This window comes from Pinus tabuliformis, chromosome 5_1 (assembly GCF_031772625.1).
Source record: "Pinus tabuliformis cultivar Carrire ecotype Pingquan chromosome 5_1, CPIR1, whole genome shotgun sequence".
In the NCBI taxonomy this organism is placed as follows: domain Eukaryota; kingdom Viridiplantae; phylum Streptophyta; class Pinopsida; order Pinales; family Pinaceae; genus Pinus; species Pinus tabuliformis.
In genome coordinates this window covers 288,151,471-288,295,649 of record NC_142305.1, presented here as the reverse complement: position 1 = coordinate 288,295,649, position 144,179 = coordinate 288,151,471, and the positions used below count along the sequence as shown (strand labels likewise).

The 144,179-nt window shown below is 35.8% G+C and overlaps 1 long non-coding RNA gene across 1 annotated transcript; it reads left to right on the top strand.

Annotated features, from left to right (window-relative positions):
• Window positions 1–119,896: 119,896 nt before the first annotated feature.
• LOC149164474 (uncharacterized) lies at window positions 119,897–120,851 on the top strand. Its single transcript, XR_016260239.1, has 2 exons — window positions 119,897–120,247; window positions 120,278–120,851. It is a non-coding gene; the product is annotated as an uncharacterized LOC149164474 (long non-coding RNA).
• The last annotated feature ends 23,328 nt before the right edge of the window (window positions 120,852–144,179 follow it).

Genomic DNA, 144,179 nt, shown 5'->3' with positions numbered 1-144,179 from the left:
AAAGTAATAGAAAAATAATAGAAAAAATAATGAAATAAGGAAAAATCAAATTTAATTAAAAAATCGCCCAAAAGAATCAAAAACAGGTTAAGGTTAATTCACCAGGAAGCCCGAATGACTTAAATACTCCAAAATAATAGGATAAACTTGCCAAAAGAGAAACAGAGGAGGACAGAAACCTTGAGACTAACACAAAGGAGAATGAGGAGGCTAGGAAGACAGGGCTGGGACCCAGCAACGGCTAATCTTCCAGCCATCATCCCTATTAAGATTGTTCGGCCTTTTCTCAATCTCCAGGGCCTCTCTAAATTTGCGATGGTGAAACTGCGGAATTTTGGCAATGACTTGAGCCTCCTCTATGCTATTAACCAAAATAAATTTAAATAAAGTTACATATTGTATTTTATGTTAAAATTCATAAAATCAATGATAAATGCGATGCTCTCCGTGTAACGAAAATTAATATTATAAATACACAAAAGCAATATAGACATAATGAAGGAATATTATTATAAAAGTAAATAAATTAAATTAAATAATATGTAAATACATACATGTAATTAAATAGTTGATGAAATAAAATGAATTAGAAATTATAGAATGATTTGATATATGAAAATAAATGACATTATTTTAGTTATTTATATTTGGAGAAAAATGTATATTATATAATTAGCATGAAGTCAATTTTTATTTATATATATAAGAGAGAGAATCTACCTTCACTTAAAAATATTGAATTACAAAAAAACAGTCTATTATATTCAATTTGAAAAAACAAAAAAGGTTAATAAATAACATTATTTTAGTTATTTATATTTAGGAAAAAAAATGTATTCTATAGTTGAATATATAAACAAATATATGTGAAAATAAAATGAATTATAATTTAATTTAAAAATTAATGTCTATATATAAAATCATTTTTAAAAATATATTAAATTTTGTTGTTCGTAAATTAAAATTTATTTATTTAATAAGAATGTAAAGAGATTTTATTAAGTTATTATTCTTTCTAAATACTGGGAAAATATATTATAATTTAATTGTTAAGGGGTAGTTTTTCACTATTGTCACATGCCTCTGAATCTCATGGATTACCATTGTAATATAGTTAGTCACTATTATAATTTGGTTATATAAAGTTCTTATTTTTAACCTTAGTAATGTAATACTTCTACCTAGCATTAATTCGATTTGTAGTGGCAATGTAAAGTTAAATCTCGGGTTTGTGACCCAATAGGACATGTGCCAATACTTCTACCTTGGCAAATTGGCCCTCTTTAGGCCACTTTCATGAACTAACAATGATTAAAACTTAGGCTACCACTTTAGGGTAACTACACCCTTCTTTGATCTTGTGGTCATTCTCACTTTGGTGCTTTCTCGTTGGTGCTCTACAAGTGGTAAGGTTTTTGAGGTTTCGCATGACCACTTTTCTTACTTGTATGACCATTCAGAGTTTTTTTCTCTTCATGAATTTATTAATTTAAGACAATTCCTTCCCTCCTTGTGATTTTGTTCCTAGGGTGTTCCAACCTCGTAGCTAAAGGGATTTATGCAGTAATGTAGGCCTAGTGTTTAGATAGGGAAATCATCTCTTTTTCACAACTATATGAGGGTGTTCATGTTTGCTACTAACTTGCCATGTGTATGGATTCCTTCCCTCGAATGGAACAACTAGCCTTTACCCTTACTGATCTCTTAGGTAACTTTTTGCGACGGTACCAGTATTTGTTCTTTGTAATTTTTGTTTTCAATATTCTTCATAGATTAGTCGAGACATTGATTTTTCGTAAAGGATGAAACTATCCTTCACCTGAATTCCTTCATTTTTTCCTCACATGCCAAAGCTTGTCTTTTTTAAATCATGGCTTCTAACAGAGAGGGGTTTTATAGTGTTTTAGGTTAGAAATGTTACTTAACATTTTATCTCTTTAACCCTAGAAGGGAAGACTATATTTTGTTTTCCATTCAAGTTGTATAGATTAATAATAAGCCTCCACCCTTCCCTCCCATAGGGTTAGGGTTTTCATATATTTTCTGAAATGTTAACGACTTGCGTGCCTAGATGGTAATTACATAATTTCTTTATTCCTTGCAGTACTTCTTCTTCTCTGAAAAGAAAGGTTAGTTTTTCTCTTTTGTATTTAAATTACAAACCATGCTTCACTAATAGAATATGGATTTATCTCAAGGTTGTGACTCTTAGTTTTCACTAAATTCTTTCTAGGTAATTCTGTATATTCCTAACCCTCTTGTTTTATACAAATCATTATAATTATTCTTATTTTTCCATCCAATTTGTCATCCAACATCATTCCTATTGAATGTACATTAGTTCCACTCTTTTGTTTGAGGTTATTGAAAGGAAGGGTATTTATATTTTTTATGCTTGGATTCTCCCTAGGTACCCATCAACTTACTTCTTTATCATTGCTTCCTTATTGAAGGGTTTTCAATACTATATGTTGAATGTAGGCCAAATTCTAGCCAAATCCATGCTTAGGCTTCCATACTCTTGCTACTAGGAATCTAATATAAGTGTATATACATTTTAGAAGACTTGGTAGTTGAGTCTGCGAACTACTCTATTTTGGGAATGAAATTTCATTACCTTCAATTTTATAGAATAGGTCTTATGTAACTTTTAATTTAATTACCTCAGCTCCATATATAGTTATTTTCCCTCAACATGGTCAAGTATAGTTTGGCACAAGATTAAATATTTATATATATTTACATATTCTATATTTTGAATTTGTAACAACCTTTCCTTGCTTACATTAGAAGCTGAGACTATGTAACTTTGTTAAAATTGGCAACTAGGGCCAAACTCCATGTGGGTCATATTATTTATGGCAGCTGATATTTTTATTGGACTACTCTCATTGAGAGGTGTAGGATTAATCTAAATATTATCCAATTTCGATAAGTATTTATGAAGTTATGAATTTATTTATGTAATGGACAAATTGTTAAGACGAACAACAACTTATGTAGGCTCAGAAGCCCAAGAGTCATGTCTTTTCAACCTCTATATTTTAGTATAAATAGAATAGGACTTCAATTCATTTCTACACACACTTGGATCTCTTCCTCTCTCTACTTGTCTTTGGGTTTTAGAAGGAGGAGAGATCCTAAGGAGAAGCCAGAAAATCCAGAACTGCCGAAAAAGCTGGAACTGCCAAAAAAGCTGAAACTACTGAAAAAGCCAGAACTGCCAGAAAAGACAGAATAGCTAGAATAGCTAGAAAAGCCAGAATAGTCGGAAAAGTTGGAAAAGCTAGAAATGCCGGAAAAGCTGGAAAGCTAGAAAAGAAGAAAAAACTATAAATTCCAGAAAAGCCGAAATAGCCAGAAAAGCCAGAAAAGTTAGACTGCTAGAAAAGTTGGAAAAGCTAGAAAAGCTAGAAAATCTGGAAAAGCCGGAACTGTCGGAAAAGTCAGAAACGCCGGAAAAGTGGGAAATACCAGAAAAGCCAAAAAATCTAGAAAATCCAGAAAAGCAAGAAATGTCAGAACTATCAGAATTTCCAGAAAAACCGAAACCCCTGGAAAAGCTGAAACTACCGAGAACTGTCAAAACAATTGGAGCATTTGTCTTTGAAAGAAGGCAACATGATGTATGAGATCATGGGCAGCATAATAAGCAACATGATGATATGAGCATGGGCAGCTTGATGATGAATAAGACCATGGAAGATGCAGCATGAAGATGAGAGTAGCTCAGTCATCAAGGTTCATCACATGTGATAGTACAGTAAGGTGTCACACGGTAATGTGCAGCAAATAGACAAGATGCAACACTATGATAGGTAAATAAGTCACCTTAGAGAATCAGCTGAAGTGATATGTCTTCAACTGATCTTATGCCGATATCAAAATTCAAAGCGATTGACTTCTATTGTAAATGTAATATCTCTCTCACTTTCTCTCCTGAACTTTGAAGAACATAAAAAAATAATTGATCAAGGGTTTCCCCACATTGTGGGGTTTGTCCCTGGCCAACACCACATATTGTGTTGTCTTGTCTTGGCTTGTCTTCTATAATTTATGTTTATGTTCTATCTGCAGTTTACTTTAATGTTGATGTGATTTCTAATTTAGAAAAGGTATGGAGCTAACTGTGAAAATTGAAATAAATTGCTCTAAGCATAGAACATACCTAAAATTAACATGGTATCAGAGTTGAGGTGAAGAAAATCCCCAAGCAAGAATGAAAGAGCAATCACCAAATACAATAGGGACAAGGCAAAAGGATTAATGAGTTCCACATCTCTCTTCTAAGTGCACTAAGTGTGAAGTGGAAGCAAAGAATATTATCAGAATGGCACAACAGAAGATCACTTCATTGGGAAGTTCAGATCTAAGGGTGGAAGGAAAGGCAAATGCCTTGGTTGCAATAAGTTTGGCCATTATGTGAAGGAGTGTCTAAATAGCAGAGACACATCTCTTGATGAAGATAACAATCATTCCAAGGACATCTTCAATGATCAAAGGAGTTATAAGTAATGCAAGTCATCAAGGAAATGGTCGACTCTTCAAAGAAAGCAAGGAACCCCATAATCTCTTTTATGTACCTGATCGCAAGAACAACCTGATGTCCATCTCGGAAATGGAAGTTTAAGGTTTCAGGGTGTCACTCATCGATGGAAAGGTACGTGTTTGAAAATATATTTTTCAGAGATGTTTTAGAGTTCAGGGTTGTTTCAAGTCCACTAGGGACCATGGCCATTAACTCAACACTGGAGGTCTGTGAGTCAGATGGTGACTGGGATGCATGAATTCAAAAAGAGCATGAAGGTACATGTCCGAGATGTACCGAGGGAAAATCTTACAAGGGGACGATTCCCCTCATGTAGCAGGTCCACAGGTGTAGAACAACTCGTGGAGTTTGAGATTCATGCATGGGAATCTCATGTATACAGGTGGAAGAAAGCCCTCTATGGCTTGAAGAAAAACACCCGGGGTGTAGTATGAGATGATTGATAGCTATTTGATGAAGTTGAGATTCACTAGGAGTGAAACTGATCCAAACCATTCTCCAAAGGTTGTGGATGATAGACCTCTCATACTGGCACCTCATAAGGACGACCTATTTCTGACAGGTGCAGACCCTCTCATTTGCAGAAGTAAGAGGGAGTTTGATTCTGAATGTGGAATGATAAACTGCAAGCCTGTGAATACCTCAAGGATATTAAATTTAAGAAGATCTATGGTAGTGATGTCGGACCAAATTTGGGAAATGCCTCTGAGTTTCATAAACTCAGTCACATTGATGTTCTTGGTGAACTCTATACATATGTTTTGCAGTTAGCATGGTGAGCTCATATTTGGTTGAGCCTCACTAGATTGGTGCCAAGAATCCTCTGAGATATCTTCGGGGCACAATCTCTCATGGATTGAGATACACTACCAGAAATATGAAAACTGCATGATTATTCAAATGCTAACTGGGCAGGCAGTGTGGAGGATCATTAGAGCACTTATCAGTTCTGGTTCTCTTTGGATTCTACTTTGATATCATGGATGCGCAGGAAGCAGAAATCGGTTGTTATAAGTACCACTGAGATCAGATACATAACTACGAGTATGACCTCATATGAATTTGCCTGGTTGTGGAAACTCTTGAGTGAGTACATATGATGAATACCACTATGATTCTCTGTGACAACCAGAGGTGGGATTCGATTATTGAGGAATCCCATATTCAATGATTGCTCCAGTAGATAGACATCAAATACTCCCTTATTTGAGATATGGTAAGTTGATGATCAAGGAGGCTCCATCACACTGAGATGATGTACAGGTCGCTACACTTTGTCAAAGCCCCAGGGAAAGATCAAATTTTTGATCTTACTGAATGACTTGGAGTCATCCAGAGACCCTTGTAAAAGGGTCCTTCATGTCACATACACTGAGCTCTGGGAGCTCTGGGGGCTTGCTGTTCTTACTGGAGCAACATATGACCACAGGATGACTCACCCTCCCCTGGTGGTGCGCACTGGGACAGGATGATTTAGTCTCCTATGGATATGATGATTTTCTCTCCTGTGGACAAGATGATTTTCTCTCTTGTGGGACAAGATGATTTGCTCTCTTGTGGGACAGGATGATTCACTCTCCTATGGACAGGATGATTCGGTCTCCTGTGAAGAAGATGATTCGCTCTCTTGTGGAACAAGATGATTCACTCTCCTGTGGGATAAGATGATTCGCTCTCTTATGGGACAGGATGACTCGCTCTCATGTGGATAGGATGATTTGCTCTCCTGTGAACAAGATGATTTGCTCTCCAGTGGGACAGGATGATTCGATCTCCTATGTAGCAGGATGATTAATTCTCATGTGAGGTTTGGATGATGTGTTCTTCATGACAATTGTGTAGCAGGATGATTAATTCTCCTATGAGGTTCGGATGATGTGTTCTCCATGAAGATTTTGCAGTAGGATGATTAATTCTTCTGTGAGGTCTGGATGATGTTTTCTCCATGAAAATTATGTAGTAGGATGATTAATTCTCCTGTGAGGCCTGGATGATGTGTTCTCCATGGTGATTGTGTTTCATGATGATTAGTTCTCCTGTGAGGACAAGATTGATTAAGTTCTCCTATCGAGGCATCCTACCCATGCAGTCTGGGACTCATGGGCAGTACCTCTCATCTGATCAATGAGCAGGGAAATGAGGATAGGAATGATAGTAGTATCGATGGATGCATCGCTGTATCTACCGTACTCCATATGCTAGGCTGACCTTCATTAATCTGGGATCAATGAGTACTAGTCTAGGACCAGTGGTAGGAGTTGTACCCATTATGACACTGACTTCGGGTTAGTTGAGGACTAGTCTGGGACCAGTGGTACATACTCTAATACTGACTTTGAGTCAGTCGAGTACTGGTTTGGGACCAGTGGTAGGAGTTGTACCCACTATGACACTAACTTCGGGTTGGCTGAGGATTGGTCTGGGACCAGTGGTATATACTCTGAGACTGACTTCGAGTCAGTAGAGTACTGGTTTGGGACTAGTGCTAGGAGTTGTACCCACTATGACACTAACTTTGGGTTGGTTGAGGACTGGTCTGGGACCAGCAGTACATACTCTAAGACTGAATTCGAGTCAGTAGAGTACTAGTTTGGGACCAGTGGTAGGAGTTGTACCTAGTATGACACTGACTTCAGGTCAGTTGAGGACTGGTCTCAGACCAGTGGTACACACTCTGAGACTGACTTCGAGTTAGTGGAGAATGGTATGACACATTCTCGATCAATTATTCTTCTTCATGGTTCAACAGAGCTAGTTTGAGTAGAGCAAAGCCAACAAAGCTAAGAAAAGTTGAGCTGAGCATAGGAGAGCCTGCAGAGCCAGCATAGTAGAGACAATAGAGCCAGCAGAGCTGAGCAGAGTAGAGTAGAGCCAACAGAGCAGAGTAGAGCTAACAGAGCTGAGGAGAGCTGGCCAAAGCTAAGAATAGCCAGTAGAGCTGAGCAGAGCTAGTAGAGTTGAGCAGAGCAGTGCAGGGCAGTGATGGCAGAGATAGTATAGTTGGACATATGGATCAGCGGATGGAGTTCTCCCTAGTTGAGAGGGAGTGTTAAAATTGGCAACTAGGGCCAAACTCCATGTTTGTCATATTATTTATGGCAGCTGATATTTTTATTGGATCCCTCTCATTGAGAGGTGTAGGATTGATCTAAATATCATCCGATTCTGATAAGTATTTATGAAGTTATGAATTTATTTATGCTATGGACAAATTGTTAAGTTGACCAACAATTTATGTAGGCTCAGAAGCCCAACAATCATGTCTAGTCAACCTCTACGTTTTAGTATAAATAGAAGAGGACTTCGAGCCATTTCTATACACACTTGAATTTCTTATTCTCTTTACTTCTATTTGGGTTTTAGCCAGAAAAGCCAAAAAAGCTGGAATTGTCGAAAAAGCTGGAAAACCTGGAAAAGCCGAAAAAGCTAGAAAAGCCGAAAAAGCCAAAACTGTAGGAAAAGTTAGAAATGTCGAAAAAGTCAGAAAAGCTAGAAAAGCTAGAAAAGCTGGAAAAGTCAAAAATTTCGAAACTGTCGGAGCTGTTGGGAAAGCTGGAACTGTTGGAAAAGCCAGAACTACCGAGAACTGTTGAAACATCTGGAGCATCTGTCTTCGAAGGAAGGTAGCATGATGTATGAGATCATGGGTAGCATAATAAGTAGCATGATGATATGAGCATTGGCAGCTTGATGATGAATAAGACCATGGAAGATGCAGCATGAAGATGAGATCGACTCAGTCATCAAAGTTCATCACATGTGACAGCATAGCAAGGTGTCACATGATAATGTGCAACAAATAGAAAAGATGCAACATTATGATAGGTGAACGAGTCACCTTAGAGAATCAGTTGAAGCACTATGTCTTCAACTGATCTCATGCCAATATCGAAAGTCAAAGTGATTGACTTCTATAGTAAATGTACTATCTCTCTCGCTTTCTTTGTTTAACTTTGAAGAACATAAAAGAAGAATTGATCATGGGTTTCCCCACATTGTGGTGTTTGTCCCTGGCTAGCAACACATCTTGTGTCCTCTTGTCTTGGCTTGTCTTCTACGATTTATGTTTATGTTCTATTTTCAGTTTGCTTTAACGCTAATGTGATTGCTAATTTGGAAAAGATATGGAGTTAACTATGAAAATTGAAATAAATTTCTCTAAGCATAGAACATACCTAAAATTAACAAACTTTTATTGGACTATGACTTAAATTGTTTTCATTTTAAAAATTGTCTCTGTAACTATAGATAATATTTTCCAGCAACTCAATTTTCATAAGAGGAAAGTAGCTTCCATGCGTGTTTTTAATTTTTGGACTTAATAAAATTCTTTTAAACTGACATTTATTATATAAGGTAGTCATGTTTTAAGTATCCAATCCCTTTCTCTTAGGTTTGAATGTAATTATGTTTTAGAATGCATTCTCTATATTTTTAGAATAGTGTAATACTGAATCCTAACATAATTTATTATTTCCACTTATTTATCTACATATATCTCATATAATCATGAAGAATCCTTGTTTATAGAAGAATAGAACACATGAATTGTTGCTTTCAGGTTTCTATTTTTCTATTTCTCTCAAGGATTCTTTTAGTCAAATAGGGAAAGCATGTTGTTGAGGGGTAACTTAAGAGACTTTCCTTAATGTTATCCCTTAGACATGCTAACCTTTTTATATATTTCTATTTATGATTTTTTTATTAAACATTAATTAAAACTAGATTCCTAGTTTATTCATCATTTCTATACAGAGTATTTTTTTCAAAATTCAGGATTAATTTTTTTTTTCTCTAGATATGTTGATACAACACAATATACATATTACCCATTCGTATTTCTACATATATAAAAATAAGAAGTTATGCAACACCATTTTTCTTGAAAATCCATACACAACTATTCAATTCACTACCCTATAGCTCTACCCTATTGGTGAACTACTACCTTAGCAAATCCCCTCAAGCCTCAATTTGTCCTTCCTATTAGGAATTTTATAAATATAGAATCATCCTTCTATAATTGATTCTTCTAGGACCAATCATTCTCTCCCACTACTACCTCTTGTTTCATATTTCCTTTTTCTCCCATAATCTATCTTCCTATTTTCCACTCGTTGTCCTTTCTCTCCTACTATAATTCTGGAGGTAGGAATATTTTTAAAGATGGACTATTTATTTTCTTAACTATGACAATTGTCACTTCAAAATTACCCTTTCTTGAACTACAACTGATGCCTAATTTGTGCCTTGCAGTTGGGAACTTGACTACACACATGGTGGATCCTCTTACATTTCCAAATAAATAATATGTGAGGTAAAAATTATTTCATTCATAACAATATATTAATATTTACATTTTTTATTCAACTTCAATCTTAGCCCCACACCCAATATTTCCACAATATTTACAAATAAATATAAGTAATAATGTCTTAAAATGAAATTACACCAAGCATATCGGATCTTCCTCACTTTGAATTAAACTCCATTATCGTTGTCTTCCTTTATCACTTCTAAAAGGTGAAGGAAATGCTTCTTGTATTTTTTATTCCCTTTTTTTATGTAACTAGATCATAGAAAAAAAGGAAAGATATATCAACAACTTGAAAATAAGTTTCTTTGAGGGGGAACCTACGTTTACATCACATAAATGAACAATTATTGAATGATAAAAATGATAAAACATTTTTGGTGTATATAGCAATCAAAAGGGTCACAATATAATAAGTGCCTACAAAACAATAATAATGTAAGCACACAAAAGTAGCAATAATGAGCTTTTCTAAGTGCCACAACAATAGCAATATCGGGGGTACATATGGCATGGAAATAACAATATGTGGGCTACATTAGTATTTTAGGAACATAACATACCCATTTCATTCAATAGAGTGTTGTCCTCAATGTCTAAGTAGTTCTAGATTCTTTTGTATAAAATACTCATCCTCCCATGTGGAAGCTTTAGCAGGTGAATTGTTCCACTTAATGAGATACTCTCAAATTGATCAACTACGTAACCTCTGATGAGCCCCCAAATTGGGTAACCTATTGGGCTCATTTTACCTAATTGTCCTTGTTCAATCCTCCATTTTTCATAGATTATGCATGTTTTTCTAGTATGTTTATGTTATTTGAACGAATAAGGGTGGTCACTCTACCTAGGAGGCTAATACGTGGTTATTTCAATATTTTTGGACAAATTTTGGAGTAAAACCAAGCAATCATGGATCAGCTGACAGCCAAGCTTGAGGGTAGGATTTGTAGGGAGGTTGTCTCTTGCATTAAATGGCCTTCCTCGAAATCTCCACCCTCAACTCCAAGCTCCACCGGCCACCAAAACGAGTTTTAAAGGCAGCCAAGCAATTTTGGGAAGAGTGACTGTTTACTAGCAGTTGGGACAGCCAAGTCCCTTGAATCTAGGAGGGCTACTAGCCCCCTTGTATTGTACAAATAGGAAGACCTCAGCCTTCGTAGTTTACTGTTGGAACTATTGTTATTTTTGCACTATAGTGCTATCATTTTGCTCAGCCTGTTTTATTTTAGCTACTGCTGTACAACTTTCATATGATGGTTATTTCTGAATAATGAGAAGCAGCTTTACTTGGCATAAGATCTGAGTTCTTTCTAGGAGCCTGCAGCTCTTGGGGTTGGGCCCAACCCGAGTGCTAAGGCCTCCTCTATGTATTGTTAGTTGTTCTTTATGCATTTGCAAAAACATTTCTGTTAAGTAGATTAAAGTTTGTTGATTAACTAGGTCACTGTTAATGGTTAGAAAGACTTTTTGAATGCTTATATTTAGTTGATAGGTTGTTAACGGAAAAAGCTTCAAGAAAAGGGCCATCAAACATCTCTGGTTTCACCTCTCCTTCAGTAGGATCTAGAGCTGGGATCAGGATAACTTTGCTGCCCACAAAAACACTGATTTTTCTTTGCCATGCAATCACTAGTGTTTGATTTTCATGTGTAGAAGTTGGTTACATGTTCAAACTTTCGTTTGCTTAGTTGCATGAGTTAAAATGAATAGTTTCATTGTAGGTCACACCTATGTTCATTCTCTTTACTGGTAGCCAGCATATTAGGTCATCGTAGTTAGGTTTTTGAATTTACAAGTCTTTGTTGGATCAGTTGGAAAATGCCTTGCAGAGCACCTGTATCACTCCATCTATTTATTCTCCATCAACACCATCCACTCCACCCTCTACTTAGCATCCTTACCTCCCATTCTCATTTTGCTCCCTTAACCCTAATTTTGTGTGTAACGTTGCTTCAGTCTTCTTTGAACCAAATCCAGCCATCTACACCTATCCACAACTCCATCCACCGAGTCCTAGACCATCTCCAGCCCTCACCCTACCTCCACACTCACTCCTTCACCTTTCCCTCTCCATTCATCCACCAAAAACCTCATTTCTGAACATCTTGTAGAAAGTTACAGACATCCTGTAGAAAATCGCAAACATCCCGTAGAACCCCTGCAGACTTCCTGTACAGGCTCACGAATGAGGTTTCTTGATAGCCAAACTCAGTGAAACTCTATGGAATGGTGTTAGGGACCCCTTAGGCCCTCTATGAACCTTATTGACCTCATCCAATCATTTCCTCTTGCCCATCCACCTCTGCACAACCAAAAACAGTCAAATCATATGCATCATAACTCTGGCAACTTATTCAAAAAATACAAAAAGATGTTTTTTTCAGATCTTATTGTAGAAGTAGCTTAGATACATGTATTTACCTTCCTAGAAGTCAATGGCATTTCCTTCAGTAGCTTGCATCCTCTTTCTTGCATCAGTAAGGTTAGCTGGTAGAATTAGGGTTTGCGTTTTCTTTTAGCTTTTCAATGTCTTTCTTCAAGTAGATCAACCTTCTTTAAATTAGCTTTCATCCATCAGTTAAAAAGCTTCTTCTCAGAGCTCATAGAAGTTGGCTAGAGCCACTAGCGGACTTGTGCCAAGTGACCAAGTGATTGTTGCGGCAAGAGCTAGTACTTGTGCATACAGCACCGTCACTTCTAAGTTTGTTACGAACTACCGGGTTGATAAAAGTAAAGAAGGGAGCCCCAGGATTTGTAGCATTATTGTTGCAATACTAGAGCTCACCACCTCTTTTTGGCGTTGTTGCCGGGGAAGAGTTAGAGTATTTGTGATTGCTGCTTTTCTTCTATTTTACTACTCTCACCTTCTGCTAAGTAGTTTATTTCATTTCCATTCTGCAATTTCATTTCTGCAAAAGTAAATTAGACATTTCCTACTTTCGTTAGCCTTTCAATTCTACAAGCGTAAAATATAATTTCAATTTTGCAAGTGTAGTCTAGTATTTCCTTCTCACAATTTGATTTCAGCAAAATAGATTAGTCTTTCCCTGCTTTCATTTCAATTCCGCATTTTCATTTCTGCAAGATAGATTTTAGTTAGTTTCAATTCCACCTGTTTCAGTTTTGCAGGTACAAGCAGAAAGAAAAGAAGCAAAAACAACCAAAAGTCTTTTCATGCCTCGCACGAATAGAGATAATACTGGAAAATTCCTACCCAACACCCCCACCACTTCACTGAGTCACCCTTCGCTCTTCTTTGGTGGCAGTGATCTAGAAGAACCTATAGGTGAACCTTCTGAGATATATGAAGATCCTATAATAGAAGAAGAGCAAGAAAACATTTCTTTTGAGACTATGGCTTACAACAGGAATGGTAGAGACGATGATGAGAGAATAGAAGGTACCTTCCCCATCCGAGAGACTAACAGGGACATGAAAATGAAGAACATAGGTCCCTCAGCCTTACCTCATTTCCATGGATTGACCACTGAAGACCCTGATACCTTCCTGTTTGAGTTTGTTGTCCTTTGTCAAACTTATGACTATACAGAGGATGAGCAAATGTTGAAACTCTTTCCCTCTACCCTCAAGGATGCAACATTACGCTGGTTCATGGGGTTACCTCGAAATAGTATCACTACTTGGGCATCAGATGCAGCAAGCTTTTAACAAAAAATATCGGGATTACTGTAGGTCAGAGGAAACCAAGGGAGAAATCTTTCGAATGACCATGGGAAATGATGAGTCTTTAGACGACTATGAGGAAAGGTTCCAACTTAGCTATAAATGGGCCTGGTGCACACTTGACCCTGAATCTCTAAAGTTGGTTCAGCTCTAAGGAGTCCCTGAAGACCTTCTAGTTATCCTTCACATGCTAGCTGGAGGAGATATTTACCAACTACCTTATGAGGACATAAAGACTGTGTTTAGAAACCACTCTAGGGCAGCCCGGAAAAGAGGTAGGGGGAATCCACTTTCAGCTAGTACTATCTTCTCCAAGCATGAGTTTGCTAATCAGATGGAAGACCTCAAAAGTGAGATGAGACAGACCATTGCCAACCAACTTGATACTTTCTGAATCCAACAAAAGAAAGAAGAAGCTGAGAGGGCTTTGGCCATTTTCTGTCCTAGATGTACGAGGAAGCACCCTAAGAACGAGTGTCCATTGCACTTAGTGGAGGTATGTTTCGTTTGTGAATAGAACCACCCCACAAACCAATGCCCAACCTTGCCCGGATTCAAAGCCATGTACCAAGGGACTGAGGCACCCACTAAACCTCTCTACTTCCTCAACCAAAGGAGACCGCATGGACCCAGACCTTACCAGTATGGGATGCAAGGATCATCCCAAGCTTATTATAGCCCCAACCAATCTGCTCACATGCCTTATTGGGGTACCCCTGCTCATCCTTCCTGGTCGGCACCTCCTCCGTGGTCTTATCCACCTAAATACCATACTCAACCCACTGCTCATTCGTTTCACTCACATGTCCAACCACAACCTCAGTGGAATGCACCTCAACTGGGGTGGAGGCCCCAATACAACTCTCCTCTCACCATTTTGCCTCCACCACCGGCTCAAACACAACCATTACCTCCTGCTCCTCCAAGACAACCCCAAATGCCTACCCAACCAAACCCGAACCCCAACAACCGACAAGCCCAGCAGGTATACACTGGGGAGACAGCATGTCCTACCTATGTTGTGGAGATCCAGGAGATCAACATGCGATCCGGAAAGACCCTTCCAGATCGCCAACCTCCTCCCCTGGAGGACGAGGAAGAGAAATAGGAAAGTGAACCCAAAGCCATTCCACCCTTTCCTCAACGACTAACAGTAAACCCACAAACAAACCCAGAGGAGACTAAACTTCTAGCGGAACTAAACCAATTGTGTGTGAAAATATCCCTTCTCCAGGCCATCAAAGATGTACCGATATACAAAAAATTGATTAAGGAGAAGTGTTTCAGTCACCCAGGCAGGAGAAACATAGATGCCTCGACTATCAATGCCATAGGACAACTGTCTGATCTAATGTTGGGGCAAGTAATCTATCCAAAGTATTTGGACCCTGGGAGTCTTGTAGTTGATGTCCCCATCAATGGCACCATTATCCCCCATACCTTCATTGATCTAGGGGCTGCCATTAATGTGATGACCAGGGACACCATGCTTAAACTCAACCTTTAGAGTTCCTTAAGGAAGACCTCGACAGTCTAGCAGTTGGTAGATCGCTCCACCGTGAATCCCGAAGGGATTGTGGAGGATGTCATGGTATTTTTTGACTCTTGGGAGTATCCTGCAGACTTCTTGGTCCTTCAGCCAATGGCAAAGATTACTGGATACCCCCTCATTTTTGGAAGGCCTTGGTTAGCCACTGCGGATGCTTACATCAGTTGCCGAGCTAGAAACATGACCATCAAAAATGGTCCTATGTTCAAGTAGCTAGTCCTATACCCTCCTGCCCAACCTCTGCTAGGAACATGACTTACTGCTCTGGTTGGAAGAAGGAGATGAGGATGAGGTCTACTCTGCACCCTTGTGCACAATAGAAACCACTAGGGGAGGTCCTCAAACCGAGGATGATTTGATTGAGACTTTGATTGAAAATCCACCTCCCAGTGCACTATCCTTAGAGGAATTGGTGGAGGACACCCAAGCCAGCACCTTAGTGGACCTCTGTGTGACTGCTCCAACCTCTCCCAGAGTTAAGAATGTGGACTTTGGTCTCGAAAGAACTCTAAATATCAACTCCTCCTTATCTCTTTCCCAGGATAAGCAGCTGTGTAGCTTACTGAACAACCATTTAGATGCTTTCACCTAGAGCTATAAGGAGATGAAAGGAGTCCATCCCTCGGTCTGTACCTATCACATCTACATTAAAGATGATTGTAAACCAGTCAGGCAACCTTAGAGGAGAATGAATCCAGCCCTTAAGGACATTGTCAAAGAAGAATTGAAAGAATTGTTGGATGAAGGATTCATCTATCCTATCTCCAATAGTGAGTGGGTCTCGCCTCTAGTGCTGGTGCCCAAAAAGAACGGGAAGTGGAGAATCTATGTAGATTACTAAGAACTTAACAAAGCCACTAAGAAAGACCATTTACCTTTGCCTTTCATAGATCAAGTGTTGGATGGACTGGCAGGGAAGAAGTTCTTCTCTTTCCTAGATGGGTTCAGCAGGTATAACCAGATCCAAATAAGCCCGGAAGACCAAGATAAAACCACCTTCACCTGTCCTTGGGGTACCTTTTCCTATCAAGTCCTTCCCTTTTGGCTATACAATGCTCCTGCCACTTTCCAGAGAGCAGTATTGAGCATCTTTTCTGAGTTGGTCTATGATTCGGTAGAAATCTATATGGATGACTTCACTCCTTATGGGTCCAACTTCCAAGAAGCATTGACCAATTTGAGAAAAGTTCTAACCAAGTGCATTGAGATGAACCTGTCCCTCAGTCCCGAAAAATGTGAATTCCTTATGACTGAAGGGATCGTGCTAGGACATATCATTTCTCGCCAAGGATTACAGGTGGATCCTAATAAAACTGATATCATCCAAAAGGTCCCACCTCCTTAAAAGGTAAGAGATGTTCAGAGTTTCCTAGGCTTGGCAGGATTTATCGAAGATTCATTAAAGACTTCAGTAAGCTAGCCTCACCTTTGTTTGGACTCTTAGGGAAAGATGTTGAGTTTAAATGGACTGACAACTGTCAAGGGGCACTAGACGAGTTGAAAGAAAAGCTGGTGTTCGCCCCGATCTTGAGAGGTCCAAACTGGGCCCTACGTTTCCACATCCACACTGATGCCTCGAACAAAGCCATAGGGGTAGCCTTAGGACAAATTGAGGAGAAATTCCCATATGCCATATACTTCATTAGAAAAAACATGTCCAAGGCAGAAATGAACTATACTGTAACCGAGAAAGAGTTCCTGGCCGTAGTCCATTCCCTAAACAAGTTCAGACACTACATCACCGGTTATCAAACATTTGTACACACTGATCATGCTACGATTAGATACTCAATGAATAAGCCTGCTGTCAATGCTTTTGTTACAGCACTTTGATTTGACGATTTTCGACAAGCCAGGTAAGGAAAATGTTGTTGCTGACTTCTTGTCTAGATTGGACTTGCCTGCAGGTGAGGAAGGAACAGTGGATGACCAGATGCCAGATGAACATCTATTTGCTATCTTAGTACTCTCTCCATGGTTTTATGATATAGCAAATTACTTGGTCTCAGCACAATACCCTCCACATCTGTCCTCAAAGGAGAAGAGCAGAATTGTAAGGAAGAGTGCCCCGTTCACATGGATCAGGGGCAACCTCTTTAAACTTGGCCTAGATCAGATCTTGAGACGTTGTGTTAGGGAGGAGGAAGTCTTTGACATCCTCCTAACCTGTCATGATGGACCTTGTGGGGGCCACTTTGCAGCAAAAAGAAATGCCTTCAAAATTCTACAGGCAAGCTATTATTGGCCTACTCTTCATCAAGATGTCAGAAGATACATCAGCCAGTGTGACCGATGTCAGAGGATGGGGAAACGAACTCCAAGAGATGAAATGCCTCTTCAACCTCAAGTGACCTACGAGCCATTTGAGAAGTGGGGCATGGATTTTGTGGGTCCGATCAACCCACCTTCAAAGCAACAGTCTTACATCATTGTGTGCACCGACTATCTGACCAAGTGGACAGAAACAAAGGCAATCAAAGCAGCAACAGAAGAAAAGGTGGCTGAGTTTCTGAGGGAAAATATCTTCTAAAAGTTTGGCTACCCAAGAGAGTTAGTCACAGATCAAGGAAGCCAATTCACCTCCAACCTGATTAAGGATTTGTTCATGCATCACAAGATCAAGCACAAGACTTCCACCCCCTATCATCCTCAAGAAAATGGGTAGGTGGAAGTCACTAATTGAGCATTGGAAGGGATTTTGACCAAGGTTGTGAGCAACAACAGAAAAGATTGGGTAGATCGCCTGGTTGAGACCACGTAGGCCTACAAGACCACTTGGAAGACCACAGCCGGTTTCACACCTTATGAGCTAGTTTACGGGAAGAAAGCTTTGTTGTCCATAGAGTTTGAGTACAATACATTGAGGGTGGCAGCTCAGCTGGACCTAGATCTTAGCCATGCTCATCGTGATAGATTATTGCAGCTGAATGGATTAGATGAACAAAGGATGCAAGCCCTTCTCCACTGAGAGGTAGTTCAACTCCAGAGGGAGATATGGCATGACTTGCACCTTGATGAGAAGCAATTCTAGTCGGGATCTTGGGTGCTGCTGTATGACTCAAGATACAAGGATTTCAAAGGAAAGCTGAGGACAAGGTGGTTAGGACCATATACAGTGGAGAAATGTAATGATAATGGTTCAGTCCTTATCAGGACCATTGATGAAGAGGCCATCCCCATGCTTGTCAATGGGCATCGACTCAAAGTCTACAAGAAACCCCTCTCAAGGTAGGAATTCATTGAAACTGTGGAAAAATTAGTGTTGGTAATAGAGCAGGGTTCTGCCTCTTTTGTAGAAATTTTGAATAATTTAACACATATTCAACATAGATTATCTTGATCATCTACTATTGCAGAATACATAAACAATACATAAGCTTCTCTACGTTGATCATCAATATAGCAGCATCAATAACAATAAAACATCAAGAGCATTCACACATTAACACAGTATGTAACCCGGGGAAATCATCTCGCTAAAAACCCCACACTATCTATAAATTAATGATTGAGACCATGTAACATTACAAAGTACAATGCTTATCACAAGCAATCCAGTACCAGCTCCACCTGTTACACACAATACAACTAAGATCTGATCTCCAAATCTATTCCACTGCTTGCCTGCCTCCACTGCTCAATACCTACTCAAGAATGAATGAGAATGGTCTACCAAACTTGTATTTCACCTCCAAAGAATCACTCACAATGTGTAAGACGTGAGCAGAAGCTACAAATTGGGCAAATACATGAGCAAACTCATTGGCATACTCAATCCCTTGATTTTGCAAGATCTGATGCACAACTATAGTCACAACTGATAGCAATCTGATTCTCTAATACCTGTCCCTGTTGAACTGAACATGCACTGACATGCAACTGAGTTAAATGATGTATTCTATAGTTGTATTATGAGTTAATAATTAGTTTAACAACTCATCATTAGTCTACCTACAGTTAGACTAACTACAACTAGTTTAACCAAGTCAAACTGAACACAACTCCATCAACTCCACAATCAACTCCACCAAAGTCAAGTGATTGAGTTCTAACTGAAGGCATGCATGCAAAAACTCAACTGACTCATAAGAAAAGCGTACTTCCTTCTGACAGCTACATGGGCCACATCTGTAGCTCAAACTGAAGTGCTCCAAGAGAATAAGATCAAGTTTATAGTCCAAATATTATTATGAGACAATAATATTTGACTTTTCTATTTTTGACAGCCAGTCTAAAAATATACTTTGGTCACCCACACTCTGGTCACCCACACTTTGGTCACCCACATTGTGATCACTCACACTGTGATCACCCACACTGTGATCATCCACACTGTGATCAAAAATAGAACTTGCGCCATAATTTGCCTGCGGGCCCACTTCGTGAAGGCGACTCTGTTCACTAAGCTCCATCATATTGTTCCAATCTCAACACTCCCTCTCGACAAGATATGGTTTATCAACAACCCCTATCCTGCCTCGGTGGTACTCGAATTTGCTCCTGGTGAGAGCCTTCGTTAGAATATCAGCATCCTGATCCTCCATTGGAATGTACGAAAGAAACATGATCCTTCGTTGCACACAATCTCTGATATGATGGTACCTGATGTCAATATGCTTAGATCTATCATGAAATATAGGATTAGCCGAGAGTTTAATGCAACTCTGGTTATCACAGTAAATCACAGTAGGATCCAAATGAGAACCGAACAAACCAACCAGGATCTTCCTCATCCATATAGCCTCGCATGCAGCCAAACTTGTTGCCATATACTCGGCCTCCGCTGAACTGAGTGCCACGGATCTCTGCTTTCTGCTGTACCAAGAAACTACTGTCGATCCAATACTGAAGACCCCTCCTGATGTGCTCTTTCTGTTTGTTGGGCTCCCTGCCCAATCTGCATCCATGAAGCCACATAGCTTCACCTCATCCTCCTGTCTATACCACAAACCATATCCCGATGTGCCTCTCAAGTAGCGCAATACATGCTTGCTCGCCTTCCAGAAGAGCTTGGTAGGCTTAACCATAGCTTGTGAAAGCTGGTTAATTGCATAGCATATATTAGGTCGTGTATTGACCAAATACATCAGCGACCCCACCAACTGTCAATAAACAGTGGCATCCACTTCTTCTCCCGAAGTGGCATCCTCCTTCCTCCAGCCTCCAGGAAGAGGAGTATAAACAGGGTTGCAGCCATGCATGTTGAACTTCTCCAGTATCTCCCGGGCATACTTGCCCTAAGAAACAAACAGTCCATCACTGCGCTGCCATATTTTTAATCCTAGGAAATAGTGAAGGAGGCCCAATTCCTTCATCTCAAACTCTGTAGCAAGATCCTTCTTGCATGACAGTATCAACAGCTCATCACCCATTATAATCAAATCATCAACATACAGTACAATGATAAGCAACTTACCCTCCACCACAATCTGGTATAGGTTAGGATCCGCCTCGCTCTTGGAGAATCCAAGTCCTGTGAAATAGATGTCTATCCGTGTGCACCAAGCACGTGGTGCTTGCTTCAACCCATACAACGCTCTCTTGAGCCTGCACACATGCGATTCACTGCTGAAGACCTCAAAGCCTTCGGGGTGCTCAATGTACACCTCCTCCTCAATGACTCCATTGAGGAACGCAGTCTTCACATCCATCTAATGAATGTGCCATCCCATCTGCGCTGAGAGAGCAAGAATCGTCTGTATGGAAGAATACCTTGTGACAGGTGCAAAGGTCTCCTCATAATCGATCTCCTCTATCTGTGAAAAGCCTCGGGCAACAAATCTTGCCTTGTACTTCTCCACACTCCCGTCAGCTGCTTGCTTGACCTTGTAGATCCATCTCGAACCCACCACTGATTTCCCTTCCGGTCTAGGAACAATCTCCCATGCACTATTTCTGACAATAGAATCATACTCTTCCACCATGGCGTCTACCCATGTGGGATCCTCCATAGCTTCCTTGAAAGAGGATGGCTCAGTCACAACACACTTGCTCATAAGAGCCATGTATCTAGTGTACCGATCAGGTGACTGTCTCTGCCTGCTTTGAGCTGTAGGTGGTCCTACAACTTTCTCTGCATCTTGAGCCAGTCGCTCAGCTTCTGTCAAGCGATTTCGCCCTCTGATGGTTGGCGCTACATAGTGGTCTCTTCCACTCCATGAACCTCGTCTTGTGGCTGATCCACATCCTGAAGCTCATCCTTAGGAACTAATAACTCCTCTTCTACATGCAAGTGTAGCTCCCTCTCAAGCGAACACTTCATGGCTTTCTCCTCCTGAAATTTTATATCCCGTCGCACAACGGGTTTACCACTGTCTAGCAAATACACACGATAGTTGTGAGGCGTATCAGTGCACCCCACAAATATCCCAACCTCTGTGGTCGGCTCCAACTTCTTCCTGGCATCCTTCGTCACATGCATGTAAACGTTAGCACCAAAAATCCTCAAATGAGAAAGATCAGGCTTCTTACCAGAATAAGTTTCCTTAGGTGTACTCATGCCAAGTATCCTATGAGGACAACGGTTCTGCACATAAACTACTGTATTGCATGCTTCTGCCCACAAGTGAAGGGGTAGGCCCTGATCATGCAACATTGCCCGTGCAACACCCACAATCATTCTGTTCTTCCGCTCAGCTACCCCATTCTGCTGTGGGTTATGGGGAGCTATGAGCTCTCTACGAATCCCTTCTGCCTTGCAGAAATCCTTGAACTTGTCCGAGATGTATTCACCACCATTATCGCTCCTAAGAGCCTTCACCTTCTTCCTCGACTCCTTCTCGACCAGTGCTTTGAATTCATAGAACTTTGAATATGTCTCACTCTTCTTCTGCATGAAGAAGATCCAGCACTTACGAGAGAAATCATCAACAAAAATCACATAATACTTGTGTTTTGCTGTCGAAGCAACTGAGAAAGGTCCACACACGTCTGTGTGAATTCTCTCAAGGATCGTCGTGGCGTGACTATCCTTCTCGTGAAAGGTGGCTTTCACAAACTTCCCCAAAGTACACCCCTTACACTGATCTAACTGTGCAAGTGTGCCTTTAGGAAGCCCTGTAGTGATCTACTGCAGTATCTTCAAGGCTCCATGGTGAAGGTGACCCAATCTCCTATGCCACAACTTGCCATCATCCCGACTCACCAATCTTTCTGCCTTGCCCGCCATTGCTGCGCATCCATCTACATGCAACTGATAAAGATTCCTCACTCAAACCCCTATCTTCCGGGTCTCACCAGTTGTCTTGCTGCGCAGGAAAGCCTTTCCCTCGCTAAAAACAACATCATACCCCTTGTCTTTTAACATTGCCACTGAGATGAGATTCTTCGTCAATCCTGGAACATGCATGACTTCCTTCAATACGAAGGGTTTACCAGACTCCCTCTCAAAGGAAATGGTACCGATACCAGTCGCACTGTATCTACCATCATCGCCCATCTCGATGTGCACTCCAAGATCTTTGTCCTCAAGATCAGAGAACAAATCTCTATCTCCCGTCCTGTGAAAAGACGCACCATTGTCCAGGAACCACACTGATCCCATCACACTTGAAACCAACCATGCGATCAATGAAAAATCAAGCTCAAACTGTGAGGCTAGAGCCTCTCCTGCTGAAGATCCAGCAGCCTGCTTGTTCTTCTTCTTCTGCGGACAATTAGTGGCATAGTGTTCGTGCTGGTGACAATGGAAACACTTCACCTTGGACATGTCCTGCTTATTTCCTTTCACACTGGAATGAGAAGCTTTCTTTTTCTTCCCCTTCTTTGCTTTGGCAGACAAAGCACAATTCTCTTCATCAGATACCTTTGATGAAGATCCATTCTCACCTTTATTGTTTCTGGGTTTATCCTTGAGTGCCAGGTCGCTCTTGCTTTGGAATAACATTTGCAATCCGTTGAAAGACATTTCAACAACACTGCTGCAAATTCGATTTTCCACCAGCTCCAAACTCAACCGCCTCTGATCTAAAATTCGTGAGAACACAATATTTCTCGTACAGAGATTGACTGTATGGGCATTCACCGAATATCTCACCTTCCAAAAGAAGGATGAATCTAGAGGCTACCTGGCCCAATTACAGACTCTGCCTGAAGAAATAAAATGTAAACACTTTCTGAATAATAGATCTGATGATCAATCCTCGCTTGATATCCTGTAAAAATATCTTCTACAAATCAAGCAGATCGGATACCATGTGGAAATTTTGAATAATTTAACACATATTCAACAGAGATTATCTTGATCATGTACTATTGTGGAATACATACACAATACATAAGATCCTCTACGTTGATCATCAATATAGCAGCATCAATAACTATAAAACATCAAGAGCATTCACACATTAACACAGTATGTAACTCGGGGAAAGCATCTCGATAAAAACCCCACACTATCTGTATATTAATGATTGAGACCATGTAACATTACAAAGTACAATGCTTATCACAAGCAATCCAGTACCAGATCCACCTGTTACACACAATACAACTAAGATCTGATCTCCAAATCTATTCCACTGCATGCCTGCCTCCACTGCTCAATACCTACTCAAGAATGAATGAGAATGGTCTACCAAACTCGTATTTCACCTCGAAAGAATCACTCACAATGTGTAAGACGTGAGCAGAAGCTACAAACTGGGCAAATACATGAGAAAACTCATTGGCATACTCAATCCCTTGATTGTGCAAGATCTGATGCACAACTATAGTCACAACTGATAGTAATCTGATTCTCTAACACCTGTCCCTGCTGAATTGAACATGCACTGACATGCAACTGAGTTAACTGATGTATTCTATAGTTGTATTATGAGTTAATAATTAGTTTAACAACTCATCATTAGTCTATCTGCAATTAGACTAACTACAACTAGTTTAACCAAGTCAAACTGAACACAACTCCATCAACTCCACAATCAACTCCACCAAACTCAACTCATTGAGTTCTAATTGAAGTCATGCATGCAACAACTCAACTGACTCATAAGAAAAGTGTACTTCCTTCTGACAGCTGCACGGGCCACATCTGTAGCTCAAACTCAAGTGCTCCAAGAGAATAAGATCAAGTTTATAGTCCAAATATTATTATGAGACAATAATATTTGACTTTTCTATTTTTGACAGCCAGTCTAAAAATAGACTTTGATCACCCACACTGTGGTCACCCACACTGTGGTCACCCACACTTTGGTCACCCACATTGTGATCACTCACACTGTGATCACTCACACTGTGATCACCCACACTGTGATCATCCACACTATGATCAAAAATAGAACTTGCGCCATAATTTACCTGCGGGCCCACTTAGTGAAGGCGACTCTTTTAACTAAGCTCCATCATCTTGTTGCAATCTCAACATTGTTCTCGCCACACCTTGATCATCAAAAAAATAAATGGAATAAAAATATCCCTGGACGAAAACTTCTCTGAGGCGGCTAGGGCAGACAACGAGGGTGAAAACCTCAGGAAGGCACCCCAGCTATCTCTCAGAAAATAAAGAAATGGAAAAAAAAAATATCCTTGGGTGAAAACCTCTTTGAGGTGCCCAAGGTAGATAGTGGGGGGTGAAAACCTCATAGAGGTGCCCATGTTGTCTCTCAAAAAAAAAAGAAAAACGAAGAAAAATAAGAAAAACAGGTCCGATCTTTGAAATTATTAGAGGTTGCAGGGATATAATGTAGATAAAGAGGGTCACGCAAATCAAGGACAGGGGTCCATCCCAAGCTACCAGGCATCCTCACTGACACTCCCTCCATGGCCACACACTTTTTCTAGGGTTTGGACACATTCGTGTCAAGATTCAACCTCCTACAGGAAGTTACAGGACTTTCTACAGGAAGTTCTGCATGTCTATAGGAAACATCCTATAGAACCTTTGGGCAGGAAAAAATCGATTTAGGAACGGGATTTAAAGCTTGAGGTTTGATGATGAGGCCTGAAGCCACCTCTCTCTCCCATCCATCACCTGTTTCATCTCTTTCCACCACCATTACCACAATTTGGTCCCATATTCCTGCACAGTCATGCAAAAAGACCTGTTTTCCTTAGAGTGAATTTTTTTTTTCTAAGGGACAAATCAAGCGTTCAAAAGCTCGCACACTCTACCTGTCAAAAGCTTCAATAGGACCCTTCATCCGCGACTGTAGCTGTGCCCATTTCAGCATGCAGCCTAGGAGGAGAAGCAGCTACAGGATGTCCTACAAGAATCCTGTAGCAACTGATCTGCCTGGAATACACACTATGGAGTCAAGAACAGTTGAAATCAACACAGGAGGCATGCAACCAGCTCTGCGTAATAATGAACACCTCCTCGACAGCTGAGAGAAGACAAAGCCATGCATGCAATGTTCACCACCAGAGGACCGGGTCTTGAAAGCCTTGCATCCAGCATCAGTAAATGAACGAGGGAATTCAAACGCCGGTGCATGAAGTAGCAGCAAGCAAAGCCATTGTTTCATGTCCAAAAACCTGTGAAACACGTCCACGGCCGCACAGGTAAGTGCCTAACCTTATTTCGTCAAATTGCATAAGCTATACTATGAAAACTGCATAACTGTGAATGGGCGGATTGAACGAATGAAATGGTGAGTCAACTGGCCACCCACAGCCACTAGAATTACCTCGTGGGATCCGAACGATCATGGTTACGCTCGATTCCGCTAGAAGGACGTGGAGCCGACACGTGGGAAGTGTCCAGTCAGGAGATCAGCAGATTTGCAGTGAAATCGACAGACTGACAGGGATGACGGCGGGTAATGGAGAAGATAGACATTGCCAGTCAGAGACATGTTGGGGAATGATGCCTGTGACATTGTTTAATGGCTCGGCCTGGACACCTCACCCCCCGAACCATGAATTGCCATATTTCAAAATCATTCAGCCAGAGCACTCACATTAACCATAGTCATTCACGCCTACCACCGGTTTTCAGTAATGTGACTGTCCTGCTCCTCTGCAGTTCATTATCCAGAGTTTCTCGACCCAGTTCAAACTCTTCTCGCGTCCCAGGCTTGCTCCGCAGTGCCGTGACATCCTCCAGAAGCAGCAGAAGCTCTCTACAGGAAGGAGCTCTACAGGAAGCACAACGAAAGCTCCCGGAGTAGAGAAACCTGTGTCTGTTGCATCGAAATTCAAAATTTCGAAGAGAGGTATGCTCGAGCACACCATCCCCATGCTTAATTTTTGAAAGGTGGTGAACTAGCTTGTTTGAAGTATGGAAAATTGAAACCAGTCTGCCTGCGGGTCAAGAATGGTGGTTTTCTTATATGATACACATAATTTCTTTCAAATGGTGCAGCATCATATTCACCTCCATGGTTCCTGTTAACAAACTCTCCCCGTTATAACGACAAACCGCTGTAAGGCTCACCTATGCGCATATAAAAAATTTTGTGACTGTTACATGGTTGGTGTGAAAATTAGCTCTGCACTCTGTCTGTGAGAGCTTAATTCCTTTTGACAAGTCGATTTTTGGGCGGCAGCAGTATTATAACCAAAGAATTGGTGGAAGGGGAGATAAAAACAACGGATAAACCCTTTCCTGAGAGTTGAGGAGGAAACCATATCAGAATTTCCATTCTACCGAGAGCTCAAGCCAAAAATAGAGTGTTTTCATCATGCCGGGAGGGTTTATCAGAAAGGAACCCTCATATTTCAGAAAATTGAGGGAAAGTCCCGAGGTGGTAGAACTGTTTACTCGTGCCCACTGGATGACTTTCTATGACATAATTCAAGGTCACGATGATGAAATAACAGAGGAGTTCCTAAGGTTCCTACAGATCAAAAACACTGGCCACCGTAAAGTTCAGAGGATTGACCTTCAAACTCACTCCACAACTCATTATTCAGGTCATAGAGTTACCATTGGGGATACCATGGGATAAAGAGGAAAGGAAATTTGGCAAGAAGGCCAAAAAGGAATTTTTCCTACCGGAAGAACAATTTTCAGAGGATAAGAATGGGGTCCGAAGAACCAGCCTTCAGCCATTTTGGAGTGAGGTCAGCCTTCAAATTATGAAATATATTACCTATGAGGGGCGATTTAGTATTTTGTATGGTTATCACTTCCGCTTGTTAACCGAGCTTAGGCATAAGATGGATTTGCCCTCAGAAAAAAAATTGAGCATCCCATACTTCCTCCTACAGTCATTGATTGAGTGTGGCACCAAACTAAAGGAGGGGACACCAGACTAGCTGGCTCATCATGGGCTTATCAAGCTCCTCGTAGAAGATGCCCTCCATACTTATATTGTCCCTATCTCCTAGGAGATTTTCTGCAATATGTCCAAGGATGATGATATCCGGACTCTGGCAGAATAACTCACTTCATCCAGTACTGAGGAAAAGGATCATATTGAGGCAGAGAAGAAAACTAAGGGTAAGCAAGCTAAGGGTAAGAAAACCCAGGGCAGACCATCACAGGAAAAGCCACAGGAAAGGCAAGAGGAAAAGTAAGAAAAAGGACAAGCTGCTCAGGCAAAAGCTGTGAGTGGAGTAAACACACAAACACCAAGGGAGAAGCGGTTGCAAACCCGGGCAGAGAGGACTTAAAAGGTACAAACAAGTAAAGGTACACCTAAGGCAACCAAAACACAAGTCAAAGCAAAGGCGCCCCTAATCAAGCAAGCCAATTTAGGGAAAACGGGTTCTACAGGAAGCCAGCAGACTGTTTCTACAGGAAGCTAGAAAACTGCTTCTACAAGAAGCCAGAAAATGACCACTACAGGACTTTCTACAGGAAGTCTGGGTAAAGGGTGGCAGAAAGAGAAATCGGTCGAGATTTTAGCTAGGGAGGCAGCAACGATGCTGGCCACCCTAAGCACATCCCCCAAGTAGAAGGAAGAGCGAAAGAGAGAGCCTCCCCTATACTTTAAGGCAAGAAGAAGTGTAAGAATTAAAACCGGCAGACCCCAACCACCATCCAAAGAACCAATCAACATTGTCGACACCCCTACCACACCAAGGGAGAGGTCCCCCTCCAAGGAAGCCATCACTTATGAATGGGGAAGCCCGAAGACATCCACCTGGAGGGAGAGGATGAAAATGTTGGACACCAAGGCCTCTCTACAGGATTCTGAGGCTATTCTACAGGAAACACTTGCTAGACTCAAGGAGACCGAAGAAATGGCAGGTGAGGTAGCCAAATCACCACAGAAGGAAGAAGAGGTCGAGCACGTTATGGAACCTAGCCCCCAGCCCAGTTTGGGCTCCTATTATAACTTCTTGGAGGTCGGAAAGATCATTCCTCAGAAATTCACAGTGCCACTTTTCCTTGCACTAGAGGAAGAGAGAGTGAGGACCCACACTTGGATGAAAATCGCTAGGTCCAAGGGTGTGGCGGATATAGGTCCTCTGGAGGAACAACTCAAAGAGGCAATGAGGAAATTGGCTCTAGTACGGCATGTGGAGAGCAGCCAGCGGGTTAGGCTACAGGAAGAAAATGGGCTTCTTAGACAACATATACAATTACAGGGACAGAGGAAGGAAGACATGCCTCACATCTTGGGGGAACAAGAGAAATAGGAGGGGCCCACAATAGCCACAGATACCCCTTATGAACAGCAAAGAAAGGAAGGGACACAAACTGAAATTGAGGCACTGAACCAACAGCTACAGGAACAAGAATTGCAGATACATTCTCTGAAACAACAACTACAAGAAAAGGAGGCCCAACTGGCCTGCATGGCCAGCTGGGAAATGGAAGCCCTGCAGTGCAGGCAGCCTACCAAATCCTATGCCCTATACCTTAAGGACCAATGGCTACAGTTTCAAATCAATACCTTAGCCCAAAGGGGCATCACCCCTTTCCAAAATTATCATCAGTTTGTCACTTTATGTGGCAGTATTTCATCTGAGGATAGGGCCAAATTGGCAGAGTTCTACTTGCACAACTTCGCCCTTCCGGACATGAACGCATGGGATCCCAACATGGTGATAGGAGATGTCCATCTTATGGCCATGGCCTCTTGGATGAGCCATGAGGAGAAGAGAGCAGCAAAGGTCTGTAGTATCATAGGCAGAGAGCTCAGTGAGCCTCTCATGATCAGAGTAGAGCTAGATGACCCATCAGCAGTGACAAGCGCCCACCAACACTTGGCCAACAGTCCTCAGGATCTACCATGGAGAGACTGTTGGGAGAAAACTGTATGCATGCCTACACAAGGCGGTGGAACACACTGCCTCACAGCCTGAAGATAAGGGAATAACACTCTCCCACTAGGATGAGGGAGGCCTTGGCAAGGGTACCTCTCTATAAACAGTTGATCCAGAACTTGCAGGCCAATTGGATTGGCTTGAAATTCATTCCTCCTTTACTTTTAGGATTGCTAGAAGGAGTGAAGGAAGAGGAGGAAGGTAGAAAATGGGAGGAAGTGGAGAGGAAGGCAGGATTCCACGACTGGGAAGAGGATATCATAACAAAGGCTTGGGACGTGAGGGAGGTGATCAAAGCCATAAAGGATGATGAGTTGGACTAGTTGCTCAGAGGATGAGCAACCGATTCAGCACGGGGGTGATGATGAGCCCCCAAATTGGGTAACCTATTCGGCTCATTTTGCCTAATTGTCCCTGTTCAATCCTCCATTTTTCATAGATTATGCATGTTTTTCTAGTATGTTTATGTTATTTGAATGAATAAGGGTGGTCACTCTACCTAGGAGGCTAATACGTGGTTATTTCAGGATTTTTGGACAAATTTTGGAGCAAAACCAAGCAATCATGGGTCAGCTGACAACCAAGCTTGAGGGTAGGATTCATAGGGAGGTCGTCTCTTGCATTAAATGGCCTTCCTAGAAATGTTCACCCTCAACTCCGACCTCCACAAGCCACCAAAACGAGTTTTAAAGGCAGCCAAGCAGTTTTGGGAAGAGTGACTGTTTACTAGCAGTTGGGACAACCGAGTCCCTAGAATCTAGGAGGGCTACTAGCCCCCTCGTATTGTACAAATAGGAAGGCCTCAGCCTTCATAGTTTACTTTTGGAACTATTGTTATTTTTGCACTATAGTGTTGTCATTTTACTCAGCCTATTTTATTGTAGCTAATGCTGTAAAACTTTCATATGATGGTTATTTCTGAATAATGAGAAGCAGCATTACTTGGCATCCGATCTGAGTTCTTTCTAGGAGCCTGTAGCTCCTGGGGTTGGGCCCAAACCGAGTTCTAAGGCCTCCTCTATGTATTGTTAGTTGTTCTTTATGCATTTGCAAAAACATTTCTGTTAAGTAAATTAAAGTTTGCTGGTTAACTAGGTCACTTTTAATGGTTAGAAAGACTTTTTGAATGATCATATTTAGATGATAGGTTTTTAACGGAAAAAGCTTCAAGAAAAGGGTCATCAAACATCGTTGGTTTCACCTGTCCTTCAGTAGGATCTAGAGCTGGGATCAGGATAACTTTGCTGCCCACAAAAACACTGATTTTGCTTTGCCATGCAATCACTAGTGTTTGATTTTCATGTGCAGAAGTTGGTTACACGTTCAGACTTTCATTTGCTTAGTTGCATTAGTTAAAATACACGGTTTCATTTCAGGTCACACCTCTGTTCATTCTCTTTACTGGCAGCCAGCAAATTAGGTCATCATAGTTAGGTTTTTGAATTTACAAGTCTTCGTTGGATCAGTTGGAAAACACCTTGCAGAGCACCTGTACCACTCCTTCATCTGTTTATTCTCCATCAACACCATCCACTCCGCCCTCTACTTAGCATCATTACCTCCCGTTCTCCATTTGCTCCCATAACCCTAGTTTTGTGTGTAAAATTGCTTTAGTCTTCTTTGAACCAAATCCAACCATCTACACATGTCCACAACTCCATGCACCGAGTCCTAGACCATCTACAGCCCTCACCCTACCTCCACACTCACTCCTTCACCTTTCCCTCTCCATTCATCCACCAAAAACCTCATTTTTGAACATCCTGTAGAAAGTTACAAACATCGTGTAGAAAATCACAAACATCCTGTAGAACCCCTGCAGATTTCCTGTAGAGGCTCACGAATGAGGTTTCTTGATAGCCAAACTCGGTGAAACTCTATGGAAGGGTGTTAGGGACCCCTTAGGCCCTCTTTGAACCTTCTTGACCTCCTCCAAGCATTTCCTCTCACCCATCCACCTCTGCATAGCCAAAAACAGTCAAATCATATGCATCATAACTCTGACAACTTATTTAAAAATACAAAAAGATGTTTCCTTCAGATGTTACTGTAGAAGTAGCTTAGATACATGTATTTACCTTCCTAGAAGTCAATGGCATTTCTTTCAGTAGCTTGCATCCTCTTTCTTGCATCAGTACGGTTAGCTGGTAGAATTAGGGTTTGCTAGGGTTTGCATTTTTTTTTAGATTTTCAATGTATTTCTGTAAGTAAATCAGCCTTCTTTAAATTAGCTTTCGTCCATCAGTTAAAAAGCTTCTTCTCAGAGCTCATAGAAGTTGGCTTGAGCCCCTAGCGGACTTGTGCCAGCTAACCAAGTGACAGCTGCGGCAAGAGCTAGTACTTGTACATACAGCACCGTTGCTTTCAAGTTTGTTACGAACTACGGGGTTGATAAAAGTAAAGAAGGGAACCCCAGGAGTTGTAGCATTATTGCTGCAATACTGGAGCTCACCGACTTCCTAGGTTTTGTTTCCATGAGTGCTTTAATTTCCAATATATTTTTTTCCTTTGTCATCAAGTTTTGTCCATATTGTTTGAACTAGAATATTTCCACCTATAAATTTATTTAAGCAGAAAACATTGAAAACTGGGTGTACTTGGAAAAATGCAAGAAAATCCAATTTATATGTCATCTTACCAATCGTTTGCAACACCTTGTAAACACCATAGTACTTGGGTGATAATTTATTAAGCTTATGAAATTGCTTGCGGGACATTTCTTTGTATAGTTGTAAGTGTAAAAATACTGAGTCGCCTACGGCAAAACTTCTTTCCCGGTGTTGTTGATTTTCATATTATTTTATTCGATTATGTGCAAAAGTCAGGTTAGCCCTTAAGAGTTGGAGAACTTGTTGTTAATGTGTGATGTGATCTTCCCCTGCTTGAACATGATGTGAAAGAGGGTGGGTGATATCCATAAAGTGCCATAAATGTGGTCATTTTTGCTGTGGTATGGAAGGAAGTGTTATATCACCATTCCGTCACAGGTAACCACTTGACCCATTGTGTTTTTTTACTGTATAAAAAACAACAAAGATATAATTTCAAACTTTTTTTCACTATCTCATTTTTCCCGTTAGATTGAGGATAATAAGATGAGCTACGAGCTATTTGAGTACCAAGATAAGAAAATAATTCTATCCAAAAGATATAATTTCAAACATTTTTTCACTAAGATTGAGGATAATAAGCTGAGTTATGAGCTATTTGAATACCAAGATAAGAAAACAATTCTATCCAAAAGATATAATTTCAAACATTTTTTCACTATCTATCCAAAAGATATAATTTCAAACATTTTTTCACTATCTCATTTCCCGTTAGATTGATGATACTAAGATGATAGATTGAGGATACTAAGATGAGCTATGAGCTATTTGAGTACCAAGATAAGAAAATAATTATATCGAAAAATTTCTAGTTGAGTATCAAGATAAGAAAATAATTTTATCCAAAAATTTCTAGTGAAAACAAGATCTCTGTCACTTACAATAATCATTGGATTTCCATGTAGATTTTAAATTGTTTCTAAGATGAGCTATGAGCTATTTGAGTACCAAGATAAGAAAATAATTCTATCCAAAAATTTCTAGTGAAAACAGGATCTCTATCACATACAATAATCTTCAGATTTCCATGTAGATTTTAAATTGTTTCTATATAAATGCAGTAGCAATTGTACTACGACATAGTTACTTTTTCATAAATATGTATATTTAAATTAATTTAATTTTAAAAATACTTTTACATATAAATTTACATGTATAGATTTATATTTCTAAATTTATTATTTTATTTTTTAATATAATATTATATTATATACACTAAAAGCATTTTTCTTTTATAATAAATTCCAATTAATACTTGATATGATTTAATTCAAACTTAACGACTAACAATTTAATATTATAAGAACACCGATTTAATGAAAGTAGAAATTTAATATTATAAATTCTTTTATAATAAATTCCAAATAACACTTATATGATATGATTTAATTCGAACTTAAAAACTAACAATTTAATATTATAAGAACACCAATTTAATGAAAGTAGAAATTTAATATCATCACAATTTTATGGCAAAATCTTTTAAAATAGTGCTTAAAACAACCTCGTCTGTTTTCACTAGGTTCACGCTTGGATCTTCTAACTTGATTAAAAAATTGGCCTAACAATAGGAACATAGTTAGGTGAATGGTACACATGATAAATTAAGCCCGATGATATTTTAGTTAAGGAATAATATAATGTTTTTAAACCATATATTTTCATTAAAAAAACATTTAAATTTGTTTTATGGTTTTTTCTCAAATGCCAAAGGATAGTTATTCTAGTTTTCAAGAACCCTTTCATCTTTTTGTCATTCTTCTAATACTTTCCATTTCGTATCTTCTTCTGATACTCCTTTGAACCAATAAAGTTTAAGATAGTGTAAACAAATGTTATCCATTACACTTGACTTCTCTTTCTTCTTCACTTGACTTTTCATTCTTCTTTGTTGTTGATTGCAATAGAAAAATATTTTCTTCATGGACAATTTCTTTGTATTGGAATAATTTTTTTTAATTCTTCTAATACTTTCCATTTCATATCTTCTTCTGATACTCCTTTGAACCAATAAAGTTTAAGATAGTGTAAACAAATGTTATCGATTACTCTTAATTTGTCATTATCCTTTGTTGTTGATTGCAATAGAAAAGTATGTTTGTATTGTTGGGAATAATTTACCATTTTCATCCGATTACTCTTAATCGTCATTATCCTTTGTTGTTGATTGCAATAGAAAAGTATGTTTGTATTGTTGGGAATAATTTACCATTTTCATCCGATGTTTTTTGAAATTATTATATTGGGAGGCTTATGTTTATCATTAATTCAAAATTTGCAAAATACTGTGAAAGAAATCCAGGTTTTGTTGTTAAAGATTTAATCACCAACTGAGGACAATATCGAGACAATCGCACATACGAAGGACGACGAGAAGCCTTGAGTTGTTTATTCTTTAATTTTGGAGTTTTGTCCGCGGTAATCTTTTCAGAACTCCGAAAATTTTGAATTGAAAATTTGATGTTTCACTAATAGTCCCTATTCAGCTCCTCAGTGGAAGGTTTATCTCTAATAGATATTTGGAAGTTACTTAACTTGTGATTTTCTTTAGATTTAAGAGACTACACAACCTCTACTCTTATACTACTATGCTCTCATCGAGGAGACCATCAAAGTGTCACTGGCTGTGTTTGAGATCAATGGTTATTTTTATTTCAATTGCAAATTGTAAAATATTTTAGAAATTGATTTTGCTATATTTATTATAATAATGAAATTTGATGGCAGGTGTCAAAATATTTTAGAGGTATAATAAACATTGTTTTAATTAGATTTTAGATATTTAAAATATTTTGTAATTCAAAATTTGCTTTTAAATTTGATTATAGATTTCAAGATATTCTATAGCAATGTCAAATTGTAAATTTCTAAATAATTCAAGAATGTAATGGGCATTTTTCATGTCATCTCTAAAATATAGATATATGTTCAAACCTTAACTAATAAAATTAAAATCAATTTCTAAAACTTTTTAGGCTTTATAAATTCAATTTTCAAAATATTTATAAATTTAAAAATTACCAATAATTAATTCAATATTCGAAATATAGAATCAATATAAAATCAGACAACGCAGAACTGAGTTGAAATACTGAAAGGGTGGATAGAATCAGACAATGCATAACTGAACTGAAATACTGAAAAGGTGGATAGAATCAAACAATGCAGAACTGAACACACTACTATTTCGATTTTACATTGTGAAATGAAGTTTCTCGATTATGGTTTTTGGTGGCTTTTTCGTGAAGCTATTTGAAGTTTCCAGAAGCTTCGAGACACTTCTCCTACCTAATTTCATTAATGAAAGAGGTGGGTTGGTTGGAATTAATGTTTTCCAATATTGCTCTTAATTCCAACTATAAGATACCTTATAGCACAATACATAAAACACAAACATATTCTTAATTGTCATGTCGGCTGGTAAGCCTCAGCGAGGCTAAAATGAATTGAACTGAAATACTAAAAAGATGGATAGAATTAGACAATGCAGAATTGAACACGATACTATTTCGATTTTACATTGCCAAATGAAGTTTCTAGATTATGGTTTTTGGTGGCTTTTTCGCAAAGCTATTTGAAGTTTCCAGAAGCTTCGAGAGACTTCTCCTACCTAATTTCATTAACGAAAGAGGTGGGTTGGTTGGAATTAATGTTTTCCAATACTGCTCTTAATTCCAACTATAGGATACCCCATATCACAATACATAAAACACAAGCATACTGTTAATTGTCATGCCTGTTGGTCTAAGTCTCAGCTAGGCTTAGAACATAGTCTGGATTTTCTACGCCACATAATTTACTTTTAAAAAGTCAAATTTTGCATTTCCAAGAGGCTTAACGAATATGTCAACTACATTTTCATTTTTATTACAACATATTAAGTCAAATTCCTTTGATTGGACTTTTTCCCTTACAAAATGATATTGTGTGTCTATATGCTTTGACCTTGCATGACATACAAAATTGCTTCAATTTGATGGTGCTTTGACTATCACATCTGATCACTGTCAGTTCTTGTTGATCTTCACTAACATCTTCAAGTATTCTTTTGAGCCGTATACCTTCACAAGTGTCGCTACATAATGCATACTCTGCTTCAGTTGATGACAAGGAAATTGTTGGTTGTTTCTTACTACTCCATGATATAGCTTCTGATCCGATATTGAACACGTATCCAATGGTGGATTTCCTGTCATCTAGATTTTCGGCCCAATAAAAATCAAAATGACCTGTCAATTAGACATTACAATCATTAGTATATTGAATACCAAAATTGATGGTTCCTTTTAAATATTGAAGGACCCTTTTTGCAACTATCTAATGGCTTTCATGAGGATTAGCCATGAATTGACTAAATATGCTTACTGCATAAGAAATGTTTGGTTTAGTGGTAGTGAGATAATTTAGACTTCTCACTAATTGTTGATACAATGTTCCATTCCTCTCTTTTATTCTATCATCACTTCTCAATTTGATATTTTGTTCCAATGGAGTATTGACCGCTTTACATATTTTCATATGAAATCTCTTTAGTACCTCATTCCACTACATTATTTATTGTCAATAAGCATATGAATCCTTAAATACCAACCACTAAAATACAATTTTTTCACAACTTCAATAATTAATTTCCTTAATGAATAAAAGAATACCACATTTTTTACTTAATAAAAACATTTTCTTATTATTATTATTATTTAATATATATATATATATATATATATATATAACTTTATTCCATAATCACAAAAAAAACACAAAACATTATATAACCCTCGGTTACTTCAATAATGAATCTTTCCTTTCAACATGACCTTAAAGAATTAGTCCAAAATTGTCAATGTTGGTTCTCAAAAATGTTCTCATTTTCTACCAATAAATAGAAACACGCCGTAGGCTATCCTTTTCTCTTTTAAAAAAGGAATATATTGTAATTTTTTGCTACAAGCCGATAACTGTATACAACCATCTTCAAATGAAATATATGCCACAAAGTTTGCTACCAAGAGAAACACAATCCTCGTTTTCTCTTTTGGAAATAATTACGCCACCTGACATATTAAACACCGAACACAACCTTACTTCCTCACCACCATGTCTTGTCCTGCATCAAAGAGGCATCACCGCCATACTCAACACCATGACCCTTCGAGCCTGAAGAGGCCTTAATCGACTTAATAGTTTAGTATAAATACATTTGAGCTAGTATAGAAGAATGCAGAGAGTTCGGGCTACATAGTTAGTTGTAAGGCAACTGTAGCTGCATAGTTAGTTGTAAGGCAACTATAGCTACATAGTTTGTTGTTTGACTTGTATAAATTCATGTTTGGTTTTTATGGTTTACTTAAACAGCCGTAGTTGTGTTTCCGTTGTTTACTCTGGATCTTTCAATTGGTATCAGAGCGTTGTTTGCTCTGCCCATTCTTTCAATTGGTATCAGAGCCATCCACGGTTGTGAGGGCTTGGTGAAAGGGGTGTGAAGGTCTGTTGGAGTGAGATTTGATCTCTGTGTAATGTTGTTGGAGCACGTGAAATACGCTGATAGTGTAGTGGTTGCTGCGACAAGGTGCCATAGAAGACTATGTCAAACATACACGAAATGATGATAAAAACGCGTAAGTGTGAGCTTGGAGGTGAAGCTTTCAAAGAATGTTCAAGGTGTAGACGTGAAAAGAAAAGAATATTGTAGTTTTCGAAGGTATTTAAACTTCAAATTCGAAGCTAGAGTAGTGTGAGGAAGCATGTGTTTGGAGTGCAAAGTGGCGGATATGTGTGCGGCTAGCTTGTATGGTTAAAGGAATTGCCAGCAAGGTTGAAGCGTTGATTTCTTTGAAGCGTTTGGTAGAAAGTTGAAGGTTTGAACATAGATTTAACATTTTATTTTTATTTGAAGAGATTTTGGGCTTTTGTAATAGTTAGCAAAGTTTTGTATCACAGTGTTTTGGGTGAATTTTGTCAAGCATCACAGTGTTTTGGTGAAATTGTCCCTTAGGAAAGGAGCTCATTTCCTGTGGTCTGGTGCATTGATAAAGCTGTGAGTCATCCTTATCAAGAAGAATTGACAAGAATAATTTATTCAGTTTCATGATTTTTTTATTTCACACATTAAAGCATGGAATGTTGAACTACTAGAAATTGGAGAACCCATTCCAATCAGTGTCTCAAATGTGGTATGGTTGTAACCTTGAGTCCAGTTTGTTTACAACTGAAGTTATGTCATAAGTTGACTTTAATTTGTGTTGTTGAAAGGTTCAACTCAAGCTCGCTATCTCCTTAATTGGAACAACATTGGAATTATTTTATAAGCAATTTCGAATGGCCTTGCAATATAGTTTGGCAACCATCATATGAAGGAAGTAATTTAGGATAAAATTCTATTTTCTCTCACATTGGAATTTTGTCTAACATAATTTTGAAGGATGATTTATGTGACATCCATATATTTTAATTTAATGGTATGCATATGTCGATTTTGAGATACTTTGTTGTGAAGTTGAACAAAGCATAGGTAGAGACCTTTGATTTTGTTTGGAAAAAGACCTTTGATTTTGTTTGGAAACTGAAGTAACAAACAGGTAAAAATGACTAGGTGAAGAGTGTTGAACTTGTAGTGTTCAACCCATTTGTGAAGCCGCCAACATCAACATCAAAGTTTAGCTAACTAGATAAAGAAGGCAAAGGCAGAGAAGCTTTGAGTTTGGAAGTGATAGTGTGTTAAAGAGTGTGTAACCTGTAGTGTTCTAATAGGAAAAGAAAAAATGTTGAGAAGTCTGGCAGAAGATAGAAAGAGATCAAGGGTGATTGGTGTAGCTTTTATCTGCTACCACCACCTATGTTTACTGAAGTTACAACTTCCAATGAAGCGTGGAAGATCCTTGAAGCCAAATTTGGTGCAAGGGGGACTAATCAAGCTGAAGACAGTAGTTTTGTTCAGCCTGTTGTAGCAGTGCTTGAAGATGAGAATGAAGATGGATTTGTAGTAGTGGATATACATAGAGATGAAGGATTTTATGAATCTCACTTGAAATTGGATCACAATATTGATGGTGTGTTATCAGCACACACTAATTTTGACATAGATAATGTTTCCAATAGAGAAGCATCTCATTTAATGGATCCAGGAATCGAAATTGCTAGTGTTAAATTTGATGAAGAACAATTAACTCGTGACGAGTGGTTGCAAATGATGCAATATAAACATCTTATTGATAGACTATTATATGGTGAGAGAAACCCACATGTGTGTGAAAACCAAGTGGAAGAAAACCTATTTGTAGAAGCAAAGGTGGAGATTGAAGATTACGAGACATCCACAAAGTTAAAGAAGGAAGAAGAGGAGAAAGCTCTCAGTTGACAGCAGAATGAACATAACCAATATGGTTCTCAAAATGTATTTTCATATAAACTGAAAAATGATTTTGTATGTGTAGATGCTAGAAGCAACCGAGATAAAGCAACAAAACATGAAGAAGAATTAAAGTTTCTTGAGACATGGCTTGAAAAACCATGTGCTGATGACGCCTGCATAGAAATTGCAACTATGAATATTGAAGACAGTATGGATGATATTGAAAATGAAAATGAGATTTTCATGTATTGGAGCCATGAAGAGATAAAGTTCTATTATGAACTTATGTTGCAGGAAATTGATAATCAGAAGATTGATGATCTAGAGAAAACTATAGAAGATGAAATGTGGCAACATTCTACATATAAACAAATTTTTGAAGACGTAGAAGACATCCATGGACAACCTCAAATGATTTTTCATGTTTTTATGATAAACAAATATTTAACGATAGACAAACTACAACAAAAAATGAAGAAATTGAAATTTGGAACCTATGCCAAAAAGACAAAGATGAAGCGATTTAGAGGATACAGGAAGAAAAGGAAAAAGAAATCGAGAAAAAAAGTCGATGTCAAATTTTTTGAATCATTATAAGCCTAGCTGAGACTTAGACCAGCAGGCATTTTTAAGTTATGTTGAGTGAAGTTTAAGCTGTTGGTCGTAATTAAGGGGGAGTGTTGGAAGTAATTATGCCACCTAACATATTAAACACCAAACAACGCCTCACCGCCTCACCGCCATGGCTTGTCCTGCATCAAAGAGGCACCACCGCCATACTCACTGCCATGACCCTTTGAGCCTGAAGAGGCCTTAACCGACTTAATAGTTTTGTATAAATACAGTTGAGCTAGGATAGAAGAATGCAGAGAGTCCGGGCTGCATAGTTAGTTTTAAGGTAATTGTAGTTGCATAGTTTGTTGTTGTCTTGTATAAATTTATGTTTGGTTTTTATGGTTTATTTAAATAGCTGTAGCTGTGTTTCCATTCTTTACTCTGGATATTTCAATTGGCATCAGAGCACTATTTGCTCTGCCCATTCTTTCATTCTCAACCGAACAGAAGCTTTTCACTTTGGCCAGTCCACCCTCTCCTACCAGAACTCAAGAAAATTTCTCCTCGCAGCTCATTCGAAATTCTCAGCTCTATTTTCTTGATAGAAAACAGCTCCGTCCAACTCCTTCAGCCACCATCTCTCTCAATCTTCGTCTGCAATAGCTCTTTCATCCAACTATTTGTCTCCGAGTGGTTGGGCTCCCTCCAGCTATTCTCCTTGAAGTAAAACACTCAGGCGAATCATTTCTTTCAATGCAGACCTTAGACATTTTTCATGTCTCACTCTCATATGCAGGCTCTCACATATGGAGATGGAGCAATTTCAACTTTTAGCAATTTTTCACACAAAGTTCACACCCTCTCTACCACACAGTGACCTTTCTGAGACTTCTCTGCAACAAAAAACCTTACGCACTGATCGCTCACAGACAGAAAAGACACTCTCACCTCACTCTGATACCAAATCAAAAAACACAATTTTGGTTGTAGGTGGCTTATGAAATCTCTAGAAACTTGAAGATACTCCTCCTACCTATTTCCATTAATGAAAGAGATCGGTTAGTTGGAATTAATGTTTTTCAACAAATAATGTGTCTATAACAAAGTAATTCCATTAATGAAGGAGGCCGGCTCATTGGAATTAATGTTTTCCAACGGATATTGTTTTTGTAACAAAGAAGTTGATGCGGGGACTATTAAAATGACATTTCCTAGTATGACTTAATATACATTTGCATTCGAAGGCACAATTGAGAGACATGTACATTTGCATTCGAAGGATGATGTTGGTTGAGATTGATTTATTTTAATATTAGTTTGCAATAATGATATTACAAATTTAGTTTTTTTTGTTTGATGGATTATTATTTGTGTGAGACCGAAGTATTATTGTTTAATATTGATAGTTACATTTTCATTGTGTAATCATTACATATTTATTATTAGAATTATATTTGAAAAGAAATTTTGTAAATTTCAATTTAAAAAATAAAATTTCCAATAACAAAAATTTACATTTCTAAATATAAATTTAAAAAATATATTTCTAAATAATAATATTTTTCATTTTAAATTACTAAAAATAAAATTAAAATTCTAAAATTTCTACTCCAAAATAAATAATTATTTTAAATAAAAAATATTTTAAAATCATAAAATTTTTAACATTTCAATTATACAATTAATTAATTAGAGTAACTCTAAATTTATAATTCTTTCGATCCCAATTAAACCTTTTAACTTTATAACTCCTTAACCATTATTTAGAATCATGTTAACTGTTTAACAATTATCCGGAGTCATGTTAGAGTCACCCTACACCAATGGAGTAACCCTTTGGATCTCATTAAAGTGAACATTAAGTCAAAGTTATTTAATAACATATTTTTGAATACTTATTAAATCACTTTGATTAATTAAGTTAATTAGGAACCTGAGTTAGTAACTTTTTGAATATGAATTAAACTTTCTAACTTAATAACTCTGTGAATAACAATTAAATATTCTAATTTAGTAAGTTAGAATTACGCTAAATTAGTAACTCTTTGGATCCAATTAGGTTAAGTTAGTTGTCATTGCAGAACTCCATTTTAACTACCCAATAATATATTTTTTTAAACAAAATGCTCATCCCACACGGTTCAGTGTCGTATGTGCAGATTTACAACCAGAAAGCTGTTGCAGACCGGGCCTCTCGCTAGTGAATTGAAGATTTCTGTTTCTCGAAAGTGTATTCCAAGATAGGAGAACCACGATTCCTCGGAGAAAGTGCCGAATCGCACAAGGAATGGGTGGAATTGGTGTGTATTCCATTCGAGCTATTCTCCTATCATTTGGGGTCGAAAGGAAACTAGTAAGCATAAATTTTACGTTTCAGAAAATTCAGAGGTCCCCTACAGTTTCCTGCATTAATTTGCGGATTATTTATGATTTTTTTCATTGCATCTTTTAGCTGTTTATTTCTGCAAGTGTTTCTAGATGCATGGGCATGGAAGTGGTTGATATTTTTGCAAGTGTTTCTAGATGCATGGGCATGTAAGTGGTTGACATGTTTGTGTGGGGTATAAGAATGGATGTCCATACCAGGCGCCCCAGTAATTGAAGCAGGGCATAATATAAATTTAAACTTGTTCCTGCTTATTTATACTTTTTCTATAATATGGTTGTTTCTATGTAGCCACACCGCAGTTTTTTCGTTTGATTTTTTTCTCAAGGTTGTGTTGCTGGGATAGTATCATAGTTTTAAACACATATGACCTTATCTTTCCTCAACGAAATCAGCTGCTAGTTGTATCAAATATTGAGTGTGTTGATGGGTAGTCCTGAGCCTTGACCTAAGAAATTCCGGTATCGGGCTGGGAGTCCACAATAATTAAGTTCGTGCCACCCTTACTGTGTGGCGCCTTCTCTATTCGATGGATTTTCCTCAACGAAATCCATATAGTTTTAAACACATATGACCTTATCTTTCCTCAACGAAATTAGCTGCTAGCTGTATCAAATATTGAGTGTGTTGATGGGGTAGTCCCGAGTCTTGACCTAAGAAATTCCGGTAACGGGCCGGGAGTCCACAATAATTAAGTCAGTTCGTTCCACCATTACTGTGTGGCGGCTTCTCTATTCGATGGATTTTGCTCAAAAAATTTCACAATACTATGTGCCAAATATAGTATGACTTTCCACCTGAGAATAGAAAAAGGGCATAGGATGAGTTGTTGTAGATTGATCATCTCTGGGACTACCCCAGTTGGGAGGGAATTGATGAGGCCTCACTGTTATAATCTTTATCACTAAGCAAAAGTCTCTATCATAGTTGATTCATGATTTATAGATCCATGAGATCTGGACTATGGGCTAAGTCTCTATCATAGTTGATTCATGATTTATAGATCCATGAGATCTGGACTATGGGCTAAATATGGCTTCATATTCTTTCTTCTTCTTTTTTTTTTTTTTTTGACTATTATATATATTAACATATTTTTAGTAAAACGGGTTGTTGGGCAATTCTGAAAATACCATGGATGGAAAGGCTCTGCCATTTGTGTGAGAATACAAACATCCAGGATAAAAATCACTTCCTCTTAGAGTGTCCCCGTACAACCACATTAAATCTCAGTATCAAAATCTTTGTTGCAATAGTAACCTCTTAACCTTTTACATTGTCAAAATTATGGTGAGCTTTTTGAACATAAAAGTAAAATCTTAAATCTACTAAATAACCACCATCATCATGTATATATATGACTATTATATATTAATTAATAATTTTAATTATAAAATTAATTATAATTTAGATATTAATTATTAATATTACTTTTTTAATAAAAATGATTTATTATTTTGTTTAAAAGTGATATGCAATATAATAAAATACTTTTAGATATTAAGTTTGAAGTGGTTAATGTATTTCTTGATATTTTTAGAAAATAACAGGGTTTTAGTTTTAAATATTTTGTTACGAAGAAAATATATATTCAATAAAATAATTTTATACAAATAAACTAATACATTATTTTAACCATTATTTTAATTTTTAATTCAAAATATACCTTAATTTCATATGAAAATTAACTAATAATTATTTATTTTATGATAATTTATATATAAAAATATTTTCATAGTATACAAGTTTTATTAAAATTACATAGTTATGAATTTAATCTTAAATTTATTTTTTTATCATTATAGTTTATATAATAAAAAAATATTTATAGGCCTTTCCTATGCATCAATTTTTTTAAGGCCTTTCCTATGCATCAATTTTTTAGGCCGATATGCCTTTCCTATCCATCAACTTTTCGTCAACACTTTTATTCTGAGCGGTTAGATCAGATAAGACATTTTCAACCATGAATGTGAACCAGAAAGGAAAAAACGAAAAATAAAAAAAACATGGCAAAACGCAAAATTTTCCTTGTTATTTCTATTATAAAACTTTCCTAATTCTACCTCCTCAATGCAATTGCCATGCTTTTCATTCATCATTGCCTGTGCTTGAATCAGTTCGGCCTTTCAAAGTATTTAGTAGGCAATCTTGATCTGGAATTCAAGATTTGCAGGGGTTTTATCTTCGAAGGGTTGAGGTGCCGAAGGCGGCCCTTGCTTTGTGATATCTATCGAGTCAGGAGTATCCTGTGTAAAAAGTTGCGCGTCCTTCGAAGGATTGAGGTGCCGAAGACGGCGCTTGCTCTGTGATATTTATCGAGTCAGGAGTATCCTGTGTCTTTCCCAAAATCAGTGTACTCATCACAGAAGATCCTCGAAGCGGAAGGAAGCAAAGATGCAGGGCACACACCTATTGCTAGAGGAGCCTATCAGGATGAGCTCCGTATTGGAGCCATCCAAGACTGTAAGTCGTTCAACAAAACCCTAAGATTAAACTGTTTAAGTTTTCTTTGGTTTTCGATCTCAGAGATGCTGAGGCTTGAGCTTAGAGGTCTGGTCAAACTCAGGTTAGAGTCACAGTCAGACAGGATGCAACTGAATAACTGCATTTATTTGAAATCAATGTCATAGAAGGCGGATATGACTTTAAGTAGCTTTAAGCTATATAAAGTATTTCGCCAGATACTTGAATTTTTGATGGGTATCTTAATATTCACGAATAGATGCAAAATACGTTGAAATCTTCGTTATAGTATGCGCATTGAGTAATCCAGTAGAAGGTTGTATTCGCGTCTTACGAAACTAATGAAACTTATCAAGGCCATTCCCTGCAATTGGTTAAATCAAGATACTTTATAGACGTCAACGAGTTTTGGTTATAGGTTATTTCATATTCCACCGAGGTTCCAACCTTCAGAAACACGTTCTGCCTCTGATGGTTTGTCTGGTCCATACGAGCAGATTGTTTTATATGGTTGGGGAAGCTGCAGGTCATTTGGCGAATTTGATTGTTTAGATATCTTACGTTGATCCAAATCCCAAAGACACATTTTGTCCCTCTTTGTCTGTCTGGTCCGTGAGTGGAGTGTTTAATAGGGTTAAGGCCAATTGCAAGTCTTGGTAAATCTATAGAAGAAAGCCCTTCACCTATGACATGAATATAGTGGAATAGATACCTTCACATGTAGCATCTCAGTTGGAGTGGATCTTTTGAGTATTGTAAGTTGGTTACATTTCATTGTATTGCTTCCAAAATAGTGAAAACATCTGGTAGTTTAGGGCACGTTTATTAAAAAAGTCAGGGAACATAATTTCGTCAAACTTGGTAAAACTCCACCACCTTATTGACCAAAACTGAGTCACCGATTTTAAGCAGGAGTTTTGACACCGCTTGCCAACTCGGAGAGCCGAGTCAACTTGTGACTTTTGAGTATTCATAGCGTTATAAAGAGCTCTGTTTCTATCAGTCAAAACTGATTCCGAACTACTTTTGTGCTTTCTCCTGTTTCTTAAAGTGCCTTCCGATTTACTATCAATTGTTTATAGTTCATTATAAAAAGTTTGTTAAGTTAGCTAGGTGAGTTTGGTCCACAGCAACCTCTGATGAATTCCGTTACACCACTTCCCGTAACGTGAATTCCTCTTCGAAAACCCTGCCATATTCTTTGGTGGCCGCAGCCACGGCTCTTCAAATTCGTGCAGATTCCGTCAATGGAGCCATTAACGCTCCTGCTGCCATTCATGACTTCGAAGGCTTTGTATCGTAGATGCACATGATGTAATGTTTTACCAATTTAATTGGGCAATCCTTCTGTTGGCAATTCAGGTTGCATTGGGGTATAGCAAAGTGTATAATGCACAGAATTTATTTGACTGGATGGAGCTGATCTCTCTTCAGTGAGTATTTGGTTTTTATTGTTGATTACGTTTTCTATGTGTTTGTATTTACTTAGAAATTTGTAATTTTAATTGGATTTCTTTTCAATGAATGTGCAGAGGAAAACAATTTTTTTTTGAAAAAAGAGTTGGAGAATACCAAAAGGCCTCTGTTATGTCTGGTTTGGGCAACATGGAGGCAAACCATATATTTAAATTGGACGCAGATTTTTTAAATTTGATTAATTAGCCTCCCCATCTTGGGACGGAAAGGATGGTGGCCCATTGTGCTTGTACAAAGATTTTCTTTGAGTGAAATTTTGATGGCGTTTGAATCAAAATCAATCATTGTTTTGATTAATTAGATTGGGTTATTCTTTTAGTTTAACGGTGGCCCTTTGTGCTTATACAAAATGTTTTTTAATGAGAATGAATGCATTTCTCGGCCTGCTCTGTTTTTTTGGATTCTGTAATCTATATCATCTGTATTGTCCGTGCAACGTATATCCTGAGCAATCAAATATTTGAATTTTTGGACTTGAATGCAAAAGGGATCACCCAAAGCGTATTATACTGAGCTCTGCGCCGCTGGAGTTTTTGTAATATAATCTTGAATATTTTCTGCTTTCTGTAAATACGCCCTTTTGCTTTCTTACTTCAAAATGTCTCGAGTTATTTGCATGCTTGATTTTTGTGGATTACTTTTTGAAAGTGACATTAATTTTCTGGGATGTCGTGTGTTTTGTGGTACTTCTGATATGAAGCTCGACTTGGAGAAAGCAATGATGGACTGCCTATATGCAAAATGTGAGTTCACTATACTGTCTCATGTTTGATTGGGCTACGAGACTATATTGGAGATATGTTTACTGGACTAGCACTTATCTGTGATGTTATTCATGTAATATTCTGCAAGAGTGCTCATATTTTCATGTTTCACTTATTTCAACGGTTTATTTTGTTGTTGGACGTTTTGGAAAACTTGGTTGCTCCATCAACGGTGTTGTGAACCTTGTATACTTTGATTTGATAAACTGTTGCACAGTTAGGGAGGTGCTCTGTGTTGCTGATGATGCTATTGGAAAAATATTGCCTAACATACTATTGTCTTGTATAATTAGGTACTCCTTGTATCGTGGGGACAAAAGTATCGTGTTGCTGGAAGGTATATCTTAATCTTAATCTTAATATTTCCATTCCCTATTTTAAGGTTTGTACTTGTCAACCATCCTGTACTTTACGATCAATCATATCTTTTCCATTGTTTTGATTAATTAGATTGGGTTATTCTTTTAGGTTAACAGTGGCCCTTTGTGCTTATACAAAATGTTTTTTTAATGAGAATGAATGCATTTGGGGTTTCAAAATTAAATTTTTCTTTTTTTAATGTGTTAGTACATTTGGGTCAATTATTTCAGGATCTATGTACGACAAATAGAAAATTGTTTACTAGTAAGATAATAAACAAATTGCCCTAGCATACAGGATGTCAATTTTCATGATCTTTAATACATAAAGGCAATTATTTCAGGATCTATGTCCAACAAATCGGAAGTGGCTCAGGGAGGACCTCGGAAGTGGCTCAGGGAGGAGCTCGTTGCAATTGTTGAGTAGCAGATCCTATTTTTTTTTCCCTTCATTTTGGTTTAAATTCTGTTTCTTTGTTTTGACCGATGCCTAAGGAACCATCTTTAATAATCCAATTTAATAATCCTATCGGCCTGTCTTTATACCTTTTGGGACAATTGCTAGTTTAAATATTTTAAAATCATTGCAGTATTTTTACCAATATTTAGTAATATTTCTTTTAAATAGAATGAAAGTTCATTTACATGAGTTCAGTGTAGTATGTTGAGTTCAGTGTAGTATGTTGAGATTTACATTCGTAAAATTACTTGTAAATAAATTAAACTGAAATTGGTGATAAAACTTACATTAATATTAAGCATATAACTAACGCCTCCCGGCATTAACCATTTTAATAAAATTATTAGATAAGGCTTCTCGTACGTAAATCAAAGGATCTGTGTTTCGGGAGAGGGTATTCCAGGGGAGGAGAACTATGATCGTTTGGAGAAAGTGCCCACCCCAGAAGAAATTGGTGCGCATTGCAGGCCACTTATTCTCCTATCTTAGTGACATGTATTACCAAATGCCTAAATGCAGAGAGACCTTGTTTTTAATGGTTGGATTTTTGGGTTCTAGAACTTGTTCAGCCTAAAAAAAAACCCGACCTGTCGCCGATGTAGACCTAATTTGGCAAAGAGTTGTTATCCATGAACAAATTGCTATATATATCTAATATTTCTTTTCATTTTAATATTAGTGTATTTATTATTTTTTTCATTTTAATATTATATCTATGTATTTATTTATTTTTATATTTTTATTTTAATATTATATGTGTGTACTTATTGAGGTTTTTCTGTTGGAGTTGTTATTTTTGTTTTATTTTAATATTACATTTGTGTATTTATTATTTTTTTCACTTTAATATTATATTTGTGTACTTATTCAGTTCTTGTTTGAGTTGTTATTAGTTTATTTTGACAGCTTTCACCCTAATTTAAAATTTGGGTTTTATTTATTTTAATTTTATTTTGATGAGTGCACCCTTACATGTGTATTACATGTTAGGTTCTTAAGTTACACCAAAACCATTATCATTATTTTTTCAAATAGTTCGAGAGTGGTTTTTATAATAGCCATGTAATTTATTCTCAACTAGGTAAGTGTGAAAATTCAACACCCTGCTAAAACAAATCTAATATGACAAAATTGTGATGCTATGTAAAAAAAATTATACATAGAATTCCTTATTATATACCATAGAAAAGGCCAATAAAGATAATTACATCTTCATTTTCTGTTTGCAAATATAAATTATTAAGCACCTTAAAAATAGTCATGCATAATACATATAAGACCCAGTGACACTATACCATAGAGTGTCTTCCTGTAGAATTCTAAGGAGACGGAATATGTGATGGCAATAAATTTTATATAATAATATTTTTAATATTTACATATTTTGATTTCGCAATTGTAATTGTAATTGTAATTTTTATATTTATTTTTTATTTTGATGGGTGAAATAAGTTCATAAGATTAAACGGATACACAAGAGCCTTGTTAATATTTTTTTTTATAGTTATATTTTCACTCAATAAATGAATATATATAATTATAATATGATTATTATATTTTTTTTATTGAGTAATTAATATATTTCTATTTTTAATTTTAATTGTAAAATTAATTAGTTCTTCACGACAAGTTTGAGGAGTTAGATCATCGCTGCCAATTATATAGGGAAAGAAGATCATCCAAACAACTCGGTTGACAGGGTTGACCATCAACGGTTCTCTAAAAATGCTAGAAAAAATTTAAAATATTAATAAGTCAAATGTAATATATTTTCCTTAGGTTCATAAATTATTTAATTTAACTCGGGGGGTTTTATATAATGTTATTTTATTTTAATTATTCAACTAAATTACTTAATTCTAATTTATATAATTAATTGAGTTGGTTAAAATTAATATGTGTTTCTATTTTTATTTTTATTTTATTTATGTGATAAAGGTAGAAATTTAGTAACAAATATTCATAATTTTTTTTGATAGGGAAATTGTAATAAAAATTAAAAACTAAAAACAAGCATCAAACTCTTATTTTATTTTGTTATATTATCATTATTATATATTTTTTATTATATTTTATTAACGAATTAATTAATTTAGTTATTAAATCGTTTAATATTTTATTTTGTTTTATTTTATTTTTTTATTTTATTTTTATTTTAACCAGGAGGACAAGAAAGGAAAATAGAAAAAGAAAGATCAAAGGGAGAACCCTAGGAGGAAAGAAAAGACAACTAAAAGGAGAAGGAACCGGGGAATAAGGAGACAAATCAACAAGATTGAGAAAAAAGAGCAAAGATTCAGCAATCACTGATCTTCCAGCCATCATCTCCATTGAGATTAAGTTATTATTTTGTGTAAAAGTAAATATATATAATTATAAATATAACCAAACTAATACAACATCAGCAACACCAGCACAGGTAGCAGCTTCCGTAGCACCCGCAGCAATAGCAATAGACAATCTAGTAGCTTAATCAGCACCTATTGAACCAGCAGCATCACTACTTGTTGACCTTGAACCACTGGATCTAGCAATTTCCTCAGCTTCTCCACACCCAGAAGTAGATCGGGCTCATCCATCAACCCATCCCAATCCCGATTCCCATGTTCCATTCCCATTCCAATTCCCATCCAACGATCCAACGATCCTACCCATGGCATCCTTGGCTTCTAAGGGATACCCTCCTAACTCACTACATGATTCCAGGGATAGGGCTACAGATCTCCTCCCTCTACAAGTTCGTGCAAGTAAATAGAATTGACTTCTCACTTGATTCTTCTGTCGGAAGCTCTACCTTCCACTGGCCTTTACTACAATTGGTGGAGCAGTAATGGACATTACTGACGTTATAGCTGACAGACGAGGTCGAGGAGAAAGATCAGCCGCCCACTCGACTTAAAGAAATAAAGCCACCTTTGAAATACGATTTGTCCTAACCGCTGATTGTGTTTCTGAGCCGACGAACTACGACGACCGGAGGTGGTATAGCCGGTCTGACTAACCAAGTCTCCAAACACCAATACGCTTTGGCGACCCGTTCGGGCACCGTTCGACACCATGGTAAAAAATATGAGGTGTAATATCAAAGAGCCTGCTATTATGAAACCCCGGGAGAAGGAGAGGCCCTTTTCTCAAAAAGTTTGATCCCCCTAACCTTGGATATATTACAGAGGTACATCATTTATATGCCATCAGAGTCACTTTCTATGCTCGCTGGTGCTTCAGAGAAAGAACTGCAGGGAGCTGGCTATGGTACGACTAAGACCGGGTCCAACCATCCCACTTATGATGCTGGTGCGTGTTACCCGCCGACCCCCCTATTTCTTTATATATGGGCGGCGGCTAGGTATGGAGGATAGGGAGAATTCTCGGGGAGATCCCCGAACCGCCGTTGCCGCCACTCCAAGAGATACAATAAGGTCTAAGTAAAGCACTCAGATAAAGGTCTGACAACAACTCTCGTAATGGCAGTGTTCAAACGAAGACATATTCTTTTCATGACCAATACAGGATAACAAGCTCAGATCATATCAGACCTCAGTTAACTTCAGGCTCAGCGTGAGGAACAACTTATATTCTTCTTGGTTTTATAAGTATTATATTTTTTTTATTGAGTAATTAATATATTTTTATTTTTAATTACAATTAATTATAATTTAAATAATATTGATTAATAAAGATGATTTATTATTCTGTATAAAAGTGATATGTAATATGATGAATTTTATTTTTAGGTATTTTATTTATTTTCTTATATTTTGAAGAATAACAAGTTTTTATTTTTAAATATTTCTTTATTAGGAAAAGATATATAATTTTTTTTTATATAAAAATCAACTAATTCTCTATATAATTCATTACTTAAATTTTAACTAAAAATTATAAATGTCCTAGTAATATCTAATCATAATCTTATATATAATATTTGATATGAACTTTGAATTCAAGGTTTAATTTAATTTCATATAAAAAATGGGGTGGTCTAACTTAGAGGGGAAATCACATTTTTATGACATTTTTTTTAGTTAATTTTAATATAAATTTGACAAAAAAATTTTAAAATTTGTTTTTAAGTTGTTTAAAGAGTAGAATTCGAGTTCCCAAGGATTTTTTCAGATGTTGAATCCATTTATGCATTCAAAAATGTGTATTAAACATAAAAAAGAGTTTACAATCTTTCCTAAAATTGTTTTGCTAGTAATTATTTACTTTATGATAAATTTGAAATAAAAAAGCATATATGATGACAATGATGATGATGATGATAATGATTAAGGTCCACTAAGACAAATGTGGTATATAACACCTCAAGAAAAGAGATTCTAATTGTCATTCTTCGAAATCTTGTTTCTGTGATCAAAGAGCACGGAAATAAATGTTCCAAGATCGCTATAGTTGGTTTGGCTTAATAAGTCAAGATGATTGGAGGTGTGATTGATGATAGGGAATTGGGAGTGGATGGGGGCAAGAGTGGGGTAATCTGAAAGGAAGTGTTTTTCATCTTCCACCTTCTTAGTATCCCAAATCTGGCAAATTCTATCATCCTAGGAAGCCTTGGGAGTAGACCACCACCCAGTCTCACTCCGAAGCTCATGAGAGTTAGTTCTAATCCTAGCGATGTTCATCTGCTTCTTAGTGCTATTCAACATAGAGAGATAATTCTGATTATCGAGATTGAGGTTGATCACCTCTTTATAGTACCTTAGCGTCCTTTTACCCTCAAACTCCTTAGAATCCCAAATCTTGTCCTTAAAACTGGAGGTAATAGTATCTTTGATATTGTCCTTGCTTCCCATGATGATCTCCTCCTTAATCTCCAAAGGTTGAGCCAAGACTGAGCATCCTGATGCCACCCGCGCTTAAGGTGCATGTGTGTGTCTAAAGTTAGAAGCAATTTTTGGGAGCCTCTTGGATTCCATATTGTGAAGTTGCTTCTTGTACATCAGATATCTAAACATGGTCACACTTTCAATGTGGGACATGCCAGCATCGATCAAGAGGATAGGATAGGGAGTATTTCCCTTGATCTTGAGGTTATAGGTTATGAATTTCCTCTGGATCATCTCAATCTTTCTCCACGACTCCCTAGATATACTGCAACCCCAAACTTCACATCTGTATAAGATAAAAGGGGTGATGAGAGTCTCAAAGAGGAACCATTTTTTACTCCAAATGTAAAGATCAACTAACTTAAAATTGTTTTCAAGCTCATAATATGCTTTCCAACCTTCAATAATCTTTTTCTCGATGCTATAAATCCAATTGAGATGATGAGGAAAGTGAATGCCCAAATATTTATAAGAAGAAACCTGCTCAAGACAATGGCTATGATAGATGAAACTACCACATGTGATCTTTTTGGATTTAATGATCATGACTTTAGTCTTGTCAACATTAACTGTCATACCCATCTTCGAGCAGTAGACATGAAGAGTCTTAAGCTGCTTGTCTAGGTCATCATGGCTCTATAAGAATGATATCATCAACATAAAGGAGAAGAGTAATGATAATACCTGTGAGCTCACTGCCTTTGCAGCCCAAAGTTTCCAGATACTCCTCTAGTTTATCGATGTAAATACCAAAAAGGGTAGGGGAAAGGGGACAACCTTGTTTAATCTCGATATTACATTTAATATCTTTAGACCACCCTTCGTTGGTCTTAAGCTTGGTAATGACAGTCTCATCAAGGCAGATCATAACGGTCCTCAGTTCAGGAGGAACCATGATCTCTTCAAGCCCGTCCCACAACTTATCTCAGGGGACAATGTCGAAAGCTTTTCTAAAGTCCACAAAACAGAAAAAGGTATCAGTTTTACTATTGCAACATTCCTCTACGATGTTCCTAAGGGTGACAAGGTGGTTGATGGTTGAGTGATGTCTCCTAAATCGAGCTTTCCCTTTAGATATTTTACCCTAGTTCTCAATCCAAAGGCTAAGATTATTTTCTAGAATGAGCCCATAAAGCTCGTCTAGAATGTGGCTAATCATAACAGTCCTATAGTTAGAGGGAATGCTTTTGTTCCCATTTCTTAGGATGGGCACAATAATAGTTTTTCCATTATATATATATATATATATATATATATATATATATATATATATATAACAATAATAATATTATTTATTTTCCATTTTTCTTAGGTTAGTTGAGGTATTCATGTTCACTAAAGTATGAAGCCCTTTTTCACTTGAATTCCTTCATTTTTTCTTCACAGAGCAAAGCTTGGTGTTTTTATATCATACATTCTGAAGTTTGAGATGGATTTTTCAATGTTTTAGGTTGGAAACATTGCTTAATTTTTTCATTTATCTTTAACCCTAGAAAGTCTACCCTTCCCTCCTCCACATGGTCAGGGTTTTCATCTTTTTCCAAAATATCACAGAAGCACTAGCCTATATGGTAATATACATAATTTATTTATTCCTTACAATAACTTCTTTTTTCTAAAAAGAAAGGTTAGATTTCCCTATCGTATTTAAATTACAAACCATTCTTCACTAATAAAATATGGTTTTGTCCGTGGGTCATGACTCTTAATGGTCGCTAAATTCTTTTTAGATAATTTCATATATTAGTAACCCTTTTGTTTTATCCAAACCAATATAAAATATTCTTTTTTTTCCATTTAATTTGTGATCTAATATAATTATTACTGAATTCAGGTTAGTTCTCTTCCATTTCAGGTTATTTATATTATGTATGCTCATATTCTCCCGAGCTACCCATCAAATTAATTCTTTATCAATGTTTCTCTATTGTAGGGTTGTTGATACAACAAGTTGAATGTAGGCCAAATAATGGTTGGAGTCATGTTTAGGCTTACGTACTCTAGTTACTAAGAATTTTATATAGTATTAGCGTATATACGTTTTACATGATTCACTAATTGAGTGTACGAATTACGATATTTCGGCATGGAATATGATTATTTTTAATAGTCTTATGTAAATTTTAATTTATGCTTAAGTTTTAAAGTTATTTTTTATAACAATGTCAAATATAATTTGACAGTGGACTATATTTTCATATTTATAATTATATTTATATTTAGAAACAATTTTTCTTTACTGGTATTAAAAAATGATATTAAACTCTGTCTTAAATTTTTTTTCCAAAAAATATTATTGTAATTATAAATAATATTGTCCAGCAACTCAATTTTCTTTAAAAGAAAACACTTTAAAAGAAAACACTTTCCAAGATTTATTGCTTCCATTCAGATTTAGAAATTAAGAATCTTTATGTATCCAATCCTTATCTCTTAGATTTGAACGTAATTGTGTTTTAGCATGCCTTCTCTAGCTATTTAGAAAAGAAAAATATTGGATCCCAACTTACATTATTATTTCCACTTATTTATCTACAGATATCTCAGGTAATCATCAACAACCCTGGTTCATAGAAGAATATAATATATGAATAGTGGCTTTTGGGTTTTATTTTTCTATTTCTCTAAAGCATTCCTTTAGTTAGTCATTGCTACAATTTGGTAATATACAAATTAATTTTATTTTAACCTCAGTAATATCATGCTTCTACATATCGTTAATTTCATTTGTAGTGGCATTGTAAAGTTAAAAACCCAAGTTTGTGACCCAATATCACACGTGTCATTTCTTTTGCCTTCGGAACGTGACCTTTCTTTAACGGTGACAGGTAAACCTCACCACGTGACCGACCCTAGTAAGAACCTCACCACGTGACCGACCCTAGTAAGGACGATTGAGATATATGTTTTATGATATGATGGTGATTAACAGTTGGGTTGGTTCTTCGATTGTGTGGTCCTTTACACCCTCGTGCTTTGTTATTGGTGCTATGCAAGTGGAAAGGTTTAGAGTTTTGTTTGTCTTTAGGGAAAGGTTTAGAGTTTTCATATGTCTTTATTTTCATCATCCTAGAGGGCTTCATATGTAAATATTTCCATTGTTGTAGTTTTATTTTTCTGTGAGATTATTGTTGTACACTCATAGTGTTACCAAAATGTTGGTATGGCCACTTTTGTTACATGTATGACCATTATGATTTTCTTTCTCTTCGTGAATTTATGGATTTAATCTAGGTCTTTCCATCCTTCTTGTGATTTTTTTCAAATTTATCCAAAAATGCACATCTAGTTTTCGGATAGGGAATTTGTGTCTGATTCGTATGTATATGAGGAAAATTTTCCTTTCTAATTTTTGTTTTTAGAATTCTTCTTGAGTTAGTTGAGGCATTGACGTCAACCCTCCTTCACCAAAATTCTTTTCCTTTTTCTTCAAACGCCAAAGCTTGGTGTTTTCTGATTCTAGATTCTAAAGACTAAGAGGGGTTTTGTTGTGTTTTAAGTTAAAATGGAAGATTACCTTTTTTTTATAAATCATATATATGGATAATAATCCTCTACCGTTGTCTTCTATAATATTAATGTTTTCATATTTTTTTCAAAGTTTCAGCGATGCACTAGCCTAAATGGAAATTATAGAATTTCTTTATTCCATGCCATAACTTATTTTCTCTAAAAACAAATTACATTTTCCCTTTCGTTTTAAATTACTAACCATTATTGTCTAATATAACATGGTTTTGTCCGAGGGCCATGGATCTTAGTTTCAATATATTTGTAACCTTCCTTTTTTGCTCAAATAAATATAAATTACTTCTTCTTCCATTCATTTGGTCATATGATATAATTCTTATTGAATGTAGGTTAGTTCCAATCTTTCCTTGAAGTTATGGAAGGGAAGTGTATTTAGATTTTTTTGTGCTCGAATTCTCCCCAGGTACTCATCATCTTACTTGTTTATCATTATTTTGTGGCTAAATTATTTCTAGGTAATTCAATATATTCACAATCTTCTTTTTTCACTCAAATAAATATAAATTACTTCTTCCATTCAGTTTGTCATCTGATATAATTCATATTGAATGTAGGTTAGTTCCAATTTTTCCTTCAGGTTATTGAAGGGAAGTGTATTTAGATTTTTTTATGCTCAAATTCTACCCAGGTATGTAGTCTTTTATACTATATGTTGAATATAGGCCAAATTATTTCCAAATCCATGCTTAGGATTACATACTCTTTTTACTAAGAATTTTATTACTTCATAGTCGAGTCCACGACTCTGGGCATGAAATATGATTCTTTTAATTTTATAGAATTTGTATTAGGTAACTTTTAATTTATACATAAGTTCCATATATAGTTGTGTTTCATCAGTAGGGCCAATTATAGCTTTTGGTCATATCTTAGGCAATATTTTACTAGGGTCCTGAGATATTTCCCTTTTATTTTTTTTTCATAGTTTTGAACAACTAGCATGTGCCCTTGGTCATCTCTTAGGTAATCTTTTACTAGGGTCCGGACATACTTACCTTTTATTTTTTTTTCCATTGTGCTTAGGTTAGTTGAGGCATTGATGTTTAGTAAAGGATGAAGCCCTCCTTCACTCGAATTCCTTCATTTTTTCTTCCCCGTTAAAAGCTTAGTGATTTCATATCATGGCTTCTGAAGTCTGAGATAGGTTTTTCAATGTTTTAGGTTAGAAACATTGCTTTATATTTTGCTTCTCTTTAAACCAAGAAGAGAAGACTATATATTTTTTTCCATTCAAGTTCTATATATTGAAAATAATCCTTTACCCTTCCCTTCCATAGGGATAACATTTTCATTTTTTTCCAAAATTTCAACAACGTACTAGCCTAAATGGTGATTAAAGAATTTCTTTGTTCCATGCAATAACTTGTTTTTTTTTCTAAAAATAAATATTACATTTTCCCTCTCGTTTTTAAACTACTACCCAATATTCACTAATATAACATGGTTTTGTCCCAGGGTCATGGCTCTTAGTTGTGGCTAAATTATTTCTAGGTAATTAAATATATTTGTAACCCTCTTTTTTTATCCAAATACATATCAATTCTTCTTCTTCTTCCATTTAGTTTGTCATTTGATATAATTCCTATTGAATGTAGGTTAGTTCCAATCTTTCCTTTAAGTTTATTGAAAGGAAGGGTATTTAGATTTTTTGCGCTCGAATTCTCCCGAGGTACCCATCATCTTACTTGTTTACCATTATTTCGTTATTTCATGGATTTTGATACTATATGTTGAATGTAGGCAAAATTATTTTCAAATCCATGCCTAGGCTTACATACTCTTGCTACTAGGAATTTTATATAAATGTATATACGTTTTACAAGACCTAGTCGCTGAGTCAGTGATGTGTTGTTTTGGGCATTAATTTTTTTTAGCTTTAATTTTATAGAATAAGTCTTACATAACTTTTAATTTATACTTGAGTTCCCTATATAGTTGTTTTCCCTCAATAGGGTCCACTATAGTTCGAAACTAGACTAGATAATTATATATATTTAGATATTTTATATTTTGAATTTTTAATAGTATTTCCGTGCCTACATCAGAAGCTGAGACTATGTAACTTTTATTAGACTCCAACTTAAATTATTTTCTTTTCAAAAACTACCTTTGTAAATGTAGATAATATTTTCTAGCAACTCACTCTTCATAAGAATAAATTAAATTCCATGCATGGTTTTAATTTTTTGACTTAACACAATTATTTGAAACTAACATTTCTTATAGAAACTAGGCATGTTTTAATTATCCAATCCCTTTCAATTAGATTTGAATGTGGTTATGTTTTAGCAAGATATCTATAGCTATTTAGAATAGAGAAAAATTGAATACTAACATAGTTTATTGTTTCCACTTATTTATCTACATACATCTTAGATAATCATGAACAATCCTTGTTCATAGAAGAATACAATAGATGACTGGTAGCATTCTAGTTTCTATTTTTGTATTTCTCTCAAGGATTCTTTTACTCAAACATTGAATACATGTTGTTGAGGGGCAACCAGAGATACTTTCCTTAATGTTGTCCCTTAGCCTTGCTAACCCTGTTATATATCTCTATATATGAATTCTTTGTTAAACATTAACTAAAGCTAGGTTCCTAGTTTTTTCATGATTTATGTATAGAGTAATTTTTAAAAATTTAGGGTTAATTATTATTTTTCCTAGAGAAATAGATACAAGACCATAATCATGTTACCTAAACATATTTCTAGGTATATAAAAATAACCAGTTCTAAAAAATACTTTTCTTGAAAATTCCTACATAACGATTCCATTCACTTATCTAATTAATTGAAAATATAATAGGAGCAACCATTCTCCACCCAACTAAATGTGCTACCTCAAAAGCCGCCCTCAAGCCTCAAGTTGTCCTTCTTGTCAGTAATTTTATCACTATTCTTAACAATTTCCTCCTTAGACTCCTTGCAACGTCTTTCTAGAATTGATTCTTCTAGGACTAGTCATTCTCTCCTAGTACTACCTCTAGTTTTAGATTTCCCTCTTCACCTGTAATCTGTCTTCCTATTTTCCACCCCATGACCTTTATCTCCTTCCATGATAATTCTGGTGGTAGGAATAATTTTAAATAGGGAGGATTTCTTTTCTTAACTATCTCAACTTTTTCACTTAAAAACTACACTTTCTTGGACTACAAATAATTCATAACTACTTCTCGATAGTCGGGAACCTAACTACTCACATAGTGGCTCCTCTTATATTTCCATCTAAATAAGAAGTAGTGTAAATAATATTTCATTCATAACAATATATAAATATTTAGATTTTTTTATAAAACTTCAGCCTTAGCCTCACAACCAACGTTGCAACAACATTTGCAAATAGATATAAATAATAATGTCTGTAAAAGAAATAGCACCAAGGGTATCACATGTTCCACCCCCTAAATTAAACACCATCCTCATTGTTTTCCTTTATCACTTATAAAAGGTGAAGGAAACTATTCTCTCATTTCTTTTCCATTTTCCTAAATAAAATCCTTAGGGTTGAAATGTTTCTAATGCACTTTAACCTGGGGATGGTTTGATTCTATGATAAAGCTCACTCCTGTTTCAAATTGACATTCAATTCTAGCATGTCTTTCCACACACTTGTTGTGCCCCATAGAAGTCCACTCTTGTTATTGTTGTGCCCTTACATTATTATTCTTTTATAGATTGTGATTATAATGTGACCCCTTAGACCCCTATATATACAAAGGAGGTCTTGTCATTTGTTTCATCCAAGAATTGTTCATTTAAGTAATTTAAAGGAGGTTTCCCCCTCCCAGAGGATGATTTTTAAGTCGTTGATCTATCTATTTGTGAGATGATTGTGTAACATTTGGTATAAGAGCTTTGTATTCTAGGGTTTTTCCTCTTCAAACAATCCATCTTGGAATTTTCACTATAACTGTATTGCTATGAGCCTTCAGAAGTTGAAACTTTTACCACATTGAGATGGAATATCAGAGAATTCTATGTAATAATTCTAGATCTTAGTTCACTATATTTTCAGATATATGTTTAAAGGAAGTTAGGGTTTTTTCCATCTCCAAAGTTCCATCTCAAACAGGGGACCTAGGGAAAATTGCCAAGACTGAAAATAAGCAAAGACTGAGAATACACTTATTGTAGGTTGTCTTTTATAAATGTGATGTTCAAAGGTTGAAAGGGTGGCATGTAGCATCCCGTACAACACCGCTCTACTAAACCCCTCCATAATGAGGTCATCGTGGGATATTTGGCATAAGTCTTTCTTGAAGAATCCAATATTGATCAAACTTGTGGGGTTGGAAACAAGACTCAAAGAGCTACCAAAAGACAAGATTTTAGACCTTAGAGTTCCAAAATTACATAGATACAACTGATTCAATATGAAGCTCCTACAGAGCAAGACAAATGTGTGCGTTTTTTAAAATTTGAATAAGTTTTGTTTGAAAAAATAGTTTGAAGTGATTGAAAGAGAAAACGAATCATAAATATCATTAATTAATGCCACAAAGAAATAAAATGGAAACGGCTAATAAGAAACCAAAAATATATACTATGACACATGAAGAAGAGGAAGAGATGCAATATTATATATCAAAATTATGAGACCAAGTGCAACAAATTTCACTCTCACAAAAAGTAACAGAGGCTAATATGGATGGTTGGAAGAATAGAATGCAAGCTAAGATAGATGGTATAAAAAGGGACGTGGTATTTTTTAATGGTGGTTTACAAGAATCCATGGAATCAGTGATGAATGTCAAGATAGAGGGGTTGAAGGAAGGTTTGGAAAAGTTGCTTGAAGAAAGGAATACCAATAGTGACAAGGAAATCCACGAAAATCATGATGAAGAAAAAATTAATATCAATTATGATTTTAAAGACTCCAATGTGGGGTTTAAGAACCACCACATTCCAAATATAAATATGACAAAGTTTGATGGCAAGGATCTGGTAACTTGGATACTATAGATGGAGCAATACTTTGACCTACATGATGTGCAACCCTTACAAAAGGTACATATTACATCTTTTTATTTAGATCCAAATCATTTTGTAAGGTATAAATGGCTTTGTTCTCAGTAACCACTTGTCACATGGTCATTTTTTATGGAGGAAATGATAGTACATTACAAAGATACACATAGAAAAACCTTCTTTAGACAATTGATAAATGTCAAACAAAAGGGGTCAATCGCAGAGCACATTGACGACTTCCAAAAATTTAATATTAGGGTAACCGATATTCCAAAGGAGTATAGGACTGATTTCTTCATAGGGACTTTACAAGATAATAGCCAACATGAGGTTCATCTTTGGGAACTTGATTCATTGGAGAACACATTCAAGGTGACAAGAAAAGTTGAAAGAAAAATTATGTTAACAAGGAAGTCTACCAATCAAAACTATAAAAAAATGGAAGTGTTTATTATCCTAGTCTTCCACAACCTATAAGTTTGAAACACAATTATTGGAGAAAAAAAGAGCAAAAAGGGCACAATTATAGTTGTGATATAAAGTAAACTAAACATCATAAGTGTGGTGAGAAGAAATTATTCTACATAGATTGTTGAGAATAGGAATAAAATGAACAAGAAACATCAAAATAGAAGGATTTACATCAAGAACCAACTCCAGGGAAAGAATAAATGAATCTGACCATATCTTGTAATGCGTTGATAGGAATTACTACTCGTCAAAATCTCATGATAGGAGGATATAGCAAGAAGAAAAATTTAATAGTTCTGATTGATTTAGGTAGTACCCATAATTATATTCATTGCAAGATAGCCAAGGAATTAAATTTCTTTCTATAACCAACACCAGAGTGTCAAGTGATGGTTGCAAATGGAGGAACTATAAATTTTTGTGGAAATTTCCATAATATCAAGCTAACCATGGGGGAATATGTATTCAATAGTACAATGCTTTCCTTTCCAATGGGTGGTGTTGATGTTGTATTACGAGTCCAATGTTTAAAATCCTTTGGGATGATAGTATTAAATTTTCAAGAACATTTCTTGAAATTTTTTTGGGAGGGAAAGGAAGATGAATTAAGGGGTATCGCAGGGAAACCGGGAAATATAAGCGGCCCTAATGGCATGAAAACTATTTTGAAGAAATAAAAATAGGGTGTAATTGCACAATTATGCTCAGTAGAGGTTCAAACATTGAAATCATCTATTTCTCTAGATCTCCAAAATGTCTTAGACAAACATTCCAAGGTATCCGCTGTTTACTCTGGATCTTTCAATTGGTATCGAAGCATTGTTTGCTCTGCCCATTCTTTCAATTGGTATCAGAGCCATCCATGGTCATGAGGGCTTGGTGAAAGGGGTGTGAAGGTCTGTTGGACTGAGATTTGATATCTATGTAATGTTGTTGGAGCACGTGAAATATGTTGATAGTGTAGTTGTTGTTGCTGTGAGGTGCCATAGAATCCTATGTCAAACACATAATAAATGATGATAAAAACGCATAAGTGTGAGCTTGGAGGTGAAGCTTTCAAAGAATGTTCAAGGTGTAGACGTGGAAAGCAAAGAATATTGTAGTTTCCGAAGGTATTTAAAATTCAAATATGAAGCTAGAGTAGTGTGAAGAAGCATGTGTTTGGAGTGGAAAGTGGCGGATATGTGTGCGACCAACTTCTATGGTTAAAGGAATTGTCAACAAGGTTCAAGCATTGATTTCTTTGAAGTGTTTGGCAACAAGTTGAAGGTTTGAACATAGATTTAACATTTGAATTTTATTTGAAGAGATTTTGGGCTTTTGTAAAATTCAGCAAAGTTTCGTATCATAGTGTTTTGGGTGAATTTTGTTGAGCATCACAGTGTTTTGGTGGAAATTATGCCTTAGGAAAGGAGCTCATTTCCTGTGGTGTGGTCCATTGATAATGATGTGAGTCGTCCATATCAAGAAGAATTGTCAAGAATAATTTATTCAGTTTCATGATTTTTTTATTTCACACATTAAAGCATGGAATGTTGAACAGCTACAAATTGGAGAACCTGTTGCAATCGGTGCCTCAAGTCTGGTATGGTTGTAACCTTGAGTCCCAATTTGTTGACAAATAAAGTTAAGTCTTAAGTTGACTTTAGTTTGTGTTGTTGAAAGTTTCATCTCAAGCTCACTATCTTCTTAATTGGAACAACATTCGAATTATTTTATAAGCAATTCCAAATGGCCTTGTAATATAGTTTGGCAACCACCATATGAAGGAAGGAATTTAGAATAAAATTCTATTTATTCTCACATTGGAATTTTGTCTAACATAGTTTTGAAGGCTGATTTATGTGACATCCATATATTTTAATTTAATGGTATGCATATGTCGATTTTGAGATACTTTGTTGTGAAGTTGAACAAAGCATAGGCAGAGACCTTTGATTTTGTTTGGAAAAAGACCTTTGATTTTGTTTGGAAACTGAAGTAATGAATAGGTAAAAATGACCAAGTGAAGAGTGTTGAACTTGTAGTGTTCAACCCATTTGTGAAGCCGCCAACATCAGCATCAAAGTTTTTCTAACTAGATAAAGAAGGAAAAGGCAGAGAAGCTTTGAGTTTGGAAGTGATAGTGTGTTAAAGAGCATGGAACCTGTAGTGCTCTAATGGGAAAAGCAAAAAGGTTGAGAAGTCTGGCAGAAGATAGAAAAAAAATCGAGGGTGATTGGTGTAGCTTTTATCTACTACCACCACCTATGTTTACTGAAGTTACAACTTCCAATGAAGCATGGATGATCCTTGAAGCAGAATTTGGTGCAAGGGGGAGTAATCAAGCTTAATATAGTAGTGTTGTTCAGCCTATTGTAGTAGTGCTTGAAGATGAGAATGAAGATGGATATGTAGCAGTGAATCTATAGAGAGGTGAAGGATTTTATGAATCTCACCTGAAAGTGGATCATAATATTGGTGGTGTGTTATCAACACATGCTAATTTTGGCATAGATAATGTTGCCAATAGAGAAGCATCTCGTTTAGTGGATCCAACAATTGAAATTGCTAATTTTAAATTTGATGAACAATTAACTCGTGACGAGTGGTTGTAGATGATGCAATATAAAAATCTTATTGATATACAGTTATTTGGTGAGAGAACCCCACTTGTGTGTGAAAACCAAGTGAAGAAAACCTATTTGTAGAAGAAAAGGTGGAGACTCAAGATTACGAGACATCCACAAAGTTAAAGAAGGAAGAAGAGAAGAAATCTCTCAGTTGAGAGTAGAATGAATATAACCAATATGGTTCTCAAACTGTTTTTTCATATAAAATGAAAAATGATTTTGTGTGTGCAGATCCTAAAAGCAACTGAGATGAAGCAACAAAACATGGTGAAGAATTAAAGTTTCTTGATACATGGCTTGAAAAACCATGTACTGATGATGCCTACATAGAATTTGCAGCTATGAATATTGAAGACAGTATGGATGATATTGAAAATGAAAATGATTTTTTCATGTATTGGAGCCCTGAAGAGATAAAGTTCTATTATGAACTTATGTTGCAGGAAATTGATAATCAAAATATTGATGATGTAGAGAAAACTATAGAAGATGACATCTGGTAGCATTCTACATATGAACAAATTTTTGCATATGTAGAAGACATCCATGGACAACCTCAAATGATTTTCTATGTTTTTTATGATAAAAAAATATTTAACGATAGACAAACTGCAACAACAAATTAAGAAACTGAAATTTGGAATCTACGCCAAAAAGACAAAGATGAAGCGGTTCAGAGGATACAAGAAGAAAAGGGAAAGGAAATCGAGAAAAAGAGTTGATGTCAAAGTTTTTGAATCATTGTAAGCCTAATTGAGACTTAGACCAGCAGGCATGTTCAAGTTATGTTGATTCAAGGTTAAGTTGTCGGTTGTAATTAAGGGGGAGTGTTGGAAATAATTACGCCGCCTGAGATATTAAACATCGAACATTGCCTCACCACCTCACCGCCATGGATTGTCCTGCATCGAAGAGGGACCACCACCATACTCACTGCCATTACCGTTCGAGTCTGAAGAGGCCTTAACCAACTTAATAGTTTTGTATAAATACAATTGAGCTAGGATAGATGAATGCAAAGAGTCAGGGCAGCATAGTTTGTTGTAAGGCAGCTATGGTTGCATAGTTTTTTGTTTGACTTGTATAAATTCATGTTTGGTTTTTATGGTTTATTTAAACAGCCGTAGCTATGTTTCCGTTGTTTACTCTGGATATTGCAATTGGTATCGGAGCATTGTTTGCTCTGCCCATTCTTTCATTCTCAACCGAACACAAGCTTTGCCCTCTGGCCAGTCCACCCTCTCTTACCAGAACTCAAGAAAATTTCTCCTCGCAGCTCATTTGAAATCGTCAGCTCTATTTTCTTGATAAAAAACGGCTCTGTCCAACTTCTTCAGCCACCATCTTTCTCAATATTCATCTGTAGTATCTCTTTCATCCAACTATTTGTCTCCGAGTGGTTGGGCTCCCTCCAGCTATTCTACTTGAAGTAAAACACTTAGGCGAATCATTTATTTCAATGCAGACATCAGACCTCTTTCATGTCTCACTCTCATACGCAGGCTGTCACATATGGAGATGAAGCAATTTCAACTTTCAGCAGTTTCTCACACGAAGTTCACATCCTCTCTACCACACAGTGACCTTTTTGAGACTTCTCTACATCAAGAAACCTTACACACTGATCACTCATAGAGAGAAAAGACACTCTCACCTTGCTCTGATACCAAATCAGAAAACACAAAACTGAACACAACACAAATTCAAATTTACATTGTAAGAGACTGGTTTTTATACATCTCGATGAAGTTTCTCTATTTTGGTTGTAGGCGGCTTATGAAATCTCTAAAAACTTGAAGACACTCCTCCTACCTATTTCCATTAATGTAAGAGATTGGTTAGTTGGAATTAATGTTTTCCAACAAATAATGTGTCTGTAACAAAGTAATTCCATTAATGAAGGAGGTCGGCTCGTTGGAAATAATGTTTTCCAACGGATAGTGTCTTTGTAACAAAGAAGTTGATGCAGTGACTATTAGAATGACATTTCCTACTATAACTTAATATACATTTGCATTCAAAGGCACAGTTGAGAGCTAAGTGCCTAAACGACGTACATTTGCATTCGAAAGATGATGTTGGTTGATTGATATTGATTAATTTTAATATTAATTTGCAGTAATCGTATTACAAATTTAGTTTCTTTGGTTTGATGGATTATTATTTGTGTGAGGCCGAAGTATTTTTTTTTTAATATTGATAGTTACATTTTTATTGTGTAATCATTACATATTTATTACTAAATTTATATTTCAAAAGAAATTTTGTAAATTTCAAAAATTTACATTTCTAAATATAAATTAAAAAAATAATTTTCTAAATAATAATATTTTTCATTTTAAATTACTAAAAATTAAGTTAAAATTCTAAAATTCCTATTCCAAAATAAATAAATTAAAAAAAAAAAAAACATATTTTAAAATCATAAAATTTTTAACATTTCAACTATACAATTCATTAATTAGAGTAACTCTAAATTTATAATTCTTTTGATCCCAATTAAATTTTTTAACTTTATAACTCCTTAACCATTATTTAGAATCATGTTAACTGTTTAACAATTATCCGGAGTCATGTTAGAGTCACCCTACACCAATGGAGTAACTCTTTGGATCTCATTAAAGTGAACATTAAGTTAAAGTTATTTAATAACATATTTTTGAATACTCATTAAATCACTTTGATTAATTAAGTTACTTCAGGAACATGAGTTAGTAACTTTTTGAATACGAATTAAACTTTCTAACTTAATAACACTGTGAATACCAATTAAATATTCTAATTTAGTAAGTTACAATTAGGCTAAATTAGTAACTCTTTGAATCCAATTAGGTTAAGTTAGTTGTCATTGCAGAACTCTATTTTAACTACCCAATAATATATTTTTTTAAATATATTATTTAAAAAATATATATTATTGGGTAGTTAAAATAGAGTTCTGCAATGACAACTAACTTAACCTAATTGGATCCAAATAGTTACTAATTTAGCGTAATTGTAACTTAGTAAATTAGAATATTCAATTGGTATTCACAGAGTTATTAAGTTAGAAGTTTTAATTCGTATTCAAAAAGTTACTAACTCGGGTTCCTGAAGTAACTTAATTAATCAAAGTGATTTAATAAGTATTCACAAATATTTTATTAAATAACTTTGACTTAATGTTCACTTTAATGAGATCCAAAGAGTTACTCCATTGGTGTACGGTGACTCTACCATCACTCCGGATAATTGTTAAACAATTAACATGATTCTAAATAATGGTTAAGGGGTTATAAAGTTATAAGGTTTAATTCGGATCGCAAGAATTATAAATTTAGACTCTAATTAATCAATTGTATAATTGAAATGTTAAAATTTTTATGATTTTAAATTATTTTTTATTTAAAAAATTTATTTAACTTAGAGTAGAAATTTTAGAATTTTAATTTAATTTTTAGTAATTTAAAATGAAATTATTATTTAGAAGGATATTTTTTAAATTTATATTTAGAAATGTAAATTTTTGTTATTGGAAATTTTATTTTTTTAAATTGAAATTTACAAAATTTCTTTTGAATTATAAATCTAATAATAAATATGTAATGATGATACAATAAAAATGTAACTATCAATATTAAAAAATAATGCTTCGGTCTTACACATAATAATCCATCAAACCAAGAAAACTAAATTTGTAATATCACTATTGCAAACTAATATTAAAATAAATCAATCTCAACCAACGTCGTCCTTCGAATGCAAATGTAGGTCGTTTAGGCACTCAGCACTCAATTGTGCCTTAGAATGCAAATGTATATTAAGTCATACTAGGAAATGTCATTTTAATAGTCACTGCATCAACTTCTTTGTTACAAAGACACTATCCATTGGAAAACATTAATTCCAACAAGCCGACCTCCTTCATTAATGGAATTACTTTGTTATAGACACATTATTTGTCGGAAAACATTAATTCCAACTAACTGATCTCTTTCATTAATGGAAATAGGTAGGAGGAGTGTTTTCAAGTTTCTAGAGATTTCATAAGCCACCTACAACCAAAATCGAGAAACTTCATCGAGAGGTATAAAAACCAGTCTCTTGTAATGTAAAGTCGAATTTGTGTTGTGTTCAGTTTTGTGTTCTCTGATTTGGTATCAGAGCAAGGTGAGAGTGTCTTTTCTCTCTGTGAGCGATTAGTGTGTAAAGTTTTTTGTTGTAGAGAAGTCTAAAAAAGGTCACTGTGTGGTAGAGAGGGTGTGAACTTGGTGTGAGAAATTGCTGAAAGCTGAAATTGGTTCATCTCCATATGTGAGAGCCTGTGTATGGGAGTGAGACATGAAAGAGGTTTCATGTCTGCATTGAAAGAAATGCAACGATTCACCTGAGTGTTTTACTTCAAGAAGAACAGCTAGAGGGAGCCCAACCACCCGGAGACAAATAGCTGGACGAAAGAGCTACTGCAAAAGAAGATTAAGGGAGATGGTGGCTAAAGGAGTTGGACGGAGCCGTTTGCTGTCAAGAAAATAGAGCTGAGGATTTTGAATGAGCTGTGAGGATAAATTTGCTTGAGTTCTGGTAAGAGAGGGTGGACTGGCCAAAGGGAAAAGCTTGTGTTCGGTTGAGAATGAAAGAATGGCAGAGCAAACAACGCTCCGATACCAATTGAAATATCCAGAGTAAACAGTGAAAACATAGCTATGGTTGTTTAACTAAACCATAAAAACCAAACATGAATTTATACAAGTCAAACAACAAACTATGCAGCTACAGCTGCCTTACAACTAACTATGCAGCCGGAACTCTCTGCATTCTTCTATCCTAGCTCAACTGTATTTATACAAAACTATTAAGTTACTTAAGGCCTCTTCAAGCTTGAAGGGTCATGGAAGTGAGTATAGAGTAACTGTTTGGATCTCATTAAAGTGAACATGAAGTCAAAGTTATTTAATAAAATATTTGTGAATACTTATTAAATGACTTTGATTAATTAAGTTACTTCAGGAACCCGAGTTAGTAACTTTTTGAATACGAATTAAAACTTCTAACTTAACAACTCTGTGAATACCAATTAAATATTCTAATTTACTAAGTTACAATTACGCTAAATTAGTAACTATTTGGATCCAATTAGGTTAAGTTAGTTGTCATTGCAGAACTCTATTTTAAGTACCCCATAATATATATTTTTTAAACAAAATGCTCATCCGACACGGTTCAGTGTCGTATGTGCAGATTTACAACCATTTTGGTAAAATGATTAGATACCCACTTCAATCGCATCAGACATTTTGGAAAGCTGTTGCAGATCGGGCCTCTCATTAGCGAATTGAAGATTCATGTTTCTCTCGAGTGTATTCCAAGATAGGAGAACTACGACGCTTCGGAGAAAGTGCCGACTCGCAATAGAAATGGGTGGAATTGGTGTGTATTCCATTCGAGCTATTCTCCTATCATTTGGGGTCGAAAGGAAACTAGTAAGCATAAATTTTATGTTTCAGAGAAATCAGAGGTCCCCTACAGTTTCCTGCATTAATTTGCGGCTTATTTATGAATTTTTTCATTGCATCTTTTAGCTATTTATTTCTGCAAGTGTTTCTAAATGCATGGTCATGGAAGTGGTTGATATTTTTGCAAAGTGTTTCTATATGCATGGGCATGTAAGTGGTTGACATGTTTGTGTGGGGTATAAGAATGGATGTCCATACCAGGCGCCCCAATAATTGGAACAGGGCATACTATAAATTTAAATTTGTTTATGCTTATTTATACTTTTTCTATAAGATGGTTATTTCTATCTAGCCACACCGCTGTTTTCTCGTTTGATTTTTTTCTCAAGGTTGTGTTGCTGGGATAGTGTTATAGTTTTAAACACATATGACCTTATCTTTCCTCTACGAAATTAGTTGCTAGTTGTATCAAATACTGAGTGTGTTTATGGGGTAGTCCTGAGTCTTGACCTAAGAAATTCCGGTAACGGGCTGGGAGTCACCAATAACTAAGTCAGTTCGTTCCACCATTACTCTGTGGCGGCTTCTCTAGTCGATGGATTTTCCTCAAAAAAATTCCGAGTACTATGTACCAAATATAGTATGACTTTCCACCTGAGAATAGAAAAAGGGCATAGGATGAGTTATTGTAGATTGATCATCTCCGGGCCTGCCCCAGTTGGGAGGGAATTGATGGGGCCTCACTGTTATAATCTTTATCACTAAGAAAAAGTTTTGTCATAATGGATTCCTCATTTATAGATTTATGAGATCTGGACTATGTGCCAAATATGGTTTCATGTTTTTTCTTTTAGTCATACATATATATATGAACATTTTTTACTGAAACGGGTTGTTGGGCAGTTTCTAAAATACTATGGATGGAAAGGTTTTGCCATCTCTTTAAGAATACAAACATCAAGGATGAAAACAACTTCCTTTCAGAGTGCCCCCGTACAACTGCATTAGATCTCAGTGTCAAAATCTTTGTTGCAATATTGACCTTCCTAGCCTTTTACGGTGACCTAGAGTGGCTTTTCTCCAAGCGTTTTGAGCATAGGAATAAAATCTTAAGTCAAACTAAATAATTTGTTTTTTTAGGCCTAATGGAGCAAAGTTTGGTGAGTGAACGTTAACCACCACGATGTAATATTCCTCGTGAAAAGTTAATGTTGGTAAATAGTAAAGTTAACGATGAACAAAAACTTTATTTGAAAAGTATAAAACTCTGTTGCTAGTATTATGATAATTAAAAAAAAACTGTGTTAGTACTATTTGATTTGAGCATATGATTAATCATGGTTGATAACTGTGGAGGCAGTTAAAATATATAAAAAAAAACCCTAACTACCTTCAGGAGGTAGTTGAGTCCCCAGAGGAAAAAGGGGAAAGATTGCCAAGTCTGGTAGGGATCAGATGGCAGAGTAAGGAAGGTATGCTATGTCTGGTAGTGATCAGATGGCATAGAAAAAAAAAAAGGAAAGAGATTTTCCTGTATGCGCTATGTCTGGTTAGGACCAGATAGCGAGATCTGGCAGAGCCAGTGAAACTGCAGTCAAGAGGGTCTGCATAGTGCTTGGGGGTGGAAGATCAAGAAGAATCTTCCTACGGACGGGTGGATTGACAAGCATTACAAGTAGGTTTGCAGTTAAGCAGGTATGACTTACTATGTATATTTGCTGAGATGTTTCTTGCATGGCTCTGTGCTAAGAAAATAGAAATAGTGGAAAGTAATCTGTCTATTTTTCTTTTAAAAAAAAAACTAAGGAAAGAACATTAGATTCTGTATGACAGATAGAGACAGAACCAAACTTGCATTATTTATCTGAAATAGAAGTAGAAACATAATAAACAGATCATTGTAACCTTGGTGGTAGTAAAAGTTTAATAACAGGAAATACATATAGTAAAACCCTCTTTCCATATTCAAGAATTGAAATGAGAAACTGGGAACCTTGTATACAGAAAACGAGAAGGAAATTTACAAGCATTCTCTGCTGAAAGAAAACTGTAGTATACATTATAATCACGAAATGTACCAGAAAGTAAAGCTGGTGTGATACGCAGACCAAGCGAATCCATATAATAAGCTACATTATAAACCATAGAGAAGTGATGAAATACCTCAAACCTCGGTCAAGTGGACCGCAAGTTTTAACAGAGGTTGATAACAAAACAGGCTCCATACAATAACAATTCCTTATAACTGCATAACTGTGTTGCATGAACAGAAATATACATATGCATTCATGGCTAAAATAGTATGAAAACAATTAAGTATGGACGCCAAGGAACTGGCATAGTAACTGTGGTCACATGCATCCTCGGCCAAACTTAGTTGCAAACCCCCGCTCTGGATGAACCACTCTAGCCAAGTCGAAGCATATGCTTAACCAGCAGTGGGCACAAAGGTGGAATCATGTAAAATATGGATTCATCATTAGAAAGGAAGGAAAACAATAGCCTTATTCTGAAAATGAGATATTATAAAACAATAATTCTGTAACATAGCCCAGTTCAGAGAAGGCAGATAACCGGAAATACAACATTATGAATAAAGCTGAAGCTTACGGAGTTACCCGTGTCTCATATACATTATCTCAACAAGTTTTAACCAGGAGTTAAACCCTCATAGTTCAGTACCTTAGTTTAATAAATAAACACTGTCTGCGTTCAAAGGAAAATAAGTTACTTAGCTAAACGATAGTTATGCATGCTAATTAAGCCACAACTAAACAGGCATGCTCAACATGCAGTGCCTCTTAACAAAGGAGTTCCGCCTAAGCAGGGGCAAGGAACCCGGCAAGAAAAAAATAGAACCAGGAAGACCATTAACTAGGAGAACCCTGAGCTTGTACAGGGACCCAAATTCGAGAGAGTAACACCCGACATTCCTGCCCAAGTGAACAAATGTTCAGTCGTGGACTTGAAAAGTCAAGTATAGCAAGATTCCACAGTAAACAAGCGTTACCTGGTATTGGGTTAGCAAGTAGCGTGAAGAAGGTCCTTGACATCGAGGGCTAAACGACCAGCCATCCACCTGAACACATTAACCATTTCATTAACGGAGAACCTGGTTAGAAAACAATTAAAGACTAAACAGGAATAAAGAAATTTTTGCAGACGGTAACCAATAACTGGTGTGGCATAAACCATTAACCGAATCATCAAGCTTAAGAAAATGTGAACCAGATTAATTTACATTATACCTGTAGCCAAGGCACGAAGTTGCTTGAGTAAGAAGGGTTTCAGAACCAGGTAATCGCCACAGTGTTGCGAGCATCACAGTCACACTAAAATGAAAATGGAATGAGTCGAAAAAGGAAATATACCTCTACAGATATCTCATCCTCCTTCTGCATCGTGGCGCAATCTTAGCCCTTGATCTGGAGCAGCCTCTTACCTCCGTTCGATGGCTCGTTGGAGTTCGAGAAGGATGTGGCACGAAATGGTAAGTCCAGAGCATCCGGCCGTATGGCGCTTGGAGCCCCGGGCACGCGTAGTCACATGGCGGGTTGCCAGCTGACCGTCCATCCATCCAAATGGACGATGGTGATGCTGCCAGTGAATTTAACGCACAATGCAGATGTCTTGGAATTATAAACTGTAGTTCGACGGTAAATGACATAAATTTCGTATTTAAGTTTGACAACCACACCATACATTGTATAGGTTCTGCACTGCAACCACTGAGTTGTATTATGTCAATACATCAACTTTATCAACGTTCAACTATTAACAATCCTGGAAATGGGTGATAGCATTGAAAGGAGGTATATGTATAAACATCGTAACCATTATGTAAAGTGTGCAAGTATGTGTGTAACCTTAATTATGTATAAAACAACACTTGAACTGTGCTGACTTGATAAACCGAGACTCATGTAAATATTACAGAAGTATGTACTCTAGAAATATTAATATGGATCGCGTGCATGGTTGATGCATGGTAGTTAATCATAAAAAAAAAAAATTTACTTTACTTGTTTAGCAAGGGAGTGTGACAAATTGTAATCAGAGCCCAGGTTTACAACTCTGTGACCTTTGGGAAAATTTCAAGTTATACAACAATATAAATATACATAGTGTCATGACAAAAGTTGAGAGTATGATAAAAACAAATTATATCTGTTTAATGAGTTATTCTTAAGCAGGTAGCAGCAGAATGAGGAGAGCAAATAGCGCTCCTCATGGAAATTTGGATCAACACGATAATGTGGGGCAACCTCGGAGAAATCCTGAGCTTTGGGTGCAACTGGGAGCAGAAGGCCGCAATATTGATTCGACGCTAATGAGAACAGTTCAGGGACTGAAGGACGAAATGGCCTGGTTGTGTGCAGATAACGCAAGATTAAATGTGGAACAGGAGAGGATTCTGAAAAGTTTATCTGATAAGCAACATCAACAGCAGTCACATCCGAGGCCTGAACAGACACGAGTAACAGATGAACAGAGCTATCACACCGAACAAGAGGAAGCAGAGGACAGAGCGGAGATGCGAGGAGAGAAGTCTGTTAATGCTTATGAATATCAAACTCCAAAAAGACCACGGATGGAACTACAAGGGGAGTTTCGGAAGATTAAACCACCTCATTTCGATGGGGAGTCAGAAGAAGCTGCAGAGGCATGGCTAATTAATATGAATAAGTATTTTCAAGTATATTAGTATGATCGTCATCTTAAAGCAAGGCTGGCTATATTTCAGCTGCAGGCCAAAGCCACACTATGGTGGGAGGAGGTCAAGATGGTGTGGGGAATGAGTGAGAAGGATGTGACTTGGGAAATTTTTCAAAGATATTTCAAGGAGAAGTATCTGACAGAACGCTTTTACGATGAAAAAGCGCGAGAATTTCATGATCTGCGGCTTGGACAGCAGACCATTAACGAGTTCGTAACTAAATTCACATCCCTGCTTCATTATGTGCCGTATATTCGTGAGGAGAAGGCTAAGGTACAAAGGTTTGTTAGTATCCTACCTCTGGCAATGCGAGAAAGGATAGAGTTTGATAATCATAAGACGATGGATGAAGCGATTCGGAAGGCGAGACTATGTTATCAGCAAAAAAAACAAAAAGGAGAAAATTCTAGGAAGCGTTGGACAGATAAGAGGAGCAGCAGAATGCCTGTGGGAACTAAGGGAAATCACAGCAGCTTTCAAAAAGGATTCTCGAAAGGGGCTAGTACTAGGAATCCAACCGAAAATCAAAACAGGTTCAAGCCTCCTGCTGAATCTAAATATAGTGAACAGCAGGTTAGATTGGACAATGAAGGCTCAGCTAGGCCACCCGTTCAGTGCTGGGGTTGTGGTGGACCCCATTATATTAAAAATTGCCCTGATCGGAAGGAAAGCGATCAGTTGTCCCAGCTCTATGAAGCTTCTACAGTAGGAGTTGTGGCCCGATCTATACCCAGAATAAATGCAGCACTGGAGGATCGACAAGCTGATTACCAACCAACAATGATAGAGTTTCAAGGTAAGATCTTTGATCGAACTGTTTCTATTTTAGTAGACCCAGGAGCTACTTTATGCTATGCAGGTCCCAAAGTTGTGGAAAGCTGTAGTTTGCAAACTATTAAATTTAAAAGCCCTTGGTTAGTACAACTGGCCACTGGGGCCAAAAGATGAGTACTGAATAAGGTCAGCAACTGTCCATTAAGGATAGTTGGACAAACAATAACAGCAGAGTTAAACGTACTCCCTCTTGGATCCTATGATGTGCTGATAGGAATGGACTGGTTAGAACAGTGATAGTCTGTAATTAATTGTAAAACGAAAACAATTTCTTACCGAGATGAATTGGGAGTGGAAAAAGAGATTCAAGGCATCCAGAAACCAGTGCAGATCTGGCCAATCACGGCCTCACAGCTGGTTAAAAGTGTCCGGAAGAAATGCCAGATTTATGCAGTACAAGTAGGGTACGCAGGTTCTGTGGATAAAGTTGCAACTGTTGAAAATATACCGGTAGTGCAAGATTTTGTAGATGTATTTCCTGAAGAGATCCCAGTGCTGTCGCCCAAAAGAGATTTAGACTTCACCATCAAGTTGGTACCCGGAGCAGCCCCAGTATCCCGAGCACCCTATCGGATGAGTGTGCCGAAATTAACTGAGTTAAAAATGCAGCTGCAAGAGTTGTTGGACAAGAAGTATATCCGTCCCAGTGTATCCCCTTGGGGAGCTCCTGTGTTATTTGTGAGGAAAAAGGATGGAACTCTGCGTATGTGCATAGATTATAGACAACTGAACAAACTGACAGTTAAAAACAAATATCCCTTACCCCGCATTGATGAGCTGTTTGATCAGGTAAAGGGGGCGACAATCTTCTCAAAGATCGATTTAAGATCTGGTTACCATCAAATCAGAATTAAAGATGAGGACATAGCCAAAACAGCTTTTCGTACTCGTTATGGACACTACGAGTTTGTGGTACTGCCTTTTGGGTTAACTAATGCACCTGCGACATTTATGTGTTTGATGAACAGTGTATTTCATCAATACCTAGACAAATTTGTGTTGATCTTTATTGATGATATACTTATATACTCCCGGAATATCAAGGAGCATGAGGAGCATCTGAGAATAGTGTTACAGACATTACGGGAGCATCAGTTATATGGTAAATTCAGCAAATGTGATTTTTATAAAGAACAGATCCAGTATTTGGGCCACATTATTACAAAAGAGGGTATAGCTGTGGACCCCGAAAAGATCAAAACTATAATGGAATGGCCAATACCCAAAGACGTAGCAGATATTTGATCCTTCATGAGGCTGGCTGGATATTATCGGCGGTTTGTAGAAGGTTTTTCCAGAGTTGCCTACCCTATCACCTCTTTGCAGAAGAAGGGAAAAATATTTAAATGGACAGCAGATTGTCAACGGAGTTTTGAACAACTCAAACATTTACTTACCACTGCACCTGTGTTGTGTGTGGTAGATCCCGAAAAGGAATATGTAGTTTGCACGGATGCAAGTAAGGAGGACGTAGGTGGAGTATTAATGCAGGAAGGTAAGGTGATTGCATATGAATCCAGGAAGTTAAAAGAACATGAGCAGAAATATTCTGCCTATGATCTGGAATTAACCGTGGCGATTCATGCATTAAAGATGTGGCACCATTATTTAGTGGGGAGAAAATTTTTGCTGATGACTGATCACCATAGCTTGACTAGCTACTTTAGTCAACCGACTTTAAATGCAAGACAAGCAAGATGGGTGGACTTTTTGGGAAATTTCGATTTTGAAATTAAACAATTGAAAGGAAAAGAGAACAGAGTAGCTGATGCACTGAGCCGAAAAGTGCATTAAATTTATGAAATTGGTATTAGTCAAGGATGGTCGACCCTTGACAAAGAGATTGACGAGGCTGCTGCACAAGATCGGATTTACTTACAAAAGAAGCAACTAGTACAGAATCCAAACACCCAGTTAATACAACAAGGGTACACCTTGAATGCAGCCGGAATCTTGTGCTACCAGCAGAAGATTTATGTACCCAATCAGAGCGGCATTAAAGAAAAGATTCTGGATGAATATCATAAAAGTCCTTATGCATGACATCCGGGTTACCAGAAATTAATCACCTCGCTGAGGAAGGAGTATTACTGGCCAGGCATGAAGAGGGATGTGATAGAATACCTGGCGCGCTGCTTAGAGTGTCAACAGGTGAAGGTTGAACATCAGCACCCTGCGGGTTGACTACAGCCATTACCCATACCCGAATGGAAGTGGGAGACCATAACCATGGACTTTATTACGGGTTTGCCAAAATCCAAAAAGAACAATGATTCTATAATGGTGGTAGTAGATAAACTCAGCAAATCAACCCACTTCATACCGGTTCAATCCACTTACCGTGCAACTCAAATCGCAAACATTTTTATGCAAAATATATTTAAACTTCATGGGTTGCCAAAGATAATAATATCTGACCGTGATGTTAAATTCACCTCAGTGTTTTGGAGGACCTTATTTGAAGGTCTAGGAACTCAATTGAACTTCAGCACCACATATCACCCGCAGACTGACGGGCAGACTGAGCGAGTGAATCAAGTGGTGGAAGACATGCTGAGATCTTATGTGATGCAGCAACCTACACGATGGGAGGAGTATTTACACCTCGTAGAATTCGTTTATAACAATGGTTATCATGCATCCTTGAGGATGAGCCCATTCGAAGTGCTTTATGGCCGGAAATGCCGCACACCCTCCAGTTGGGGTGGACCGAAGGACAAATTCCTGCTGGGCCCTGAGATGTTGGAGGAGATGGAAGTCATGGTGAAAAAATTTCGAGCTAATTTAAAGATGGCCCAGGATAGACAGAAAAATTTTGCAGATCGGAAAAGAACATTTAAAGAGTACCAGGTGGGTGAGCATGTGTACATCAAAATACGAGCTAGGAAAAGTACTCTCCAATGGAATGCTTGTGCCAAATTGGCATCGCATTTCTGTGGACCATTCCAAATTCTGGCACGTGTGGGGCCAGTAGCTTATCAGCTCGCCCTGCCCAGCCATGTTCGGGTCCATAATATCTTCCATGTATCAGTTTTAAAGAGATATGTTTATGACCCTAGGCATATAATAAGTTGGTAGAACATTCAGGTAAGGGAAGACTGTTAATTAATATAAACTGAAATAGAATGTTAGTAAGCAGCTGATCTGATTATTATGTTTTTCAGGTGGAACCGGAAGGAGAGTTCCTGGTCGAACCAATGAACATACTAGATCGAAGAAGAGTCGAGCTGCGGAAAAGGGTCATCAACCAGGTTAAAGTGCAGTGGCACCGCTTTGGGCCTGATGAGGCCACTTGGGAAAATGAACAGATTATGAGGGACACTTATCCCAGACTGTTTTTGAATGAGCAGCAACATCGGGACGATGTAGGCTTTCAGGAGGGGGAGATGTAATATTCCTCGTGAAAAGTTAATGTTGGTAAATAGTAAAGTTAACCATGAACAAAAACTTTATTTGAAAAGTATAAAACTTTGTTGCTAGTATTATGATAATTAAAAAAAAACTGTGTTAGTACTATTTGATTTGAGCATATGATTAATCATGGTTTATAACTACGGAGGTAGTTAAAATATATAAAAAAAAAACCCTAACTACCTTCAGAGGTAGTTGAGTCCCCAGAGGAAAAAGGGGAAAGATTGCCAAGTCTGGTAGGGATCAGATGGTAGAGTAAGGAAGGTATGCTATGTCTGGTAGTGATCAGATGGCATAGAAAAAAAAAGGAAAGAGATTTTCCTGTATGCGCTATGTCTGGTTAGGACCAGATAGCGAGATCTGGCAGAGCCAGTGAAACTGCAGTCAAGAGGGTCTGCATAGTGCTTGGGGGTGGAAGATCAAGAAGAATCTTCCTACGGACGGGTGGATTGACAAGCATTACAAGTAGGTTTGCAGTTAAGCAGGTATGACTTACTATGTATATTTGCTGAGATGTTTCTTGCATGGCTCTGTGCCAAGAAAATAGAAATAGTGGAAAGTAATCTGTCTATTTTTCTTTTAAAAAAAAAACTAAGGAAAGAACATTAGATTCGGTATGACAGATAGAGACAAAACCGAACTTGCATTCTTTATCTGAAATAGAAGTAGAAACATAATAAACAGATCATTGTAACCTTGGTGGCAGTAAAAGTTTAATAACAGGAAATACATATAGTAAAACCCTCTTTCCATATTCAAGAATCGAAATGAGAAACTAGGAACCTTGTATACAGAAAACGAGAAGGAAATTTACAAGCATTCTCTGCTGAAAGAAAACTGTAGTATACATTATAATCACGAAATGTACCAGAAAGTAAATCTGGTGTGATAAGCAGACCAAGCGAATCCATATAATAAGCTACATTATAAACCATAGAGAAGTGATGAAATACCTCAAACCTCGGTCAAGTGGACCGCAAGTTTTAACAGAGGTTGATAACAAAACAGGCTCCATACAATAACAATTCCTTATAACCGCATAACTGTGTTGCATGAACAGAAATATACATATGCATTCATGGCTAAAATAATACGAAAACAATTAAGTATGGACGCCGAGGAACTGGCATAGTAACTGTGGTCACATGCATCCTCGGCCAAACTTAGTTGCAAACCCCCGCTCTGGATGAACCACTCTAGCCGAGTCGAAGCATATGCTTAACCAGCAGTGGGCACAAAGGCGGAATCATGTAAAATATGGATTCATCATTAGAAAGGAAGGAAAACAATAGCCTTATTCTGAAAATGAGATATTATAAAACAATAAGTCTGTAACATAGCCCAGTTCAGAGAAGGCGGATAACCGGAAAAACAACATTATGAATAAAGCTGAAGCTTACGGAGTTACCCGTCTCTCATATACATTATCTCAGCAAGTTTTAACCAGGAGTTAAACCCTCATAGTTCAGTACCTTAGTTTAATAAATAAACACTGTCTGCGTTCAAAGGAAAACAAGCTACTTAGCTAAACGATAGTTATGCATGCTAATTAAGTCACAACTAAACATGCATGCTCAACATGCAGTGCCTCTTAACAGAGGAGTTCCGCCTAAGCAGGGGCAAGGAACCCGGCAAGAAAAAAATAGAACCAGGAAGACCATTAACCGGGAGAACCCTGAGCTTGTACAGGGACCCAAATCCGAGAGAGTAACACCCGGCATTCCTGCCCAAGTGAACAAATGTTCAGCCGTGGCCTTGAAAAGTCAAGTATAGCAAGCTTCCACAGTAAACAAGCCTTACCTGGTATTGGGTTAGCAAGTAGCGTGAAGAAGCTCCTTGACATCGAGGGCTAAACGACCAGCCATCCACCTGAACACATTAACCATTTCATTAACGGAGAACCTGGTTAGAAAACAATTAAAGACTGAACGGGAACAGAGAAATTTATGCAGACGATAACCAATAACTTGTGTGGCATAAACCATTAACCGAATCATCAAGCTTAAGAAAATGTGAACCAGATTAATTTACATTATACCTGTAGCCGAGGCGCGAAGTTTCTTGAGTAAGAAGGGTTTCAGAACCAGGTAATCGCCACAGTGCTGCGAGCAGCACAGTCACACTAAAATGAAAATGGAATGAGTCGAAAAAGGAAATATACCTCTACAAATATCTCATCCTCCTTCCGCATCGTGGCACAATCTTAACCCTTGATCCGGAGAAGCCTCTTACCTTCGTTCGATGGCTCGTTGGAGTTCGGGAAGGATGTGGCGTGAAATGGCAAGTCTAGAGCATCCGGCCGTATGGCGCTTGGAACCCCGAGCACGCGTAGTCACATGGCGGGTTGCCAGCTGACCGTCCATCCATCCAAATGGACGATGGTGATGCTGCCAGCGAATTTAATGCACAGTGCAGATGTCTTGGAATTATAAACTGTAGTTCGACAGTAAATGCCATAAATTCCGTATTTAAGTTTGACAACCACACCATACATTGTATAGGTTCCGCACTGCAACCGCTGAGTTGTATTATGTCAATACATCAACTTTATCAACGTTCAACTATTAACAATCCTGGAAATGGGTGATAGCATTGAAAGGAGGTATATGTATAAACATCGTAACCATTATGTAAAGTGTGCAAGTATGTGTGTAACCTTAATTATGTATAAAACAGCACTTGAACTGTGCTGACTCGATAAACCGAGACTCATGTAAATATTACAGAAGTATGTACTCTAGAAATATTAATATGGATCGCGTGCATGGTTGATGCATGGTAGTTAATCATAAAAAGTTTTTTACTTTACTTGTTTAGCAAGGGAGTGTGACACACCATTACCACCATCACCATCATGTATATATTACTATTATATATTAATTTATCATTTTAATTGTAAAATTATTTATAATTTAGATATTAAATATTAATATTAATTTTTAATAAAAATGATTCATTATTTTGTGTAAAAGTGATATGCAATATAATAAATTTTCATTTTTTAAATACTTTTAGATATTAAATTTTAAGTGGTTAATGCATTTCTTGATAGTTTTAGAAAACAACAAGGTTCTAGTTTTAAATATTTTGTTATGAAGAAAGAATATTTTCAATAAAATAATTTTATACAAATAAATTAATACGTTATTTTAATTATTATTTTAAATTTTAATTCAAAATATATTCATATGAAAATTAACTAATAATTATTTATTTTATGATAATTTATATATATATATATATATATATAAAATATTTTCACAGTATACAAGTTTAATTAAAATTACATAGTTATGAATTTAATCTTAAATTTATTTTTTTACAAGTATATTTTAATAAATATAATAAAAAATTTATTTGAATATCTAGTAATATTTTAAATATTTTGGGATCATTGCAGTATTTTTACAAATATTTAAATAGAATGAAAGTTCATTCTACATGAGTTCAGTGTAGTAGGTTGAGATTTACATTTGTAAAACTATTTGTAAATAAATTCCAAATACGAAAATTCTAGAAACTGAAATCGATGATAAAACTTACACTAATATTAAACATATAACTAATGCCCTCCAGAAATTAACCATTTTAATAAAATTATTAGATACCGACTTCAATTCTCGTACGTAAATCGATCGATGTAATGACCCCAGGCTATGTAAATGTGAAAGTTTACTGTGGTAAAAGACAGTAATACAGTTGTTGTTATGTTTTAAACAAAACTCTGACAAACTATTTTTTTTAAAGTAATTTAAATATTTCTTGAAATGTTGGCAGCCTCTAAAAGGTGGATCTTAAAGAAAAAGATCAGTTATGATAACTGATGGAAACTACCCTCCAAACCAGGAAAAGTCCTGACTGAGGGAGGAGGTTCTGTGCTGTGAGGACAGACAGAAGAGATTCTTTTCCAAGAAGAGGAAAAAGGAAAGAGAAAGAGAAAGGTGGTTAAGTCTGGTTAGGACCAGATAACCAGGCACAAAGAGTGCACAAATCCTGTTGAGGGCTTGAGGCCTGCAGGATGGCTCGGGGGGAGAATTCCATCTGAGGGATGGATCTCATGGCTGGGTGGACGAGCAGAATTAAAGCTCAGGTGACTTGTTTTGTTTGAAAAACCATTCCTGAGACTGGCGAACCAGGTACGGTTCCAAACTGTGAAGTCCCTGATTGAGAATAAAAGTGCATTAAAATTACAGTAGTCGAATAGGAAATATGTCTTTTTATTTTCCTAGACACTGTCACGATGATTAGCGTAAATGTATAAATGCAAACTTTAAATTAAGGGACAGACTGTCGAATATTAGACAGGGTCTGGAATAGTACTCCGGTAAAGAAAGCTACACAGAGATAGTAAGCAAAACTGTACATGGATACAAGGAAACATCTATCAAGGTCTGGTTACTGTGTAACGGACTTGACCCAACCTCATTAACGAGGTCAATACACTGTCTGTAACGAATAGTTACCAGCGAATCAAATAGTAGGAAAAACTATGGCAGTTAACCGAACAATACTGTGAAATGACAAGAGAACGAGGGTTTAAACCTCCGAATCTGAATAGTGACGGAGGAGTAGTGAGACAGTGTTAGGCACGAATAATGAATAACCTGTGCATAAACCGTTACATTACTCTAGACAGAGCATTATTGGTGAACTGTAAATCGCATTTCATTAACCTTTGTCACCAAGACGCAGTACACGCGGACATAGTAAAATAGAACCCGGTGTATTTAGAGCGAAAAATGGAAACACAGTGAGCATGTGAATATAAAGACCCTGTACATCTAGAGCTATAAATAGAGTACAGGAAGTATATGTATATGTAAAACTCTGTGCATTTAGAACGATAAATGGGAACAACGGTATACATAAATAAAACACTCTGTGTATGCAACTTTAAAGAGAAGATAGTCATATTAATACAAGAGCACCTGTGCGATAACGGTAAGGAGGAAAAACCAGCAAGTATATAGTGTAACTTTTCCATAAAGAGAAGAGTCAGCTTGACATTGCTTACAGTCACCGAAAATCATGTTGCATAGATTAGCAATGCGAAGAGCATTTAAAAACACAGAGCACGTAACCAAAATTATCATCACAACTTGATAATAGATAGGCGAATGCCGTTATGAGAATAGGTAGAAACAGCTACAACATATAAACCCCATGTTCTGTTTCAAGAATGTCGAAGAAATCAAATCCGAACCATATAAGATACAGGCGTAAATACCCTGAGGGTTAGATAAGTTCCATACACTGTTTACAAATACAAATTGCACCGAACGGTGAGGCATTGAAAATAAATTATAGTACATATTTGATAAAGGGAAAACCCAAAATATTCGTGCTCAGATCTGAGCGCGAAGACCAGACCTGAAACCCATATGTATCAAAACAAATGTACCAAGCTTGCCGCAAGGGCAGCAGTATTGTAGAGCAAATGGGAAAACATAAACATGTATAAAAGAACCCAGAACTTCTCTGTGAGCAACAATTTAACCAGTAAAATCACTGTCATGACCAGTCTACACCACGAAGGCAAACCATAAGGGTTCTCCACAGAGAATACCCAGCGACTGAAGCAAGAAAACCCGCGTTGGGGGTAGTGGTCTGCACCAACCCACAAAACTGTAGTTTATGACCCGTAATCTTTTCACTCTATTATGCAAACAGCGCATCAATAGCCGATGACATACATGTGTCTACTGGAGAGTTGTATCGCGGTGGGGAGCCACCCTGTTTCCATACGAGGTATAGGAAGTCCCAGCTACACAGCTTGGCAAGGAAAAGAAATAATACTGTAAGAAACCTTCCATGGTAAACAAACCAGTTAAAACATATGGCAAAACAGATATCAAATAGCTAGTACCTGCGAGGGGTTGATAACGGACGGTTCGTAGCCTCTGAAGCGTTGCAGAACGAAGGGTTAATACTGATGAATTCGAGCAAGAGATGGAGCACTGAACCGGGTCCGGAAAGACCGCAAGCGTAAATGAGCTCTGAGACCATGTGGAGGCGTTTAAGTATCACATGGAACCCTTGAATGATTCTCGACCATCCGATCTTTGGAGGAGATCCAGGCCGTCGAAGCAAGGCGGGAACCAAAAATGATAGGATCGAGATCTGCATTTCCAAGGTGTCACATGGCCAAAGGAACCAGGCCATGACACCTGCCCCGGTAAGGACGGTTGTCTTAATAGCGAGGGTGAGTTGGCACCTGTACATGCTGCGGCGGGACCATCATAGCCCGCGCAATATTAACTCACGATACTGTTGGTAAGCCTATCTGAAGGTCTGTCATGAGGGTAGGACTTACACCCAAATACACAATTGATAATACATTACAATGCCGCGTAGTGTATGGAAAGCAAAGTTAACAGAATAATCTTTGCCCGTTGATTTTATATATATATTGTGTAATGTTTATGTATGATTGTTAAAAGTAATGTGCACACATAAGACAGTAGTATTATAAAGTGGGTCGCTAACTTATAGGTTAGGCATACATCAATTTTTTTTTCAATATGTATGTGGATATAGGTGTGACAATTGATCTGTGTTTCGAGAGAGGGTATTCCAGGGGAGGAAAACTACGATCGTGTGGAGAAAGTGCCCAACCCCAGAAGAAATTGGTGCGCATTACAGGCGAGTTATTCTCCTATCTTAGTGACATGTATTACCAAATGCCTAAATGCAGAGAGACCTTGTTTTTTAATGGTTGGATTTTTGGGTTCTAGAACTCGTTCAGGCTACAAGAAAAAACACGACCTGTCGCCGGTGTAGACTTAATTTGGCAAAGAGTTGTTATCCATGAACAAATTGCTATATATATTTAATATTTTTTTCATTTTAATATCACATTTGTGTATTTATTATTTTTTTCATTTTAATATTATATTTGTGTATTTGTTATTTTCTTTCATTTTTAATATTATATTTGTGTACTTATTGAGTGTTTTTGTCTGAGTTGTTATTTTTTTCATTTTAATATTACATTGATATATTTATTATTTTTTTCATTTTAATATTATATTTGTGTATTTATTATTTTTTTCCACTTTAATATTATATTTGTGTACTTATAGAGTTTTTTGTTCGAGTTGTTATTAGTTTATTTTGACAGATTTCATCCTAATTTAAAATTATAAATTTGAGTTTTATTAATTTATTTATTTCAATTTTATTTTGATGAGTACACATTTACATATATATTACATGTTAGGTTCTTAAGTTACATCACAACCACTATCATTATTTTTTCAAATGGTTCGAGGATGGTTCTTATAGTGGCCATGTAACCGATTCTCAATGAGATAGAATGTGAAAATTCAACACTTTGCTACAACAAATCTAACGCGACAAGATTTTGATGTTATGTAAAAAAAATTATACATTATTGTGTTAAAATACATAGAATTCTTTGTTATATAACAATAGAAAAGGCCCATCAAGATAATTACATCTTCATTTTCTGTTTGGTAATATAAATTATCAAGCACCTTAAAAATAGTCATGCATAATACATATGGGACCCAGTGGCACTATACTCTAGAGTGTCTTCGTCTAGAATTTTAAGGAGATGGAATATGTGATGGGAATAGATCTTATATAATAATATTTTTAATATTTACACATTTTTATTTTGTAATTGTAATTTTTATTTTTATTTTTTTGTTTTGATTGATGAAATAAGTTCATAAGATTGAATTTTTTGTTATTTGGATATACAAGAGCTTGTTAACATTTTTTTTATCATTATATTTTCACTCAACAAATAAATACATATAATTATAATATAATTATTATATTTTTTTTAACTAATTAATATATTTTTAATTTTAATTTTAATTACAAAATTAATTATTATTTAAATATTATTGATTTAAAAATATTTATTATTGTGTAAAAGTAAATATATATAATTATAATATGACCCAGCTAATACAACATCAGCAACACCAGCACAAGTAGCAGCTTCAGTAGCACCAGCAGCAGTCAATCTAGTAGCTTAAGCAGCACCTATTGAACCAGCAACATCACTACTTGTTGACCTTGAACCAGTGGATCTAGCAGTTTCTTCAGCTTCTCCAGACCCAGACGTAGATCGGGCTCATCCATCAACCCACCCCAATCCCGATTCCCAGGTTCCATTCCCATCCAACGATCCTACCCATGGCATCCTTGGCTTCTAAGGGATACCCTCCTAACTAACTACATGATTCCAGGAATAGGGCTACAGATCTCCTCCCTCTGCAAGTTCGTGCAAGTAAATAGAATTGACTTCTCACTTGAATTTCTCCGGTCATTCTCTTCTGTCGGAAGCTCTACCTTCCACTGGCCTTAACTAGAGTTGGTGGAGCAGGAATGGACATTACTGACGTTATAGCTGACAGACGAGGTCGAGGAGAAAGATCAGCCGCCCACTCGACTTAAAGAATATAAAGCCACCTTTGAAATACGATTTGTCCTAACCGCTGATTGTGTTTCTGAGCCGACGAACTACGATGACCGGAGGTGGTATAGCCGGTCTGACTAACCAAGTCTCCAAACACCAATACGCTTCGGCAACCCGTTCGGGCACCGTTCCGCACCATGGTAAAAAATATGAGGTGTAATATCAAAGAGCCTACTATTATGAAACCCGGGGAGAAGGAGAGGCACTTTTCTCAAAAAGTTTGATCCCGACTAACCTTGGATATATTATAGAGGTACATCATTTATATGCCATTAGAGTCACTTTCTATCCTCGCTGGTGCTTCAGAGAAAGAACTGCAGGGAGCCGGCCATGGTACGACTAAGACCGGGTCGAACCATCCCACTTATGATGCTGGTGCGTGTTACCCGCTGGGCCCCCTATTTCTTTATATATGGGCGGCTAGGTATGGAGGATAGGGAGAATTCTCGGGGAGATCCCCGAACCCCCGTTACCGCTCTCTCTTTCTTTGCCACTCCAAGAGATACAACAAGGTCTAAGTAAAGCACTCAGGTAAAGGTCTAACAACAGCTCTGGTAAGGGCAGGGTTCAAACGAAGACATATTCTTTTCATGACCAATACAGAATAACAAGCTCAGATCAGATCAGACCTCAGTTAACTTCAGGCTCAGCGTGAGGAACAACCTATATTCTTCTTGGTTTTATAATTATTATATTTTTTTTACAGAGTAATTAATATATTTTTATTTTTAATTGTAATTGTAAAATTAATTATAATTTAAATATTTTTAATTAATAAAAATTATTTATTATTTTGTATAAAAGTGATGTAATATGATGAATTTTGTTTTTAGGTTTTTAATTTATTTCCTTATGTGTTAAAGAATAACAAGTTTTTATTTTTAAATATTTCTTTATTAGGAAAAGATATATAATTCTTTTATATAAAAATCAACTAATTCTCTATATAATTCATTATCTAAATTTTAACTAAAAATTATAAATGTCGTAGTAATATCTAATCATAATCTTATATATAAAATGGGGTGGTCTAACTTAGAGGGGAAATCACATTTTTATGACATTTTTTTAGTTAATTTTAATATAAAATTGACAAAAAAAAATTAAGGTCCACTAAGAAAAATCTTGATTTGTTGCAGTTAAAATGGTTTTTTAACTGCATATTTGGATTCAGCACCCTGAAAAACCCCTGGGACGCTTTCATTGTGCAGAAACTAGCTATCAAACTTGCGATTCCAATAAATTCCTGTAGGATTTCGACCGGAAAAACCCGCCGGAAAGGCTTTCCAAAAGTCGTGTTATAGACAACTGCAATAAATAAGGAGTTGTCTATAATGCGACTTTTTGGAGATTCCGTTGACGGAATCGGCGGAAGAAATTGAGGTTAAATCTTGATTTGCTGCAGTTAAAATGGTTTTTTAACTGCATATTTTGATTCAACACCCTGGAAAACCCCTGGGACGCCTTCATTGTGCAGAAACTAGCTATCAAACTTGCGATTCCAATAAATTCCTGCCGGATTTTGACCGGAAAAACCCGCCGGAAAGGCTTTCAAAAAGTCGCGTTATAGACAACTGCAATCAATAAGGAGTTGTCTATAATGCGATTTTTTGGAGATTCCGGTGATGGAATCGGCGGAAGAAATTGAGGTTAAATCTTGATTTGTTGCAGTTAAAATGGTTTTTTAACTGCATATTTGGATTCAGCACCCTGAAAAACCCCTGGGACGCTTTCATTGTGCAGAAACTAGCTATCAAACTTGCGATTCCAATAAATTCCTGCCGGATTTCGACCGGAGAAACCCGCCGGAAAGGCTTTCAAAAAGTCGCGTTATAGACAACTGCAATAAATAAGGAGTTGTCTATAATGCGCCTTTTTGGAGATTCCGGTGACGGAATCGGCAGAAGAAATTGAGGTTAAATCTTGATTTGTTGCAGTTAAAATGGTTTTTTAACTGCATATTTTGATTCAGCACCTTGAAAAACCCTTGGGACGCTTTCATTGTGCAGAAACTAGCTATCGAACTTGCGATTCCAATAAATTCCTGCCGGATTTCGACCGGAAAAACCCGATGGAAAGGCTTTCAAAAAGTCGCGTTATAGACAACTGCAATAAATAAGGAGTTGTCTATAATGCGACTTTTTGGAGATTCCGGTGAGCCAGTGTAGCACATTATGTAATCCTCCTGACACTGACGAGTTGGAAGAATGCGACGAATTTAGTTTCCCCATGCTCATTTGAGTTGTATCGTTAGGTTAGATTTTGGAGTTGGGTTATGTTCTGCCTGACCTTAAAAAGGACAGCACAGTGTATATTTGGACAACCAAATTGTTCGTTGTACTAATTTGATGTTCAGTTTTGACAACCGCAGAGCAACTCGAACTAATTTTGATAATCTCGACTGTGTTTCCCATTGTGACTTCCTTTTTTAAGCCAAGTGGCAATTCTCGTAATGGACATTTTTATTTCTCATATTGATCAGTAACTTAATTAAAATTTTTGTTATGAAGTTATGTGTAAAAATTAAATTTAAGTGGAAAGAGTAATAATTCGAATCAGCTTCAATAAAGCGCACCAATACATTTTTATTGATTTAAAAAACTTTTATAATTTAATATAACCAAATTAAAACCAATAAAATTATATTTAAAAAAATATAATCTACCATATTTAGTTTGTTTTTTATTATAGTTGCATAAAATATATTTAATAATCTAATATAATAGAATTAAAACCAAATATAATTTAATAATCTAATATAATGGAGTTAAAACAAATAAAACAATCTTTAAAAGGAAAGAAAAATTCAACATGCTCAAAGCTTACCACATGTATCTATTTACTTCATGTATCCAAAACCCCTGCAACATGTTCATAGAGTTTAAAAAACAATTTAACTGATTTTAGAAATCAAAGAAGAGTTAAAACTACAGAAAACCCCTTTGGTTACATTGGTTTATGAATCTCGATCGTTCAACTTCTTTCGAAATTCAATTTGGATAAGTAATGACCGCAGAAACTCAAAATAACCCTGTGGAACTAGATATTTAATTAAATGTTCTACCGAGAGAACATTTTCGCGCACCTTTAAATGATCTTGTTGGATTCCAGCATCGCCACCAGATTTGCAAATCATTTACACAATGAAAATAGGAAAGAAAAATAAGAATAATTTGACCTTTAACCAAGAAAGAATCAAACATAAGTCTCTTTAAATAGACTTATGCTATGTGACTTGATATGTATTCCTCTAGAACGATTGTTATCACTCTCTACATTGAACATAAACTTACATGGATATACAATTCCTAACATTCATTTGCATGTTATAGTTTAATGAACCTAAAAAACCATTCAATTAGTACATGATTATATGTGTTTATATATCTTACTATGCGATGGAATATATATATATATATATAACAAATCAAGATTTCTAATTTACCCATTTAAATTGTATTTAGCTAGAGATATGAGATTCTATTTTTTTATTTATTATGCGATATTTCTATGTTAGATAAATCCTTAGCAAAGGAATCATTTCCCAATTTGTTTCCTTAATTCTTCAGTCTATTTCTTCATCGATCTACACCGCCTTTTAAGCCATGGATGTCTTTGGTTGAAAGATAAAAGGCTTGACTAAGGTATTTGGAAGCTCACTATTATTTATCTCACACTTTTATAATATCTTGTCACCAATCCCTTCTAAAATGTTGAAATGGCAACATCACTAATGAAAACTCTCATGGATTACCATCGCACTATAGTCAACACACAAGTCAAGACTTATGCCTTGGCAACGTGACCTCTTCTTAAAGGTGAAACCCCACCTGGCCACGTGATTGACTAGGGTACAGATGGTCGATATTTATGTTTGTTGATATCACAGTTCTTGACACTTGGGCTGTGAGGTTAGGGTAACTACATCCCATTCCTAGAACTTATGGTCATTCTCATCGTCGTGTTTTTTTTCTAGTTGTCTCCAAGTGGCAAGGCTTTAAAGTTTTCCGCTGCCTTGATTTTCATCATCTTAAATGTGTTTAGATCGAAATATTTCCATGTTTCAGTTCTACTTTTCTTTGAGATTACTGTTTTACACTCGGAGTATTACCAAAATGTCGGGATGACCTCTTTTGTTACATGTATGACCTTTCAAAGTTTTTTTATCTTCATGAATTTATCAATTCAAGCTAGTTCCTTCCATCCTTCTTGTGATTTTGTTCGTAGAGTGTTCCATGCTGGTAGCTAAAGATACTTATGCACTAATGCAACTCTAAGGTCTAGATAGGGAACTCGTCTCTTGTTCATAATTATATGAGGGTGTGCGAGTTTGTTACTAACTTACTATGTGTATCGTTTAAACTTTAAACTCATTGAGTTGAACAATTAGCCTCTGCCCTTCTCATCTCTTAGGTAATATTTTACTAGGGTCTATATATATATATTAATTATTGTTTTTCCATTTTTCTTAGGTTAGTTGAGGTATTCAAGTTCACTAAAGTATGAAGCCCTCTTTCACTCGAATTCCTTCATTTTTTCTTCACATACCAAAGCTTGGTGTTTTCATATCATGGCTTCTGAAGTCTGAAATGGGTTTTTCAATGTTTTAGATTGGAAACTTTGCTTAATTTTTTCATTTATCTTTAACCCAAGAAAGTCTACCCTTTCCTTCCTCCACATGGTCAAGGTTTTCAATTTTTTCCAAAATATCACCGAGGCACTAGCCTATATGGTAATATACATAATTTATTTATTCCTTGCAATAACTTCTTTTTTCTAAAAAAAACCCTATCGTATTTAAATTACAAACCATTCTTCACTAATAGAATATGGTTTTGTCCCTCGCTCATGACTCTTAATGGTCGCTAAATTCTTTTTAGATAATTTCATATATTCGTAACCCTCCCATTTTATCCAAATCAATATAAAATATTTTTTTTCCCATTCCTTTTGTGATCTAATATAATTATTATTGAATTCAGGTTAGTTCGAGTATTTCATTTCAGGTTATTTATATTCTGTATGCTCATATTCTCCCGAGGTACCCATCAAATTAATTCTTTATCAATGTTTCTCTATTGTAGGGTTGTTGATACGACATGTTGAATGTAAGCCAAATAATGGCTGGAGTCATGTTTAGGCTTACATACTCTAGTTACTAAGAATTTTATATAGTACTAGTGTATATACGTTTTACAAGATTCACTAATTGAGTGTACGAACTACACTATTTCAGGCATGGAATATGATTACTTTTAATAGTATTATGTAAATTTTAATTTATACTTAAGTTTTAAAGTTGTTTTTTCAAAACATTGTCAAATATAATTTGGCACCTGTATTGGTATATATTTACATATTTATATTTATATTTATATTTATATTTATATTTAGTAACAATCTTTCTTTAATGTTTTTGTAATTATAAATAATATTGTCTAGCAACTCAATTTTCATCGGAAGAAAACACTTTCCATGATTTATTGCATTCATTCATTTTTAGAAATTAGGCATCTTTATGTATCCCATCCTTGTCTCTTAGATTTGAACGTAATTATGTTTTAGCATACCTTCTCTAGCCATTTAGAAAAGAAAAACACTCGATCCCAACTTACGTTACTATTTGCACTTATTTATCTACATATATCTCAGGTAATCATGAACAATCCTTGTTCATAGAAGAATATAATATATGAATAGTGGCTTCTGGGTTTTATTTTTCTATTTCTCTAAAGCACTCCTTTAGTTAGTCATTGTTACAATTTGGTAGCGTACAATTTTATTTTATTTTAACCTCAGTAATATCATGCTTCTACGGAGGGTTAATTTCATTTATAGTGGCATTGTAAAGTTAAAAACCCAGGTTTGTGACCCAATATCACACATGTCAATTTTTTTGCCTTCGCAACGTGACCTTTTTTTAACCGTGACAAGTAAACCGTTAATTTCATTTGTAGTGGCATTGTAAAGTTAAAAACCCAGGTTTGTGACCCAATATCACACATGTCAATTTTTTTGCCTTCGCAGCGTGACCTTTTTTTAACGGTGACAGGTAAACCTCACCACGTGACCGGCCCTAGTAAGGACGATTGAGATTTATGTTTTATGATATGATGGTGATTAACACTTGGGTTGGTTCATCGATTGTGTGGTCCTTCACACCCTCGTGCTTTGTAATTGGTCTTATGCAAGTGGATGGATGTTGAGATTTTTGGTTTTAGTAAAATAGGCAAAAATTTCAGTAGGTGACAACAATAAGATTGAGTTGCTATATTAGCTCTATTTTGTTGGGAGAGAGTTAATGCAGTCTATATTTGTTATAAGAGGGTTTATAAGGCAGTTAGATTCTCTTGGCTATAAAACAGGTGTCCATACGGATTGGTGAGGGTGTTAGAGTTTGTGAGGGAATTGAATATCTTGTAATCTCCTGTGTTGATAATAAAGATTGTTGATGCCTATGTTTGGTGGACATAGCCCAGAATGGTTGGGTGAACCACGTAAAACTCATGTGTCTCTTCTGTGATGTGTTTATTTGCTGTTGCTTGTCTTTTATTGAGCTGTGCACTGACTACTCCAACAAGTGGTATCAGAGCATGTTGGAGGCATGGTACAGCGGAGGAGTGGCGTAATCTGTTTGAGCGTATGCCAATTTACCAATTTACCTGCGCGCTGAATGTACCTGCGTGGCGGTGGTATGGTATTACGTTGATTTGAATATTGAACACTTTAATACAGTGGATCGGTGTGGACCTGCGTGGATATGAAGGACTAGTGTTTACGTGGACCTGCGCATAAAGATTGACAACGCAGAACGTTTTGTTTAACACAAACCTGCGACCTATTTGCTATAGGTTATGTAACATGGTGTAATGCTAGCACGAGGAACGTTGACATAACATGTGTTATATTGCCAGCGTAAAGAACTTTGCTGAATGTACCTGCATGTTAACGGTTGGATCAAACACTGTTGCGTGTTGACATTGCTGCGTGTTGGGATTGTTGCGTGAGAGGATTAAATTATATTATATGAGATAAGTTCGAAATAGCGTGGAATTAATCACATCGGCGCGGCTGACCAAACGATTACTGCGTGGAGAAGTCCCGTACCTGTGTGCACCTGCGTGCACATACGTATACCAGCGCATAGATTTGTGCGTATGAACAACGTTGAGTTATAAAACTGCGGTGAGCTGTTGCACTGCGTTGCAGAACCGCTGTTGCACTGCATTGCAGAACTACTGGTGAGTATATGTGTATCGGTGTGGATGACACGTTGAGTATCGGTGACGCGTTGTTTACGGTGTTTAGAGAGCTCCGAACGAATTGCAGTGCAACAACAATTCCTCCAGCACGTGATTGGAACTTATTGGTGCGTAATCATAGAATCTGCGGCAAAAACCAAAAAAAAATTGCGGTTGGCACGTTTCTCTTATAAACAGTTGCGCCAAAACTGGAAAATGGCGTGGATACGTTTTATTAAGAGCGCCAGTGCGCCCATTTTCAGATTAGCGCGGATCCGAAGGGGATAAACATGCCATTTCTCATACTCTACGCGTTTTTGCTACCGGCGCGGATTTGCTGAAGTAACGATAGCACCAACGCACCAATTTTGTTGGTAAAATTTGCTACTCGGTTTTGTACTGTAATTTGCACAACAATTTTATTTATTTTTTAAAAGCAAAGGCAGTGTAATATAAGGCATAGGCATTTTGTAAATTATAACTTCTTGTATTTAAAAGTTGGATTTGGAGATTGTTTGTTTTAAACGAGATGGCGAAAACTCAGAGTGCCCGGTTTGAAATTGAGAAGTTTAACGGCAAAAACAATTTCGAGATCTGGAAGGTAAAGATGCATGATCTGCTGGTACAACAAGGCGTGGCGAAGGCGTTGTTGGGCAGATCCAAACTGCCTTACCCTGTGACAGATGATGAATGGAATGAATTGGATGGAAGAGCCTTGAGCGGTATTCGACTGTGTTTGGCTGATGATGTTTTATTTAACATCATGTCAGAGAACATTGCTGCTAGTTTGTGGACGAAGTTGGAGAAGCTGTATATGACAAAATCCTTGACAAATCGGATTCTCCTAAAGCGACATCTATACAGTTTGCGAATGAAGGAAGGTACTTCCGTTACTGATCATTTGAATGTTTTGAATACTCTAATGGTGCAATTATAAAGCATAGAAGCAAAATTTGAATCCGAGGACAAAGCCATAACTTTATTGTGCTCGTTGCCTAAGTCGTGGGATCATTTTGTTACTTTTATAAGTCTCAGTTCATCTGAAACCATTGAATTTGATGATGTCGTCGGAGCTTTGTTATCTGAGGAGACTAGGAAGCGGTCGAATGCTGACACCTATACATCAGAGGAAATGATGGCTAGAGGTCGTTCCAGAGAAAGACACTCTAGTAAGTGCAACGATTCACGTTCAAAGTCAAAAGGGAAGAAGAGTAAAGTAAAGTGCTGGTTCTGCGGCAAATCGGGGCACTTGAAGAAGGATTGCTGGAAGCGACAACAAACTCCTAAAGAAGCTTCATCGACAGAGAAGAAGGAAGAAAATACGACTGATACAAGTTCAGCATCTGGTTCAGGTATGAGTGACGAAGTCTTATAAGTTAATTTGTCAAATCATGATCAACATTGGTTGTTAGATTCCAGTGCATCAAACCACATGTGTATTCATAGATACTGGTTTAAGACATATAGATCAGTGAATGATGGAGTCGTGTACATGGGTAATGATGTCACATCTAATATTGTGGGAATAGGGAGTATACAACTACAAATGTTTGATTGTAGAACAAAAATGTTAGCTGATGTAAGACATGTACCAGATTTAAGAAAAAATCTAATTTCACTGGGGGCACTTGACACAAATGGATATAAAACTGTCATTCAAGGTGGAGTAATGAAAATTTACAAAGGTATTTTACTAGTAATGAAAGCTAAGAAAGTAGGAAATCTGTTTTAGTTAGAAGGAAGAACATGGTTCGTGCATGTGTCTACGGTGTCTGAACATGACAGTAGTTCCATTCGCCTATGGCATCAAAGGTTAGGTCATATGAGCGAAAGAGGGTTAAAGATTTTGGCTGATCGCAAGTTACTTCCTAATCTAAGGTTTGGAAAGTTAGATTTCTGTAAACATTGTCTGTTTGGCAAACAGAGTAAACAAAAGTTTAAAACATGCAAACATACTAGTAAAGGAATACTTGATTATATCAATTCAGATGTTTGGGGTCCAACACCTACAACCTCGTATGGTGGCTCGTCATATTTTGTATCATTTATTGATGACTTTTCTAGGAAAGTGTGGGTCTACATGTTGAAAAGGAAGTCTGATGTTTTTACAGTTTTCAAGCAGTTTAGAGCATTGGTAGAAAACATCACTGGTAGAACTATAAAATGTTTAAGAACTGACAATGGTGGTGAGTTTACTTCCAAGGAGTTTGACAACTATTGCAAGGATGCAGGGATCCAGAGACATAAGACTACTATGTATACTCCTCAGCAAAATGGAGTTGTTGAACGCATGAATATGAATCTTTTGGAGAGAGCAAGGAGTGTGTTGAGTAACGCTGGTTTGTAGAAGGAGTTGTGGACGGAAGCAGTGGCTACAACTTTTTATGTGATAAATCGGTCGCCATCGACAACGATAGGTTGCAAGATTCCTCAAGAGGTATGGAAAGGTCACCCTTGTGATTATTCTAAACTCAGAGTGTTTGGTTGTGATGCATATGCTCTAGTACCTAAACATTAGCAAAATAAATTAGATCCGAATTCAAAGAGGTATATCTTTGTTGGGTATGGTGATGGAACAAAGGGATTTAGATTGTGGGATCCTACTACCCGCAAAATCATCATCAACAGAGATGTAAAGTTTGATGAATCCTCTCTTGTACATTTAGATGTAGATAATAAATTGAAACAAGATGATGTATCTGATTTTCAGCACATTCAGTTTGACAACACTTCTAATGATAGTCATGATTACCATAGTTCATATTCTAGTCATGAACAGGTTTCAGAATCAGATTATGAACAGGGTTCAGATGTAGGTCTTGAACAGGTCACAGATAGTGATCATGAAGAAGTTCCTACAAATGGTAGTCAGCCAATTGTGGAAGCACCAGAAACATCCTTAAGGAGGTCTACAAGGATCAAACGCCCTCCGAGAAGGTATGATGATTATGTTACTTCAGTTGTTTTGACCGCTAACGATGATGAACCTTTGTGTTATCAGTAAGCTGTAGAAGGTTCAAAGAGTGACAAATGGAAAGAAGCCATGAAGGAAGAAATGATGGCCTTAGGTAAGAATGGCACATGGGATCTGGTTGAACTTCCCAAAGGCAGGAAAATTGTGGGATGTAAATGGGTTTTCAAGGTAAAATGGGGTGTGAATGATACGGAGGACAGATACAAAGCAAGGCTGGTTGCAAAAGGGTTTTCTCAGAAACCAGGCATTGACTTTCATGAGATATTTTCACCAGTTGTTAAAATAGTTTCATTTTGAATTGTGTTAGCATTAGTCGCTTTGCTTGATTTAGAATTACAACAACTAGATGTTAAGACTGCGTTTTTACATGGAGATTTAGATGAGGAAATTTATATGGAGCAACCGGAAGGGTTTGTTCAGCATCGCAATAAGAAATTTGTCTACAGGCTCAAGAAGTCATTGTATGGTCTGAAGCAGTCGCCTCGACAGTGGTAGAAGAAATTTGATTCTTTCATGTTGAGTCAAAAATATATAAGAAGTGAATATGATCATTGTGTTTACTTTAAGTAATGGCATGTTCATTATCTTAGTGTTGTATGTTGACGATATGCTTTTAGCAAGAAAAAGCATTGAAGAAATTAACAAGTTGAAGACTCAGGTGGCAAGGAAATTTGATATGAAAGAGCTAGGAGCAGCAAGAAAGATTTTGGGCATGGAGATTTTCAGAGACAGGAGCAATGGTAAGCCGTGGCTATCACAACAAAAGTATGCTGAGAAAATACTTGTGAGGTTTGGTATGAACAATGTGAAGCTTGTGTCAATCCCTTTAGCTTCCCATTTTAAGATTTCTTCTAGTTTATGTCCTAATACAGATGAAGAAAAGGATTATATGTATCGAATTCCATATGCCAATGTATTAGGATGTTTGATGTATGCGATGGTTTGTACGCGACCAGATATTTCACATGCAGTTGGGGTTATTAGCAGGTATATGGAAAATCCGGGTAAAGAACACTAGTCAGCAGTGAAATGGGTGCTTCGGTATTTGAGAGGCACAAGTAGTTATTGTATCACTTACAATAAGAGTAGTGAATCTGTTTGCGGGTATGTTGATTCTGATTTTGCAGGTGATTTGGATAAGAGAAGGTCAACTTCAGGGTATGTCTTTACTCTTGCAGGTGGAGCTATTAGCTGGATGTCGAAGCTACAAAACATTGTTGCTTTATCCAGTACTGAAGCAGAATACATTGCTGCTTTGCATGCTTGCAAAGAAGCGGTTTGGTTGAAAGGTTTGCTTGGTGAGTTTGGTAGGTTACATGAAAACATCATGTTACTTTGTGATAGTCAAAGTGAAATACATTTGGCTAAGAATCTGGCCTATCATAGTAAATCAAAGCATATTCCAATTAAGTACCATTTTGTAAGACAGGTTATCACTGAAAGGGGAGTCTCTCTTTAAAAGGTGCATACAAAGGAAAACTGTGCAGACATGTTCATGAAACCAGTTTTGTTAGAGAAGCTGCGTTGGTGTTTGGCTTCTCTTGGCTTGCAAAATAAATAAATAATAAAGAAACAGGGCATCAGGCTAATTGTTGTCAAGGTGGATATTGTTGAGATTTTCGGTTTTAGTAAAATAGGCAAAAATCTCCTTAGGTGACAACAATAAGATTGAGTTGTTATATTAGCTCTATTTTGTTTGGAGAGAGTTAATGCAGCCTATATTTGTTATAAGAGGATTTATGAGGCAGTTAGATTCTCTTGTCTATAAAATAGGTGTCCATACGGATTTGTGAGGGTGTGAGAGTTTGTGAGGGAATTGAATATCTTGTAATCTCCTGTGTTGATAATAAATATTGCCGATGCCTATGTTTGGTGGAAGTACCCTAGAATGGTTGGGTGAACCACGTAAAACTCCTGTGTCTCTTTTGTGATGTGATTATTTGCTGTTGCTTGTCTTTTATTGAGCTGCGCACTAATTCCTCTAACAGTGGAAAGGTTTAGAGTTTCGTCTGTCTTTATGGAAAGGTTTAGAGTTTTCATCTGTCTTTATTTTCATCATCCTAGAGGGCTTTACATGTAAATCTTTCCATTGTTGTAGTTCTATTTTTATGTGAGGTTATTGTTATACACTCATAGTGTTACCAAAATGTTGGTATGATCACTTTTTTTACATGTATGACCATTATGATTTTCTTTCTCTTCGTGAATTTATGGATTCAATCTAGGTCCTTCCATCCTTCTTGTGATTTTTTTTCAAGAGTGTTGCAAGCTTGTAGTTAAAGGGATTTATCTAAAAATGTACATCTAGGTTTCGGATAGGGAACTTGTGTCTGATTCGTATGTGTATGAGGAAAATTTTCCTTTCTAATTTTTGTTTTTAGAATTCTTCTTAGGTTAGTTGAGGCATTGATGTCAACCCTCCTTCACCCAAATTCCTTTCTTTTTTCTTCACATGCCAAAGCTTGGCGTTTTCTGATTCTAGATTCTAAAGACTAAGAGGGGTTTTATAGTGTTTTAAGTTAAAAGGGAAGATTACCTTTTTTCGATAAATAGTATATATGGATAATAATCCTCTACCGTTGCCTTCTATAAGATTAATGTTTTCATATTTTTTCCAAAGTTTCAGCGATGCACTAGCCTAAATGGAAATTATAGAATTTCTTTATTCCATGCCATAACTTATTTTTTCTAAAAACAAATTACATTTTCCCTTTCGTATTAAAATTAATAACCGTTATTCTCTAATATAAAATGGTGTTGTCATAGGGCCATGGATCTTAGTTTAAATATATTTGTAACCTTCTTTTTTTACTCAAATAAATATAAATTACTTCTTCTTCCATTCATTTGGTCATATGATATAATTCCTATTGAACGTAGGTTAGTTCCAATCTTTCCTTGAAGTTATGGAAGGGAAGTGTATTTATATTTTTTTGTGCTCGAATTCTCCTCAGGTACTCATCATCTTACTTGTTTATCATTATTTTGTGGCTAAATTATTTCTAGGTAATTCAATAAATTACTTCTTCCATTCAGTTTATCATCTGATATAATTCATATTGAATGTAGGTTAGTTCCAATCTTTCCTTGAGGTTATTGAAGGGAAGTGTATTTAGATTTTTTTATGCTCAAATTCTCCCCAGGTATGTAGTTTTTTATACTATATGTTGAATGTAGGCCAAATTATTTCCAAATCCATGCTTAGGATTACATACTCTTTTTACTAAGAATTTTATTACTTCGTAGTCGAGTCCACGAACTACTCTATTTTGGGCATGAAATATGATTCTTTTAATTTTATAGAATTTGTATTAGGTAACTTTTAATTTATACATAAGTTCCATATATAGTTGCTTTTCATCAGTAGGGCCAATTATAGTTTTTGGTCATATCTTAGGTAATATTTTACTAGGGTCCCAAGATATTTCCCTTTTAGTTTTTTTTTCATAGTTTTGAACAACTAGCATGTGCCCTTGGTCATCTCTTAGGTAATCTTTTACTAGGGTCCTGACATACTTACCTTTTATTTTTTTTTCCATTGTGCTTAGGTTAGTTGAGGCATTGATGTTCAGTAAAGGATGAAGCCCTCCTTCACCCAAATTCCTTCATTTTTTCTTCCCCGTTAAAAGCTTAGTGATTTCATATCATGGCTTCTGAAGTCTCAGATGGGTTTTTCAATGTTTTAGGTTAGAAACGTTGCTTTATATTTTATTTCTCTTTAAACCAAGAAGAGAAGTCTATATATTTTTTTCCATTCAAGTTATATAAATTGAAAATAATCCTTTACCCTTCCCTTCCATAAGGCTAACATTTTCATTTCTTTCCAAAATTTCAATGATGTACTAGCCTAAATGGTGATTAAAGAATTTCTTTATTCCTTGCAATAACTTCTTTTTCTAAAAAGAAATATTACATTTTCCCTTTCTTTTATAAACTACTACCCAATATTCACTAATATAACATGGTTTTGTCCTAGGGTCATGGCTCTTAGTTGTGGATAAATTATTTCTAGGTAATTAAATATATTCGTAACCCCCTTTTTTTATCCAAATACATATCAATTCTTCTTCTTCTTCTTCCATTAAGTTTGTCATCTGATATAATTCCTATTGAATGTAGGTTAGTTCCAGTCTTTCCTTTAAGTTTATTGAAAGGAAGGGTATTTAGATTTTTTTGCTTGAATTCTCCTAAGGTACCCATCATCTTACTTGTTTACCATTATTTCGTTATTTTATGGCTTTTGATACTATATGTTGAATGTAGGCAAAATTATTTTCAAATACATGCCTAGGCTTACATACTCTTGCTACTAGTAATTTTATATGAATGTATATGCATTTTACAAGAGCTAGTCGCCGAGTCAGTGATGTGTTGTTTTGGGCATTAATTTTTTTTAGCTTTAATTTTATAGAATAAGTCTTTAACTTTTAATTTATACTTGAGTTCCCTATATAGTTTTTTTCCCTCAATAGGGTCCACTATTGTTCGAAACTAGACTAGATAATTATATACATTTAGATATTTTATATTTTGAATTTTTAATGGTATTTCCGTGCCTATGTCAGAAGCTGAGACTATCTAACTTTTATTAGACTCCAACTTAAATTATTTTCTTGTCAAAAATTGCCTTTGTAAATGTAGATAATATTTTCTAGCAACTCACTCTTCATAAGAATAAATTAAATTCCATTCATGGTTTTAATTTTTGGACTTAACACAATTATTTGAAACTAACATTTCTTATAGAAACTAGGCATGTTTTAACTATCCAATCCCTTTCAATTAGATTTGAATGTGGTTATGTTTTAGAAAGATCTGTATATCTATTTAGAATAGAGAAAAATTGGATACTAGCATAGTTTATTATTTCCACTTATTTATCTACATACATCTTAGATAATCATGAACAATCCTTGTTCATAGAAGAATACAATATATGACTAGTAGCATTCCAGTTTCTATTTTTGTATTTCTCTCAAGGACTCTTTTACTCAGACATTGACTACATGTTGTTGAGGGGAAACCTGAGATACTTTCCTCAGTGTTGTCCCTTAGCCTTGCTAACCCTGTGATATAGCTCTATATATGAATTCTCTGTTCAACATTAACTAAAACTAGATTCCTAGTTTTTTCGTGATTTGTGTAAAGAGTAATTTTTCAAAATTTAGGGTTAACTATTATTTTTCCTAGAGAAATAGATATAGACCATAATCATGTTACCTAAACATATTGCTAGGTATATAAAAATAAGAAGTTCTAGAAAATACTTTTCTTGAAAATTCCTACATAACGATTACATTCACTTATCTAATTACTTGAAAATATAATAGGAGCAACCATTCTCCACCCAACTAAATGTGCTACCTCAAAAGCCCCCCTCAAGCCTCAGGTTTTCCTTCTTGTCAATAATTTTATCACTATTCTTAACAATTTCCTCCTTAGACTCCTAGCAGTGTCTTTCTAGAATTGATTCTTCTAGGACTAGTCATTCTCTCCCACTACTACCTCTAGTTTTAGATTTCCCTTTTCTCCTGCAATCTGTCTTCCTATTTTCCACCCCATGACCTTTATCTCCTTCCATGATAATTCTGGTGGTAGGAATATTTTTAAATAGGGAGGATTTCTTTTCTTAACTATCTCAACTTTTTCACTTCAAAACTACACTTTCTTGGACTACAAATAATTCATAACTACTTCTCGATAGTTGGGAACCTAACTACTCACATAGTGGCTCCTCTTATATTTCCATATAAATAAGAAGTAGTGTAAATAATATTTCATTCATAACAATATATAAATATTTACATTTGTTATAAAACTTCAGCCTTAGCCTCACAACCAATGTTGCAACAACATTTACAAATAGATATAAATAATAATGTCTGTAAAAGAAATTGCACCAAGGGTATCACATGTTCCACCCCCTAAATTAAACACTATCATCATTATTTTCCTTTATCACTTATAAAAGGTGAATGAAACGATTCTGTCATTTCTTTTCCGTTTTCCTAAATAAAATCCTTAGGGCTGAAATGTTTCTAATGCACTTTAACCTGGGGATGGTTTGATTTTATGATAAACCTCACTCCTGTTTCAAATTGATATTCAATTCTAGCATGTATTTACACACACTTGTTGTGTCCCATAGAAGCCCACTCTTGTTATTGTTGTGCCCTTACATTATTATTCTTTTGTAGGTTGTGATCATATTGTGACCCCTTAGACTCCTATATATATAAAGGAGGTCTTGTCATTTGTTTCATCCAAGAATTTTTCATTTATGTAATTTAAAGGAGGTTTCCCCCACCAAGAGGATGATTTTTAAGTTGTTGATCTATCTATTTGTGAGATGATTGCATAACATTTGGTATAAGAGCTTTGTATTCTAGGGTTTCGCCTCTTCAAACAGTCCATCTTGGAATTTTCGCTATAACTATATTGCTATGAGGCTTCAGAAGTTGAAATTTTTACCACATTGAGATGGAATATCAGAGAACTCTATGTAATAATTTTAGATCTTAGTTCGCTATATTTTCAGATATATGTTTAAAGGAAGTTAGGGTTTTTTCCATCTCCAAAATTCTGTCTCAAACAAGTGACCTAGGGAAAATCGTCATAACTTTCGTTTCAGTCATCAGATTTGAATTCTATAAGCGGAGACTGAAAATACACTTATTGTAGGTTGTCTTTTATAAATGTGATGTTCAAAGGTTGAAAGGGTGGCATGTGGCATCCCGTACAACACCGCTCTACTAAACCCATCCATAATGAGGTCATCGTGGGATATTTGGCATAACTCTTTCTTGAAGAATCCAATATTGATCAAACTTGTGGGGTTGGAAACAAGACTCAAAGAGCTACCACAAGACAAGATTTTAGACCTTAGAGTTCCAAAATTACATAGATACAACTTATTCAATATCAAGCTCCTACAGAGCAAGACACATATGTGTGTTTTTTAAAATTTGAATAAGTTTTGTTTGAAAAAATAGTTTGAAGTGATTGAAAGAGAAAGCGAATCATAAATATCATTAATTAATGCCCCAAATAAACAAAATGGAAACAACTAATAAGAAACCCAAAATATATACTATGAAACATGAAGAAGAGGAAGAGATGCAATACTATATATCAAAACTATGAGACCAAGTGCAACAAATTTCACTCTCACAGAAAGTAATAGAGGCTAATATGGATGGTTGGAAGAATATAATGCAAGCTAAGATAGATGGTATAAAAAGGGACGTGGTATTTTTTAATGATGGTTTACAAGAATCCATGGAATCAATGATGAATGTCAAGATAGAGGGGTTAAAGGAAGGTTTGGAAAAGTTGCTTGAAGAAAGGCATCCCAATAGTGACAAGGAAATCCACGAAAATCATGATGAAGGCAAAATTAATATCAATTATGATTTTAAAGACTCCAATGTGGGGTTTAAGAACCACCACATTCCAAATATAAATATGACAATGTTTGATGGTTAGGATCTGGTAACTTGGATACTATAGATGGAGCAATGCTTTGACTACATGATGTGCAACACTTACAAAAGGTACATATTGCATATTTTTATTTAGATCCAAATCATTTTGTAAGTTATAAATGGCTTTGTTCTCGGTAACCACTTGTCACATGGTCATTTTTTATGGAGGAAATGATAGCACATTACAAAGATACACATAGAAAAACCTTCTTTAGACAATTGATAAATCTCAAACAAAAGGGTTCAATGGTAGAGCACATTGACGACTTCCAAAAGTTTAATATTAGGGTAGTCGATATTCCAGAGTAGCATAGGACTGATTTCTTCATAGGAACTTTACAATATAATAGCCAACATGATGTTCATATTTGGGAACCTGATTCATTGGAGAACACATTCAAGGTGACAAGAAAAGTTGAAAGCAAAATTATGTTAACAAGGAAGTCTACCAATCAAAACTATAAAGATGGAAGTGTTTCTTATCCTAGTCTTCCACAACCTATAAGTTTGAAACACAATGATTGGAGAAAAAAAGAGCAAAAAGGGCACAATTACAGTTGTGATATCAAGTAAACTAAACATCTTAAGTGTGGTGAGAAGAAATTATTCTACATAGATTGTTGAGAATAGGAATAAAATGAACAAGAAACATCAAAAGAGAAGGATTTACATCAAGAATCAACTCCAAAGAAAGAATAAATGAATCTGACCATCTTGTAATACATTGACAGGAATTACTACTCCTCAAACTCTCAAGATAGGAGGATATAACAAGAAGAAAAAGTTAATAGTTCTGATTGATTTAGGTACTACCCATAATTATATTCATTGCAAGATGGCCAAGGAATTAAATTTATTTCTATAACCAACACCAGAGTGTCAAGTGATGGTTGCAAATGGAGGAACTATAAATTTTTGTGGAAATTTCCATAATATCAAGCTAACCATGGGAGAATATGTATTCAATTGTACAATGCTTTCCTTTCCAATGGGTGGTGTTGATTTTGTATTACGAGTCCAATGTTTACAATCCTTTGGGATGATAGTTTTAAACTTTCAAGAACGTTTCTTTAAAAATTTTTGGGAGGGAAAGGAAGATGAATTAAGGGATATTGCAGGGAAACCAGAAAATATAAGCAGCCCTAATGGCATGAAAAATATTATAAAGAAATAAAAATAGGGTGTAATTTCACAATTATGCTCACTAGAGGTTCAAACATCGAAATCATCTATTTCTCTAGATCTCCAAAATGTCTTGGACAAACATTCCAAGGCATATGTTGTTTACTCTGGATCTTTCAATTGGTATTGAAGCATTGTTTGCTCTGTCCATTCTTTCAATTGGTATCAGAGCCATCCATGGTCGTGGGGGCTTGGTGAAATGGGTGTGAAGGTCTGTTGGAGTGAGATTTGTTCTCTATGTAATGTTGTTGGAGCACGTGAAATATGTTGATAGTGTGGTGGTTGTTGTTGTGAGGTGCCATAGAATCCTATGTCAAACAAACAAGAAATGATGATAAAAATGCATACGTGTGAGCTTGGAGGTGAAGCTTTCAAAGAATGTTCAAGTTGTAGACGTGAAAAGAAAAGAATATTGTAGTTTCCGAAGGTATTTAAACTTCAAATTCGAAGCTAGATTAGTGTGCAGAAGCATGTGTTTGGAGTGCAAAGTGGTGGATATGTGTGCGACCAGCTTCTATGGTTAAAGGAATTGTTAGCAAGGTTGAAGCATTGATTTCTTTGAAGTGTTTGGCAGCAAGTTGAAGGTTTGAACATAGATTTAACATTTGAATTTTATTTGAAGAGATTTTCTGCTTTTGTAAAATTCAGCAAAGTTTTGTATCACAATGTTTTGGGTGAATTTTGTTGAGAATCACAGTGTTTTGGTGAAAATTATGCCTTAGGAAAGGAGCTCATTTCCTGTGGTGTGGCCCATTGATAAAGCTGTGAGTCATCCATATCAAGAAGAATTGTCAAGAATAATTTATTCAGTTTCATGATTTTTTTATTTAACACATTAAAGCATGGAAAGTTGAATAGCTACAAATTGGAGAACCTGTTGCAGTCAGTGCCTCAAGTCCGGTATGGTTGTAACCTTGAGTCCCAATTTGTTGACAACTAAAGTTAAGTCTTAAGTTGACTTTAGTTTGTGTTGTTGAAAGGTTCATCTCAAGCTCGCTATCTTCTTAATTGGAACAACATTGGAATTATTTTATAAGCAATTCCGAATGGCCTTGTAATATAGTTTGGAAACCACCATACGAAGATAGAAATTTAGAATAAAATTCTATTTACTCTCGCATTGGAATTTTGTCTAACATAGTTTTGAAGGCTGATTTATGTGACATCCACATATTTCAATTTAATGGTATGCATATGTCGATTTTGAGATACTTTGTTGTGAAGTTGAGCAAAGCATAGGTAGAGGCCTTTGATTTTGTTTGGAAACTGAAGTAACGAACAAGTAAAAATGACCAAGTGAAGAGTGTTGAACTTGTAGTGTTCAACCCATTTTTGAAGCCGCCAACATCAGCATCAAAGTTTTGCTAACAAGATAAAGAAGCCAAGGCGGAGAAGCTTTGAGTTTGGAAGTGACAGTGTGTTAAACAGCGTGGAATCTGTAGTTCTCTAATGGGAAAAGCAAAAAGGTTTAGAAGTATAGCAGAAGATAGAAAAAAAATCGAGGGCGATTGGTGTAGCTTTTATCTACCACCAACACCTATGTTTACTGAAGTTACAACTTCCAATGAAGCATGGAAGATCCTTGAAGTAGAATTTGGTGCAAGGGGGAGTAATCAAGCCGAAGACAGTAGTCTTGTTCAGCCTGTTGTAGTAGTGCATGAATATGAGAATGAAGATGGATATGTAGCAATGAATCTACAGAGAGATGAAGGATTTTGTGAATCTCACCTGAAAGTGGATCACAATATTGATGGTGTGTTATCAACACATGCTAATTTTGGCATAGATAATGTTGCCAATAGAGAAGCATCTCGTTTAGTGGATCCAGCAATTGAAATTGCTAATTTTAAATTTGATGAACAATTAACTCGTGACGAGTGGTTGTAGATGATGCAATATAAAAATCGTATTGATATACAGTTATTTGGTGAGAGAACCCCACTTGTGTGTGAAAACCAAGTGAGGAAAACCTATTTGTAGAAGCAAAGGTGGAGACTCAAGATTACGAGACATCCACAAAGTTAAAGAAGGAGGAAGAGGAGAAATCTCTTCGTTGAGAGCATAATGAACAGAACCAATATGGTTCTCAAAATGTTTTTTCATATAAACTGAAAAATGATTTTGTGTGTGCAGATGCTAGAAGCAACTAAGATGAACCAACAGAACATGAAGAAGAATTAAAGTTTCTTGATACATGGCTTCAAAAACCATGTACTGATGATGCCTACATAGAAATTGCAGCAATAAATATTGAAGACAGTATGGATGATATTGAAAATGAAAATGAGATTCTCATGTATTAGAGCCTTGAAGAGATAAAGTTCTATTATAAACTTATGTTGCGGGAAATTGATAATCAGAATATTGATGATATAGAGAAAACTATAGAAGATGACATGTGGCAACATTCTACATACGCACAAATTTTTGAATACGTAGAAGACATCCATGGACAACCTCAAATGATTTTCTATGTTTTTTATGATAAACAAATATTTAACGATAGACGAACTGCAACAAAAAATGAAGAAACTGAAATTTGGAATCCATGCCAAAAGGACAAAGATGAAGCGGTTCAGAAGATACAAGAAGAAAAGGGAAAAGAAATCAAGAAAAAGAGTCGATGTCAAAGTTTTTGAATCATTGTAAGCCTAACTGAGACTTAGACCAGTAGGCATGTTTAAGTTATGTTGAGTCAAGGTTAAGTTTTTGGTCGTAATTAAGGGGGAGTGTTGGAAATAATTATGCCACCTGACATATTAAACACCAAACACCACCTCACTGCCTCACCGCCATGGCTTGTCCTGCATTGAAGAGGCACCACCACCATACTCACTGCCATGACCCTTCGAGCCTGAAGAGGCCTTAACCGACTTAATAGATTTGTATAAATACAACTGAGATAGGATAGATGAATGCAAAGAGTCTGGGCTGCATAGTTTTTTGTAAGGCAACTATAGTTGCATAGTTTGTTGTTTGACTTGTATAAATTCATGTTTGGTTTTTATGGTTTATTTAAAGAGTCGTAGTTGTGTTTCTGCTATTTACTCTAGATATTTCAATTAGTATCGGAGCATTGTTTGCTTTGCCCATTCTTTCATTCTCAACCGAACACAAGCTTTGCCCTCTAGCCCGTCCACCCTCTCTTACAAGAACTCAAGCAAATTTCTCCTTGCAACTCATTTGAAATCGTCAGCTCTATTTCCTTGACAACAAATGGCTCCGTCCAACTCCTTCAGCCACCATCTCTCTCAATCTTCATCTACAGTAGCTCTTTCGTCCAACTATTTGTCTCCAAGTGGTTAGGCTCCCTCCAGCTATTCTCCTTGAAGTAAAATAATCAGGCGAATCATTTCTTTCAATGCGGACATCAGACCTCTTTCATGTCTCACTCTCATATGCAGGCTGTCACATATGGAGATGAAGCAATTTCAACTTTCAACAATTTCTCACACCACGTTCACACCCTCTCTACCACACAGTGACCTTTTTGAGACTTCTCTGCAACAAGAAACCTTACACACTGATCGCTCACAGAGAGAAAAGACACTCTCACCTTGCTCTGATACCAAATCACAAAACACAAAACTGAACACAACAAAAACTCGACTTTACATTGCAAGAGATTGGTTTTTATACATCTCGATGAAGTTTCTTGATTTTGGTTGTAGGTGGCTTATGAAATCTCTAAAAACTTGAAGAAACTCCTCCTACCTATTTCAATTAATGAAAGAGATCGGTTAGTTGGAATTAATGTTTTCCAACAAATAATGTGTTTGTAACAAAGTAATTCCATTAATGAAGGAGGTTGGCTCGTTGGAATTAATGTTTTCCAACGTATAGTGTCTATGTAACAAAGAAGTTGATGCGGTGACTATTAAAATGACATTTTCTAGTATAACTTAATATACATTTGCATTTGAAGGCACAGTTGAGAGTTGAGTGCCTAAACGACGTACATTTGCATTCGAAGGATGATGTTGGTTGAGATTGATTTATTTTAATATTAGTTTGCAGTAGTGGCATTACAAATTTAGTTTTTTTTGGTTTGATGGATTATTATTTGTGTGAGACCGAAGTATTATTTTTTAATACTGATAGTTACATTTTTATTGTGTAATCATTACATATTTATTACTAAATTTATTTCAAAAGAAATTTTGTAAATTTCAATTTAAAAAAATACAATTTTTAATAACAAAAAAAATACATTTTTAAATATAAATTTAAAAAATATTTTTCCAAATAATAATATTTTTCATTTTAAATTACTAAAAATTAACTTAAAATTCTAAAATTTCTACTCCAAAATAAATAATTTTTTTTAAGTAAAACCTATTTTAAAATCATAAAATTTTTAACATTTCAATTACACAATTAATTAATTAGAGTAACTCTAAATTTATAATTCTTTCAATCCCTTTTAAACTTTTTAACTTAATAACTCCTTAACCATTATTTAGAATCGTGTTAACCGTTTAACAATTATCCGGAGTCATGTTAGAGTCACCCTACACCAATGGAGTAACTCTTTGGATCTCATTAAAGTGAACATTAAGTCAAAGTTATTTAATAACATATTTTTGAATACTCATTAAATCACTTTGATTAATTAAGTTACTTCAGGAACCTGAGTTAGTGACTTTTTGAATACGAATTAAACTTTCTAACTTAATAACTATGTGAATACCAATTAAATATTCTAATTTAGTAAGTTAGAATTACGCTAAATTAGTAACTCTTTGAATCCAATTAGGTTAATTTAGTTGTCATTGCAGAACTCTATTTTAACTACCCAATAATATATTTTTTTAAACAAAATGCTCATCCCACACGGTTCAGTGTCGTATGTGCAGATTTACAACCATTTTGGTAAAATGATTAGATACCCACTTCAATCGCCTCAGACATTTTGGAAAGCTGTTGCAGATCGGGCCTCTCACTAGTGAATTGAAGATTTCTGTTTCTCTCGAGTGTATTCCAAGATAGGAGAACTACGATGCTTCGGAGAAAGTGCCGACTCGCACGAGGAATGGGTGGAATGGGTGTGTATTCCATTCGAGCTATTCTCCTATCATTTGGGGCCGAAAGGAAACTAGTAAGCATAAATTTTATGTTTCAGAAAATTCAGAGGTCCCCAACAGTTTCGTGCATTAATTTGCGGATTATTTATGAATTTTTTCATTGCATCTTTTAGCTATTTATATCTGCAAGTGTTTCTAGATGAATGGGCATGTAAGTGGTTGACATGTTTGTGTGGGGTATAAGAATGGATGTCCATACCAGGCGCCCCAGTAATTGAGACACGGCATAATATAAATTTAAATTTGTTCCTGCTTATTTATACTTTTTCTATAAGATGGTTGTTTCTATCTAGCCACACCGCAGTTTTTTCGTTTGATTTTTTTCAAGGTTGTGTTGCTGGGATAGTATTATAGTTTCAAACACATATGACCTTATCTTTCCTCAACGAAATTAGCTGCTAGTTGTATCAAATATTGAGTGTGTTGATGGGGTACTCCTGACTTTCGACCTAAGAGTCAGTTCGTTCCACCATTACTGTGTGGCGCCTTCTCTATTCGATGGATTTTCCTCAACGAAATCCATATAGTTTTAAACACATATGACCTTATCATTCCTCAACGAAATTAGCTGCTAGTTGTATCAAATATTGAGTGTGTTGATGGGTTAGTCCTGAGTCTTGACCTAAGAAATTCCGGTAATGGGCTGGGAGAATTAAGTCCGTTCGTTCCACCATTACTGTGTGGGGCCTTCTCTATTCGATGGATTCTCCTCCAAAAGTTTCACAATACTATGTGCCAAATATAGTATGACTTTCCACCTGAGAATAGAAAAAGGGCATAGGATGAGTTGTTGTAGATTGATCATATGCGGGCCTGCCCTAGTTGGGAGGGAATTGATGGGCCTCGCTGTTATAAATTTTATCGGTAAGAAAAAGTCTCATCATAGTCGATCTCTGATTTATAGATCCATGAGATCTGGATTATGTGTTAAATATGGCATCATGTTCTTTCTTTTAGTCATATATGATTATTATATATACGAATATTTTTTTAGTGAAATGGGTTGTTGAACAGTTTCTAGAACACCATAGATGGAAAGTTTCTGCCATTTTTATAAGAATACAAACATTGAAGATGAAAATCACTTCCTCTTAAAGTGCCCCAGTACAACCACATTAGATCTTAGTTTCAAAATCTTTGTTGCAACAATGACCTTCATAACCTTTCATATTGTCAAATTACTGAGCTAGGGTGGCTCTCTAATTTTTTTGAGCATAAGAATAAAATCTTAAATCAAACTAAATAATTCGTTTTCTTACGTCCGATAGACCAAAGTTTGGTCATTGGACTTTAACCACCACTATCATTATCTTTTATATATGACTCTTATATATTAATTAATAATTTTAATTGTAAAATTAATTATAATTTAGATATTAATTTTTAATATTATTTTTAATAAAAATGATTTATTATTTTGTTTAAAAGTGATATGCGATATAATTTAAGTGATTAATGTATTACTTGATATTTTTAGAAAATAACAAGGTTATAGTTTTAAATATTTTGTTACGAAGAAAAAATATTTTCAATAAAATAATTTTATACAAATAAATTAATATTTTATTTTAACTTTTATTTTATATGAAAATTAACTAATAATTATTTATTTTATGATAATTAATATATATGTTATGATTATATTTATATATATATATATATATATATATATAATATTTTGATTGTATACAAGTTTTATTAAAATTACATAGTTATGAATTGAATCTTAAATTTTTTTAATAACTATATTTTAATAAATATAATACAAAATTTATTTGAATATATAGTAATATTTTAAATGTTTTGGGATCATTGCAGTAATTTTACAAATATTTAATAATATTTCTTTTAAATAGAATGAAAGTTCATCCTACATGAGTTCAGTGTAGTATGTTGAGATTTACATTGGTAAAACTACTTGTAAATAAATTCCAAATACGAAAATTCTAGAAAATGAAATTGGTGATAAAACTTACATTAATATTAAACATATAACTAACGCCTCCAGAAAAGATACCGACTTCAATTACATTAGCCTCTTTGGAACGCTGTTGGCGATAAGGCTTTTCGTACGTAAATCGATCGATCTGTGTTTCGAGAGAGGGTATTCCAGGGGAGGAGAACTACGATCGTTTGGAGAAAGTGCCCACCCCAGAAGAAATTGTCGCGCATTGCAGGCCACTTATTCTCCTATCTTAGTGACATCTATTACCAAATGCCTAAATGCAGAGAGTCATTTTAGCTTTTATAATAAAATTGCGTAACTTTAAACTTCAACGGATTTTAATCGAAAGACATTTATTATGTTATAACTAAAATTGTGTATTTTTTAGAAAATAGTTTAATTCAATAATATAATTTGTTTTAAAAATAATTTATTTAAATAATATTAGTGTTGTTTCCATTTAATTAATTTTTATTAATAATTTAAAATATAATATCAATAAAGTTAGAGAAGTTGGAATCAGATGAAAAGTATTTATTATTTTATAATAAAATTGTGTAATTTTTTTGTGGTATTGTTTTTTGATTTGAAAATTATGGAAATTTGGGTAAGATTTTGATAAAATTTATTATCCAAAATATGATTCAAGCACTGCCACTGCAAGATTTTTTGAAATTTTTTTTCAGAATTCCGAGCAATAACAATTCCTCTCTAACCTTTTTCAATTTTGGATTACATCTTCATGTCCAACTTCTCATCCCAATCCGGGGATAGCACAAGATTTAAACTCAATACTTCCAGTTTAGTAAGACTTCATTTCCACAACTATTATGAATTGAGCTACTTCAAATATATCCTTTATTAGAAAGTAATTTATTTCAATAATATAATTTATTTTAAAAATAATTTATTTAAATAATATTAATATTTTTGAGATTTAATTAAGTCATATAAATAATTTTAATTATAATATTAATAAAGTTGATAAAGATAGAGAAGTTAGAATTAGATCACTAGCTTGTGAAGGACAGATCATGGATTTTTTTTTATCTGTGCTGTTAAATATTGAACATATATATGATTATTTTAATAAATATTAAAAGATTAAAATAATTATTATTATTATGAATGAATGATAATATAATTTCATTTTTTATCATAATAATTTATTATTTATGATTTTGTTCCGCATTAATTATTGGGCTTTCTCCAATCCATTACTTATCAAGCATGGACTCTTAATTATCCAGCGTCGACCACGATTCACAATGCGGAGTAATGATAAGGAAGATACCCGTCTGAAAATTCCACTGAGCATCGCCGTCAGTTGTGGACCACGCGTGGACACTCATAATTATCCAGCATTCAACTGACCACGCGTGGACACTCATAATTATCCAGCATTGACCTGGATGTGAATAAATAATGCGGAGCGATGAAAATACCACTTGCGCATCGCCGTCATTTGTCGACCATGAATGCACACTCAGCCACTAACGATTTAACGTAACGGATTGACAAGGCATAGACGTTGCATATAAATTGTGTGTTATACATGAGGTCCATCGCCTCATTCATTCATGTTATAACATACCTAACTGGGAATTTCGCTTGAAATTTTTTCTGTATTAAAAAACTCTAATTCTGAAAGCTGTTGCACCCAGGAGAATCGTTCTATGGGCTGCTGCATATCGGTACTCCCCGGCTGCTATAAACATGATGAATCTCGGCATTCTCTGTTTCAAGATCATACAGGTACTAGTTTCGTAAATAAATTGGGTAAATGTTTGTTTGGGTATCGGATGTTCGATTTTCAGCAGAATGTGATTTAATATGTAATGTCGGGCTTTAATCTTACGGAATATAAATCTAAATTTAAGAGTTGTGTGCACGCAGGTGACGATGGGAGTGTGGAGAACCTGTCATCAAACATTTTGGCCGCCGAACAGGAATTCGAGAACTTCGGAGAAATCAGACACCAGAAGATTCGCATTCGTGTAGAGGTAGGTCTGTTTTAACTTTTATTGAACTTACATCGTAAACTTATACTCATAGTCATCAAACAAGTTATTTTATCATCTCGGATCTCTTTAGACTCAGTTTATTTTTATGTCACAACGCAGGTGATTCTGCAGACAATACCAGAGAAGAACGCACTACTCAGGGACTGCAAACTCCCAGCAGCAGGATAGAAGGACTACACCATGTAACTCTCCAAAACCTGACGAGTGTCGTAATTCTGAAAATGTGGGCGAGTGTAGCACATTATGTAATCCTCCCGACACTGACGAGTTGGAAGAATGCGACGAATTTAGTTTCCCCATCCTCATTTGAGTTGTATCGTTAGGTTAGATTTTGGAGTTGGGTTCTGTTCTGGCTTACCTTTTAAGGGACAGAACAGTGTATATTTGGACAACCAAATTGTTCGTTGTACTAATTTGATGTTCATTTTTGACAGCCGCAGAGCAACTCGAAACTAACTTTGATACTCGACTGTGCTTCCCATTGTGACTTCCGTTTTTAAGCAAGTGGTAATTCTCGTAATGGACATTTTTATTTTTCATATTGATCAGTAACTTAATTTAAATTTTTGTTATCAAGTTATGTTTAAAAATTAAATTTAAGTGGAAAAAGTAATAATTGGAATGAGCATCAATAAAGCGCACCAACACATTTTTATTGATTTTAAGAACCTTTTTATAATTTAATATAAGCAAATTAAAACCAATAAAATTATATTTATAAAAAAATATAATCTACCATATTTAGTTTATTTTTTATTATAATTGTATAGAATTTATTTAATAATCTAATATAATAGAATTAAAACAAAATATAATTTAATAATCTAATATAATGGAATTAAAACAATCTTTAAAAGGAAAGAAAAGTTCAACATGCTCAAAGCTTAAAACATGTATCTATTTACTTCATGTATCCAAAACTCCTGCAACATGTTTATAGAATTTAAGAAACAATTTGATTGATTTTAGAGATCAAATAAGAGTTAAAACTACAGAAAACCCCTTTGGTTACATTCCTTTATGAATCTCGATCGTTCAACTTCTTTCGAAATTCAATTTGGACCAGTAATGACCGCAGAAACTCAAAATAACCATGTGGAACTAGATATTTAATTAAATGTTCTACCGGGAGAACATTTTTGCGCACCTTTAAATGATCTTGTTGGATTCCAGCATCGCCACCAGATTTGCAAATCATTTACACAATGAAAATATGAAGGAAAATAAAAATAATTTGACCTTTACCAAGAAAGAATCAAACATGAGTCTCTGCTAGCTCACGAACCGATACTATAAATAGACTTATGCTATGTGACTTGATATGTATTCCTCTAGAACGATTGTTATCACTCTCTACATTGAACATAAACTTACATGGATATACAATTCCTAACATTCATTTGCATGTTTTTCAATTAGTACATGATTATATGTGTTTATATATCTTACTATGCGATGGAAGAAATATATATATATATATATATCAAATCAAATCAAGATTTCTAATTTACCCATTTACATTGTATTTAGCTAGAGATATGAGATTCTATTTTTTTATTTATTATGCTATATCTCTATGTTAGATAAATTCTTAGCAAAGGAATCATGTCCCAATTCGTTTCGTTAATTCTTAAGTCTATTTCTTCGTCGATGTACAACGCCTTTTAAGCCATGGATGGCTTTGGTTACAAGATAAAAGGCTTGACTAAGGTATTTGGAAGCTCACTATTATTTATCTCACACTTTTATAATATCTTGTGAACAATCCCTTCTAAAAGGTTGAAATGGCAACATCACTAGTGAAAACTCTCATGGATTACCATCGCAGTATAGTCAACACACAAGTCAAGACTTATGCCTTGGCAACGTGACCTCTTCTTAAAGGTGAAACCCCACCTGGCCACGTGATCGAATAGGGTGCTTTTTTTCTAGTTGTCTGCAAGTGGCAACATTTAAAGTTTTCAGCTGCCTTGATTTTCATCATCTTAAATGCGTTTAGATCGAAATATTTCCATGTTTCAGTTTTATTTTTCTTTGAGATTACTGTTTTACACTCGGAGTATTACCAAAATGTCGGCATGACCTCTTTTGTTACATGTATGACCTTTTAAAGTTTTTTTTATCTTCACGAATTTATGAATTCAAGCTAGTTCCTTCCATCCTTCTTGTGATTTTGTTCGTAGAGTGTTGCATGCAGGTAGCTAAAGATACTTATGCTCTAATGCAACTCTAAGGTCTAGATAGGGAACTCCTCTTAGGTCTAGATAGGGAACTCCTCTTGTTCAGATTATGAGTGTGAACTCCTCTTAGGTCTAGATAGGGAACTCCTCTTGTTCATAATTATGAGTGTGTGCGAGTTTGTTACTAACTTACTATGTGTATCGTTTTTTCTCATTGAATTGAACAATTAGCCTTTGTCCTTGGTAATTTCTTAGGTTAGTTCCAATATTTTCCATTTTACTAAGTTACCAATATTTTTCTTTTTTAATTATTGTTTTTCCATTTTTCTTAGGTTAGTTGAGGCATTGATGTTCACTAAAGGATGAAGCCCTCTTTCCCTCTAATTCCTTCATTTTTTTCTTCATGGGCTAAAGCTTGGTGTTTTCATTTTCATATCATGGCTTTGAAGTCTGAGATGGGTTTTTCAATGTTTTAGGTTGGAAACATTGCCTAATTTTCTATTTATCCTTAACCCTAGAAAGGAAGACTATATTGTTTTTCCATTCAAGTTTTATATATTAAAAGTAAGCCTCTGCCCTTCCCTTCTTCCACATGGTCAAGGTTTTCAATTTTTTCCCAAAATATCACCGATGTACTAGCCTATATGGTAATATACATAATTTATTTATTCCTTGCAATAACTTCTTTTTTCTAAAAAGAAAGGTTATATTTCCCCATCGTATTTAAGTTAGAAACAATTCTTCACTAATAGAATATGGTTTTGTCCCTAGGTCATGACTCTTAGTGGTCGCTAAATTCTTTTTAGATAATTTCATATATTCGTAACCCTCCCGTTTTATCCAAATCAATATAAAATATTCTTTTTTTTTTTCATTCAATTCGCAATCTAATATAATTATTATTGAATTCAGGTTAGTTCCAGTCTTTCATTTCAGCTTATTTATGTTCTGTATGCTCATATTCTCCCGAGGTACCCATCAAATTAATTCGTTATCAATGTTTCTCTATTGTAGGGTTGTTGACATGACATGTTGAATGTAGGCCAAATTATGGCCGGAGACATGTTTCGGCTTACGTATTCTAGTTACTAAGAAACTTATATAAGTGTATATACATTTTAGAAGATTCACTAATTGAGTCTACGAACTACACTATTGTGGGCATGGAACTACACTATTTTGGGCATGCAATATGATTAATTTTAATTTTATAGAATAGGTCTTATGTAACTTTTAGTTCATACTTAAGTTTCTTATGAAGTTGTTTTTCACAGCAATGTCAAGTATAATTTGGCACCAGAGTATATTTATATATATTTGTGAGAATAATGAAGAAATAGGATTAGTTAGTTATAGTTAGTTATGAGTTGAACAGAATAGTTGGTTGAAGTAGTTATTGAACAGAATTGAGTTTCCTATATAAGTGAAGTGTAATTGAGTAAATGATGAATAAAAGTTTGTGAGTTTTATATTTTAATTTGGTATCGGAGCTCAGGGTGAGCTTGGGTGAGAGCGCAGGTGAGGACTTGTGGAAGATCCTGCGTGAGGACTTGTGGAAGATCCTGCGTGAGGCGGACCTCCCTGTGTTGCTGCGTGTGTTGCAGCGTGAGAACCTGTGTGAGTGGAGGTAATTTCTGTTTTTCTGCGTGAAGACCACCGAGCAGAGATTAGTAAAAAGGGAAAGGCACCATTTTTTGTTCTTTTCAGAGACTGCCGTTTTGTCCATTGTCTTGGCTTTCGAAAACATATACTGTTCTTTTTCAGAGACTGCCATTTTGTCCATTGTCTTGGCTTTCGAAAACATATACTCGCTGCGGGTTTGAAATCAAAGAGTCGAGCCACTGCCTGTGACAGAGCAGGTGTGCAATACGACGAGCCTATCGTTTATGCCGACAATGGGGATTCGATTTTCCGGTTCACTGCATCGGAACCCTTCTTCTTGGATTTTAGGAACAGATTGATTGGGTATTCAAGTTGTTTGTGCATATATATTGATTGTGACAGTTTCATTATTTATATTGACTCTAGTCAACAGACGAATGTCAGTGTCTGCATGACTGAACACATTGAAGCCAAACTATTCGTATTTTCTATTTTTAATTACCTGTGTGGTCAATCGTAGTTTTATTTTTTGGAATGATAACTGTTTATATTTCAAAGAACTGCGGCTATACAGTCTTGTTGAGTTTTCTGTTGAGTTAATAATTTCCGGTCTCTTGGTGGCGCCGCCCGGACAGAGGGTTGAACTGAAACCAAGTTTGGAATTTTGTTAATTTGAATTGATGGTCAAAGGAAGCCGTCTTGCTGTTGTGCAAGTTTTGTGTCTGTTTTGTTATAGTTTGTTTTTGGCCCGGACGAGCAAATAAATCGGAGTTCCGGTATATCGGTGGTAAAAACTCGCTGCACAGAAAGAACCGAGATTTGCTTGAACAGAAAGAACCGAGATTTGCTTGAGATACGGAGCTGGCTGTCTCTGAAGGATAATCGGAGATAGACTGTAATTGAAAGGGGATAAGGTTAACAGAGAAAGGTTGTCCGATTCGAGTCTAATAAAGCAAGCTTCATCTCTCCTTAGAATTGGTGTGCTGTCGGTGAGTTCTGTAGCGAGTGCGTAGTGCTGTCAAGAACCGTTGCTCTACTCTTTGTGTGGACTGGGTGCCGTCGTTGGCCCTGTCCAGTGCTGTCAAGAACCGTTGCCAGACCTCCGTCGAGAGCCGAAATCTGCTGTGTGAGCAGTTGCTGGGCACCGACAGTGAGCTGTGAGGTCTGCGTGCTGCCAAGACCCCTGTCAAGAACTCGGGTAGCAGTAGCTGGTGTGAGAACCGGTGCGTCCAGAAGAAGACGGATACTTCCTGCGTGTGTTTCTTTGATTTTCTTGAAACCTTGCTGCCAGAACTTTGCTGGTGTGTTTTGCAAGCTTCCACCGTTTCTATTACCGTGGTCATATTCTTTTTCAGTCGGCCCGGTTTTCTTTGCAGAGAGAGGCTGTAGAAAAGGCGTTTTGTTTGAAGTGTGATAAAGCTAACTGATATGTCTATTTTTTTAGACTTTTTTGACGATGATCCTTTTAATGATTATTTTCTCATGAACCCATTTGGGAGTAGCAGTATTTTTGCGTCCATTGACAAAGAGTTTCATGTTGTTGACGATCCTGTCCTTGAAGAAATCACTCATGTTGTTGAGGATCACGTTGTTGAAGAAATCACTCATGTTGTTGAGGATGTTGAAGAAATCACTCATGTTGTTGAGGATCACGCTGTTGAAGAAATCCCTCATGTTGTTGAGGATCACCCTGTTGAAGAAATCACTGAAATTAAAACTTGCCCGGTTGTTCGAAGTTTTATTGGATCTACTTTCAAAGATGATTGCATTGTGGTGAATCCTTCGTTGGTTCCTCATGGAAAGTGGGGAGAACATGAATTAAATTACCTCGTTCGAGATCTTGCATTGCCTCTCAATCCCAAAGAGGTTGTTGACGTTAAGTATGTAAGCAAGGAGCAAAAGAATTTCCTCAGGAAATCCAAAAAGGTGAAGATGAAACTCCATCAGCAATGGAAAAGGAACAAGCATGGACCTTTTAATAAGAAGGCAAAAATGAAATGTTTTGTTGTAAGCCTAGCTGAGACTTAGACCAGCAGGCAAGATAAAGTTTAAGTCGTCATCATTAAGAATATATATAGTTTGTTATATAGTTGGAATTAAGGGGGAGTGGTAGAAAGGTATTAATCCCAACTACCCTCTGTTAATGCAGTAGTTAGATAGAGAATACAGCAGATGTTGAGAATACAGCAAATGTTCAAAGTACAAGTTCTAGAAGTCAGTTAGGTATGGTAGAAAATCCATTTCTCCATTAAGGGAGGATGTGAGAATAATGAAGAAATAGGATTAGTTAGTTATAGTTAGTTATGAGTTGAACAGAATAGTTGGTTGAAGTAGTTATTGAACAGAATTGAGTTTCCTATATAAGTGAAGTGTAATTGAGTAAATGATGAATAAAAGTTTGTGAGTTTTATATTTTAATTATATTTACATATTTTATATTTTTATTTATAATTATATATAGTAACATTTTTTCTTAACTTGTATTAGAAACTGAGACTTCTGTTAAACTCCGACTTAATTTTTTTTTTTTTCAAAAAGTGTTTTTGTAACTACAAATAATATTGTCCAGCAACTCAATTTCCATCACAAGAAAACACTCTGTATGATTTATTGCTTCCATGCAGGTTTAGAAATTAGGCATGTTTATGTATCCAATCCTTGTCTCTTAGGTTTGAACGTAATTATGTTTTAGCATGCCTTCTTTGGCTATTTAGAAAAGAGAAATACTAGATCTAACCTACATTATTAATTCCACTTATTTATCGACATATATCTCAGATAATCATGAACAATCCTTGTTCATAGAAGAATATTATAATACATGAATAGTGGCTTTTGGGTTTTATTTTTCTATTTCTCTAAAGGATTCCTTTAGTTAGTCATTGTTACAATTAAGTAATATACAAATTTATTTTTTTTTAACCTCAGTAATATCATGCTTCTACCTAGTGTTAATTTCATTTGCAGTGGCATTGTAAAGTTAAAAACCCAGGTTTGTGACCCAATATGAGACATGTCAATTTTTTTGCCTTCGCACTGTGATCTTTTTTTAACGGTGACAACTAAACCTCACCACGTGACCGACCCTAGTAAGGACAATTGAGATTTATGTTTTATGATGTTATTGGTGATTTAACACTTGGGTTGGGAGGTTAGGGTAACTATCCCCTTCTTCGATTGTGTGGTCATTCACACCCTGGTGCTTTGTCATTGGTGCTCTGCAAGTGGAAAGGTTTAGAATTTTTATCTTTCCTTATGGAAAGGTTTAGAGTTTTTATATGTCCTTATGGAAAGGTTTAGAGTTTTCATCTGTCTTTATTTTCATCATCGCAAAGGTCTTTACATGTAAATCTTTCCATGTTGTAGTTATATTTTTCTGTGAGATTATTGTTATACACTCATAGTGTTACCAAAATGTTGGCATGGCCACTTTTGTTACATGTATGACCATTATGATTTTTCTTCTCTTCGTGAATTTATGGATTCAATCTAGGTCCTTTCATCCTTCTTGTGATTTTTTTCCCGAGAGTGTTGCAAGCTGGTAGTTAAAGTATTTATCCAAAAATGTAGGTCTAGGTTTCGGATAGGAAACTTGTGTCTCATTCATCTATGTATGAGGATGTTAGTTTTTGTTACTAACTTGGTGTGTATGGTTTTCTCCCATCGAATGGAACACCTAGCGTTTTCCCTTGTGATCTCTTAGTTAATATTTTATTACGGTCCTAGTATTTTTCCTTTCTAATTTTTGTTTTTAGAATTCTTCTTAGGTTAGTTGAGGCATTGATGTCAACCCTCCTTCACCCAAATTACTTTCTCTTTTCTTCACATGCCAAAGCTTGGTGTTTTCTGATTATGGATTCTAAAGACTAAGAGGGGTTTTATAGTGTTTTAAGTTAAAAGAGTAGATTATTTTTTTTTCAATAAATAGTATATATTGATAATAATCCTCTACCCTTCCCTCCTATAAGATCAATGTTTTCATATTTTTTCGAAAATTTCAATGATGTACTGGCCTAAATGGAAATTATAAAATTTCTTTATTCCATGCCCTAACATATTTTTTCTAAAAAAAAATTACATTTTCCCTCTAGCATTTAAATTACTAACCATTATTCACTAATATAACATGGTTTTGTACCAGGGTCATGGATCTTAGTTTCAATATATTCATAACTCTCTTTTTTTACTCAAATAAATATAAATTACTTCTTGTTCCATTCATTTTGTCATATGATATAATTCCTATTGAATGTAGGTTAGTTCTAATCTTTCCTTGAGGTTATGTAAGGGAAGTGTATTTAGATTTCTTTGTGCTCGAATTCTCCCCAGGTACTCATCATCTTACTTGTTTATCATTATTTTGTCGCTAAATTATTTCTAGGTAATTCAATATATTCACAATCTTCTTTTTTCACTCAAATAAATATAAATTACTTCTTCCATTCAGTATGTCATCTCATATAATTCCTATTGAATGTAGGTTAGTTCCAATCTTTCCTTGAGGTTATTGAAGGGAACTGTATTTAGATTTTTTTGTGCTCTAATTCTCCCTAGGTACCCATCATCTTACTTATTTATCATTATTTCGTTATTGTGTAGTTTTTTATACTATATGTTGAATGTAGGCCAAATTATTTCCAAATCCATGCTTAGGATTACATACTCTTTCTACTAGGAATTTTATATAAGTGTATATACGTTTTACAGGACTTTGTAGTCGAGTCCACAAACTATTCTATTTTGGGCATGAAATAGGATTACCTTTAATTTTGTAGAATTTGTATTAGGTAACTTTTAATTTAGACTTAAGGTCCATATATAGTTGTTTTCCCCCAGTAGGGCCAATTATAGTTTTGAAAAACTAGCATGTGCCCTTGGTCATCTCTTAGGTAATATTTTACTTGGGTCCTGATATATTTCCCTTTTAATATTTTTTTCATAGTTTTGAACAACTAGCATGTGCCCTTGCTCAACTCTTAGGTAATATTTTACTAGGCTCCCGAAATATTTACCCTTATAACTTTTTTCCATTGTGCTTAGGTTAGTTGAGCCATTGATGTTCACTAAAGGATGAAACCCTCCTTCACCCGAATTCCTTCATTTTTTCTTCTCGGGTAAAAGCTTAGTGTTTTCATATCATGGATTCTGAAGTCTTGGATGGGTTTTTCAATGTTTTAGGTTAGAAACGTTGCCTAATATTTTATTTCTCTTTAAAACTAAAAGAGAAGACTATATATTTTTTTCCATTCAAGTTGTATATATTGATAATAATCCTTTACCCTTTCATAGGGTTAACATTTTCATTTTTTCCAAAATTTCAACGATGTACTGGCCTAAATGGTAATTATAGAATTTCTTTATTCCATGCAATAACTTCTTCTTTTTCTAAAAAGAAATATTACATTTTCCCTTTCGTTTTTAAACTACTAACCAATATTCACGAATATAACATGGTTTTGTCCCACGGTCATGGCTCTTAGTTGTGGCTAAATTATTTCTAGGTAATTAAATATATTCGTAACCCTCTTTTTTTAATCCAAATCCATATCAATTATTCTTCTTCTTCCATTCAGTTTGTCATCTGATATAATTCCTATTGAATATAGGTTAGTTCCAATCTTTCTTTTGAGTTTATTAAAAGGAAGGGTATTCAGATTTTTTGTGCTCGAATTCTCACGAGGTACCCACCATCTTACTTGTTTATAATTATTTCCTTATTTCATGGTTTTTGATACTATATGTTGAATTTATGCCAAATTATTTCCAAATCAATTCCTAGGCTTACATACTCTTGCTACTAAGAATTTTATATAAGTGTATATACGTTTTACAAGACCTAGTAGCTGAGTCAGTGATGTGTTGCTTTGGGCATTAATTTTTTTTAGCTTTAATTTTATAGAATAAGTCTTATGTAACTTTTAATTTATACTTGAGTTCCCTATATAGTTGTTTTCCCTCAATATGGTCCACTATAATTCAAAACTAGACTAGATATTTATATATTTTTAGATATTTTATATTTTGAATTTTTAGTAGTCTTTCCATGCCTACATCAAAAGCTGAGACTATGTAACTTTTATTAGACTCTAACTTAAATTATTTTCTTTTCAAAAGGTGCCTTTGTAAATGTAGATAATATTTTCTAGCAACTCACCCTTCATAAGAATAAATTAGCTTCCATGCATGGTTTTAATTTTTGGACTTAACATAATTATTTGAAAATGAAATTTCTTATAGAAAATAGGCAGATTTTAATTATCTAATCCATTTCAATTAGATTTGAATGTGGTTATGTTTTAGCATGATCTCTATATCTATTTAGAATAGAGAAAAAATGGATCCTAGCATAGTTTATTATTTCTACTTATTTATCTACATACATCTTAGATAATCATGAACAATAATTGTTCATAGAAGAATACCATACATGACTAGTAGCATTCGAGTTTCTATTTTTCTATTTCTCTCAAGGATTCTTTTACTCAAACAGGGACTACATGTTTTTGAGGGGTAACTTGAGATAATTTCCTCAGTGTTATCCCTTGGCCTTGCTAACCCTGTTATATATTTCTACATATGAATTCTTTGTTAAACATTAACTAAAACTAGATTCCTAATTTTTTCATGATTTGTGTAAAGCATAATTTTTCAAAATTTAGGGTTAATTATTATTTTTCCTAGAGAAATAGATACAAGACCATATATGTGTTACCTAAACATATATCTACGTATATAAAAATAAGCAGTTCTAAAAAATACTTTTTTTGAAAATTCCTACACAATGATCTCATTCACTCATCTAATTTATTGAAAATATAATAGGAGCAACCATTCTCGACCGAAATAGTGAAGTGCTACGTCAAAAGCCCCGCTCAAGCCTCAAGTTTTCCTTCTTGTCAGTAATTTTATCACTATCCTTAACAATTTCCTCCTTAGACTCCTATCATCATCTTTCTAGAATTGATTCTTCTAGGACTACTCATTCTCTCCCACTACTACCTCTAGTTTTAGATTTTGCTTTTCTCCTACAACCTATATTCCTATTTTCCACCCCATGACCTTTATCTCCTTGCATGATAATTCAGGTGGTAGGAATATTTTTAAATATGGAGGATTTCTTTTCTTAACTATGTCAACTTTTTCACTTCAAAACTAAACTTTCTTGGACTACAAATAATTCATAACTTCTTCTTGATAGTTGGGAACTTGACTACTCACATAGTGGCTCCTCTTATATTTCCAAATAAATAAGAAGTAGCGTAAATAATATTTCATTCATAACAATATATGAATATTTACATTTTTTATAAAACTTCAACCTTAGCCTCACAACCAATGTTGCAACAACATTTACAAATAGATATAAATAATAATGTCTGTAAAAGAAATTGCACCAAGGGTATCACGTGTTCCACCCCCTAAATTAAACACTATCCTTAGTTTTTTCCTTTACCACTTATCAAAGGTGAAGGAAACAATTCTCTCATTTTTTTCCATTTTCCTAAATAGAATCCTTAGGGCTGAAATGTTTCTAATGCACTTTAACCTGGGGATGGTTTGATTCTATGATAAAGCTTACTCCTATTTCAAATTCAAATTCTAATGCACTTTAACTTGGGGATGATTTGATTCTATGATAAATCTCACTCCTGTTTCAAATTCATATTTAATTCTATTGTGTCTTTACACACACTTGTTGTGCCCCATAGAAGCCCACTCTTGTTATTGTTGTACCCCTTAGAAGCCAACTCTTGTTATTGTTGTGCGCCTTAGAAGCCCACTCTTGTTATTGTTGTGCCTTTACATTACTATTCTTTTGTAGGCTCTGATTATATTGTGACCCCTTAGACCCCTATATATATAAAGGAGGTCTTTTAATTTGTTTCATCTAAGAATTTTTCATTTATGTAATTTAAAGGAGGTTTCCCCCTCGAAGAGGATGATTTTTAAGTTATTGATCTATCTATTTCTGAGATGACTACGTAAAATTTGGTATAAGAGCTTTGGATTCTAGGGTTTCACCTCTTCAAACAGGCCATCTTGGAATTTTCGCTATAACTATATTGCTACGAGGCTTCAGAAGCTGAAATTTTTACCACGTTGAGATGGAATATCGGAGAACACCATGTAGTAATTTTAGATATTGGTTCACTATATTTTCAGAAATATGTTTTAAGGAAGTTAGGATTTTTGCCATCTCCAAAATTTTGTCTCAAACAGGTGACCTTGGGAAAATCCTCGTAACTTTTGTTTTAGTCATCGGATTTCAATTCTATAAATGAACACTGAAAATAAAATTACTGTAGTTTTTCTTTTAAAGTGTGAGGTTCAAAGGTTGAAAGGCTGGCACATGGCATCCCATACAACACCGCTCTACTAAAACCATCCGTAATGAGGTCATCATGGGAGATTTGGCATCTCTCTTTTTTGAAGAATCCAATATTGATCAAACTTATGGGGTTGGAAACAAGACTCAGAGAGCTACCACAAGATAGAATTTTAGACCTTAGAGTTCCAACATTACATAGATACAACTGATTCAATATCAAGCTCTTACAAAGCAAGACAAATGTGTGTATTTTTTTAAATTTGAATAAGTTTTGTTTGAAAAAATAGTTTGAAGTGATTCAAAGAGAAATTGAATCATAAATATGATTAATTAATGCCCCAAAGAAATAAAATGGAAACACCTAATAAGAAACCTGAAATATATACTGTGACACATGAAGAAGAGGAAGAAATGCAACATTATATATCAAAATTACGAGACCAAGTCCAACAAATTTCACTCTCACAAAAAGTAACAGAAGCTAATATGGATGGTTTGAAGAATGGCATGAAAGCTAAGATAGATGGTATAAAAAGGGATGTGGTATTTTTGAATGATGGTTTAAAAGAATCCATGGAATCAATGATGAATGTCAAGATAGAGGGGTTGAAGGAAGGTTTGGAAAAGTTGCTTGAAGAAAGGCATCCCAACAGTGACAAGGAAATCCACAAAAATCATGATGAAGACAAAATTAATATCAATTACAACTTTAAAGACTCCAATATCGGGTTTAACAAACACCACATTCCAAATATAGATATGAGGAAGTTTGATGGCAAGGATCTGGTAACTTGGATACTATACTTGGAGCAATACTTTGACCTACATGATGTGCAACCCTCACAAAAGGTACATATTGCATCTTTATATTTAGAACCCAATAGTTTTTTAAGGTATAAATGGCTTTTTTCTCATTAACCACTTGTCACATGATCAATTTTTATAGAGGAAATGATAACACATTAAAAACATACACATAGAAAAACCTTCTTTAGACAATTGATAAATCTCAAACAAAAGGGTTCAATGGCAAAGCACATTGACGACTTCCAAAAATTTAATATTAGGGTAACCGATATTCTAGAGGAGCATGGTACTGATATCTTCATAGGGACTTTAAAAGATAATATCCAACATGAGATTTGTCTTTGGGAACCTGATTCATTTGAGAAGGCATTCAAGGTGACAAGAAAAGTTGAAAGAAAAACTATGTTAACAAGGAAGTCTACCAATCAAAACTATAAAGATGGAAGTGTTTCTTATCCTAGTATTCCACAACCTAGAAGTTTGACACACAATGATTGGAGGAAAAAAATAGCAAAAACGACTCTATTACAATTGTGATAGAAAGTACACTAAACGTCATAAGTGTGGTGAGAAGAAATTATTCTACATAGATTGTGAAGATGAGGAAGAAAAGGACCAATAAAAATCAAAAGAGAAGGATTTACATAAGGAGCCAACCCCAGAGAAAGAATAAATGAATCTGACCATATCTTGTAATGCATTGATAGGAATTGCTACTCCTCAAACTCTCAAGATAGAAGAATATAGCAAGAAGAAAAAGTTAGTAGTTCTGATTGATTTAGGTAGTACCCATAATTATATTCATTGCAAGATAGCCAAGGAATTAAATTTATTGCTATAACCAACACCAGCGTGTCAAGTGATGGTTGCAAATGGAGGAACTATAAATTTTTGTGGAAATTTCCATAATATCAAGCTAACCATGGGGGAATATGTATTCAGTAGTACAATGCTTTCCATTCCAATGGGTGGTGTTGATGTTGTATTATGAGTCCAATGTTTAAAATCCTTGGGGATGATAGCTTTAAATTTTCAAGAACATTTGTTGAAATTTTTTTTGGGAAGGAAAGGAAGATGAATTAAGGGGTATCGTAGGGAAACCATGAAATATAATTGGCTCTAATTTAATGAAAAATCTTTTGAAGAAATAAAAATAGGGTGTAATTGCACAATTATGCTCACTAGATGTTCAAACATCCAAATCGTCTATTTCTCTAGATCTCCAAAATGTCTTGGACAAACATTCCAAGGTGTTTCAGACTCCCAAAGGCTTCCCGCCTATTTGCGATCATGATCATGCAATTCACATGATTCTAGCAAGTGTTCCTCCACACATCAAGCTTTATAGATATCCTTATGCCCAAAAGAGTGAAATTGAATGTATGGTTACAAAAATGCTAGAGGCTAGTATAATTCAACCTAGTCAATTTTTTTCTCTGCTTTAGTAGTATTGTTACATAAGAAGGATGGATCATGGCGTATGTGTCCATATTATAGAGAGATCAACAAGCTCACTATTAAAGATAAAATTCCCATTCTTGATATTGATTGATTGTTGGATGAATTACATAGAGTAATTTACTACACAAAGATGGATCTTCATTCACGATATCATCAAATTAGAATGAAGACCAAAGACAGTTCAAAAACAACATTCAAAACTCGTGATGGTCACTATGAATATTTGGTCATGCCTTTTGGCCTTACTAATGTACCTTCCACATTTCAAGGTTTGATGAATTCCATATTCAAACCCTTCATTAGAAAATTTGTGTTAGTATTTTTTATGCTATACTAATCTACAAATATTCTTGGATGGATAATGTTGGAAAAGAAACAATTATATGTAGAAACCTCCAAATGTTTCTTTGCAGTATAAGAGGTGAACCCTAACAAAAATACATCCATTAGAGAATGGAAAATCCCCACAACCATAAAGCATCCTTGAGGATTTCTTTGGTTGAAATGGTATTATCACAAGTTTGTTAAGAATTATATAATCTGCTACTTTGTTTTCCATTTCTAGTGGGTTTCCAACCTTGTTTTCATTCTTTTGTTATGTATTATGTATACAAAATTCAAACCATTGGGGGTATCCCAGGAAATGCGTTGCAATATACAATGCTTGGATTCCAACATTGTCCAGGTCTATGGTGGCAGGGGGGGTAAGTATACTTTGTACTGAAATATGAACTTGCTTATAGAATATGGGATCCATGTCTTTGAGTGGACGATTTTCATCTTATTAGTGGGTGGCTTTTGATGAGCCTCATCATTCGGTAATTATATGGGCCTTAATTCACCTCCTAGCTTAGTCAAACCAACTATTCTCTCAACTTATTGCATACGTTTGATTATATTTTGCTTATGAGATGAGTTAGAGTTGCATATTTTTCTTTGTGGTCTAATGTTCATGTAACACAGGATAAAAGGATAAAAGCAAGGAGTTTTAGAAAAGACCTCGGTCAAAACTCGAACAGGACAAGGGAGAGGAATTATAGGAGGTAAATCCTCCCCATTTACTACCCCTCCATTCGAATATTCCTTCATCATCTTAGAGTGCAACCAGCCAAATCATGACGACTAGAAGGCAGCCAAGCAAGTGAAAGTAAAAGCACTAGTTATCTTGAGTCTGGGAGCCGAGCCTCCCTAATTTTAAGGAAGTCATTAGAGACTTCAGTCGTATAAGTAGAGAGGCCTAGGACCTCAGTAGGATTCAATTTTTATTGGGAGTTTGGATTATAAAACTTTACTTTATTTTCGAGTTGCAAGACTTGTGATAGTTTTTTTGATGTAATCCATTTTTTTGATAATAAGAATGAGTTTCGTTTCAAGCCAGCACTAATTTAACTTAGCAGGCTAAAGCTCTTGGGTTAGGGATCAACCCTAGTAGCTAAGGCTCCTCTTGACTGTACATTTATGCTAGCGTAGATCCATGTTTTGATCAGTCATTTGCTTAAATAGTTGCATTTCCATTACAACAGTATAGTGCATAGATTCATGATTTAATCATTCATTTGCTTAAGTAGCTGCACTTTCATTACAACAATGTAGAGTAGATTAGTTGTGTTTCAGATTTCTACTTATTGCATGAGCTTTGGAATTTTTTGTCTTGATTTAGTACTTGGTTCATTTCATCATTATCATCTTCAATCACTCTGTTTTTGTAATATATCTCACTCATATTCACATTTCCTTCAGCACGAAATAATTAAGCGTGAGCCAATAAATCACACCTTAATCAGATTATAACCATAGATCTCCTTACCATTTGATCCACAACAAACCTAACAAATCAAAGCCCAATTCATTTCAAAACTTGACTTTATGCTCTCCAAATCTCCACCGTCGATCTGTCTAGCTTGATCCAATGACTATCGTGAATTCTTCCACCTACTTTATGCACTCCAAATCTCCACAGTTGATCTATCGTGCATTTGATTCAACAATTATTGCATCACCTGATTTCCAACCAGCTTGACTGATCTCCACTGTTGATCAACCTCGCCTTATACAATTGCTATCACGCAATCTCGTGCAGATTCTTGCACGACCGATATCTGCCTGAGAGCATGCTTGAAAAGTGGGTTTCATGTGATACGTGTCACCCAGTTAGGCTAATCCCATAAAATTTTGGAATTCGCCTTACAGCCTTGAGGTTGCGCGAGAAACTACTTACTGCCTATCGAAACTTGCTCCATCCTCCCGCACATTCTTTTTACCTTTCCATCGCCATGTGACTTGATGTGATCCATCCATCTCCTCACCTCATATCCACAATAAGATCTCAGCCATTCATCTCTCTTCTAACCCTATTCATCCATCAATTCACTTAACCTACACGATAAGTTTGCTGCCACTCATCTTCCGTTAGTCCTATTCGTTCATCTATTCACTAAATCACCTATGATAAGATATCCACCACTCATCTTTCGTTAACCCTGTTCATCCATCTATTCTCTAAATCACCCACGATAAGATCTCTGGCATTCATCTTCCGATTATTCCTATTTTTTCATCTCTTGAGTTAACCTCCCACGATAAGATCTCAGTCATTCATCTTCCGATTAGTCTTATTAATCCATCCATTCAAGTAATCTTCTGTGATAAGATCTCCACCGCTCATCTCCCAATAATGGTGTTTTTGATCAATCCAACGATTCCGATGCACTTCTGCTTCGTTACGTCCTCCTTTCACTGATTTCAATCTTTGCTTGCTCTTCCACTTAACTCCTTGCATGCTTGATTTTACCAAAAAATAAAGAAGAATGTGAAAACAACTTTAGTTTAGTTTCTTTGCTTATTGATTAGATTAGTTTGATGCTCTTTACTTCTATAACTTAGATAGTAGCATTAGGTTAGTGTTGATTTAGCAATTATGCCTAGTTTAGCTATTTAAATGGTTAATTAGGATATGATGTCATTTAGCATTACATATTTTCTTCATTACTATAGTAGAGCAGCTCTCTTAGAATAAATTTTCTCTTTTTCCATCAAATAATCAAGCTTCTTTTGACTCTATAGAAGTTTGGCTTGGAACCACTAGGGTCTATTGCCAGATGAACAAGTGACAACATGCAGGACCTTCACTTCTACTTGTGCATATAGCATTGTCACCTCCAAGTTTGTACGAACCCTGGGTTGATAAGTAAAGCTGGTAGCCCAAGAGTTGCAGCATCCTTGCTGCAATACTGGAACTCATCAGTTTTCATCTTATGTGCAGCATTTTTTGGAATATCTTTCTAAACTATGATAGTTGTGTACATAGCCTGCAACCGCGTTCAACATTGAAATACAGTCAAATTAAAACAAATTTGTGAAACTTTTCCATTTATTCATGCATGGTGCATGTCTACGACCCTCTCTGATAATCATCTTCAGACATTTCCTCATCTCTTGTTGATGCTACACAGAGTCTTTGCAAACGGCATGATTAACCTACAAAACAATGAACTGAGTGGGATTTTCAAGTGGTTTTATTGGCTACTACAAATCTCACACTTATAAAAATTGAGAATAATGGTATATGAAGCACCATTTATCTACAAATTCTAGGTGTGCCATAGTTGACATAGATACAAATTAAGAACAATAAAGTGGCCCTTTCCCAAGGGAGGTGGACTAGATTTAAAATTTATAAAGGCTTTATGTTGCGCATAATTAGTATCTAGGAAACGTCTCTAGAGATATATGAAATTGTCCTACTTTCAACATCAACGTATCTCAAAATTTTTTATTTTGTCAAATTTTAGACTTAAATTTATATTTAAGGTATGAGCATTCAACATCTGATTATAATGATTGAGGCATTCGTAGAATGATGAATCACATTCGACATAATTGAATACTTATCTATGTACATATGGGTTGAATCATCCCCAACAAATTTTAGAGAACATTCCATGTCGTTAAAAGACCACTGTGATTAATATGTTCAACCATTAAATATTTTACGCCATTTTCCTCTATTATATGTTTCTTTCTCTTCTTGCTCTTACAAATTTTTATTCTCCCTCAATCTTGTTTCCTTTGGCCTAATGAAATAAAATTCCTAAGGTTTGAATTTTTTTTCTTAACTGTAATCTTGAACCATTTCTACGAATAATATTTTCCCACTTTTCTCCATTAATCTAGTTTCCTTTGTCCTAACGAAATAAAATTCCTAAGGTTCGAATTTTTTCCTTACTTTAATCTTAAATCATTTCTATGAATAATTTCTTCCCATTTGTAAATCAACAGTTTATGCTAATTGAAACATAAAAAAATATATTTTTTGAAAAGATTCTTATGGGTTATACCCTCTCCGATGGGGGGCTTCTTGTCCCACAAAATAGATTTTAGTTATGAATTGTTGAGGAAATTCATCTATCCACCTTACAATGTTGAGTATTTTTCCTTTTAGCTAAATCTGAAACAACTCGGTGTTTTCTCTGAGATTGATGCATTAGCGTATACTGTTTTCAGTTTGATGGTGTTCCCTCATTTTTACCTACATGATAGAGTATTCTTCCATCTTTTTTTTCTCTCTAACATATAATTTTTCCATTGAAGGCAAATTGAATACAATCTGTAGTAGTGCAGTGGTTCCTCTTCATAGAGCAATGAAGGTTTCAACAAATTTAGAATTTATGTGTGTTACAAAGTACAATGATTCTCTTGAAGATTTTGAAGTTCGCATATCATATTGGCATTATTTTTCTGCCTTCATTTTTTACCCTCGTTTTTCTCAAGTAAAGCTATACCAAGTGTCCTTCTTTAAATTGTTAATTGTCTATGTGCTTATCATTTATACTCTTGTGGGGCATTTTGTAATTGATGTTCCTTTTGCTTGAGTAAGTCCATGCCAATTCACCTATCACCTCAACCTTTTCATGGTGTTGGGTTGTAAAAAAGGCTTAAGGCTACGAAAAAGTATTAAACTCTCTTTATAGGTTTGGATTTTCCCCTTTGAACCTCTTGAGAAAAGCCAATCAAAATATATTTTATGCTCTATTCAGATAGCTCTAAGCTTATGAATCTTATGTTAACGCCTATATGTACCTTTCTAGTGGAAGCTGATAGGTGGTTATTAGAATTTCATGATTATCTCATGGCCTTATGCATTCATTTTTGGTGTGACCTGCTAGCTTGATATCTTATGTTCGTGGTTCTCTAGTGCTTGATTGCTACCCTACTATTATAATTTGTGAACATCTCTATCAAGGAATAATTTTGTATATTTTTCCTTTTTGTCATTCCCCCACATGTAAGCCATAACTAATGGTCAATAACCAGCTATCTCCCATAAAGTTTCAAATTAGAGTAAGTGTCCCTCGTGATACTACACACTGTTTATTTTTCCTTTTCCTCATTCCCATAAATGTAAGCCATGATCATGATGATCGATGACCAGGTATTTCCCAAAAAGTTTTAAACTAAAGGAAGTGTCTATCATGAGACTTCACATTGTATTCCATACATATATATATATGTAAATGTGTTAACCCTTTAGCTAATGAAATAATACCACAGGTTTATAGTTTATTCAAGTAGAAAGGGCAACACATTTTGCATATCTTATACATAATAGGGAACACTAATACAGAAAAATAATCTCTAACATGCATTCTTAATTTCCTTTGTTCCATAAAATATAACCCGCAACATCAATAAATTAATTACCATAATTCTGTAACATGTATAGCCTCCAGAATATTCATATAAAAAGCTATAACTCTACTTAAACATTGTCCTTTGAAATATAATTGTCATTGGAGCCATATGGAAGTGTACTCCCCATCAACTGTAAAAAAATGTTGATTAGTTTATTTGTTCCATAAAATATGACATAACATCATCATATCTTTCTAGTAATTTTGTGTTGATCTTGAGCCTCAAAAGTAAGCATATAACATGTTAAAAGTATGAATATAAAATTTTTCTGTCAGAAAAATCATGAAATGAAACTGAAAAGGTGATGTTTCTATAAAGATATAACCATCTCATGATTTTCGCCACATAGACCTGTAACAAGAGCTAGCGAGAACCCATTGAACAAACTTTGCTACCATCTAAACTGTTTAGATATGTGAAAAGAAAAAATTATAATAAAGAGAAGTAATTCAATTTTTCCTTAATTTTATTTGAAACATGTAGTCTGTATAAAAAAAAATACATTTGATAGGTTAAATTATACAAAATAATAAAACCAAAATGGACAATGAATGGCTTCGTAATATAAATTAAAAATAAATATCAAATCAAACCAAATATTATATATATATATATATATATATAATTTTACATTTACATTAGTCTTAAAAAACACTTACTCCAACTGTATTTTATAATAAATTAATTAATCCTTTTATACACAATCGTAAACTTAAAAATTATTCTCATTTAATTTTAGTTGTTACAGGAAATGCAACTCCTTTCTTCATTGCTAGTGAAAAAAATGTGGTTAGTGCTGATGTGGTTTGTGGCCAAGCAAATGAATTGAGATAATTATTCAAAACCTAAACAATTTGTATCGTGGAAATGATTTGAAATGGCTTTTGAATATCACATTTTTTAAACAATTGGCACTATATACAAATATCTAGTAATGTAGAAAATTGTGCAGAATAGATTCCCAAAAAATTAAAGGAGTGATTCCTTCAATCTATGATAAATGCATATCTCATCTACACAATATTGAAGTTTAGGCTACACTGCCTTAAACGTGCCCAAAAAATTCCATCATCAATGGTGCAGAAATAGTGCGATCGTATAACGTTCCTTGGACCAAATCCCAAATCCCTGTCGAAATAGTCCTGGGCCTGCCTTCCGTCGCGCATCTTCATCTAAAAATTGCTCATAAATTTCGAAATCTTACTCGAAATGCTAGTTTTCCCCAAGATTTTCAATATAGGGGCTTTTTGACAAATCCTTTGCGGAAATCCCCTACCAAACTGACAAGACTCGTCTTTCAAATCAAGAACAGGGTTCGGGGGAATGTTGATCTCGTCGCCTAAAGCCTCCAATAGGTAACACATATCAATCCCCCAGTCTGATTCTGGGGTCTGATCTTCACGTTGTTAGAAATAATGGAGGCCGACAAACTATCTACGGAGTTGGAAATGCATTGTAGATTTGAGTTCGACCATCTCGATAAAACAGAAAACTCTTCATGTGATGATCTTTTCCAACAATTTAAAACTAAATAGTTCTCTACCACTACTCTTATTCTGTTGCTCTCTAGGTTGAGGTCCATGTACCTTATCTACTGCATTGAACTTTTTGTAAGGACAAACATTTTATTTCTTACCTACATCCTGAGGTCTTGCCCGCTATGATTTCCATTTTCCTTTAGTCTTGTCATTCCCTTTCCAATCCCACTTAGGATTAGACTTATGCTTCGATTGCTCATAATAGTGCTTCAACATACCAATTACTTCTTCTGGTGACTGAGGCGCATCATACTCAATGTGATCCTTCAATGCTAATGCTAGTCCACAGATAAATATTTCAACTTTTTTCTTCTCATCCTTGAGCTAAGGCACAAACTTCAATAATTCTAGAAACTTAGTTGTGTACTCCTCGTCTATCATAGTCGCCATCTTCAACTCATTGTACTCATTAGCTTTACCATCATTATACCTCTATCACAAATACTTCTTTCTCAAAAGTCTCTTGAATTCATGCCAACTCAAATCCTTTGTTTTGATGCCTTTGAAATACATCACATCTTCCCACCAAATGATTTACTTTCCCTTAAGAGTAGAAAGAGCTATTCTACCCTTCATGTTCTCTGAATAATCACGCAACTTGAAGAGCTTATTCATCCCAAGGAACCATGCCTCTACATCTCATGGTTTCTTCCACTCTCCATCAAATGTAGGAGACTTATGTCTATTGAACTCATCCAGCAAGTATCCCCTCTCACTCTTCCTGTAAAGATGATAGTGATGATGACTACGATACTTATCTGAACGAAAACTCGAATAGAACACATAACCACTACCTCTTCTATTAGGTGTGTCCAACAGCCTACCATCTCTAACTATGTCATCCCTATCCAACCTATGCCCTCCATGAGACCTGCTACTAATCCAGGTGGATGTTGGTCGCCACCCACCAATTCCACTTGGACTCCCACCATTGTTTCTTTTTGTTTTTTAGTTTCCTTAATTGTAGCATTGTTTACTATTTCTAGCAGTTTTTTTGGTCCTAAACTTCCCAAGTTGTTTTGAGGCCCTAAATGACATTTTTTTGGAAATCTACCACCAACAACATTTTTTATTTTATTTTTTATGTCATAGTCCTCAGAGAGATCTTTTTAACAGGGTATCATGGTGGTTAAACATAGATAATATGAACAATTCACGACCTCGAGAAGTTGGCATCCAAACTAACCCCAACAGGGCCCATAACATTTTGGTGTTACATCTCCTTGGGTTAGGGTTTGGGTTGTTTAGGTCTTTCTCTTATTGTTCAATAATAAAAAGGCCCTTGATCCTCATTGTAATGCAGTTCAGAGGTAGGTAGCGACCACATCTCTTCTCTGAGATAAACTACCATCGTTGAGCTAGTCTCATTTCCATATTGTTTGTAAGCATATTTCATTATTTGATATTAATAAAAAAAAGTGTTATTTTTACTGCATCTATGTATTTATTGTTATATCTATAATTTGTTGTGTTCCTACTTAAATTCAAATCAGTGGTATCAAAGAAGTCTGCTCTTTCTCTATTTTTCTTTGCATGTTTCCAGTGTTATCACTCAGGTTGTTCCCTGCCTCCTGAAGGGAATACGGCCAAGGTAATCACTAACCAATCTTTTAGCTGCAGGTCCTAGCCCACCTGCAACCAGAGAGGGCTCTCTCTTTGTAATTTTAGCTTTGTTTTTGGAGTATTTTAGGCTAGTTATTATGCACAGTTTTTGTTTTGAGTTTGTTGGAAGGTAATTTCAAGTGGAACAGGGATGTAAGTAAGAAACAGTTTCTTCCATTGGGTAGATGGAGTCAGAGTGCGTGAACTGGTGAATTGTTGAAGTGTTCATTTGGCAAAAGGAGTTTGCTACAGAGCAGGGTAGTCAATTTGGGAGCAATTTTGATATTTGAAATGGTGGAATGAAGTCAGCGAATGAAAGGCAATCGAGAATCTTTCATTATGCTAGCAGAGGGAAAGTGCATGAAAATTACTAAGGAGCAATGCAAAATTCCTAAGAAACATTCAGAATGAAAGAACTAGTGTAAATAGGAGCAATTAAGAATTCCTATTTATGACTAATCTTGAAGAAAACACATACAGTAGCTGAGATTGAACACAGAGTGGTTTTAGGCAAGTTTTGTGCTATTCTTCTTCTCTGCTACCATGTTTATGGAACATACATGAAATTGTATACATAGAAAACATAAAAAACACAGAGAAGAGAGACTTATTGATCCATAAACGACGCAAGAATTCTGTAGCATTTCCCAGAGCTTCAAGTCCACATTCAGATGATTCAGCACAATGAAATTATAATAGCCTTTGTATTATACAGCTTCAATAGCTTACAGCGCGGTTCAGAAATGAAATTACCAACCCCAAATACATATTATGGGGAGGTCTTTATACAAAAAGGAGATACAAAATATCATGAGGATAAGCCTTGAACTCATAACTTTCTTTACCAACTATTAAGAAGTAGTAAGTGAGGGAATAAATGTTGCAGTAAATAAGAATGTGCTAGTTGTCCAATTTGTCAGAGGAATTTTGACTTTCTGGGCTGAATGAGTTGGCTGCTTGCTGCGCATTCATTCTGCGTGTGCTGTCCTGATGCCGATATGTTGTTTGTTGTTGTCTTGGTCTTCATTATCGGTGCTCGATTTCTTTGCATTCAATGAACTGTAATGACTATTCTGTTTCTGCCTTGCACCGCTTTTTCTTCCCTTTTGACAGGTGGGTCGTGCCATCTGTATATGCTGACCTATAGCTTACAAAAAGAATTAATAATCAAAATTACCTGAGAAATGTCTCCATCATTCCTCTCCACCAATCCTCTGTAGGTAGCTAATGCCTTTGTATCTTTATCAGTGTTTCATCAGCTTCAGTGTACCTATAAAAGTTTGGTTGGACTTCAAAGAGATGGTTTATCTCGTGTGCAATGTAGAACAAATTCTCTAGTTTGTCATAGACACTTTGTCCAGATGGAGGTCCTGTTTCTTCTGATGTGCTTGAGGACACTGTGATTTGATTGGAAGCATAATTGTTCACCCTGTTGGCATAATGCTCATGTGACAGCAGTCTTCCGGTGCTGGTTACTAAGCTGGGTAGCCCTCTGCTCTGTAATGCTATGATCTTTATTCTGAAATCATCCACCTCTGCTTGCATTTCTTGGCATTTTCTTTCCAGAGTTTGTACAAAATTCCTTAGGGTCAGCACTCTTTTTACTAGCAAGATAGTATCAGTCCTATTCCTGATTCCTATTGCTGCCAGCTGCTCTTTGGTGTGAGTGTTCAGGAATTGGATCATTGTATTAGCTTGCTCAAGCATATTTCCTAAAGATTCTCTAGCCTTTTGGTTTTCAAACTGAGCCAAGCCTATCAAATCCATTTGCTCATGAATGGTTTCAATGGATTGCCATTGGTCTGTAATGGATTGGCCAATCTTGGCCCACAAAATTTTCTTGACATCAGCTAGAGTTCTATCAAAAGTGAGCTCTTTCTCCAGCTCCTTTATCCTTTTTTCCAGGGCTTTCACTTCCCTTGTCTTCTCAGCTACATCCTATTTTGACTTGTCATATTTTTCCTCAATTTTAGCTAGCTTTTCTTTGGCCTCTTTCAATTCTGCAATTTGCAATTCCAGGGCCTTTATTTCTTTCATCATATTGTCCATACTCAGGGTGGTCTCTTGCTCTGATGCTGCTGTTGTAGTTGCCGAAACTGGTGCTGAAATTGAGGTACCTGCTTCTGATGCTGGAGTAGTGGGAGGGACTATTGTGGTGGCCGTAGGAGGAGTAGCTATAAGAATCTGAGCAGTTTGAATTGGCTGAGAGGCCAACTCTCCCTGTCTTCCCTGTAATGATGCCTCCAAGGCACTCTCTGTTTCTATCAACCTTTTATGTAAGGTCATAAGCAAAGCTACCACATCCTGCTCTTCTTTTTGTTGTGCTACCTCTGTAGTTTGAGGATGCATTGTAGCTGGCAGCCTGATTTGTTTTTTGAGGGCTACTATGTCTTCTTCTTTCTTCTTTATCAAAGCTTGTACACCCTTGGGATCAGTGGGATCATGTCCCAGCTCTAAAATGATCTCCTCCAAGGACATGGTTCTATTGTCCTTGGCCTGTGATGAAGCTTTTTCCAATTCTAGTTGGGCAGAAGTATTGTGAAGAGAGTTTTGCAATCTATGGGCCAACAATGTTTTATCTGCCAACATAGAATACACCATTTCGCTGGTCTTCTTTTGCAATTCAATCTGGTCCATTGGATGGATATCTTTGGCGAGCACTTCTAGGTTGGTTCTAATATAGTCAGCAGCTAATTGTGGTTGTTGCATTATAGGTCTGAAATGACTGAGAGTTATTTTCCCTTCCTGGATGTCATAGGCTGCCATTAGCCTTTGCTAATTAGTGGGAGCCATCCTTAGCAACTGGTTGTAAAGCTGGTATCTCACTGGCTCATTTCTAGCTTTGATATTAGTGAATGCTTTTTTAATGTCAGAGCCCTGTCGGCCCTGTTTCCTGGTGGATGTGACCTCCACCCCTTGTTGTCTTTCTTTCTCCTACTAAAAGGAGCTAGCTGATGTCTCCATGCTTGGGGGAACTTGTTGTTCTATTGGCCCTTCTGGTATTTCCTCTTCTGAAAAAGGATTTAATATCTGTCTCTTTTCCCCTTGCTGCTCGGTAGATGTCCCTAGAGGGGTCTCTTCTTGTCTATCCCTTTTCTTTGCCCTTTCCTCATTAAGAGGTGTCTGTAACACTGGGATTTCTGTTGCCTTTGCTTTAGTAGAAGGGTCTTGCCCTTGACTTTGTTCATCTATAGAAGCAGGTTGATCTACCATTGTTTCTTGCTGTTTCAAATTATGCACCTGCTCTTTTGAATACTGCACCCCTTTACCTTTATCTGTTGATGTTGGTGGGGCACTTACTTGGCCAGGTTGCTGGGAGGCCGTGACAGACGAGGTGGCTTCTCCAAGGTGCCGAGGGACTGTGAAAAACACCTGTCCAAAAGATTCCAAGTCAACTGCTTTTTCAAGGTCTTTGATTGCTTTTTCTGCTATCTCTTCCTCAGAAAATTCTTCAACTAGTGTGCCCTCTACCCATTCTTGTTGATTAGCATATTGTTCAATTTGAGGGATATTTCAGTGTTCATATGTTGCAAGCCTATGTTTGACTCTTCTAAGGCTTATAAAGTGATTGGGGTCATATGGTTCCCAATAAAAGCTTGTTTTTAGCAACAAAAAGTTTTTCGAAATCTTGTCCACCTCTTCCGAGGCTTCTTCTCTCTTAATGAAAATAAATGGGCCCAATTGATGTCTAATCTTGGGCCGTGCCTTTTTGCTTTTGCCATAAAAATGAATCATATTTGTATTACCGAATTTCTGGAAGTATTCTAAGGCAAAGAGTCTCATGGGGACATATTTTGGCAGTTTGTAAGGGGCTAACGTGTAGCCATAAATCCTGATTACTGTGTGGTTTTGGTCAAAATACTAGTCGCCAATGTTGTAGCTTTTGGAACGCTGTAGAATCTTTTTCATCTCATCAGTGAGTCTAGGAAGAGGAGTGCTCACCAGTAAGGAAGAAGCTGGATGTATAAATAGGTCAATAAACTCACAGTAGGTATATGGAGAGTAATAAACATGGTGGCAGACTGATGACCAAAATATTACAGACCTTCACTCCCCCTTGGCATCCAATAATCTAAGGAAAACTGGGAAACTATCAGGTTGATAGTACAACAACAAATGATATATGTAGGAGGTATGTTTGAACACTCTTTCTCTCTCCAGGTTCATGAATTTCTCATGAATCTTGTCAGCTATGAAGGTGGCATAATCATACTAGACAACAGGGTGTTGTCCTGGAGCAAACATGGACAACAACACCAAGACTGTCTCATTAACATACTCACTGGTATTGAATCCTAAGATGTAGGATATGATGTCTACCAACATTTTCCCTGTTTCATTGAACCACACATGTAGATAAGGAGGAGGCTGTCGGGGCTGAAAATCAGGTTGCATGAATAGCTGGCCAATTCTTGTGATATCTGAGATGGGTAGTTTGGCACCTTGGTCAAGCATAAGTTTCATGGAGAGAGGAACCAGAGGCTTTGTTGGCTCAAAGTTTAGCATCTTGTTTATGGCTTGAGGGGTGATGTGAAATAAAACAGTCCTAGATGGAGCCAAAACTGCTCTTTGAGTGGGCTCATAATTCTCACAACATTGATGGATAAGGTCAGGGAATACATTTACTTATGGGAGATAATAGATTGGCATGTTGTACTCCCAGATACCAAGGACATTAGCATTGCTTCTGTATCTTTTTCTTATCTCACAAAAGGTTTGAATGTGATATTTGTTGCTCAATTTAACTGTTTCCTTCGTCTGGTAATCCCTGTCAGCAACGGGCAACCACTCCAAGTTCCTATGTGGTGCATTCAAAGGGGCAATATTTAAAGCTGTGGGAGTGGCCATTTTAAAGTTTTTCTGTGTTTATACTTGGAAGCAGGATTCGTGCAATCAACAGACTGATGAAACTGCTTTTGAGGATTTGCAAAGGAGCTGCAGACTGATTTTAAATGAGGCAATGGTCTTCACTGTCTGTAGTTATGATAAAAGAGGCAAAATTTTTAGAGTTTAGAGAGACTTCTCTTTTGTTAATGAATTACCTGGACTGATAGGCTGTGTGGGCAAACTGTAGAGGGAATGGGGATTATTTTGGCAAAATGAATGAAGTTTTTGCAGAGGATTTTTTGCAAAAGGGGTCAATACATGGGAGTATGGAGATTCTCCCGGCAAAACTAACTTAAAAATGATTTTTTAACGGTGAATTCGTAGAGGGGCGTAGGTTCGCAGGGTTTCTTTTGAACAAGGGATTTATCAGTGAATTTTTGGTATAATTTAGGTGTAGAAATGTCCTTGGTTTGGGTATTTGCAGGTGTTCAAGGGTTCCATAGATGAGGAGGTGGATAGATCATATGTCTCGACATGCAGGTCCATCAGCGACCAATTTCTCACCAACCTTCTTTGGATTGTTGTGTAGACAGTTCATTATGATTAATGATTATCCATATGCAGGGATGGATTTTCATGACGAGCTTGAGCTCGTGCTTCCTGAGGGTTAGCGATGGGGTGTTACTGGTAAGATATTTGAACCATTTGAAAATTTGAAAATTTTACAATTTTGTTTTCGTTTTTGATGTTTTCGAGGCTAAACTATTGATTTTTTCATGCATATATTGCTTCTGTTCGACTGATAGGTGCCTCATATCCCCATCGTGTAGGAGAACAACCAAAAAATACAGTAGAACTAGTACAAGTTGGTGTAGTAGGACGATATGCACTACAGGATATAATGTATCCGAGACCCTAACAAAGGTGTAGTGCCACATGGAGGGGTTCACACACGGGATAGATGAGACCGTGATCGACTAGATTATGATGCAACTGCAACAACACACTAACAGAGTGCCTAGATACTGCTCAAGATAGCTTTTGCAATGGCATGTTATCATGAGCACTTTGATTAGTCTACTTAGATATTTGCATGTATTTTTTTGTATTGGCCATGTGGCCATGTGTCTCTAGAGCACAAATTTTGTAAAACCAAACTTTATATATATATATATATATAAAGTGTTTTTGTATTCCTCTTATGTTTTCAATAGATGTGATGTGTATTGGAACTTATTTACATTCGTTGCAAATTTCTATCTAA